The 144,179-nt window shown below is 35.4% G+C and overlaps 1 protein-coding gene and 1 pseudogene across 3 annotated transcripts; one reads left to right on the plus strand and one right to left on the minus strand.

Annotated features, from left to right (window-relative positions):
- The first annotated feature begins 35,646 nt into the window (after positions 1–35,646).
- On the plus strand, positions 35,647–89,016 carry DNAJC10 (DnaJ heat shock protein family (Hsp40) member C10). Of its 2 annotated transcripts, none has more exons than XM_079134551.1 (23): positions 35,647–36,065; positions 37,527–37,876; positions 39,417–39,579; positions 41,052–41,102; positions 45,186–45,268; positions 45,491–45,622; positions 46,240–46,333; positions 47,382–47,459; positions 48,885–48,928; positions 53,534–53,671; positions 56,836–56,925; positions 57,678–57,791; positions 62,444–62,558; positions 73,165–73,292; positions 73,565–73,681; positions 77,779–77,880; positions 79,061–79,216; positions 80,004–80,137; positions 81,161–81,214; positions 81,459–81,606; positions 84,491–84,610; positions 85,939–86,043; positions 87,686–89,016. In XM_079134551.1, the coding sequence occupies exons 2-23, from the start codon at positions 37,673–37,675 to the stop codon at positions 87,695–87,697; spliced, it is 2,382 nt and encodes a 793-aa protein (XP_078990677.1). In that variant the 5' UTR covers positions 35,647–36,065; positions 37,527–37,672; the 3' UTR covers positions 87,698–89,016. The 2 variants fall into 2 exon arrangements, with proteins under 2 accessions (XP_078990677.1, XP_078990678.1); XM_079134552.1 differs by having other exon boundaries at positions 35,647–35,880.
- A 4,834-nt stretch (positions 89,017–93,850) lies between these two features.
- Positions 93,851–95,692, minus strand: LOC306657059 (zinc finger protein 639-like; annotated as a pseudogene). The gene has a single exon. The product of its transcript is annotated as a zinc finger protein 639-like (transcript).
- Positions 95,693–144,179: the final 48,487 nt, after the last annotated feature.

Below are 144,179 nucleotides of genomic sequence, written 5' to 3' on the forward strand. Positions count from 1 at the left end.
AGGGATGGGCTGGCTGCAAAATAAAAGCTAAAAAAAAAAAAAAAACAAGAAAGAAAGAAAGAAAAAATACATATCAGAAATAAAGATAAAAAGGCAAGAATATATTTGAAGCAGGGCGAGACCAATTGAGCCGTCCAGAAGGGTCTGACTCTAACCCAGGAAGGAGTCCGCTTGCTCTATTTATAGCAGTAAAAATCAAAGGGGACCGTTAGGAGCTTCTTCAAGAAAAACAGGATGTGGGGTGGAGGTAAGCAGGCCTTTGACTCTAGCGGGTCCCTCCCATCTCTGGGTGCCTATCCTCCAACCTGAGCTGTGAGCTAACGCAGGATACCACGTGACTAAGGCGTTCTAGGTCAGTCAATATCTGACTGTGAGTTCCTGAAGCCCAATGTTCCTGGTTAACCGCTCGACCTTTGCTTGGGTCTCATGCCAGTCACTTGGTTGGTTCCGCGCAGGTGCAGGCCTGTGTTGCTTATTCCTACACAGGGCAGCTCAGTCCTGTGTAGGCACATTTTTTTTTTTTTTTACTATTCATCAAGTGTTTTTCTTAAATGAAACCTTCCCAAATTAGTGTTATGTTCAAACTGCTCCCTAATACATCAATTTCATTGGAGTAACTTGTATGAAAGGGAGGAAAGGAGGACAGAAAATCTTTTTCAGTCCCTTGTAAAATGTCAGCAGAACTAACTGTACTTTCTAAATATGGAAAAGGATGCCTCTGGGTACACTTCAAGTGGATCACATACTTAAATGTAAAACAGTGAACCTGCTCAAGTTCTGGAAGGCGACAAATACAAGACTAGAAGAATTTCTGTAAATCCTAGGAGCCAAGAAGGTTTTCTAACCCGACCTCAACAGAAGCAATAAAAGATCGTCAAATTTGACTACATCAGATTTTTCTAAAATGTGACAAAAATGCAAAGTCAAGGAAAAAATTAGCAAACAAGGTTAAAAACTTAGACTCTTCCCTGGAAAAGGACTTAACTACTTTTTTAGGTAAAGACCTGGAGATCAAGAAGTGTGACTACAACGTCTTTAGTAAGACTGTGCATGCAAGATGGTTCAACAGATCATCATACTACAGTTTCTTAAAAAATTATAAATATTGGGGTCAGGGATGTAGCTCAGTGACCAGGTACATCCTTAGTACAGAGAACTCCCTGGATTCAATATCCAAAACTCAAAAAGAATTAAAAATACAAATGATACATCAAAACTACTTCTATAACTTCACTCCAAAAATACTAACGAAAATGTATTTGACTATAGTATGTGTGTGTGTATGTGTGTATAACATTTCCTGACCAATATTGCTAATTAAATACATGAGAAAAATAAGCTACATAATAGATATTTTAGCTAATCAGTTCTCACCCCCCCCACACACACACACACAAAAAGCCACTAGTGTTTTCTTGCCCTGCTATAAACTGAAGACTGAAAACCCGACCTGCAACTCTTGTGTGAGTAATCACTTTAAAGACAGATATTCCTGAAGAAGGATCTGGGACAATTTTATAAAAGGATGTAAAAGATGTAGTATTTAATTGACTACATAAATCTTAAAATTGTACTTTCTTAAATGTGATATTAGGGAGCATATATACTGTACTATTCATACATTTTTTTCCCAAGGGAGAAGGATATACATACATAAGCAGACAGTAAACGCCTAAGACCCAGACTAAAATGGGAGACAGATGACTTGCTTGGTTTTAATGCTTCATTAAACAGAAATATGCTAGAAATAAAATAATTCCCAGTGGTCAATTTTCTTCTTTGTATTTAATAAAAAAGATCATTTTCTGCTTCTGAATCTCACTGAAGTTTTCATAAATCAGTGAATTATTTATATGCTATGTATAACATGCTGATATAATACTTATATTCTCATGATTGAAAAATAAGGTATAGCTTCAATTCCACATAGCATTGTAATAGTTGCATCACTTCATGTAAGTGATTTAATGTGCCTAAGAATTCAGTTTCTTTATCTATAAAATGTGAACAATCCTAGCACTCACCATTATAAAATGTCCTTTGAAGGCTGAGTCCATGTAAGGTGCTCCTGAATGCTTAGCTCCTCTCCTGTCTGCTCTTATTCTAGATCTGCCCTTCTAATCTGTGATTAGAGCAGACATTCAGGGATCACTATAAGACAAAATGTTAACTCAGTAAAATCTCCACTCTAGGAGATAAATTTTAGGTCTTATTGATGACTTACCTTTCTCCCCATCTTATGTATCCAATGAATTTTCCCTCCTTTCTACTTCCCCAACAAAGTCTCCTCTGCTAATTGACAAAAGAAGCCGAATGCATCATTCCTACCAAGATAATCTACATTTTAATAAAACATACAATTTGTTAGTTATCACAGTAATCTTAATCATCATGTATTATATGATGATTCAGAACCACATAAATGAGCTTAATTTGAACCAGTTTGAACTTTATTAGAATAGACTTAGCAATCTGCTTTTCCAGAGGGACTGCAAAAGATTTTTTGTCTTCCTTTCCTCCCTCTGCAATAGGTAAATGTATGAATTATTAATGGATCACCCCCACGTAACCTCCCAGTATAACCTCCCCTAGCAATACCAAAATTGGAAAAGTATCTATTAACAAATTACACGATTTTTCTCCTTTAATCTACTAAGATAATGATTTATTTTAATGAATTTCCAAATGTTTGTCTTTTGAACTTGAAAAGCTACGGAAAACCGCAGCTTCTTTGCCTGGCTGCTCCAAGCAGCTCCAAGCCGCTTCTTGCTCCTAGAGCCCGACCAGTGGGACAAAAGACACGTACACTTCAGAGGTTCATGAAGCAGCTTCCCCTTTATTCAGATAACACACCCTCAATATATAAGCAGTCTCATGCATAAGCAATTGTAACCAGATATGTCCATCCAATCCTGTTAAAGGTCAAGCGATCACTCGCTGGAGCATACATGAAAAGTATATCTGTCCACGCGCTAGGCGACAGAACTGTTTATCATACAGCCAATTGTAAACGCTTCCTTCCTCTCTCCAGGCATAATCAGGATGCCGTTTGCTCTCTGCCAGTCGCCATCTTTAGATGCATGTGGCGTAACCCTGGGCCCCAGGTTTCGCCCACCATAAAAAGCAAAAACCAAAACACTACTTGTTTATAGTTTATTATATTCTTAATACATTGCTCACTTTAATATGCTAATATTTTATGTACACTATTTGTATTTATTTATATTCATGTATATTTTTGTTTGAACTATCCTTACTAGTATTCAATATGAAGGTTATTTTTGAAAAATTAATTGTAGTCATTTTGCATCTTCCCTCACTCCCTTTTTCAGTCTGAAATAATAATAGAGGAATTACATGTTCTTTGAAAGTTAGATTGAATTCAGGCATTAATCTGAAACTGATGATCCCCCAATACTCATTCCCCCTTTCTTCTCTTCATTCCCGTTTTTCTAATCCAAACTACTACTATTCTAGCACCCCCCCTTATTGTGAAGTTAGCATCTGCATATCAGAGAAAACATTAGGCCTTTGGTATTTTAGGATTGGCTTATTTCACTTAGCATGATATTCTCCAGTTCCATCCATTTGCTGGCAAATGCCTTAATTTTGTTCTTTTTTATGACTAATATTCCATTGTGTATATATATATATACCACATTTTCCTTATTTAATCATCTGTTGAAGGGCATCTAGTTTTGTTCCATAGCTTAACTATTGACAATTGAGCTGCTATAAATATTGATGTGTCTGTATCATGGTAGTATGCTGATTTTAAATCCTTTGGGTATAAACCAAGGAGTGGGATAACCAGGTGAAATGGTGGGTACATTCCAAGTTTTCTGAGGAATCTCCATACTGCTTTCCAGAGTGGTTACCCCAATCTGCTGTCCCACCTGCAATGTATGAGTGTTTTTCCCTGCATCCTTGCCAACATTTGTTACTTGTATTCTCGATTATTGCCATTCTGACTGGAGTGAGATAATAGAATAGTTTTGATTTGCATTTCTCTAATTGCTAGAGATGTTGATCATTTTTTTCATATATTTGTTGACCAATTGTATTTCTTCTTTTGTGAAGTGCCTGATCAGTTCCTTTGTCTATTTATTGATTGAGTTATTTGTTTTTGGTGTTAAGTTTTTTAAGTTCTTTATATATCCTGGAGATTAGTGCTATATCCAAGGTGCAGGTGGCAAAGATTTTCTCCCATTTTGTAGTCTCTCTCTTCACATTATTGATTGTTTCCTTTGCTATGAAGAAACTTTTTAGTTTGATTCCACCCCATTTATTGATTTTTTACTTTACTTCTTGTGCTTTAGGAGTCTTATTAAGGATGTCAATTCCTAAGCCAACATGATGTAAATTTGGACCTACTTTTCCTTCTATTAGTCACAGGGTCTCTGTTCTAAGACCTAAGTCCTTGAACCACCTTGAGTCAAGTTTTGTGCAGAGTGAGAGATAGGGGTTTAATTTCATTTTGCTGCATATGGATTTCTAATTTTCCCACCACCATTTGTTGACAAGGCTATCTTTTCTTCAATGTATATTTTTGGCACTTTATCTAGTATGAGATAACTATATTTATGTGGGTTTGTCTCTGCGTTTTCTATTCTGTTCCTCTGGTCTTCATGACTGTTTTGGTGCCAATATCATGCTGTATTTCTTACTATAGTTCTGTAGTATAATTTAAGGTCTGGTACTGTGATGCCTCCTGCTTCACTTTTTCTTGCTAAGCATTGCTTTGGCTATTCTGGGTCTCTTATTTTTCCAAATGAATTTTATGACTGCTTTTTCTATTTCTATGAAGAATGTCATTGAGATTTTAATGAGAACTGCATTGAATCTGTATAGCACTCTTGGTAGTATGGCCATTTTGACCATATTAATTCTGCTATCCAAGAGCATGGGAGGTCTTTCCATCTTCTAAGGTCTTCCTCAATTTCTTTTTTTAGTGTTCTATAGTGTACATTGTAGAGATCTTTCACCTCTTTTGTTAGACTGATTCCCAAGTTTTTCCTTTATTTTATTTGAGGCTATTGTGAATGGGTTAGTTTCCTAATTTCTCTTTCAGTAGGTTCATCACTGATGTATAGAAATGCATTTTCTATAAATGGATGTTAATTTTATATCCTGCTACATTGCTGAATTCATTTATGAGTTCTACAGGGTTCCTGGTGAAAGTTTTTTGGGTCTTCTAAATATTAAATCATGTCATCTACAAATAGTGATAGTTTGAGTTCTTTTACTATTTATGTTCGTTTAATTTCTTTCTTCTAATTGCTCTGACTAGAGTTTCAAGTACAATGTCGATTAAAGGTGGTGAAAGAGGGCATCCCTTTCTTGTTCCAGTTTTTAGAGGGAATGCTTTCATTTTTTCTCCATTTAGAATGATGTTGGTCTTGGATTTAGCATATATAGCTTTTACAATGTTGAGGTTTATTCCTACTATCCCTACTTATTCTACTTTTTTTGACGTGAATGGATACTGTGTTTTGTCAAATGCTTTTTTTCTACATCTATTGAGATAATCATATGAGCTTCTTTTGTATGGCTAAATAATATCCCATCGTATTTGGACTATGTTGAAGAGTCAAATTATAGAATCATATGGTAACTGTGTTTAACCTTTTGAGAAACTACAAGGTTGGTTTTCAAAGCAGCTGCTTCATTTTACATTCCCACTAGCAAAGTCTGAGCATACTAATTTCTCTACATTCATGCTGACACTCATTAACTATATATTTTCTTATTCTAGCCATCCTAGTATATATGAAGTTGTATTTTTATTTTATTTTCCTGATGAATAATAATGTTGAGAATATTTTCATGTGCTTATAAGCACATTTGTATATCTTCTTTGGAGGAATTTTTCTGGTCATGTTTTTAAATTTGTTTATTTTTTTTAAGTTGGAAGTATTCTTTATATATTCTGGACACTAGGCCTTTATCAGGTATGTTTTATAAATATTTTTTCCCATTCTGAGTTTTGTCTATTTACTTTCTTGACAGTGTCCCCATAAGCACAAAACTTTAATTTAGTCTAATGTTTTTCCCTTCATCGTTTCTCTTTTTAGTATTATATCTAAATATCTGAGACCATTGCCTAATCTAAGCTCATGAAGATTTATTTAGAAAAACAAGTTTCTTCTAAGATAAATATATAGATGGATATCTTCTGGGTTAATTCTTAATATGATGTCAGTAGAGATCCAACTACATTTTTTTTTGCATGTGGATAGCCAGCTGTCCCAACACCATTTTTTGAAAAGATTGGTTTCTCATTGAATTGTTTTGTTAACTGTGCCAAAAATCAATGGCCCATAAATGTATGTGTTCATTTCTGAACTTTCAGTTCTCTTAGACTGATGCCTTTATTCCACTCAGTCTATGATACAATGCACTCAGGTGGATGCAGCTCATGCAGTGATTCTGCTTTGCACCTGAATGACTCTGAGTTTGTGGAATCCATCATTTGTACTGAAAGCAGTAAACAAGCCTTCTCTTTGTCTGAAAAATAGCCCAAGCAAAAGAGCAATCAGGGCTTGCACTTTTAGCACATATGGAAGACAAATAGGATCATAAGACACCCATGAAAAGCAGTCTCTTCCAACAGGGGAAAAGGTCTTAGAGCCAGATAGGACCAATGTGTCTGTGTTCAAACAAATGTTTACAGAAAGACCTTTACTAGTACAGTGAGTTCATATGCTGAAAAATAAAAACCAGAGAAGAATGCTTAAATATTCAGGATGAAGATGTGCTATTGATGGAAGAAGATACCTAAAAGAATGAATTATGGAATCTAGAGTTTGGGTTATTTAAAAAAATGAAATACTGTTGATATTGCCTAAAGATGGGCAAAGTTTTTTCTTTATTAAAAAAAATAAGAAATCAAAAAATAGATTAAAACAATTATGGGATTATTCATGTTCTTTTTCATTTACTTTTTCATTTTTTGGAAAGTAACAAATTATTTTAATAATCTAAAAAGTGACCGCTTTTTAAATTAGGAAAAATATTGTATTCTAAAATTAAAGAATTTAGGAACTATAACTGATGAAGTATTTCTTTCTTTGAAAGGTATCTCTTAAATTTTTCTTCTTCACATCATTTTAAAATCAAGCATGGCCAGCCTGGCATCTAAGGCACTTGGACGTCACCAAATCTGAACAAACTGAAAAATCTACAATTCTTGGATCTTAAGACAAGTGAGGTCACAGGGCAAACCACTGCCCCCAAAACTGGGGAGACAGCCAAATACAGAGAATCACAACTTACCAGACCTAAAAACCACAAGCAGAAACCTCCATGGGGACCAGTGTCAGGAGAAGAAAACCTGAACTATAATCGCTAATTGCTGAAGATTCAGTGTGAACAAGTCTGGAATTTAAAAACTTATTAAAACTAAAAATTTCTACTCTGCAGAAGACACTATTAAAAAATTGAAAAGATAAGCCAGAACTAGGAAAAAATATTTGCAAAAGACATAAAGAATGGTTATCCAAAATCTATAAAGAACTGTTAAACTCAACTGTAAGAAAAGCAGCTACACAATTTAAAAACAGGCCAAAGACGTTACTTAACACATACCTCACCAAAGAGGCATGAATAGCAAATAAGCACATGAAAAAATTGTTTCATATAAAATGTCATCTGGAAAATCCAAATTAAACAATGAGCTATCACCCCATAGCTATTAAAATGTCCAAGTTCAGAAGAGTGACAGCACTACATGCTAGCAAGGATGCAGAGCAACAGGAACACAGGTTCGTTGCTAGTGAGATGCGAAATGGTATCGCCACTTTGGGAGACAGTTTGGAAGTTTCTTAAAAAAAAAAAAAATAAGCATACTCTTGCCCTACGATCCAGTAATTGTGCTCCTTAGTATTTACTCAAAGGATTTAAAAATGTACATCCACACAAAACCTGCCCTTGGCTTATTTTTTTTTTTTTTTTAGCAGCTTTATTCATGATTGCCAAAATGTGGAAGCAACAAATATAAATTCAGTAGGTGAGTGGATAAATAGACTCTAGCATAGTAAGACAAGAGAATTATTGAACACTAAAAGGAAATGAGATATCAAATTATGAAATAATATGGAAGAAAAATGTCATTACTATGTGAAAGAAATCAGTCTGAAAAGACTGTTTATTGTATGATTCCAACCATATGACATTCTGGAAAAGGCAAAATTGTTGAGACAGTAAAAGGTCACTGGTTGCTAGAGATTGGAGAAAAGGGAGATGAGTAGGAAGGAAGGAATAGGTAAAGCACAGAGGATTTCTCAGACAATAAAACTCTCTATGATACTATCATGGTGGGTACATGCACTGTACATTTGTCCAAACTCAAGACCAAGAGCGAGCCCTAATGTGAAGTATGAGCTCTGCATGAAGATGATGTATCAATGCTGGTTCATCAAGTTGTAAGGAATGCTCCACTCTGAGGTGGATATTGATAACAGGCAAGAGTATGTATGTGTGGGGGAAGGTGATATATGGGAAATCTCTGTAGCTTCCATTAAATCTTGCTGTGAACCTAAAACTGATCTACATAATGAAGTGTATTTTTAATTATACACAATAGTAGAATGTATTTTGAATATTATACATACATGGAGTACAACTTTTGGTTCTTCTGGTTATACATAATGAGGTGTTACATTGGTCATGTCTTCATACATGAACATAGGAAAGTTATGTCAGATTCATTCTACTGTCTTTCCTGTTCCCATTCTCTTCCCTTCCCTTCATCCCCCTTTGTCTAATCCAAAGTACTTCTGTTCTTCCCTACCCTCTCCCCTTATTGTGAGTTAGCAATAACATATCACAGAGAACATTTGGCCTTTGGAGTTTGGGCTTGGCTTATTTTCGCTTAGCATGATATTTTCCAGTTCCATCCATTTGCTGGCAATTGCCATAATTTCATTTCTCTTTATGGTTGAGTAATATTCCATTGTGTATATACCACATTTTCTTTATCCATTCATCTGTTGAAGGGTACCTGGGTTGATTCCATAGTTTATTGTGAATTTAACTGTTATAAACATTGATGTGACTGTGTTACTGTAGTATGATTTTATATCCTTTGGGTATAAAGCGAAGAGTGGGATAAATGGATCAAATGGTGCTTCCATTCCAAGTTTTTCTAGGAATCTCCATACTGCTTTCCAGAGTGGTTGCACCAATCTGCAGTTCAACCAGCATTGTATTAGTGTACCTTTTCCCCCACATCCCCACCAACATTTATTGTTGCTTGTATTCTTGATTGTTGCCATTCTGACTGGAGTGAGATAAAATCTTAGTGCAGTTTTAATTTGCTTTTCTTTAATTGCTAGAGATGTTGAACATTTTTTCATATTTTTGTTAACTGATCATATTTCTTTGTCAGTGAAGTAGTGCCTATTCAGTTACTTAGTCCATTTATTGATTGGGTTATTTGTTTTTTTGGTGTTAAGTTTTTTGAGTTCTCTTTGTATCCTGGAGATTAGTGCTCTATCTGAGATGCAGGTGGAAAAGATTTTCTCCCATTCTATAGGCAATGAAGTATATTTTTAAATGTCCTATGAAATATATGAAGTATTAAAAAGTAAAGTTCTTACAGATCGTTATGTAATAAAGTCATGTTTTAAGTTTAAATAACAGAACTACATAACAATAAAGTCTCATTTTAAAAGTTATTTCTCATGGCAAAATGTTGTCTGAAATTCTAGGAATTTTTCTTTCATATTTTTTTATCTAGAATTTAAGGTAGTCATTGTTGAGATCCAAATAATGATAGATGAGTTCATCATTTGAGAAATGTCGACAGTCCAAATTGCCCCAAATCTCAACCCTTAAGGTCAATCAGGAGATCTGAAATTCCCACCATGTGAGTCAGTCCCACACCTAAAGATGTAATGTCTGCAGAAAGCCTGTATATATATCTCCCTAGAGGGAGATAAAGTCCAGGAAAGCAGAAGCACTTTCAGCACAATGGGAAGAACCCCCATCTTGGGTCTTACACACCTGTGTTTGAATGTTGGCTTAACCACTTGGCATTTAGCTGTGGGACCTCAAGAAGTTGCTTGACATATCTGAACCTCGGGTTCCTTACTTTAATTACCATTCTAGTTCTTGTGGTATTCTTTTAAAGACTATTTGTGGTAATCTGGGGAGTGAGAAATCTGAACGCTAGCTCCTTTCCTCTTGTCTCCTTAAGGGCACTTCTCTGCTCCACTCCCTTCCAGAATGATGGACCTGACAGGGTGTGCAGAGGCAGCTCCCCATAGGGCAAGGCGTGACACCACCAAGCAGACAGGAGACTGTTTCTCTCTTGTCCTCTTTGGTCTGCCTGCTCCCTTACACAGTAGGCACTTGTGTTTTTAATTTTTATGTGATAAGCTAACCAAGGTGAACCTACTTTCTCACCTCTAGCTTCTCACCTGTAAGCAATAGACATATCAGAGATAGGTAAATGCCGAAGTCTGGGCTTGGAGGGAACTAGGAGGCATTTCACATACCTTAGTCTAGTTTTTCCAGGAACAGGGCAAGATCTCAAGCCCTGTTTGACTCAGATCTCCATTGTGTTGATCAGGCCCCATGGAATGAGGCAACAAACCCCACTCTGACACTCCAACAATAATAAGTGTAAAATAATGATCCCTGCTTCTGGCACTCAGTACGTGGTAGCCTCTGCCCTTTCTGAGGAAGACAGCAATTTGAAAGTGTGTTCTTTCTGTTGAACTCTCAGGCATCAGCAGAACAGCACTGAAGGCCAGAATTTTCTCCTGGTAGTAGTGCTGCTGAGATGTTCATCAGGAACAGAAGGCAACTCCCTTATGGAAGTCACCGTTCCTAAAATATGGCTCCTCAAGACAACCTTCACCCACCAGGTGTTAGAGAGTGGGTTACATTTTTATAAGGAGAAAGTGGTCCTTTACCTCCTACTGAAAAAAGTCCTGCAGGAAGGTACCTTAGACTCTTGGCCCCTAAAGTAAAACTTTGGGGACTCTTTCCTAAATGTAAGAAATCTGAAATAGCAGAGGCCTTCTTACATCAGCAGAATAACATTTACAGCAGAACTCTTTATTTTAAAGGAAAATCTGAAAACAACTTCAAAAACTGGTAATAACTATGGGTGACTGGTTGAATGATATAAATCCTTCTTTTGAAAAATATAAGTGTTATGGCATTATTTAGTATGTTCATAAAGATTACAACCTGGAAAATATTTGTTATGATTTTAAATAGAACAGAATAAAATACTTTCAATATTTTTTATTTATAAAACTGAATGATGGACAGAAAGATGCTTAATAGTAATTATTGGTGATGTATAGGAACACTTTTTTCTTGTCCTACTGTTCTTTTTTTAATTACCTATTCTTATCAAGGATGAATCTTTCTTTTGAAGACCCAGAGAAATTTTCATAGAGTGAGCACATTGCATACCCCATCACCAAGGCAAAGGGAAAAACTGCCTGCCTACAATTTCGTTCCCCCTTTAAGACTGTCCTTAATGTTCATTTCAAGCTAATTTCATCTCTAAATATACTCATGTGGGAGAACATGAGAACACAGTGTATTTGACCCTGAAACCTTGAGTTCCCCAGGAAAACAGGCGCTTGGTAATGCTTGTCAACTAACAGGAGGGTCAGACAGTAATATATTTATTATTCCTAAGTATTAAAGATTGCATGTCTATCTCTGACATAGTCCTTTATTCATAATAATAAATTATGTCTTGACCCCTGTTTGATTCAAATCTCTTCTGATCATAATGAAGAAAAAAGGAATATGTGGTAATATTCTGGCCCTAACCTTCACCCTGAAACTTCATAAAGGAAAGCAGATTAATTGTATTCATCAGGAAAACCAAGGCTTCTAGGCAGAGCAATCACTAGTAACTGACTGCCCACTCTCTGGAGGCAATTCATTCTAGTCCTTTTCCCAAATGGGTAAGATATGCTGATAGTTCCAGGTCCACAAGGTATATATTCTAGTAAATATAACAAATTTCAGAACTGAATTTTTTCTTATTTTTGGGTTCCCAAAATTTTATTTTATCAATTCACTGTAAGGATAGTAAAGAACTGGTGATGTTGATACAAATAATGTATTTTATAATTTACTGATAGAAAATCAAGTTTGCCACATATTATGTTCTACTGTATCGTCTGATTTAATTTCTCTTTAAAAAAAAAAATAGGCTACAGGAGGTTACTTTGAGTATGTAGACTTTTAGATGACTGTTGCAGGCTCTTAGGAAATACTTTCCTCAACCTAAAATAGCATGATGAAATACCATTCTCTGCTCTTAAGAATATTTTTTTGGTAGAAGGAACAAGTTTGTTTTTCTTTATTGTTACTATTTGATAAATGCTTATTATGTACCAGGCTGTTTAAAAACATAGTGTTTTAAAATTCTCAAAACATGCCTATGAGATAAGTAAGAATTATGGCTGTTCTACAGATAAGGAGAAAAGAGGTTGACTGATCTGTCCAGTGCTAAGATGGCATCGCTGGCATTCGAACTTCTCCCAACCCCAGCAGGGCCTGCTGATTCTCCTGTGATTCCTGCTCTTAACCACAAGGCTCGCCCTGCTGCCAGCACTACTGAGATCTAACCATTCTCTTCTCTCGGAAAAGCTGAGGAAGACTTTATTCTCCAACTTTCCCTTCATTATTAACAGTACTCTCATGAGACAAACCACTATTTCAACCCTACTATCACGATGCTACTCTTCTTAAGGTTAACACAAATACCTTCATAAGTCACATTTCCTAAAAATAAAAACTAGCAGCTTACTTTAGGTTGGCTACATTTGGAGGACACCTGACTCCAGAGGATTAACCATTCCAAAATACAACATACAGCAAATATTTCTGGGCAATTTTTGCATTTAAAAATAATTAATCCTTGGACTTCATATTCTAATTAGTTTTCATTAAAGAAAATACTTTTCCTGACAAAAGTATTCTGTTTGCTTCCTGACCTTCTGTTTTAGTAAGATTTTATTTCATCCCAAATGTTAAGGTTTATTTTTAAAAACTGTGTCCAAATAACTAGAGTGTTAGATTTATCCCAAACCAATTATTGACTGTCCCTATCCTTATTCTAAGCTGCCTTCAAAGACCAGACAAAGATGTGGTCTCCAGGGTCTATAAACTAAGAACACAGATTTTATTCCAACAAAACAAACTGATCCAGATAACATTAATAAGATCAATTCTATTCAGTAGTTAGGTTAATTTCTGCATTTTATGTTAACACTTGTTTAAAGAATACAAATAAATATTTTTTTTAAAAAAGTAAGGAAGATAACTAAATTTTGGGTCCTATGATTCTAGGTTCCTCTTTAAAAAAAAAACCCATATAGGATGAAAATTTAAATTTTGAGAAAAACAGTCATGTTGAATGAATAATTATGTCCATCAATATTTATTTGGCACAGATGATATACAAAGCACTGTACTGCTTTTAGTGAAGAATTCAAAGATAAATAATCAATTCTGTGCCCTTGCTAGCTTACATTCAAGTGAGGGAGAAGAGAAATATGTAGAGAAGGTGGTATATGATGCACATCATAAAATGTGTCCAATAAATTAATATGGGGCAGAGAAAATAGGGACTTGTCTTGCTTTTCATAACTACTAAACTTATGAAAAAAGATACTATGGCTTAAGGAAATATATAAATAATATACTAAATCAAATCAATCATTTTGAACACCATTTTCTAGTTATTTAGAATTCTCTTAGCTTATTATCATATACCATCTTAATAAGCATTTGGTCTGAGTTGATCTAAACTATTAGAAAAGTAGTTCGTGTTGCTCCCCCACTCCATTAATGTGACTGAGTTAAATTCAAGTCTTTTCCTATTAGGAATAAAATAAGTAAATTGGTGATAGTTAAAATGCATTAGTTTTGGTTTGTGCAAATTATTCACTCTCTTCCCTATGATCTTTCACAGGGAAAATCACACAGAGTACTTTCTGAAAGAATAACTATTATTTTTTAAGACCTACGTTATAATGGCAAATAGAGATGAAAGTTAACAGTATGAACTCATTCATGCATTTTAACTGATTACCAAAGTGGAACTGAGTCAGCCAAATTGGTCCAGATAGTCTAATAAAAGCAAGACAGAATTTCTTTTCAGGAAGGGATATGGGGATGTAAATGAGGATGTATATTTCCTGTTACACTAAAAAAAAATCCTACTTGTGGTTAATTCCTAATAACTCTACTGACAATTTAGTTTTAAGTTCCTGTTAGACTAATTTCAAATTTTATTGTGAAAGAAACAGGTCTATCTCATTAGTTCTCACAGCTCTTGAAAATTCAGTGACTCTCCATGCTGAAAGATCTTCAATTACAATACAGGACACACATTTATGAATATAGAAAATGGTTAGAAATTCTGATTCTGATTAGGAATGGAATGAAATGAGAGAAAAAAGGAAGTATTCCAACAGCTAAGCAGGACCCAGCCCTGGTTTGGGTCAAATTTATGCCTCCATTCTACAAAAATGAATTTATTAAAGTGTTATGATCAAAGACCTGCCAATGCAAAATCCAAAGAAGAAATAAATGTCACAAAAGAAATTGAAAGGCCCCCTTTGCTCACATGGCTCAAGACCAAATCAAGCAAGGCTGGGAATCCCAATGTCATCAATTAGCTATGTTGTTCTCAACAATCATTTCACTTCTCCCAACCTAGGATTCCTTATCCTTGAAATAGGTCAGTTATGCATATCTTTGAAGAAACTAAGGATTAAAAAGAAAAAAAAACATACAGTTCCTAACAGAATATCAAACATATTTCAGACTGCCCATAACTGATAAGGTTCCTGCTTTGGTTACATGAACATGGGATTATAGGAGAAACCTTATTTATAAAACTTCAATTCATCAAAACTCATTTTTTTGGATTATCTCTTTTTACCTCTCTAAGTATTTTTTCCTTCAAGTCACCAAGTTGTTGCAAGTATTCAGAACTCCAAAATTCGGGATTCAGCTAATTGATCTGGCAGTGAATTTGTAGCTAGCAGAGTATGGTTTAAGGAGACATGAGATCCATTAACAAAAAATGTAGTGAGGTCATTGGAATGGGTAAGGATGTTGGGCAAAAATTCAAGCACACATTTCCTGGAAGAGAAAGGTAAAAGCAGAAAGTTTTCTTGGCATTCTTTGCTTATGTAAATTGTATCTACTGATATTTATCATATCAGAAAGAGAGAAATCTAAACATTTATAAATTCATTGAATATTATAAATCCATTACATATTAGCATACATATTTATAAAAAATTTCCCCAAAATTATAAGATGCCATATTTTACCTTTCTATAAATCTTTTTAATGCTTGGTTTTAAAAAAGAGGAATAGATTTTCATATTTGTTTCTACATTCATTCTACTGCAGTATCACACATTATCAAATAGCCTCTGGAAAATATTCTTGTATACTTAAGAACAAGAGTGAAGGGAGTGGGGTATGGTGGTGCACACCTGTAATCTCAGCCATTCAGGAGACTGAGGCAGAAGGATAACAAGTTTGAGGCCAGCCTCAGCAATTTAGTGAGACCCTGAGCAACTGAGTGAGACCTTGTTTCAAAATAAAAAATTAAAAGGGCTGGGGATATAGCTCAGTGGTAAAGCACCCTTGGATTCAACTCAAAACCAAAAAAAAAAATGAGCTAAGGAAATAATTAACATCTTATTATTATCATGAAACTAGTTTTGATCTCATGGATTCCTAAAAGAGGTTTGGTTGGGGGGCCCAAAAGTCTCTAGGTCACAATTCATGAATCCTGTATCCTAATGATTGAAATCTTTAAAGAAGACAGATTTTTAAAATTCTTAGATATATTATAGAATGTGGCAAACTACAACCTATAGTTTTCTTGCTTCTGCCACTGTCAAATTGATAGTAAAATATGTTTTTAAAGTTTAGTGTTTAAAAATTGACCAATGTGAAAATATCCAGGTACCCTGGAGGGCCAAATATTGCATGTGATAATTTTTTAATCAAAAATTCTGTATGAAATGAAGCCTTTCTCATGAGAAAGTCACTTTTTTTGCCAGTTACTTTCACAGTTAATGTTGCCTAATTAATAGTGGATGGCACCTTTTGCTGGTTCAAAAACAATTACAGTGGGAATGTAAGGATTCAGGCATAGTGACATTATGTTTGCTGTCATCAATATGATGACAATCTGCCTTGTAGCATTTTAATAACACAATATTTATTCAACTAATTAAAATTGCTAATTCATCAAGGAAAAGGCATTGATGAGAGGTAATCAAGATATTTAACCTTCCAAGATTTAAGTCTTTCAAGGAAAAATTCACATAAGAATTAAGCAGTTATATTTCACTGCAGAATAGGATTGATTTCATTATTTTCAAATGGAATAATTGCTTACAAAGAATCTGCTGTCAGATCTTATGGTCATTTATGCCAAGAAATCATTAAATCCAAATCTGTTAAGGAACTAAAGCCTTGAAAAGGAGCACAGGATAGAAGTCTATAGCAAAATTGACTTCTTGAGAAGTCAACTTCTTAAGAAGTTGGCTGTTAGGTATTGCAAACCCAGAAGCAGCCATTTTTCAGTCAGGCATTTGTATCCAGTCAGGAACAGTGGTTCAGGGTTTAAGGGTTGAAAAAGACTTTTTATTTAATCTTGGTTTCTATTATATTAATTTGGGCAACAGTACACTCTGTTCTGTTTGATGTTTTTAAATGTTGAGGAGGGAGAAGCTCCTGGGAATAACATTTAGTAAAGAAATGCCTTCCTGTATAGAATAGGTTCGTCAAGAAGAGGGAATCATATAACTTGGAGCTGGTTGAAATGAGTATTGTCTTCCAAGGTGGCCAAAGTAAACTTTTCTGATTGAACAAGACGATCACAGAGGAGCAAAATGTTTGTTTTGTATTGGTTTTAATACCCATGTTCATTCTTTGTTTACTTGTTCTGGCCACACAATACTAAAAGGCACATGGCTTCTAAAGCAAGCAGAAGTAGTCAAAGACAAATATGATTCTCTCTCATCCAAAGATTGTTTAATCAAAGCAAGTGATTGTATTTTAATAATATGAGAAAGTTCAAGCCCTGGAAGCTTTCTGATTTTACACCGGTAGTCACAAAGGAGTATGAAAAAGTAGACAGTGTTTATAGTAGTAGAGGTAAGAAGAAATTGAGGTTTCCCTTTAAAGCAAAATGAGGAAAGCCAAAGGTAAATTTGGCAGTGGAAATAATAGCTGATGCACAGCGACTATTATGTCAGGCACAGTTCCAAAGCACTTCACTTCTGCAACAGATCAATGTCCCTGGTGTCCCCCAGCAATTCTTTTAGAAAGGTACTACTTTACTCTCTACCTATTACATCTAAATAATCCATGGGCCAAAGAAGGAAAATTAGAAAATAATTTGCTCTGAATAAAATGAAAACACAACACAATAATTTATGGGATGCCACTAAAACAGTACTTAGAAAGAAATTTATAGTGCTAAATATTTATATCAGAAAAGAAGAAATATCTCAAATCAATAACCTAACATTCATTTTAAGAGATAAACATTTGGGGGCACTCGGCCACTGAGCCCCAGCCCCAGCCCTATTTTGGATTTTTATTTAGAGACAGGGTCTCACTGAGTTGCTTAGCACCTCGCTTTTGCTGAGGCTGGCTTTGAACTTGAGATCCTCCTGCCTCAACTTCCTGAGCCTCTGGGATTACAGGCCAGAGCCACCATGCCCCGCTGAAATAAACATTTTTTAAAAGATCAAATAAACTCAATAGAAACAGAAAGAAGGAAATAAAGATAAGGAAAAATCAACAATATAGAAAACAGAATCATAAAAATCAAACAAAAACTGATTTTTTGAAAGGATCAATACAATGGATCAGTCAGTATTTTGATCAGGGGAGAATGAGAAAGACACAAATAACCAGTTTCAGCAATGAAACCAGAATATCACTACATATTCCCCAGGTGCTAAAGGATAACAAGCAAATATAAACAATTTTATAGCCATAAACTTGACAGCTTAGAAAAAAATGGAAAAATTATTTAGAAAATACAAATTACCAAACCTGTCTCAAGAAAAAATGAGAAAGCAGAATAATCCTGTTATAGAGAAATTATACATAATTTTTAAATTCTATGAAAACCTCTCACAAATAAAACTCTGGGTCCAGGTGGATTTACCATGTGCCGGGAGCCAGCCCCAGCAACTTGCGGGTCCCCGAAGGATGGGTGGAGTCGGCACAGAGAAAGGACACGAACCCCTGGAGCAACTTGAAGCAAGTGCTGCTCAGATTTATTTTAGCTCTTCTTTTATAGGATTAAGTAAAGCATGATTAAACAAGATAGAAGTTATAGAGAAATTACCACAAGTTTTGTCATTAACCATACTTTCCAACAGGTATCTAACACATAGAGGGTACATTAAGGTCAACTTTTAAAATTACTCACATAAGCATATCGCAGTGAAAGATATTTTCCTCTTTTCATCCTACTGGCCTTTTTTTACCCTTTGGTGTCAGACCTATTGTCAGCATATGACTCTATTTTGTTTTAAGTTAATTCTACTGAACTGCTAAGCAAAACATGCACTAATCTTTAGTTTATATTATTATGTTTTGTTTTGTTTTTTATGTATAATGATTTAACCTTAAAGGTCTACTCTATTACCTAAACAAGCTCAGTTGAAACTAAGGTTATTTACTGCCAAACAGTCAGTGTGAGTGCTTAATTTTTATCCTAATATTCTTTATGTTATTGATTTGTCCTCTACCTATTGTAATATATGATGTGAGACCTAAGCCAGCATAAACTACGCATAACCAGTTAACATGTAATGAGGGCATTTGATCTTAAGATAATATTTTTCTAGTTATTTGCGCATGCTGTTTCTTTGCTCTTTAGTCCTACATTTCCAGGGTGGCCCTTGATGTTCAAGCCTTTGAATGAAGAACAAACATTGGACATTTGTCCACTTACCATTAATATTGATTATTCATTTACCACTTTCATTGTACACTCCTGTATAGGGAAGAGGTGGATCTGTGAGAGGTGGGTCCTTATACTTATTTGATGGTTTCCCTCTAGGTGGAGACCACAAACATCCCCCAATCTTGTAAGCTAAGTACAGTAGTCCTTGTACTGTGGGGACAACAAGTCTCCTGTTCTCTTTGTCAGGCCGTTTTGCTGGTACAGCATTAACTGGGGCAGGTGTGCTCAGCATAGGAGCAAGCAATTCCTGTAACTATAGTTTTTTGAAGAACTCCTCAAACTCTGTACTTTTAGACTTATTATGTGATATTAGTACATTTTTTAAAGCATTCCTTATCCTCCCCCAAGCTCCACAGACTCATTGAGGTTAAACTCTTATCACAACAATCAGGGAATATGATTTTCAGTTGCATAGTTATAAGTAGGATAATTACAAGAAAACACCCAATTCCTAGGAGAGATGATGGCAGCAATTTCCTGGAATGGTGGCCTTGCCAAGCTCTTCTGCATGCTCAGACCTTGTCAAGCAGCATGGCAGAAACAGTCCCCACCAACCATGAATTCTATCAAATATCTAAGGAAAATCAAATAAAATCAATTTCTCTTGGAAGGTAACGGAGAAGAGCTTACTTTTACTTATGAGGCCAGAATCACTTTCATATCAAAATTCTAATCCATAAACAGGCTGTCGAGTTTCAAGTGCCAGTTCTGTCCCACTGACTGCACACCCTGGCCAGAGCAATGTAGTCTCTGTACCTCACTCCCCTCCCCCCATAAAACTGGCATAACAACATCAGCCTGAGAAGGTTTTCAAAGGATTTAAGGATTTATGATGTGAAGAGCACCTAGAGCACTGCCTGGTGTGTAGATAGCACTTCGTACATGGCATTTATGTTAGCTATTTTTCTGAATTTTATTCTTTTCTTTTTATCCTTAGTAAGTTCATTCTTTTCAATGCTCCTTCCCAGGAACCCGTCAGAGGTGGCTGTAGAGGGTAGTGAGAAAGAAGTATTTTCCCAGAAACTAGAAAGAGGAAGTATGGAGAATACAGGGTAAAGGAGATCACTTCAGAGAATATCATTGGTTAAACCATACGACTTCTCCTGCTTTGTCTTTCCCATCCCACGGAATTTGATATCTGCTCCCAAGAAGTACTTGGGTTTCTCATTACATCTTTTTTCAAATACGAATTTTTACCGGAGAGCTCATGTTCCTTCTCCTCCCTCATGTACTAGATGTTTTAAATTACTATGAATGATATTCTCAGAATGTACCCCTTCCACTTATGATTCTAGACCCATAAGGAGATTTAGATCCCCACTTAGTTCACCTGGAGCAATGCAAGAACTGCTTCTAGAAGAAATGACATGCACACACAAATAGTTAAAAAGAACTGCCAATTCATATTGACAGCAGTCTGGGAAGCATGCAGAAGAATAAATTTTAAGGATATTCAGACCAAGAGGTTCAGAATATATGACTAGGTAGGACCAAATTCATCTGCATGGATGTACACCGTTGGGATTTTATATTTATATTTTGGCTTCACCTGAAGACAGGTTAATAACCTGTTAGGACAGCTAAATGAAAGCTAGATTATATGATGGTTTATAGTTTTTAAGTTAAAATGTCAGAATATCCCTAGAATAATGTTGAAGAAAAATTTTAAAGGCTTAGGGTAAAAGGTAAGTTGAAATGGGTCTATTATGTTCAACCTGCCAAATCATTCTGTTCAAACAACCAAAAGAATGTAATCTTCACCAGGGTATTAATTAATGCACTGGGGAGAGGCGGGTAACATCCTTGAAAGAGTTCTGTGTTGGCTATTTTTCATAGGTCAGAAGTGCAGTATTATAAGGAACGAGGTAAAGGGGATGAACATGGCCTGGCTGTGTGACCACAGAATGAGTCAGGAGATAGCAATGTCACCAGGGTCGGTGTTCACCCACCCATTAACACAAGAAAGTGACTGATCAAGCAATCCAAGAGGGAAAAGGAGTGACTCTGAGAGTAGTATCTAGATTTGGGTCCTGCCCTGTATTTTTTCCATTCCAGACACTTACTTGCCTCCAATTTCCTGGATTGTTGATAAGAGAGAGTTAAGAGCTCCTCTAGAACATATATCTAGAGCATTCAAGTATTAGGCAGGAGTTAATTTTCCAAATAGAATGGTAAAGAGCAGACTGGTAAAATTTGATTTTTTTTAGTGACCCATTTCAGCAGTTTATTGTGCTGACACTCTGCTGGTGAAATGATACAGAAAAGCAATAGGATCCTATGATAAATCGTACAGATTTATTTTCTGAGTTGTAAAGAGTGTTCTAGTGTCTTATTGAAGGATGACTGGATAGCTCAGAAGTAGACTGACTTTATGTATGTGAGTATCAGCTTCTAAACAGCCAATGCTTCTGCTTTGATATATGAATCGTCAGATGTTTCTGGGGACTCTGTGGAATGGGTCAACAACTACACAAAGGACACCTACTTCACTAGGCAAAACATTTACCTATTTAAATTTCCTATTTATCATAGGAGCAGGTATAATTTGGGGTTCCTCTTTGGTCTCATCTTTCAGATGGTCTGAACTCTCCCCTAATATTCCATCTCACATGTTAAGAACTCATTCTAGTTATCACAAGAGGGGACCCCCCCCATTTTTTTTTTTTTTCATAAAAACATAGCTGGAGACAACTTTAATGTTATTCCATGTGGCACCTTGAGTTTAAATGTCAGAACCACATAACCTTCCAAGAGACAGCCTCATGGTGAAGGCCCACCCTGCAATTCTGTAAGTACACTTGATATAGTTATCACCTTCAAGGGAGCTTGGGTGAGGGGTCATATAAGAGTCACATATTTTATGCTACCCCCTCCTCTTTCCCTACATAGTGCCCTAACAACATTCAGTATAGGACCAACAGAAGAACACATAGTTACATGACCATCTGTATTGCTCTGGGTATAGGGAGTGGATTAGGGAAATGGCCCATTTATTTCCATTTATTTGGTTTTATGTTATCTAGAATTCTTTGCAAAGTCCACTTCTAGTATTATCTGTTATTCCATGCTAACACCTCTGCTTCTAGTTCACCTCCTATACAATTCCCTCTATAGCTCTAAAAATAGCCATGGAATATTTGCAATCTGTATCTCTTCAGGTCTTGACATTCTTGGAAAAAATTACTGCTTAAGAAGTTTGGAACTTCAAAGGTCTGGTTCCTACAACCAGTTGATAATTACCTACCCCAATCCTTGAAGTTGATCATGCTGCCCTATTTGAGCTGTTCCCACTTCCTCCTTAGGTCTTTGATCGGTGGTACCGTGTTATGCTGAGCAATATGCCCTGCTTTCTGTGCCAATGTTGAGCACACAATGCCAAATGACCGGGCACAAACACACCAGGCCTGTGATAAAGCTCCTGAGAAAGTTTCCCTGTTGCCTATCACATTCTGGGTTAGAACCTAAGCATCTAGAAGGTTAGACATTAAACTCAGGAAAAGCAATCTGGATCTTATGCTATGGGGATTTAATTGGGAAAATACTAACCCCTCTCTGGTGTAATCAGGGTTCTGGATCTAAATCTTGCTTTGGTAGACAATAGATGAGTGACTTGATCAACTACCCCAGAATTCTGCCAGCACTGAATTCTGTAACACTCAGCTGTAGCCAATTTCCATGGAACTCAGCAAAATGCCAAATCCGTCTTTGAGAGGACAGCCTACAAGGAAATCAGTTTCAGGCAGTTTACTATAAATCTTTACCTTTTTCACTCCTTTATATATTTTCGACATGTGTACTTGAAGTCCTTTTATTAATGCTTAGTTCTTCCATGTTCTTTCAATCATTATTTTTGAACATGTTGGAAAAATTATTTCTAACTGCATCAAAATGTATAAAATTCTTATGATGGCTACTTTTAGGTATCAGCTTGACTGGATTAAGGCACACCTAGAAAACTGATAAAGGGTTATTTTTAGCTGTGTCTGTGAGGGTGTTTCCAGAGGATATTGGCATGTGAATCAGTGGACCGAGTGGGAAAGAATCTTCAATCTCCAAATAGCTGAGTTCCTGGATAGAATAAAAAAAGGAATTCAGCCCTCTCTCTTTTGGAACTGGGACACACTCTTCTCCTCCTACCCTTGTACATTAGAACTCTAGTCCTTCTACTCCAGGATTGCATCAGTGCCTCAGGCCTCTGACCTCAGACTGAGACAACATCATCTTCTCTGGTTCAGAGGCATTAGGAGTTAGACTAGGCCAGCTACCAACATCTAAAAGCCTCCAGTTTGCAGATTGCCTGTCATAGTACTTGTCAACCTCCATAATTGCATAATGCAATTCCCCTAATACATCTTCATTCATATACCTATCCATCTACTTATCTGACTGTCTATCCCATTGGTTCTTTCTGAGGAAACTTGATTTATACAGTTATCTTTCTCACAATGGAATAAGCATATCAAATGTTGTAGAATAGTGTTAGCTCCTTTCATATACCCCTTCCTCACCTCTTATTTTAAATTGAGTTCTCTCCAGTCTTTTTAGAAGAAATAAGCCTTTCTCATTTATATCTCATAGTGGGTCCCTTATCTATATAAGAACAGGGTTTGCAGTTCATTAGAGTTCATCTTCCTTGGAAGTTTTCTCCCATGTTTGCCTTTCCTCTAGTACAGCATATATATGCATGTGCTTTGGAACCTGTCCTGGGTTGATAGATTAGTACCTTCAGGGCTCATGTCCTACGGCAATGGCATGGTTCTGAGTCCTACTCCAGAAAGTGGTGTGTACTCTCTTCCCAATCTGATCTAATTCCTCTGGTGGCAATGCCATCAGAAATGGGAAAGCTCATTTACCATCATCATAAATTCAATGCAGAATGCAAATCCATTTGTTCTGAAATACAGTCCCACCTTTTTTGCGTGCAATGAAAATATAGTTCTTCCAACAGTAACTAGTAGAAATGCAAAATGGTACAGCCACACTGAGAACTGTTTGCCCCTTAAAAAAAAAAGTAAACATACACTTAACCATACCAGCTGGAAATCATAATCCTGGGTATTTATTCCAGAGAAATAAAAACGAGTGTAAACACTACACACAAATGTTTAATAGCATTATCTGCATGGGTCCTGAACTGGAAACAATCAAGATGTTCTACAAAAGGAGAAGAGTTAAAATGTGACATATATACACCATGGAATACTATTTCAAAATAAAACAAGTGAAACAAACTATTGACACCTGCAGAAGTTTAGCTGTATTTCAAGGATATGCTGAGTGAAAAGAACAAACCTCAAAAGATCACATACCAGTTTACAAAAACACTGTCAAAATTACAAAATTATGAAGATAAAAAAACCAACTGATTGTCAAGAATTAGGGACAGTGGGACATCCAGAGGTATGTTTCTAAAGGGAGGTGATCTGTTTCTAAAGGGTAGCATAAGGGAGAACTCTGTGTAATGAAATAGTTCTGTACCATGATTTAAAAGTGATTACTATTAACTGCACATATGATAAAGTGACATGGTTTCAAAATTGTACTATAGTTATGTAAAATACCCATTAAGGAAAATTGAGTGAAGCCTTAGAGAACATTTGTATTCTGTTTTCCAAATTGGAGTCTATAATTACTTTAAAATAAAAAGTTAAGTAAAAAGAAATAAATACACTTCATAACCCTGTATCTATTTTTTAATTTGAAGCTAAAAACCTTCCCACAAATAAAATCCTAGACTTGAATAGCTTCACTGGTGAATTACCAAATATTTAAGAAAGAAGTCATATCAATTCTATACAAACTGTTCTAGAAAGTGAATATAGAGTGAATGTACCCCAAGTCATTTTGTGAGCCCAACATTATAGCAAGACTGACACCAAAGACAACAATTGAAAACTACAAACCCAAATCCCACATGAACCAAGATATAAACATATTAACTGAATTTTGGCAAATCGAATCTGATAATATATATATAAAGGAAATATATCATAACTGAGTAGAGTTATCCAATGAAAAACGAACTTAGTTTAACATTAAAAAATCTATCAACTTATATGTCAAAATATACTCTACTATCATGTATATCTTAAAAGAACAAATATAAATAAATAATAAATAAAATTTATCAACTTAATTCACCATATTAATGAACTGGAAAAAATCAAAACTAAACAAAAATATGATTATCTCAATAAACACAAATAATTTTTTAAGACCAATATGTAGTTCTCCTAAAATATCTTAGCAAACAAGGAAGAGAAAGAACTTTTGTGACTTGATAAAGGGCATCTACAAAACACAATCAAGTTAACATCAAGATTAATGGTTGCTTTAATTTGCATTTCTCTAATTACTAGAGATGTTGAGCACTTTTTCATATATTTATTAATTGCCTGTATGTCTTCTTCTGTAAAGTGTCTGTCCAGTTCCTTGGCCCATTTATTGATTAGGCTCTTTGTATTTTTGGTGTAAAGTTTTATAAGTTCTTTATATATTTTGGAAATAAGTGCTCTATCTGAACTGCATGTGGAAAAGATTTTCTCCCACTCTGTAGGCTCTCTTTTTACATTATTAGTGTATCCTTTGCTGAGAAAAAAAAAAATTAGTTTGAGTTCATTTAATTTATTGATTCATGTTTTGATTTCTTGTGCTTTGGGAGTCTTGTTAAGGAAGTCTAATCCTAAGTCAACATGATGAAGATTCAGGCCTACTTTGTCTTCTATTTGGTGCAGGGTCTCTGATCTAATTCCTAAGCCATTTTGAGTTGAGTTTTGTTCAGAGAGATAGAGGTTTAATTTCATTTTACTGCATATGGATTTCCAGTTTTCCCAGCACCATTTGTTGAACAGGCTATGTTTTCTCCATTGTATGTTTTTGACTCCTTTATCTAGTATGAGATAAATGTATTAATATGGGTTCGTCTCTGTGTCTTCTATTCTGTACCATTGGTCTGCCTGTCTCTTTTGGTGCCAATACCATGCTGTTTTTTGTAACCATTGCTCTGTAGTATGGTTTAAGGTCCAGTATTGTGATACCTCCTGCTTCACTTTTCCTCCTCAGGATTGTTTCGGCTATTCAAGATTTCTTATTCTTCCAGATGAGGTTCATGTTTGCTTTCTCTATTTCTATGATGAATCTCATTGGGATTTTAATTGAAATTGTATTGAATCTGTATAGCGCCTTTGGTAGAATGGCCATTTTGAGAATATTAATTCTGCTTATCCAAGAACATGGGAGATCTTTCCATCTTTGAAGGTTTTCTTCAATTTCTTTCTTTAGTGTTCTTTAGTTTTCATGGTAGAGGTCTTTCACTCTTTTGTTAGATTGATTTCTAAGTTTTTTTTTTTTTTGAAGCTATTGTGAATGGAGTGGTTTTCCTAATTTCTCTTTCAGAGAATTCATCATTTATGAATAGAAATGCATTAAATAGATGTTAGTGTGGATGTGGGGGAAAAAGGCACACTCATACATTGCTGGTGGAGTTGCAAACTGGTGCAACCACTCTGGAAAGCAGTGTGGAGAATCCTCAGAAAACTTGGAATGGACCCACCTTTTGATACAGTTATCTCACTCCAAAGAACTAAAATTAGCATACTACAGTAACAACCACATCAATGTTTACAGCAGCTCAATTCACAATAGCTACATTGTGGAACCAACCTAGATGCCCTTCAACAGATGAATAGATAAAGAAACTGTGGTATATATATATACAATGGAATATTATTCAGCCATAAAGAATAATAATATTATGGCAATTGCAGATGAATGGATGGAATTGGAGTACATCATGCTAAGTGAAGCCAATCCCAAAAAACTAAAGGCTGAATGTTTTCCCTGATAAGTGGATGATGATATATAATAGAGGTGAAGAGGGGTAGGGGATGAGAGAAGAATGGAGGAAGCTTAGATTATGTAGAGGGAAATGAGAGGGGGTGGAATGAAAAATGTTGGAATGAGACAGTCATCATTACCCTATGTACATACATGTATGATTACATGAATGATATGAATCTAGATCGTGTATAACCATAGAAACAAAATGATGTATCCCATTTGTGTACAATGAATCAAAATGCAGTTTGTAAAAAATGAAAAAATAAATTAAAAAACAAGATTAATGGTGAAACACTGAATGTTTTCCCTGAAGATTAGAAACAATCTGTTCAACACTTCTACTCAACATGGTACTGGAGATTCTAATCAGTGCAATAAGGAAAAAAAAAAGAAAGAAAAACATTGATTGGAAAGAAGTAAGAAGTAAAATTGCCTCTATTCACAGATCTTATGATCTTTTTTTTAGAAAATGGAATGGAATCAACAACAAACAAACAAAAAGACACCTACAGTTGGTTTAGTGGCATTATAAGACACAAGATTAAAAATATAATTTAAAAAACCTGTTACTATATATTTGTAATGACCATCAAATATTTAAAATAATTAAGTATAGATATATGCTACAGCCCAGATGTATAAGCACTTTCTATGTACTACAGACACTTCATGAACAGGGAGGAAAGATAGTGCTAAGAAGAGTGTGCAAGTCATTAATTTCCTGAGGATGGCATCTTCTCCCTCCTAGCATACCAGGATCCTTCCTTGAAACCCACACAAAAAGTCTCATATCCTCATTTTACCCATCTGGCTGTGTACTGCTTAATTGGTTGGGGTAAGGATGGAGGTTAGAGTGTAAACGGACTGTGCAGAAAAGAGGTTACATAGCAAACCTGCAACTGCTATCTTGGGAAGTGGTGCTTGGAAGGTTGGCCCTTGACTGCATCCAGGAACTTGACTGCTAAACAATTTCCTGTACTGATATAAATTTTTCTTCACATAAGAATGACTCACTGTCTTTGACCTCTAAAAACAATGTGGTTTGAACTGAATACCTACTTTTCCTTCTGGGGGGTCAAGAATTTTGGTACCTGCTAAGCAGAGGATGTCTATGTGTACAGCTCCCAATGAAAACCCTAGGCATTTAGTATCTAATAAGCTTCCCTCGGAGATAACCCTTTGCATGTGTTGTTACAACTTATTGTTGGAATTTGTACATTCTACAAACTCCACTGCAAGAGGATTTGGAAGCTTGTATCCCATTTCCTCCAGACTTTGCCCAGGTACCTTTTCCTTTGCTGTTTGACTTTGTATTTTGTACCTATAACAACCCAAAGGCATGAGAACAACTGTGTCCTATGTGTCATGTTAGTCAATCTTCAAAGCTGGGGGTGTTTTGGGGACACCTCACACTGGGACCAATCATCAATGTATCCTAGATGTGGTGCCATAACAGCTATCATCTCTAAGTTCCCTCATTCCCTTGTCAGTCTCTCCTTCCCTTGAACTCCAGAACCAGCTCACAGTTTGCAGCGTTTTTCTAGTTTATTGCTCAGTGATTACTTCTGTCAATTCAACACTTTGTCTTCCAAGGATTCTTCAGATTTTCTGGTTGTAGTAGTATGCTTCTTTTCCTATAGCAATGATGTAAAATTATCTTTAAAAAATAAATTTCTCACTGTCATGTATAAGTAATTAGAACAAATTTAAATTTTTTTTAAGAAAAGTAAATTTCTATATCATTTCTAAAGATTTGGGATATAAACATGTAGACACATTTTGTCTATTACCAGATATCCCACCCTCATTGTCTAGTTAGTGAAAAGGAAAGCAAATGTATTTAACTAGGATTGTCAACCTATATTTGTATTTAGGTTTTTGGGAGGTTATTAGCAAGAATTGATTTAAGGTTAGTGTTAAGAAAAGCCAAGAAATACAACATACATGTACTTATATATGTATATATAAGTATGTATGTGTGTGTATATGTTCCTATGTCTGCTTGACTTTAACTTTTATTAGTTTAAGTGTTTATTTACCACAAAACATTTTAACATAAAAACTGTAGTGTCAAAATAATTGGCATGTAGGGAAATAAGCATAAAAGCAAGGTTAGTTATAACTAAAGGTAGAGCTGTTGATTAGATGTGGACGTATGAATTTGCAGTAACTACAAATTCAAATGCCAACTCCATTAGCAGATGCTATCAGTGATTTTAAGACATCAACAAATGATTTTTAATATCCAATAAAGTATTACTAAATCTCTCAAATCAAGCTCATGATATTATGAAATTTTATGAAAAGAACACCTCTTCCAGCTTAAATAAATGCTGTCAAAAATATTTCAGTTAACCCATCATGGTGTTCTTTATGGACTCCAAGTCCAGACTGCCCATGTTGGAATCCATATTCTACCATTCACTGTATGACATGGGAAAAGTGGCTTACCTTCTCTTTGCCTCAGTTTTCTCATTAGTGAAAGTGACACTAACAGCAGTAACTTTAGGATTGTTGTGACAAATAAGTGTATAAATGTAAGCTAACTGCTTAAAATAGTGCCTGAAACATATAAACATGCATGTTTTAGTTATCATTTCACACTGGCCAAGAAATGCAAGCTATATTACCATTTACATTTTAGTGTCAATGTGTAAGTCACTCAAATTTCTTGACATCCACTTCCTCTCTATGTTTTGAAGGAATGGAGTTTATGACTCAAAGATTCTACCTGGTTCAAAACTTCCAAATCTTTTAAAGAATTCTTTTGTATTTTAAATTTATTTAGAAATGCCTGTAGTTTCCCCTAAGCAATTCATCCTAAAATTAAGTCCCTATGGACCATGTTGTTTATATCACTCTTTTGACATTTATTTTATTTCTACATATGAATGTGTTTAAACAGCCCTCACCATATCAGGCAATGATTAATTTAGGAACAAAGGGACACTCTTTTCTCTTTGCCCATAATAAATATTGATTCTTCATTCCATGGTAATGCATGCATTGAACAGATGCCAAACACTGTTGAAGTAAGGCATTGAGAAAAAATAAAACCAAATTTCTGATTTCAAAGAATTTACTTTAGTTTACCAACCAATAAAGTGTGTAATTACAATATGTTGTGACAGATGCAATGATAAGGGGTGGAGTGACCAAATATCCTCCAACAGCTCACAATGAATGTGTTTTCAGAAACAACATATATTGGATCTTGAAAGGTAAGTAATTCCCCTGATGAAATTAAAAAGTGAAATAGTCCCTTTGTTGTATCTCACATATACATGATGAAGCTGTTGTATTGAATTATGATTTATTATACTGAAGTTGGCAAGGTCTTGGTCCCCTTGAATGGAACATCCTATTGTTAATTCTCTGAAGAAGAGCAAGATCTTACTATGTCTTTCTCTTCTCCATAATGATGAATTCATTATCAAATCCTCTATATTACCTTCCAATTTTTTTTCTATTAAAAAGCTTTTAACAACTGAATATATTTAAGATATATAACATGATTTGATATACACATGGTGCACTAATTACCATAAATAAACATGTCCATAACCTCTGGTGTGGGTATGGTAGGTGGTGAGGACACTCAAAATCTGCTCTCATCAAATTTTAAGTAGACAATACAGTATTAACTATAATCACTATATTAAACAACAGACCCCAGAATCTATTCATTAAACTAAAAAAGTTTGTTCCCTTTAACCAACATTTCCCCATATCCCCTATGCCTGAGTTTCTGAAAACCACTATTCTACTTTCTGCTTCCAATATTTTAAGATTCCACAGATAGATGAGATCATACGGTATTTGCATTTCATTGCATTATTCCACTTTGCACAAAATCTTCCTCATTTATTCATGTCACATAGGCAGGATTCCCTTCTTTCCTATGGTTAAATAATATTTCATTGTATATATGCCACATTTTCCTTGCCTACTTATCTGTCAATGGATACTTAGGTTGTCTCCACGTCTTGGCTACTATGAACAGAACTGCAGAACGTGAGTTCTGCTTTCTTCTTTAATCTGTTCATTTCTCTAAATTCACAAGACCAAAAGCTATTAGATTGGACTGGTGCAGTGTTAGAGACCAACCAAGATGAGGAGAGTGTCTATACAAAGAAGGAAGAGCGAGTCTCTATGCATCAGAGCCCCTCAGGGTGAGGTGAATATCTCTGTGATGGGAAATCCTGGCCTGGACTGGAACCTAAGTGGAGTGAGCAGAACATCTGCTCAGGTGGGCATTTCAGTGAAACTTGTGGATAAAGTGGGATAAAGAGGACAACCAAACAGTGGAGAGGCTAGCATCAGTGATGGGAGATTGATAACATACATGGCATTATAGTTTGCAAATAGGAATATCCCCTGAAAAAGTCATTTAATAGGCAATTTAGAAATGATTAATTATGAGAGCTGTAACCTCATCACTAGATTAATCTATTTGATGGGTTAATAATGCGAATGGACTACTGGTTACTATAGGAAAATAGGTGTGGCTAGAGAAAGTAGATCCCTGGAGGTGTGGCTTGGACTATATACGTCCATGGCTGCTTGCTCTCTTTCTACTTCCCAGCTGCCATGTGCCAAGCAGCTTTCCTCTGCCACACCCTTGCGCCAGTGGTGTTCTGCCTCATCTCAGCCCAGAGCAATGGAGCTATTTGACTATCAACTAAGACCTCTGAAACCATGAGCCAAAATAAACTTTTCCTCCTCTACACTCTTCCTGTCAGGTATTTTGGTCACGGCAATGAAAAGATAACTAATACAGGGGAATTGAACAAATGAGGATATCAAAGTGTAATGGTTAATTTGAATTGTCAACTTGATGGGATTAAGAGATGTTGATGATTAAGACGTTTCTGAGGGTGTCAATGAGGGCATATCTAGGAATGACTGGAATGAGGGATAGTAACCTGAAGAGGAGACCCTCCCTAAGCACGGGCAGCACTCCCAATAGGATGGTGGCTGGGATGGAATAAAAGGTGGAAGAACAAGGAAGCAGATACAGATGTAAGCTCAACTCTTCTCGAAGAGGTCTTGATTGCTGCTTTGATGGTCTAAGGATATCAAACTCTGACTTCTCCACTCTTCCAAAGTGGACTCTGCCAGTGATTCTCCAGGGAGTTTCCAGAAGCCTTGGTCTGGGACTAGGATAGCACTGTTGATCTTTTTTGTTCTGCGACTTCCACCTCTTAGACTGCGTAGCTACTGGTTCTTCCAACTCTCCAGCCAGCAGACAGCCATAGTGGACTATCCAGCTTCTGGTCGTGTAAGCCAATCTAATAAATCCCTTTTTTATAATCATACTTTCTGTGGATTCTGTTCCTCTCAAGAACCCTAAATACACAAGGATAATGAAAACCAGGTTTTCAGAGAAAGGAGTTACACATGTAAAAAGAAAGAAAACTAAAATGAATGAGTTCTGAGTTCTGTGGCATTGCCTTGAAAGGGGAAGTATCACTGCAAATCCACAGTATGTAAATGTGAATATCTGTTTGTATGTGTATCTATATAGGAGCATATATTGTCTACCTTTGTCTACAGAGAAGCAACAGTCCCAATAACAAGGAGAATGCCTAGCACCTAGATCTTGCCATCAAACTATTGTTCTTCAAAAGAACCAGGACTTCTTAGAGAAATGACTATCAGGTCTGAGCCAGTAAAAATCCTGGAGGAACTGAAACTTCTTACTGTGCACTAAAATAAGCATATTCAAAGAATGATGGCAATGGCAAAAAGACCCAGAAGTCAATTTGAAAGAATTCCCCATTGGTCAAACCTGAAATCACTTACACATCTAAATAAAATGACAGTATAGATGTCCATTTAATGAAATAGAAATCCATGAATCCATAAAAATATCAATGAATAAATTGATTGTGAGAAGTAGGAAGCTCACAGAGGATCCAAGTACCTTCCCAGAAAGCACTTATTTAAAAAAGGAACAATGTAACTTTATAGAGCAAAAGCCTCACCAAAAAAAAAGCTTATATCAAGAAGTCAAAGTGAACACAATTAACAATGGGACAAATCAAACTCTGGGCTGCCTAATAATAAGAAGTAATGAAAAGAATATAGTGTCAGTTTTATTTTATTCCTGTCATATATGTATAATCTAAGTCTATTTATGAGAAAATTCAAGACAAGTCAAACAGAAATATAATGTATGATGATCATGTGTCCTTCACAATTGCCAAAGTCTTAAAAAATCAAGGGGAAAAAAATAGAAAACTGATCAAAGAAGTCTAAAATGTTATGACACAGAATGAAGAAAGTAGTTCCTGACTAGATCCTTTTACTGAAAAGACATTATTGGAGCAATTGACACAATCTGAATAGGGTCTGTGGATTAGACAGTAATAATGTAGTAGTGTAATTTCCTGAGTTTGATGATTGTGTTGTGGTTATTTAGGAGCATGTCTTTATTTGTGAGAAGAAAGCAGGCAGGCAGACAGACCACCGTGTGTGGAGATAATGAGACAAGTTAGCAATTACTCTCAAATGGTTGAGAAAAACAAAGTATTTGTACTATACATTTAACTTCTTACAACTCTGAGATGTCCCCAAATTTAATAAACATATAATGGCATTCCATTGTGTGAAACTGTTCCATGGGTTCCCATTGCTCTTAGGAAGAAAGACAAAACTTCAAGACTTTGCATAATCTTGTTCCTACTTTTTAGTCTTGTTTTTGCTAACTCTGTTCTTTTGGCTTGCTGCATTCCAGTGTTCCTTTTATTCCTTAAAAACATTCTTGAAGTGCAGGGCTATATACTTGCTGTTCCCTCTGTTCTAATTCTTTGCCCCCTATTATATTAAATTTCTTCTATGCTTTTGTTTCTTTCTTTCTTTTTTTTTTTTTTTTTTTTTTTAATGTGGTGCTGGGGATTGAACTCAGGGTCTTGTGCATGTAAGACAGGCACTCTACCAACTGAGCTATGTCCCCAGCCCCTTCCTTTTTTTAAATTTGGTAAGATCTTTTTCAAACCTTTGCCACCAGGAGTAGGTCATTTTCCCATTATTCATTCTACAGCACTAAGCATTACAGACTTGTTTGAATAATTGACTGATGTAAACTCCGTTATCCTACTTTTTGAGGGCAGAGCTATAGCTTTATTCATTACAGTATCCCCCAGGATACAACCCAGAGAACAATAAACTTTTAATAAATTACTCTAAATTGACACATTTGGCCTAATATTCTCTGAATTAATCTCCCTGTTCCAGCTTTCTCCCCTTTGAATCCTAGTCCCAATATCTGCCATAGTTATGTAAAAAGCTTCCTCAGCACCTAAAAGATAAAGTCTAACTCTTCATTCATCATGGCATTAAAAAACGGTGATCTGGGCCCCACTTAATTCTCCAGTTTTCAGTTTTGCTTTTCAAGCTATTCCATGCCTCAGATTATACCCAAAGGACTTAAAATCAGCATACTGCAGTGACACAGCCATAACAATGTTCATAGCAGCTCAATTCACAATAGCTAGATTGTGGAACCAACCTAGATGTCCTTCAACAGATGAATGGATAAAGAAACTGTGGTATATATACACAATGGAATATTACTCAGCCTTAAAGAAGAATGAAATTATGGCATTTGCAGGTAAATGGATGGAGCTGAAGAATATCAAGCTAAGTGAAGAAACCCAAAAAACCAAAGGCTGAATGTTTCTTTGATATGTGTATGTTAACTTCACAATAAATGGCTCGCAGAGGCTGAAGAAAAATAGAGGAGATTGAAGGTAGGGAAGGGGGCATAGGGATAGGGATGATAGTAGAATGAATCAGATATTATTATCCTATGTGCATATATGATTACATGACCAGTATGATTCTACGTCATGTACAACCAGAAGAATGAGAAGTTATACTCCATTTATGTATTCTACTATCATGTCTAATTAATGAGAACAAAAATAAAGGAAAAAATGTTGGTTCACAGTTCTACATAATAAACAGCACAATCCCTGGAGTCAGGTTACTTAGGTGTGAATTTCAGCTATAACACATTTATCTCAGTTTCAGCAACTGTGCAATAGGTATAATAGCCATTATCAAATAAAGATTATTTGGAGGAGTGAGTTAATATATGTATATTTCCTTACACCATTTCCTGGTTCATGTTGACCATGATCACATCAGGCTCTTTCTAACAGTTCTTCCTTTGTTTATTCTAGTTCCTCTGTTTTTCTAAAATATTAGCCATAGGTTCCATGTAGTCATAAAAATTTTATAACCTGATATTTGATATATTGCCCGTGAAGTTGTTACCCACTACAACTTATTTCATGTTGGAGCTAATTTCATAAATAGATACCAGTATCGTTGTGATGTGTTCTCTTTTGATGGTCCTAAATGTAGCTACTTCCACTGTTATATTGCCTCAGGTTAAAAATACATTCTGTATCAGATTACGTAGATACAGGTGAAAGAAAGGAGTATGGATAACGCCCTAGTGTCTGGCTTGGATGACTTGGAAACCAGGAACTACTGTAGAAGGCTCAAATGTTTGTTGGTATACTCACATTTTTATTTCTTGCAAGTTTCCTACTGCCTTTTTAGTTCTCTAGGCTGACCCTGCACTGTCAGTTCGGGAAAGCTTCCCTTTTCCTGCCAAATTTCCATCAACCTGACAAAACCTGTACATCCCCAACTTCTTAGGGGGATTTTAAGGAACTCTCACTCCCAACCCCGCCTGGGGGGTGGGGGGGGAGGTTCCCGGTCACCCTGGCAACCGGACCAGGAAGGGGCGGGCTTCATCGTTCTTTCTTCCGCCTGTGGCCGGCGCCTGCCTCATTTAGTGCGGGTGCCCGGGCGGCGCAGTCCTCCCCCGTCTCTCAGGTCCGGGATGCACCCGGAGCTGGAGTCGGATCCCGAGCAGATGGCCACGTCAACCTAAACCTCACCACCCTCCCCACCGCGCCGCTGCGGCGGGTCTCTGGCCGCGTCCTCCACGCCTTTCCCACAATGCCCCGCAGCAGGCCCCGCCCCGGCTCGCCGTGGAGACCGGCGCGCGGGGAACCGAGGTGCGGACCCGAGCTGGCCGCGCGCTCTCGCTGCCGGTGCGGCGTGTGCTCCCCCATCCCGAGCTCGGCGGCCTGGCGGTCGGAGAGCGCGTGCTTCCCTTCCCAGAGCAGAGTTTGGGTTCACCGGACAGAGTCCGCCGCCGGGGATTGAGGATGGGGGAGTAGCTGCTGGAGGCGACACCGAGGTGGGCGAGGGCCGGGGGCCGGGGCTGTCCCGGCGCCGGCAGCGGCCTGGGCCCTCCGGAAGGGAGGGGCGACATGCCTGCGCTCCTGAACCTCCGTTCCGCTGAGCCCAGACCACCGGCGTGTTGTGTTCTCGTCCGGCTCTTCCCCCGCTTTACCCCCTCCGTGCTGTGTGTCGGTTCCCGGCTTCCTGCTCCCATTTCTCACTTTAGCTTCAGTTAATTCAGCTTCTCTTTTCTCTTGGCCAGACCCGAGACACGCACTGGACAGCTCTGTTCCCCGCTCCCCACTCTCCCCCATCCCACTCCGGGATGCTGGCTGCAGGGAGGCTTTCGCTTTTCGCGAATCGCACTTAGGGTTCACCGACAGCTTCCACCTGTCCCTGAGCTCTAGCCTGGGGCAGTTCAGCCACACCCACGCTGACAGAACAGCCCCTAGGCGAGGAACGCCTCATCCCAAAGTGAGGAGTGAGATGTTCTCTTTTCTGATGGTCGTTTTCAGCCTGGGTGTTGCTTATTCATCAGTATATTTCCCGAAGGTATATTTTTGTGGGATGAAAGGGTGGGATTAGAAGTGAGACGAAGACTATTCAAAGGTAAGGAGGAATTTTTAAAACCAGGTATTTGAGTTTAAATGAAGAAAGGCAGACTTGGCTGAGGATGCTAGTAGGAAAGTTAGGTTTTTCAAAGCATTTTGAGATATTAGGTACTAAAGTGTACTAGCTTGAATGTGTTAGGTGAAATAATCATTCTTTTTACCCTTCAGAGGTAAACTTGCCTAAATAACTGATTGTCCCTTTCCTGTTGTTTCTGTATTTATATTAAACATAAACTTTAAAATAAAATTACACTAGATACTATTCTATTTTTATGAAATAGTCTTTACTTAAATTTAGTGTAAGCACCTTAGAAAACTCAGGGAAAGATGACCTGCCATATAAGTTATTTATTATAACAGGGTAATTAACTGTTTTTGTTTTAAAAGATTACATGCAAAATAGAGACCCTGTGGAAAAACATTGTGCTTCCTTCCAGTCCCCTGAAAAGACATTTCCCTCAAGTGAGTTCTAATTAAAAAGAAAACTGAATAGCTTTAGGAAGTAAAGAAGCAGCTGAAAAAGAAAAGAGGTATTACAAAAGAACAACATTTAGGCTAGATAGAAAGAAGATACAGCCTTTTTCTGCCCTTGTGTTCTGATGCTGATGAGAGGGTTTTTTCTCACTGTATAAATTGCTCTTTGTGTATGTGTGCACGAGTGAGTGTTCTAGCTAGTTACCACTACTCACTACCTTTATCTGCTGTCTTGAGTATTTATACAAATCTGGCCACCTAAATAGATCTCACATCATTCATTGTGATTTACCATTTGATGGAGATTCTATGGCTGACCGTGCTATTTGACAATTTATGTTATTGCTGTTTCATTTGAAATGTGTTTTAACTGCCTGTTTTTCTCTCTTTAGATTAACATCTTTGGAGACAATCTGTTGATACTTAATTCACCCTTGAAGTAATGCGGACAGAAGTTCTCAAATTTGCATATTACATTAGCTTGACCCAGCAGTCTTTCTTAATGTTCACTTAAACCAGAGCTTGTATAAGAAAGAGAATGGGAGTCTGGTTAAATAAGGATGACTACATCAGAGACTTAAAAAGAATCAGTCTCTGTCTTCTGATAGTGTATATGGCTGTTTTAGTGGGCACAGATCAGGATTTTTACAGTTTACTTGGAGTATCCAAAACTGCAAGCAGTAGAGAAATAAGACAAGCTTTTAAGAAATTAGCATTGAAGTTACATCCTGATAAAAACCCAGTAAGTAAAGTTTTGCTTTTGAAAATATCTGATTATTGTATCTCATTTTGGTATTTAAAATATTTTGAAGAAGTGTTCAAAGCTAGGAGTGGTGGCACACGCCTGTAATCTGTGGAGCTCAGGAGGCTGAGGCAGGAAGTTCCCAAGTTCAAAGCCAGCCTCAGCAAAAATGAGGTGCTAAGCAACTCATTGAGACCCTGTCTCTAAATAAAATACAAAATAGGATTGGGAATGTGGTTCAGTTGTCCAGTGCCCCAGAGTTCAATCCCCAGCACGCCCTCCCCACCCCCCAAAAGAAAAAAAGTGTTTGAAGTACTGAGGAAAAATAATATGTCAGAAGTGACAATTCAATTAAAAACAGAAAAAGAAACATATTCTAGTTTGGAATAGTGTGAAGGAATGTCATACAAATAGGCTGTTCCCTATATGTGTTCCCAGCACATATATTAAAGGTGTTAATCCCCAAACCATCCTATGAAGGAGTTTTTAGAGTAGAGTAGGTTAAGATCAACTGTTTAGAGAAGAAAACAATTATTTTCAGAACTCAAAGCATATGTCTTGCCAAAAATGACAGTAACTGATAATTGTATACTTTAACTTCCATGTTTTTTTCCCACACAAGTCCATAGACGAGTTAAAGTTTTATAAATTAAAACTTGAGAGTAAGCAGATGTACTTCCAATTATAAATATTTGTGTATCCAATAATGTTATCTTTTAAATTACTTTTAATTTTTATGGTCTTTTTGTAATTCATCTAATGAACTCAATAAAATTTACCTTTCATCATTATTTAGAATAAAGACATGGTTAAAATTTTTTTTTTCTAGGTAGAATTTTTTTAAAAGGATTTTATTTCAGGAACATAAAGCTGAGCAATAGATACAGTATTTCTTTAGAACTCTTGTTGATTATCTTTCTTTGCAATCTATATTTAGGATTTTTCACTTTTTCAGTTTTTTTTTTTAATTTTCAGAATATGAAAGATGGTAAACCTACATTCATGTATTATTTAAATGAAAGCATCCTTCAAAAACCAAAACATAATAATAAGAGAAACATTTCCAATCCAGTTTTGAATTATTCCTCTTATATTAGTTTTTTTGTAATTACCTGGTGGATTGGAGCTTTTTAAAGTTAATGTTGATTTGCTTCAGAAAAATAACCTACAGTCTATATTGTTTCAATATTTTAATATTGAAAGTTGACTTTTCTATTTATTTTAAAAATTAAGACTTAAAAGTCTTGTTTTTTCTCAATTGCATTTTGTAGAGTGATTTGCATTGTATGATCATGTCAGCCTTTTGAAGAGTCATTTCTTATTTCCATTACTTTTCTCATTAATTTTTGAAAGTGGTAGCTCCTTAGAAAATATTTCTTGATTTCATCCCATGATAACTCATATCATGTTGTACTGCCCCTTCTTATGTTTGCGTGTAATAGTCCAGAAATCTTTGTTTTAATTAACCCACACATAGGTTCTCAAGGGACTTGGATTGTGTATCTTAAATAACTGTGTTGTCTGTAATTTTTTTTAACAGAATAATCCAAATGCACATGGTGATTTTTTAAAAATAAATAGAGCATATGAAGTACTTAAAGATGAAGATCTTCGGAAGAAGTATGACAAATATGGAGAAAAGGGACTTGAAGATAATCAAGGAGGCCAATATGAAAGCTGGAACTATTATCGTTATGATTTTGGTAAGGTCATATATTGTGAATTTTTTTTATCTGAGTGATAGAAAAGTTGATTTTGTTTCACCACTTAGCTTATGAATTTAATAACTCACCTTGATTTGCTTTTTTAAATTTACCATGGGAGTGGAATTCTGAAGGAAATTTGTATACAGAGGTTTTCTGTACAGATATGAAAGTGTATTGGTCAAATCTTTGTTAATACTCTAATAGGGATGCTTACTTAAATAAGTATATACATAAATATGTTTATATATGTTCGCATTAAAAGATAAGTACTGAAGCCTTTAATTTTTAGAACATCATATTTTCCAACAAAGGCTAAATATTCTTTGAAGTTTAATGGTGGTTACATTAGTAGAAATATCATCCTTCTGCTATGGAATGAAAATTAAGATAAGAGCAGAGGGAGGAACCAAAGGAACCAGGGAGAGGGAAAACAAACACAGGTTATTGAGGCAGAAGAACCAGTATTTCCCAGTCATTAATTAACCTCAGATACAGTTTAACAACTGAAATGTGCTTTTATATTAAATGGACAAAAATATTTTAAATTTGTTTCTAGAACCAAAGGGCTTTTCAAAATAGTATTTTCAAAGCTCAATAACTGTGTCAGCTGTTGGCAATCTACATTTCATTGACCATTTAAATCTGGCTCAGCACCCGTTTATGTAAAATGTTTTATTGGAATGTAGTTATGCTTATTTGTTTACATGTTGACTATAATTTTCATGCTTTGAGGGCAGGGTTTAGTATTTGTGATAAAAATCATAAGTCCCCAAAAGCCTCAAATATTTACTAATGATTTGTACAGAAAAAGTTTGCTGACCCCTGGTTTTATATCCATTGTTAATACTATTTGGATATTTTATATGGTAATAAGAAAATTTCTCACATTGATTTTAATTATGGTAAGTAAAATTATATTTACTGCTAAATGTTTATCTTTACCTCTTCAAGTGTTGTAAGATTTTTAGCAGTGGAAAATATTTTAAAGTGATAAGCACTTTTAAAACCCACATAATCTGAAAATTAAAGACTTCTAAATTCTAACAGTAATGTAACTCATTACTGGTACATTTCTATATAACATGTCACCATGGGGAAGGGAGAAAGGTACCTGAGAAGGTCCGTACTGCTTTTGCAACTTCTGGTGTGCCTATAATTATTTTAAAATAAAAAGTTAGAAAACAGAAATTTTCTGTGGAGATGAAATGATGTGAATATTAGCAACGACCCCCTGCCCCATTTATGGACAACATACACAATAGGAAACTAATATTTTTATATCACTTGGTAAATGTATTACCAATAGTAGTATTTCCTGTTGGTTTTTCTCTTAGTTTACTACACATTATGTAAGTTTAAGAATTTACACAAAAATCTTATTTTTTCATGATTAAAACCAAAGTGAATATCATGTGGTAATTTATTTTTATGGAGAAGTGTTTATAATTTTTGTATATTTTTAAAATTAGGTATTTATGATGATGATCCTGAAATCATAACATTGGAAAGAAGAGAATTTGGTAAGTTTGTAGACATGATTTTCTAAAACTATTACAAGCTCAATCTCATCTAAAACTCTTGGGTCTGAATGTGTTCAGAAGTCAGAAATTTTTTGGATTTTAGAAAGGTAATGATGGTATATTATTTATATATTAAGCAGTGTTTCTAGAAGAATGTGGGGCAGTATACCATTAGTAAAGACACTTGTATTTCTGTAGCAAAATGCAGATAAATGAAAAAAAAAGCATGTATGTATATCAAACAAAAGAAATAAAAATAATATATAGCTCTGTGTCCATTCAGACCAGATTTGGATGCCAAATTAGCTTGGTCCGTATTTGCAAAACAAAAAAACTTTCATAAATAGCAGAAAGATCAGTAGAGTCGAGGAAGGGAAGGTGGGGAGGGAGGAGGGGAAGGAATGGAAAATACTTGGGACTAAATTAGCTCAAATTATATTCCATGCTTTTATAATTGTGTCAAAATGAATCCTAATGTGTATAACTAAAAAGAATCTATAAGAGGAAAAAAAGGAAAAAGAAAAACTTCTAGTGTGAGTTTTTTTATTTAATAATTGTGGATAATTATATGGTTATCTTAGAAGCAGTTTTAATTTGATCTGTGATTTGTATGAAAATGGATATAAGAATATAGCTATGCATGTTTCATTTCAGAAACTAACAAAAACGGGATTCAATTCTTATACTTTCAGCCTTTATACAATGATAATAAAATAGATTCCATTTATTATTTCAAAATGGTAAATTGAATCTCAAATTCCTGTTTTATTCTGCTGTATTATAATCACATTTAATTTAGAAAATTAATATAGCATTCCAGTTGCAAAAAGTAGATATATTTCGTGTTTCTTATATATTATCATCAAAAAGGATATATTACAGTCACTTGATTTTGTGCAGTTTTTGTTACTTCTGAGCAAATATTACCTTTTATTCTAACTTTTTCTATCAGTGATTTCTGGCATAAAAAATAACTATTACAAGTTTTGTATATAAACACTTCGTGTTCTGAGTAAAGAGAAAATGTATCTTCCCTGCAGAGGAAGTAGGAATAATTTGAATCGTATGGATAATTGGTAGGATAAATTAACACCCGTGTAATAAAATGCTGGCCATGACTTTACAGCATGGTAGTTATATGAATCTATACCTTTTCCTGTGTGGTTTTACTGTCACTCATCTTCTGTATCAGTGAGTGTTGTGTGGACCAAGAGGGCAGAAAACATTGGAATTGCAGGTAGAATAAAAGGAACTGAACAAAACTTGCAAATTAACCAGTTCTTGAATCCACCTATAATGAGAATTTACTGATATTCATATTGCATATTGGTTCAGACATTTTCAGCATGTGTCACTATGCAGAAAAGGCTGAGAAACACTAATTGTTTGCATAGAATCCCAAATGGTAGTTTTAAATTATTATAGCCACAAAATGTTGGACTATGTTACTAGCTAATATCGATAGATTCAATACATATTTGCCATTATTCCATCTGATCTCTAATACTACTCTTCATATTACTAGACTAAGACAAGATAATTCTGAATTTGTAGTTGAAGAAGCAGAAGGAAGATGTTAAACTGATGGTAGAATCAATTTGTACTTATGTAAATATCACACCAGCTTTACTTACGTGTCTATTACCAGTTGTTTTCTATTGGTTTGAGTTGCTTAGTCTTGTGTTTTCATAAATATAGAATTATTTTATGTTTTCTTCCTCTAGGAAGTGTATGTATTTTTTCAAATACATATACTATATTTTCAAATCAGCTTATTCAAACAAAGTAATTCAAAAACTGTGCTTTGAATTTTGAGAGGACTAGTCACTTTCCAGTTGTGTTTTATGTATAGAACCCTTCTTTAGATATGTGCCCTGAATTCCCTTTTGTCCTTCTGGCCCAATAAATCAACTGAAATCTCTGCTCATTTCTTCCTTGTCAACTGCTACCTTTTCTCAAAGTGCAAACATTGGCTCTTTGATTTCCACCTTTTTCCATACCTTGAGCTCCTGATTCTTCACTGTTTGGTAACTCCCTGATGCTTTTAATAAAGGTCTTTTGTATTTTGTCCATTTTTCCAGTTGTTAGTAGTGGCGGAATTAGTCCAAATAGTACAGTTAAATTTTATCAGGAGGGAAACCCCAATGTTCTAGTTGAGTTCAGAAGGAAAAAATTCTGATGAATAAACTATACTTTCAGAGCTTTTAAATGTTCTCATCTTTCTCAATAAATATGTGTTACAGCACAGTAGTGTTTCAGTCATTATAATCAAATTCTAGATAGTATTTATAAAAGTAGAGACCATCTCACGTGTATCCTGGTCATTCTGAGTAGTACCATGCAATCCTGGCATCTTTTAGAAGATAGCTCAAGAAAGAGGAACTCAAAGCATTTCTACTTTTTATTGCATTTTTCTGTTTAAAGAAACTATTAGTTGTACTTGTCTAAATACTAACATATATCAGTTGCAGTTGTATAATTCCAAAAATCGGATTTTGAAGTATACTCAGTTGCTTTCAGTTCACTGTTATGTAAAAGCATTTGTTTGTGCTCTGATAATGTAGTGTTAAAAAAAATCGTAGCCAGGCACAGTGGGACACACCTCTGATCCCCGGAGGATCATGAGTTCAAGCCCAGCCTGGGCAACGCAAGATGGTCTCCAAAAAAAAAAAAGAAAAAGAAAAAATACTTTTAATCTTATTATTCAACAATCATTGAGATCTAGGCTGATATGTTAGAAATGTTCATGAAAACATAGTACCAGAATTACACATTTTCACAGTAAATAAGGTTTTGTGTTGAATTGTATGTGATTTAGATTTGCTTTTCCTCATATTTTTGTTTAGGACATTTGAACAGTAATACCTCTGATTATTGTGTTCTCTTTTCATATATAAATAGCCATCTTGTTACATGTTATAACTAATAGGGTAATCCCTTTTTCTATTAAAGTTTGTATTCTGTTGAGAGTTTTACTTAAATTTGCATCCTTTGCTCATCAGAGCCAACTTGGCAGTTGTTTCAACCTAGATAAAGCAGTCTATTTGTCATTTTCTGAGCATTGCCAAAAATAGTTGATAAAATTACAAATTTTGTATTTTGCCTGTGGTATACAATTAACTGTTTTTTTCTATAGCTCTGCCTTGTCATTGAAATATAAGTAAATATTGACTCCTACATATTTCCAATTACCCTGAGTTAATCATATACAATTCATACAGTATTCTTGTTTGATGTTTTACTGTTATTTATGAAACTTTTATTTTAAAATTACCAATAAATTATGAGAAAAAAGTAAAAACTAAAATTACCAATAACTGATTTTGATGTGGAATTGTATGAAAACCCTTAACCAAAAGCAAATTACCTTTGCTTTTATATCTTGAATGTCCAAAAGCAAATAGCCTTTGCTTTTTTATCTTGAATGTCCAGATACACCCTTACAATGTTAAAATTATAAAATGAAATTACATTACCCTCATCAAGTTATTTTACATATTATAACATATACTGTTGGTTAGACATGTTCAAATCTATTTTAGCAAATATGTATTTGTCTTGAAATGAGAAAAACCTTGATCTAGTACTTCTCAAACAACATGATTTTCAGGGTAAATGTCTTATTTATGGCAAAGATTAAATTTAATTCTGCAATCCTTACTGTTGTGTAGGTTTCTCATTCTTTGAGAATTTAGTCATTAGAATTGATTGACCATGTACTTAACCTATGCTATAGATAGTGAGGAACCTCACTCTCAGTCTATTTCTTTTTATCTTTTCCCCACACTTTACCTTTTATCTTACATAAGGTTGGCTGTTATTTCCATGTATCACCTTTTTTTTTTTTTTTTAAGCTTCATGGCCATATTTTTCTTAGAGTTCATGCATGCTTCTTATCAAATATGAGTTTAGGAAAGTTAAAAAAAAATTACTGTTGGTTTGATATTTGAAATATTTTCATATAAAAAGCTTTTATAGAAAATGATAAAGGTAGTATGAAATATTTATGACTTTTTTCTGTTATGATCTCAATAAAGTTTAAAATAAACACATTTAGTAAATAACTGTTTTATGTTCTTTTAGATGCTGCTGTTAATTCTGGAGAACTGTGGTTTATAAACTTTTACTCCCCAGGATGTTCACACTGCCATGATTTAGCTCCCACTGTATGTATTTTTTTTACCTTCTGATTATTTTTGCCTTTTTATTTTTTTACTATGTTGGGATATTTCTGTTAGTAATAATTATGAGTATCAAATAATTATCAAATACTTTTACATATATGTGGTTTTATTTGATAAATTTTTTTTCCTTTAAAGCTTCATAGCTTGAGATATTTTCAAGGAGAAAAAATGATTAGAAAAATACTTACACTTTTTCTGTCATAGTGGAGAGACTTTGCTAAAGAAGTGGATGGATTACTTCGAATTGGAGCTGTGAACTGTGGTGATGATAGAATGCTGTGCCGAATGAAAGGAGTCAACAGTTATCCCAGCCTCTTCATTTTTAGATCTGGAATGGTAAGAGATAATTAGCATTTTTCAAATTTGCAGAACTTTATAACAAATGAAATGCTAGATAAAGCACAGTCTGTGTATTTGTAGAATATTTTGGTTTTTAAGTGTTGCTTTAGGTGCCATCTAAATAATAAAAATGCATACTAATAGTAATAGAGCCCATAGTAATATTCCTTAGGTCTTTCTTCTTGAAATAGGTGAACATTCAGTCCTGCATGTTTTACTTTTGGATTATTTTCTGAATACTTTTAAATGTCATTACTTTAACTTTGTTGTATATCAAAATTAAGTGTTTTCCAATTTCAGTTCCTCTTAATTTATTCAACATGTATATTGTGCCTTGTAGTTTACAAAGTATTTTGTAGATATTATCTCATTGAATATTAAGCTCTAATCTCTTATTTTCCAGTTTCTAGTGATAAACCTAAAACTGTTAGTATTAATCAGATGACTTGTGGAATCTGTACTATCCATTTTCTCAGAGTATCATTTAAAAATATACTATACTGTTGAGAGATATGCTGTTCAAAATAATGTAAAATTAAAGTATTTGATGCTCTTTTTTATGAGTTTTAAAGAGAAAAAGTAAAAGATGTTTCTCTTTTTATAAAACTCAATAGGCGACAGTGAAATATTATGGAGACAGATCAAAGGAAAGTTTAGTGAGTTTTGCCATGCAACATGTTAGAAGCACAGTGACAGAACTATCAACAGGTAATTTTATTTTCTTAATATGCTTGATATTCATAGATAGTTATAAATGGGAATTTTGAGTTTTATAATGGCAGTATTAATATTTTGGTCATAGTACTGAAATTTTGAAGTATCTCTTCCTTGTTTCTTAAAAGCAAATTATATCATTGTTCTGACTTCAATTGAATAGTAAATATTTAACAACTTAGTTATTTTTACAGAAACTAAAACAAAGTGTGAAAAATGGATATGAGATGAAGCTAGATGATAAGGTTCATAATGCAACTAAATGTTTAGTAATGTGTTTTATTGCTTTCATAAGCATAAGAAGTAAATTCATGCCTATCCAGATTTAAATTCAAAAACAATTCTTTGGCTTTCAATTCATCAAGTGATTTTAGTCTTGTTACTCTAAACGGTCCATGAAATGACAGTATTTATGGTTAAAGGGATATTTATTTAATTTTTTGAGTACCAGTTATGTGTCAGAAACTTAATTACTACGGCTGCAGAAATGTAATATATAATCCCTGCCATCAACAACCTCATTACTTTAATGAGGAAAATACTAATAAACAATTAGAGTACAGTATAGTAACTATTATGATAGATATAAGCTTAGAGAGGCACAAAAGATTTGAAATAACCTAGTTGAGGAAAATAGGAAAGGTTAGAAAATACTCCTCAGAAGATGTCATATCCAGTCTCTCATGAAAGTGAATAGGAAGTCTTCGGAGAGCGCTGTTTTTGGGAGTTGGCAATACTTTCTGTATCTGACAAAAGGATGGTAATGTGTTAGAGTGGTATGCAGAACCACGTAAGTTTCATCTAAATATGTAGCTCACAAGAGACCTTTCTTGCCATCTTGAATATTCTTAAGGAAATAATGAATTTAGATTTTATGTGATGAAAACTTGGAGGATTTTGACATGCATAAGAGGATTTTTAGAAAGATAACTTAATACAGTGAATTAGAAGAGCATGAAATTAGAAAGACAAAAATCATTTGGAAGAGTGTTTGCAATATTGGGTAATGGTGATCAGAAATTTGCTTTTATTTTCTTTAAAGGAAATTTTGTTAACTCCATACAAACTGCTTTTGCTGCTGGTATTGGCTGGCTGATCACTTTTTGTTTCAAAGGAGGAGGTAATTTTATTTGTTATTTTGTCATTCTAAAATGAAGACTGTAACATTTAAATTTTAGGTGTCTTCTAAATATGCTACTATAATTGACTTTTCATTAAATAATTGATGATTCGAAACTATAATTTAAACCCAAGATTACAATTTTTTACTTACTGAATATGTCATTTTGTTACCTTTCTCATAAGAGGTTATAAAATTGTTAATTTGTTAATGTGTCATGTATTCGTTGGACAAGTTTTTCAGCTTACTTGTAGTCATGATAAACTGTAGCTTAGGTAGCCACCGGTATATTTGGTAGTTTGCAAAAATTATTATTGTTAACAACTATAATTCCTCCCAAATAATAATTTTTGGGAGTATGGATTTTTCCTTAGACATATAAAAACATATACATTTGGTTCATAAAATTGTGTGTATGAAGATGATACCTTTTCATTTCTAGGACCTTTCCCTCAACAAATTAAGTTGAAATTCAATATCTTACATGCCAAACTATAACATATGAACTGCATTCAATGAGAGTGGTTAAAAATAGGTCCCAATATTACAAAATATTCTTATTCATCAATTTCATACATTTTCATATGTTAATCCCAACATGTATCTTTTCCCCACACTTCACCTCTCACCTATAATGCATCCTTGTTAGGAATATGTTTATCTTGTAACTAAAATTAACCATTAAACCCCTCCTGTAAGACCTATATTAGGAATATACTGGTTTTGAGCAAAAATCAGCCTTAAACTTTTTTTGCAAATGGGTTTTGTTTCATTTTGACCAAATGCCCAGATTGCTGTCCATCTACACATGAATAAAACATTTTAAAACTATCTTACATTCTTTTGTCTTGTTTTTAACCCCAGGTAGTTTGATTTTACCTCTCTTCTCTAGGCTCTAGAAAGCTCCCTTTCTCCCAAATCTAAACTCATTGTGTCTTTAACATTCATATTTACAGAACTTTCATAAAACTAGTGAAGGACGTATGTTAAGATTTTATTGGGCTGCAAATGTACTTCAGTGGTAGAGCACTAGCCTAATGTGTGAGGCCCTGGGTTCAATACCCAGCACCACCAAATAATAAAAATAAAAATTATACTAATTTGATCCCTAACATACCTAGTTCCATTACACTTTATTTCTCCCATATCATGAGATCTCTTGGATAAAGGAAATTGCTAATAGGAGGAGAGATTTGAGAAGACCCTAAAGAAATGCTTACTTAATTTTTCTCTAGTTAGAAATCCTGAAAAATTAGTGAGAAGGAATGAAATAGTTTGCGTATATAAAATGAGACTACTAAATAATAATTTCAATATTTATTTCAGTTAATGGTCTTAGAATCAACAAGGTAATTTGTGGGAAAGGCATAAGAGCATAGACTTAATAAAGCTTAAATAGCCTCATAAAGTTTTTTTTCCCCTCAGATTGTTTGACTTCACAAACACGACTCAGGCTTAGTGGCATGTTGGTAAGCATCCATCATTTTTGTAAAACTATGTCACCATGTAAAGAAATACCTTTATAAGTTGATTTCAAATCTTTTTCATAGTTTCTTGAGCACTTGACAAACATTTTTATAATTTTTCTTATTTTCTGATAAATGTGTTCATAGATAAAACTTTCTAAATTATTAGTTGTGCGTGGCACATTTTGATGTAGTACTTTCATTTGTAAGTGTTCTACATTTATTATGAATTTCTCTAGTTATGTGTTAGTGTTTTTATTGTTTCTGAACTTTGTTTCTTGTGTCGATTTTTAGTTTCTTTTGTTATTTCTTAGACTCACATCATGTTATGGTTGAGGAATGTGATCTGTCAGATGTTGATTAATTGATGTTATCACAGCTTTCTTTGGCTTGGGAGTTGGTCAGTTGTAAAAATTGGGAAACTTCTATGTGAACTCAAATAATAAGCTCTCTATGTATATGTATGTTGGGTATAATTTTTGTATCAGATCACATTGAATCATGTTATTCATATCAGTACTATTTATCTTTATTCTCCTTGATCTATAATCTCTAGGTAGCTATATTAAAACTTCCAACTACAATTGTTGATCTGTTTCTTCCTGTCCTATTCCTTTATATATACCGTCATGTTGCTTCAGGGCAGGAATATATCCTAAGAAATATGACATTATACAATTTCTTCATTGTATGAACATCTTAGAGTATACTTGTACAAACTTAGGTGGTGTTGCCTGTTTAAACCTAGCCTGTATGGTGTGACCTGTTGCTTCTAGGCTACAAAACTTGCTAGAGATGATACCGTAGGAGTTGTAGCACAGTGGTTAAGTATGAATGTATCTAGCCATAGAAAAAGTAAAATAAAATTGTGGTATAAAAGATGGTACACTTGTTTTGAACACTTAGTAGGTAATGGAGCTTGCAGGACTGGAAATTGCTCCAGGTGGGTAATTGAGTGAGTGGTGAATGAATGTGAGGTTCCAGAGCCTTACTAATTTACTACTGTATACTTTATAAACACTGTACTTAGGCTACAATAAGTTTATGAAAACAAAATTTCTTTCTTTAGTAATAAATCAACCTTAGCTTAATGTAACTTGTTTACTTTATAAACAGTTATTTTTTTAACTTTTTGACTTTCATAATAATACTTAGCTTAAGACGTAAACACATACAACTGTATAAAAATAATTTTTTATATGTGTATTTTATTAAATTTTTTTCATTGGTATTTTTGTTGATGTTTTTGTTTGTGGTGCATATTCTATAAATGTTTATCTCTTAATTTTTTTTTCACTTTTTAAACTTTTTTGTTAAAAACTAGAGCATAAATACACATTAGCCTAGACCTCTGTAGTGTCAGAATTGTATCACTGTCCTTCATCTCCACATCTTGTCCTTTTGGAATTTCTTCAGGTACAGTAACAAACATGGTAGCTGTCATCTCCTATGATAGCAGTGTCCCCTTCTGGAATCTTTCTGAATCTTCCTGAGGCTCATTCTTGTGAGGCTCACAAGAAGTGTCATTCTTTTCAGAAATATCTATGAACATCTCCTCTATTAATGCAAACCTTTTGGTGTAAGGGTTCATATTTTCAAACTTTGTAAGTAGCTTATTAAGATCTTCAAAAGGTTTTACTAGATCCACTGTGAATTGAAGTTTTTAGGGTTCTTTCTTTTTATTCCTTTTCTCTTGCATCTTTAGCTATGTGTTCAACTAAGCAACAGGAATTGTTCAGCTGGATTATAATATGGGATCACTGTCATATATGCTATTCATTGTTGACCTAAACATTATGCAGTGCATGTCTGTTTTTTCACATAATGTATGATCATGATCAACATATCTTTTTCGTGGCTGTTAAATAACAGATGTATAAATATAAATCTTTGCACATCATGGGCTTTTTTTTCTTAACAAATTGTTTTATCTGATACTGAAATGATTAACTTGGTATGCTTCTGTTTCATTTCCTTCCCTTATTTCACTGTATGCTTAGACAATGGTTTTTCAATGCAATATTAAATTTACTTGAAACTCTTCTAAGAATAATGAAATATCAAAATCAGGTCTCCCTTAGGTCTGGGTGCAGTGGTGCAAGCCTGTATCCTAGCGGCTCAGGAGGCTGAGGCAGGAGGATCTTAGTTCAAAGCCAGCTTCAGCAAAAGCGAGGTGCAAAGCAACTCAGTGAGACCTGTCTCTTAAGTAAAATATAAAACAGGCCTGGAGATGATGTAGCTCAGTGGTTGAGTGCCCCCCTGAGATCAATCCTTGGTACCTACCATCCACCCTGCCCCCCCCCCCCCCAAAAAAAAAAAAAACAAAAAAACAGGTTTCCCTTAGATGTTAAAAATATTTAAAGATGAGCTCTGAACATCAGTATTTTTTTTGTTAATTTTTGATGATCAGAGCTTTTGGCCTTTTATATTCTTCCTTTGCAATAAATCTGTGCACTTTTAGCATCAAGGAAATGCTAACCTTAAAAATGTGATGGAGGTCTTCTTTTTTTCTTCTTTGAAGCAGTTTCTGTATGATTGGTATTATTTTCCCCTCATAATATTTTTGTTTGGTAGACTTCAGGGAAGCTATCTACCTAGCGCTTTCTTTATATCTATAATCTCCTTTTTTTTAATATACCAGATTATTCAGATTATTTCCTCTGCGAAATTGTTTTTCTATGACTTTATCCTTTTAACTAAATTTTTAAATGTACTAGTATATGGTTATGCATAATACCTTATGATTTTTGTGGAGTTTTTATTATATAGTGATGCCCACTTTCACTTTCTCATAATGATTTTTTGCACACTCTCTCGTCAGTATTAGGAGACATTTATCAAACTTTAAAGTTTCTGTTTTGCATATTTTCAGTTTCATTGATTTGTGTACTTCATTTCCTTCCTTCTGCTTTCCTAGAATTTAATTTGCTTTTATTTTTCTAATTTATTGAGATTTAGACTTTCCTTTGTAATATACGAATTTAGACTACAAAATACTGAGTACAGCTTTTGGTTACGTCCCATATTTTGAAATATATTTTTATTATTAGTTAATTCAAAATATTTTTTAACCTTTTATTTTTATTGAATTATTGATTATTTAGGACTTTCTTAATTTCCAAACAGAGGGGTTTTTAAAAGTCTTTTGTTTTTGTTATTTATGGCACTTTAATTCTCCTATGGGTAGCAAACATGGTTTTGATGTTTTTTTAACTTGTTGAGCTTCGATTTATGGCACAACATATAAATTTTTATAAATATTCATGTCTATTTGAAAAAGTAAATTCTGTAGTTCATAGGTACATCTAGGTAAAATCAGTTGGGGCAGGTTTAACACTACCATTCAAATATCCATCTTAATTTTATTAATAACCTTTTGTTGTTGTGGACATTTGTTTTTTCCTTTTAATTCTTTTTGTTTATTTCAAGCCTTTTTTCACCGTGTGGGTACTAATTTAGAATTATTTTTCTTTGTGATAGGAGTCTCTAGCTTGATGAAACAACTCTGTCTACTGTAATGACTCTTACCTTCAAATCTGCCTCTACTGACATCAGTATGACTACGACTTTCTTTTGGTTAATGTTGGCATAGTACATCTTTTTCCATTCTGATATCCTTATATTTAAGGTGTATTATCTGCATTTGGCATATGGTTAATTTTGTATTTTTTAACTAGTTTTTCTTAGTCCATTTACATTTAATATTATTCCTGATATATTGTGTATATTTATTGTCTCATTGGTCTTCTGTTTGTCCCAACTATGTTATGATCCTTTTTCTTTTTTTGCCTTCTTTTGGATGAATCAAGTAGTTTAATTTCATTTTTTCTGTCTACTATCTCTTTATCAGTTTTTTGTTTGTTTTTCTTTTACTGTTTTTTTAATGAGTGCCCTAGAGCTTACAACATGCCTCCCTGTCTTAGATCAAAATTACCATTTCAGCTTTTAAGACTTTTGGTTTTCTGAAGTTTCGTTATGATTTGCGTAGATGTTAATTTACTTATTCTGCTTTGAGATTGGACTTCTTGAATCTATTTTCAAAGTTGTGGAAACTGCTCAGCTGTTTTTTCAATTATTATTAATGTCCCATTCTTTGATGTTTGAAATTCTACTTGAGTGTATGTTACTCCTGTATTGTTTACTAGCTTGAGTAGTCCAGAAAATTTTTTCAATAACTTGAGGTTCTGAGAAGTGTACTTTTCATATAGGAATATTGGAGCACATTAAAGAAACTCAGCCACTAATAGGTGAACACTGGGAAGGTACTAATTTTAAATATATGCTGTAGACACAAAGTATCTGATACTATATGATACATATTGAAAGTACAGTCATAATGATGACTCTTAAACAAGTCAGGTTTGATTTTTAACCTAAAAGATTATTGAACAGGCTATTTTCTATTTTAAAAACATGGTAACTATAGTTTTTTTGTAGATTTTTACAAATTATAAAAAGTAGATGTTTAATATCAAGGGAAAATGGAAAATTATATTATCTCAAGTTATTGAGTACTATTTAAAAATTGTAATTTCATAATAGAAAAGTTTTACAATAACCTTTTCTTCATTTACAACATAGTGTGTTTTTTGTTTCTTAACATTTTAGGATGGCCTTGTTAATGTAGGATGGATGGACTGTGCCACCCAGGACAACCTTTGTAAAAGTTTGGATATCACAACAAGTACTACTGCTTATTTTCCTCCTGGAGCCACTTTAAATAACAAGGAGAAAAACAGTATTTTGGTATGAATAATTTTAAGGAGATTTCTTTACTTACAAATGTGTACATGCACACACATTAAAAAATATATTCTTTAAAAGCAATGAGCAAGGAAATGAACCAGTTTATATGGAACATTTCATTAATTAGATCAAATAAGTAATTCCTGGAATTTTGTTTGTTACAAATTCAGTTTGTAGACTTTTTTAAGGATTATTTTTAAACCGGCATTTATATTACATTTAAAACCCTTGTACTTTTAAACCCCAAAGATATGAAATACTTTCTTAGGTTAAATGAAAAAGGATTTTTATCATAAGTTTTTATTTTGAATTTTCTAATGTTAAAAATGTAGATCCCTGGTAGGTTTAGCTAGGGCCCAATTATGTTTTTAAGTACCCTGTGGGATTGATGTAAATTCAGTTTGTAAATCTAATATAGATCACCTCCCTGTGTTTCTGAATCAGAAAACAGACTCGAGGAAGCGAGATAAATAATGGGATTCCCTGGGGAATCCCAAAAGGATATAAAGAAGACTCTAAGCACAAATTTCCTTTAGTTTTCTATGTTTCAATTCTGCTTTTTAAATGTTGATAATTATAAAACATGCTCATTTCAGAAGTTCACACACAGTACAAAAATATACAAAGATGAGATTTCCTAAAATTAAATCACTAGTAGACAGCCACCATCAAATCTTGGTAAATACTCTTCCAGATCTCTTATATATACTCCCTGTTATGACTGTCTAGACAGCTCTTCAGTTTATATCTATGACTTGGACCTCTGCCCTGCACTCCAGAAATGTTATACGCATGCGTGGACGTGTACACATATACCACTGCCTAGCAACATCTCCTGAGATACTAGTCAAAATGTCAGATTTAAATGCCTATAATTATCCCCCTAAAATTCCCATATAAATCTGTTTCTCCCCAGTTTTCCCCATCTCAGTTGATGATACTGTGTCCTTTATTTTTCAGGCCAAATATCCTGCAGTCGCTTTCAATTGCTCTTTTTCTCCTACCTTGTAACCAGTTTGCCAGTAAAATTTGTGACTATCTTTAAAAAACTTCATAATCTACTTCTATGACTACAGAGTATTTATCACCTTGTAACATACACAATAATTTATTTACTCTTCCACTATTTTTCTCCTGCATTAAAGTTTGTTCACTGATACATTAAATATCAATATCAAATGCCTAAAAGTATTCTGGTGATTGTGTGTATGTGTAGTACCTCTGTGTGTATATATGAACTTGTACTATGTATATATACTACATATACATTCATACACATGAAATACGTGTAGAGATGCAAATGTGTAATTTTCATAAATGGGGTCACAGGGACATTTTGTTTTGTAGTCTAGTCTTATTACTTGGTGTTTCAGGAAAATTCTGGTCAATGGATATGTTTGCATATACATATATTTCAGTTACTCATGTTATATATTTACATTATTAAAGTGTTTATGCTTTTGATAATTAACAATTCCTTAGTATAATCCACTGAGTAAATATGATATACTTAGTTTTTATCAGTCCTCTTTTCATACTTTTTCAATTTTTTTATGGCTATAAGCAGTGCTATTGAGCAATTCTGTATGTTCATTTTGATTCACTTATTCAGTTATCTAGTTAGAATGGAAAAGCCACAGTGATTTTAAATTTACATTGCCAGACTGCCCTCCAAAACTATGCTAGTTGGCACTGTGCTGTCGTTAATGAGGCTTGCCTCAGTCCTGACAAATACTAAATATAATCTCTTGCCTTCTATATTTTGTGTACCCATACAAAGTATAAGATGTTTGGACTTTATGATATCAAACTGCAAGCTCATGCTGTCTTAGGAAACAGAAATGGGTGACACTGGAAATAGAGTAAAAGGAAGAGGTGAATTAAACTCCTCATCCTTCTTAAATACATTCAAGTTTTAAAACTGTAAAGCATTATCCCAGCTAAATATATGTGGAAGGTGAAGTTCAAAAGCAGTGTCCTTTAAAAGTGCAACTAGCAAATTCTATAAGACAAACAAGGTTTATAATGAGTTTATAATATATTAATTATATGTATATAAAACCATTATGAATATTTTAGTGAAATCTTCATAATGACCAACTAAAGTATGGAACTATAAGCTATAAAATTGAGGCAGTAAAGATTTGTTTTTATATTTTAAGCCATTTGACAGCAGAAATTACTTCATATAGATCCTAAAGAATATGTATGCCATTAGTGTTTTCAAAAAACATAATAGTGAGTTTGAGAAATGTAAGCAAAAACTAAGTTTTGTATTATGGTATACTTTTTATCCACGTGTTCATTCTCATGTCTAGCTCTATTAAAGTCTGGATTCCATGATAGTTCCTTCAAGTTTGTAATGGAGTTTTTACATCTTTCAAGTAATATTTTTAAATTATTTAACAGATGATTTATGTTTAAAGATATACCGTTTTTTCAACTCTTATATACATCTACTTGATGTAACCAATGCCTGCATTCTTAATTGTAATGGCTGCTTCATGGAGAATTGTACCAGCAGAGAGGGCTCTGTGAGACAGAAATAAAGGAGATTTGTTAGAAGGGAGGTGTGCCTTTTTTTAGTTTTGGTTTTAAAGAGGAGACATGGCTTTACAACATGTTAAGACCTATGTATATTTTAGTGTAAATACTCCTATATTGTTTGGCCTGTGAATACTATTCTGAAAACCTCCATAATAAGCTATAATACCCATTCCAGTTTCCCAGTTAGAAGTTAACCACTGTTAATTGGTCGGGGTATAAAATGTCTTAGATCATCAAAATTCTGTTAAAAACTAAAAGAATGTATGAGACATGTAAACATGGTTAGCCTTAAAATTAAACTGAATATAGTATTTTTTTGTGGTGATTTAGCAAATTACTGTAAGAATTACCATAGAAAATTCCACCTACTGAACAACTAATAATGGAATTTCTTTTACACTTTTTTTTTTTTTTTAAAGCCTGGTCATGTGGTAATACATTATTTTAATTGCCCAAATGTGATCTACTTTATTTAAAATAAAGAAAAAAATGTTTTGGGGTAGTTTGAAAAACTTTAAAATTTCTTCTTTAGAAACTGAAAAATAATAAAGAAAAAGAAGACACTAAATATAATTGAATGTTTACTCAAAAATTACAATGTGATTCTCTTATTCTAGTTCCTTAAATCATTGGATGCTAAAGAAATATATTTGGAAATAATACATAACCTTCCAGATTTTGAACTACTTTCAGCAAGCACTCTAGAGGTAATGATTTTTATTAATAGTAGCATATAGTAATAAATACTGGTAGCATTTCAAGTCCTTAAGTTTTCAAGTCAGCATTGTTTTATTCATCACTGGAGAGAACTAAAAGTAGCAGTTTCAAAGAATTACATATTAATCAGTTCTAGGTTAAATTCTGATTCCTGGAATTAAGGTATTGCTAATTCAAAGTGAATCTGTAGTTTTAGAAAACCTTCCTAACCCAAAGTTTGGAAAGGCAAGATTTTGATCACAAAGGAACTTTGGATCTGAATTCCTTGTTTATAATACTCTTTATATTGTTCACTGAAAATTAAGAAGTGTTATATGTGGGATTAGAATTCTTAGAAATATTATTAGTGGTAGAATCAGTTATTTTACTCTACTGACTGTAATCCCAGAGCTTTGAGTATGTATTTCTACCACATTTTTTATTAAACCTGAGAAAACTGACTTCTCCAGCCCCCCCCCCCCCCCCATTTTTAACTGTGTATAGTTAAAACCATATTTTTTTGTTGGCACAGTTATCTACTTGGACATTTTATGACTCAATGATTTATCCACTTGTAAGATTATAAAATTGATTTACATAACATTATTCCCAGTAAGCAATAAGAGTATGAATGGTCTGAATTTTAGATTTTAGACAATATTTTAAACTGAGTAGGGTAGCTTAAACTAACCTCAAAGTCAAGGAAATAAAGATAACTTCTGCCTTAGAATTACCTGTCTGATGTTTCTTTATCACTTTCAAGGATCGTTTGGCACATCATCGCTGGCTCTTATTTTTTTATTTTGGAAAAAATGAAAATTCAAATGATCCTGAGTTGAAAAAACTGAAAACTCTACTTAAAAATGATCATATTCAAGTAAGAAAAATGTATTTTGCCTAGTCTTCTAATAGTGTACTTCTTTGTTAGTCTAATATATATGATTAAATTTTAAGTAACAAAAATGTTTGACTCTGTAGATTCAGAAGCCCTTAAGTGCTTTTGATCTTGGTTGTATTTTTTTCTTTTTTTATTAAACATTGACGTGATATCTATAAGTGGTAAATTTTCATTTCTTGAAGCATTTGACAAATTTGTATCATACAGTTTTTCTGCAAGATAAAGATACTATAGATGAATATCTTCCCTTTTTGTAAGTAAATGTTTTATTTAACCTCATATATCCAAAATATTTCAATATGAAATTTTTTTCTTTTTTAAGCCGGCACATTATTTGTACATACTTAACAGGATACACTATAATAATTCAATATGTGTATGTAGTATATAATGATTACTTCAAGGTTGTTAGCACTTTCACTACTTCAAGCATTATCATTTCTATGTTTAGAAACCTTCACACTCTTCTAGTTATTTTGAAATATACTGTGGTAGAGTATAATTACTCTATTGTGCTGTATATAATACCAGTATTAATTCCTCCTGTATAACTGTATTTTGGTACTCATTATCAAGCTTCTCTCCCCTCTTCCTCACTCTTCCTTCCAGTTCCTCTTATTGTTTGAGACCTCCTTTTTTTTAGTTTCTACAAGTGAAAACATGCAGTATTGTTTTTCTGTCTTACCACGTCATCAGTTTCATCTATATTGCTGTAAATTACATTTATTAATGTCTAATTTTTCCATTGTGTTTATTTACCACATTTTCTTTATTATTTATCCATCAACTTACACTTGTTGATTGCATAGGTTAGCTTTTGTGAATAGTGCTAAGATAAACTTGGGAGTTGCAAGTATGTCTTAGATCTAGTGGTTTCCCTTTGGATATATGCCCAGTAGAAGGATAGCTGGATCATACGATAGTTCTGTTTTTAGTTTGAGGAACCTCTATACTACTTTCTTTAAGGGCTTACATTTTCACTAAGTGTTTAAGAGTTCCCCTTTCTCCACTTCCTCACCAGGATTGACTTTCTTTTTTTGATAATGCATCTTCAAGTGGGGTGAAGTGATAATCTTATTGTGGTTTGCACTTGAATTACTCTGATATTGATATTGAGCATTTTCCATATGCCAGTTGACCATTTATTTTTGTCATCTTTTGATGTCTGTTGAGATCTTTTCTGCAGGTTGTCCCTTCACTATGTTACCATTTTTCTTTACTATAATAGAAATATTAGAAGTTTCTTAGTTTGATGTAAGCCCATTTACCTTTTTGTTGCCTATCCAAAAATAATGCACCAATGTCTTGAAGTGTTTCCCCTGTGTTTTCTTGTATTAACTTCATAATTTCAAGTTTGACATTTCGGTCATTGATCCATTTTGTGTAGATATTTGTGTACATTGAGAGAAAGAGATGGTTATATTCTGCATATGTATGCCAATTTTGCCAATACCACTTCTTGAAGAGACTGTCTTGGTGTATGTTCTTGGTGCCTCAGTAAAATATCGGTTGACAGTATAAATGTATATGAGTTTCTGAGCTATTTGATTCCATTGGTCTGCATATTAATTTTTATCCAAGTACTAAGCTGTTTTCCTTACCATATTCTATAGTATGTTTTGAAGTCAGGAGTCAGGTGCTGTGATGCTTCCATCTTTGTTTTTTGAGATGTGTCTCACTATGTTTAGCTGTCCTTGACCTCTTGGGCTCAAGCAATCCTCTTGCCATAATTCTAGTAAACTGACATTACAAGTGTACACCATCATACCTAGTCCAGCTTTGTTCTTTTTATTCAGATTATCTTGGTTATTTTTGGTCTTTTGTGGTTCTATATGAATTTTAGGATTTTTTTCTATTTCTCCTATTAAGAGTATCATTGGTATTTGATGGGGATTGCACTGAAAATGTAGATTGCTTGGATAGTGTGGACATTTTAACATTATTGATTTTTCTGATTTATGAACATGGATGTCTTTTCATTTTTTATGTGTCCTGTAAAGTTTCTTTCATTAATGTTTTGTGATTGTTATTACAGAGATTTTTCACCTCCTTGGTTAAATTTATTTCTAGATTTTTTTGTAGCTATTATAAGTGGGATTGCTTTCTTGATTTTAGTTGCATTGTATTAAAAATGCTAATTTTAATGTTGGTTTTGTATACTGTTCCTTTACTAAATTTACAAGTTCTAACAGTTTTTTGGTAGAATGTGTGGGTTTTTCTATATGTAAAATTATATCTGCAAACAGGCATAATTTGACTTCCTCCTTTCTATTTTGGATACCCTTTCTTTTCCTTGACTAATTGCTCCTGTTAAGGCTTCCAGTATTCTGTGAAATAAGACTGGTGAAAGTGGACAAACTGGTCTTATTCCAGATCCTTAAGAGGAAACGCTATCAGCATTTTCCCATTCACTAGAATGGTACCTGGAAGTTTGTCATATGTGTTGGGGTATATTTCTTCTGTACCTAATTTGTTGAGAATTTTTTATCATGACATAACATTAAGGCTTACAGAATATTTTTTCTGCATTTATTGAGATAATCATACAGCTTTTTTCCTTCATTCTGTTGATGTAATATGTTTTTTGATTTCTTTAGTTTTTTCATGTGATGCTGGGGATTGAACCCAGTGCCTCACGCATGCTAGGCAAGCGCTGTACCACTGAGCCACAATCCCAACCCTGTTTATTGATTCATATATGTTGAAATCAGCCTTGTGCTAAATCTCACTTGATCATGGTTTATAATCTCTATAATGAGCTATTCTGTTAGTTTACTAGTATTTTGTTAATTTTGGCATCTGTGTTCATCAGGAATATTGGTATATAGTTTTACTTGTTCTCATCTGGTTTGGATCAGAATAATGCTGGTTTCATGTAGTAAATTAGGAGTTTTTAACTTTTCAGTCTTTTGGAATAGTTTCAGAATTGGAGTTATTCTTTAGTATTTTGTAGCATTCAGCTGTGAAGTCCTCAGCTCTTGAACATTGATGGTAGATTGATTACTGCTTCATTTATTTGTGCTCTGATCTTTGTTATTTCTTCTAATTTGGGGTTTGATCATGCTTTTCTAGGTCATTGAAGTGTATCATTAGGTTTTATAATTTATGATCTTTTTAGTGTATTTATTGCTATAAATCTCTTCCTACTGCTTTTGCTATATCCCAGTTTTTGGTTTTCATTTTTCTGTCAAGAGATTTTTTTATTTTTAATTTCTTCAATGACTCATTGGTTGTTCAAGAGCACAGGATCTATATGTATGTTTTGTTTTGTTCTTATTGAATTCTAGTTTATTTCATTGTGGTCAGAGAATGGATGATTTTCACTTTAAAATTTATTGAAGCTTGCTGTATAATTTGACTTGTGATCTATCCTGGAGATGTTCCATATGCTGATGAGAAGAATGTGTATTTGGCAGCTGTTGCATGAAATGTTGTGTTAATGTTAGGTCCATTTGCTCTGTAGTATAACTCAACTATTATGTATCCTTGTTTGACATTTTGCCTGTTAATCTGTCCATTGATTAAAGTGAAGTATTGTGTTGGAGTCTTTATCTCTCTTTACATCTAATATTTGCTTGGTATATTTGGGTGGTCTGATGTTGGGTTCATATATATATTTACAATTGTTATATACTCTTGCTGAGTTGATCCTTTAATCAGTATGTAATGTTCTTCTCTATAGATCTTTAACCAGCAAAGTAGGTTTCTTGTAGGCAAGCATACAGTTGGGTCTTTTTTGGTTTTATATATATAGCCAGTGTCAATCTTTGGAGAATTTGATCAATTTACAGTAATAACCCTGAGGTATTTATTTAAACATAAGAACTTAATTCCTGTGTTTTGTTAATTATTCTTTGTATATTCTTTGTTCCCTTCTACTGCTTTTCTGTAGAAATAGTTTCTTTTCTCTTTTTTTCATATGTGTTCATTTTACTCCTTTGCATGTTTTCACCATGGTAATTAATCCTTTCATTGGCAGATGCAGAATTCTCTTTAGCATTTCATGTAAGACCAGTCTACTGGTGATTAATTGCCTCATTTTTTGCTTGTCTCGGAAAGACTTCACCTTCATTGTTTAAGGACATCTTTACTGGATGTAATACTCTTGGTTTACCTTTTTTTTTTTTTTTTTTATTCTTTCTTTCTTCACTTGGTTTAGCCTATTGTTGAAACTTTTTTTTTTTTTAATCTCATCAGTTGAATTCTTTGTCTTTGGCATTTTTATTTGGGTTTTTTAATGTTTTTAATTGTTGTCAAGTTGCAGTTATTTTTCTGCTTCCCTTGTTCTTCTCTGTGATGGAAACATGCACAGTGTACTTCTATTGATTCACTTTAGATCCTGCTCTATCCCGAGATTATATTAACAGCCCTTACATTTTTTTGAGAATATGTTTGGCTTCACATCTTCTTGGAAGTTTCCTCTCAGGTTTTTGAACTCTCTAGGATGCATTCTTTAAATTGAGTTTCAGTATTAAATATTGGTGAACTATTTTTTTGTTTTATAACAAAACAAAAATGAGAAGCAATGTCATTAGTGCAGTGTCATTTTGGGGTTGTCTTTATGAATATTTAAACGTGCAATGATAAGAATTTTGTTTCCATCAAATTCAACCTTCTCTTTTCTACTTTAGGTTGGAAGGTTTGACTGCTCCTCTGCACCAGACATCTGTAGTAATCTCTATGTTTTTCAGCCATGTCTAGCAGTATTTAAAGGACAAGGAACCAAAGAATATGAAATTCATCATGGTAAGACTGGGAAAAATGGTAATTTATCTTCAAATAGAAATTTTCTAATTGTGCTTTTTACCTTGTTTTGTGGATATAACATTTGTCCTCATTTATTAGTAAATATGGGAAAAAACATTTTAAATTATATATACTCATTTTATTCTTTTTACCCTTTTTAAAGTAAAATTTTTTAATATTTTGATCACTGTTTCGTCAAAAATACTTTTGGTGATGTGTCAGGGTAGTGAGGAATATGCTTGTTGGCAAAAGTAAGCAATACCTGCAGTTTCTGGTGTACCACAGATAGCATCTTGGCCATTACGGTCATTTTCTAAACATTGTTTTGGATTTATCTTCTATTAGACTATCAGACTTCTCTATTAACTGCTTTGTTACTTCTTTTGAATTTATATTTGCATCTCTATTTCAGCTTATTTGCAACTTTAGTTTTCCTAGAGTTTGGAAGATATCAGTCCCTTCCCTGTAGGGACAAATGTTGCAAAAGATGCAAACTATCAACTGTAATTCAGTTAAATGAATAACAGAAATTTATGAAATGCCTGTTAGGTAACAAACATCCTTATTTGTTAGGGCTACAAATTTGTAAGACATAAACTTTGCTCTCAAGAAGCTTAAAGTACTATTTAGTAGGATCAGGAGAAGGGAGCTGTATAAGGAAACGTGAAAAATATTTTAATGGCCATTATTCATAAATTAAAAGAAGATCAAATATAGTGACTTCTGCATGGCATAGGTCAGGAGGTGATAAAGTACTCAATTTCCCAAAACAAACATAGAAGTAAAAGAAAGAAGGCCCTCTGGGCTGAAGAAACTATATTAAAAAGGCTTGGCAAGATAACCCTTACAATTACTACTACATTATAATTACTTCATAATAACTTAAGATTCGTTTTCATTTTAACAACCACTAGTAAAGGAGAAAACAGCCTCAGAAATAACAAGTATCTTGTCCCATGAGAAAGAACTAGAAAACAGTCAAGGTAGATTTTGAATCCCTTGTGTCTAGTACAAAATTCTATACTTATAGCTGCTTATAAATTATGTCAGATCCTAAAAGTGGTAGAAATTACTAAATTGTAATAACAGTTATATTCTTTTTTACCTCTGAAATGTTCCTCGGATCCCACTCTTTTCTGCTTGCTGCCTTGTGTCAGGTCCATCACCTCCTTCATCTATTGTCAATATTATCCTCCTGTAGGACTGCAGTTCTCTTAGTCCTTCCTCCTGCATTTGGTTTCTTATTTTGTTTGCAGAGTTGGTACCTAGAACAACATTTTCACATCACTTTCCTTTATTGACTCTCCTGATTTCTTTTAGAATAAACTTCAGAATCCTTGGCATCACAGCAGTAATTTTGTTTTGCTCACTGCTATATTTCTGGCACTTAGAATATAGCAGTAAATTAGTAAATAGTTGTAGGGAATGGAGTACTTCCCTGGTCTGCCCAATAATCATAGCTCCAACTGCTTTTAGAGCCTTTCACTCCTTTGTTTTCACACGTAATTTTTCTTCTGCACTGTAACCATTTCTTCTAACTCCTCAAAATATTTAGCAAACTCTAAATAACTCTTATAATAACTATAACTTAACATAATTTCTCCCCTGGGAAGTATACATGTATCACTAAGCTCTTCCCTTTCATTTGCTCTTAGTATCTTCATAATATACCTTGTATTGGATCCTTTTTTTTAAAATTTATTTATTTTAATTTATTTTTATTGTAAACAAATGGGGGATACATATTGTTTCTGTTTGTACATGGAGTAATAGCATACCATTTGCCTAATCATACATTTACATAGGGTAATGGTGTTTGATTCATTCTGTTATTTTTCCTTCCCCCCCACCCCTTCCACCTCTCTTTTCCCTCTATACAGTCCCTCCTTCCACCATTCTTGCACCGCTCCCACCCCCCATTATGTCTCATCATGCGCTTGTTAGCAAGATCATTCGTTCTTTGCTTTTTTGAGATTGGCTTATCTCACTTAGCATGATATTCTCCAATTTCATCCATTTGCCTGCAAATGCCATAATTTTATTATTCTTTATAGCTGAGTAATATTCTATTGTATATATATACCACAGTTTCTTTATCCATTCATCAATTGAAGGACATCTAGGTTGGTTCCACAGTCTGGCTATTGTGAATTGAGCAGCTATGAACATTGATGTGGCTGTATCTCTGTAGTGTGCTGATTTTAAGTCCTTTGGGTATAGGCCAAGGAGTGGGATAGCTGGGTCAAATGGTGGTTCCATTCCAAGTTTTCTAAGGAATCTCCACACTGCTTTCCATAGTGGCTGCACTAATTTGCAGCCCCACCAGCAATGTATGAGTGTACCTTTTTCCCCACATCCTCTCCAACACCTATTGTTGCTTGTATTCTTCATAATCCCCATTCTAATTGGGGTGAGATGGAATCTTAGTGTAGTTTTGATTTGCATTTCTCTTATCACTAAAGATGGTGAACATTTTTTCATGTGTTTGTTGATTGCTTGTAGATCTTCTGTGAAGCGTCTATTCATATCCTTAGCCCATTTGTTGATTGGGTTATTTGTATTCTTTGTATAGAGTTTTTCGAGTTCTTTATAGATTCTGGAATTAGTGCTCTATCTGAAGTATGAATGGCAAAGATTTTCTCCCACTCTGTAGACTCTCTCTTCACATTGCTGATAGTTTCCTTTGCTGAGAGAAAGCTATTTAGTTTGAATCTACCCCAGTTATTGATTCTTGCTTTTATTTCTTGTGCTATGGGAGTCCTCTTAAGAAATCTGATTGTAAGCAGACATGTTGAAGATTTGGACCTACTATTTCTGCTGTAAGATGCAGGGTCTCTGGTCTGATTCCGAGGTCCTTGATCCATTTTGAGTTGAGTTTTGTGCAGGGTGAGAGATACAGGTATAGTTTCATTCTGTTGCATATGGATTTCCAGTTTTCCCAGCACCATTTGTTGAAGAGGCTATCTTTTCTCCATTGCATATTTTTGGAACCTTTGTCTAGTATGAGAAAATTGTATTTATTTGGGTTTGTGTCTGTGTCCTCTATTCTGTACCATTGATCTACCTGTCTATTTTGGTGCCAATACCATGTTGTTTTTGTTACTATTGCTTTGTAGTATAGTTGAAGTTCTGGTATTGTGATACCCCCTGCTTCATTCTTCCTGCTAAGGATTGCTTTAGCTATTCTGGGTTTCTTAGTCTTCCAGATGAATTTCATAATTGCTTGCTCTATTTCTGTAAGGTTCATCATAGGGATTGTAATTGGAATTGCATTGAATCTGTATAGCACTTTTGGTAGTATGGCCATTTTGACAATATTAATTCTGCCTCTCTAAGAACATGGGAGATCTTTCCATCTTCTAAGGTCTTCCTCAATTTCTTTCTTCAGTGTTTTGTAGTTTTCATTGTAGAGATCTTTTACCTCTTTGGTTAGATTGATTCCCAAGTATTTTATTTTTTTTGAGGCTATTGCAAATGGAGTTGTTTTCCTCATATCTCTTTCAGACATTTTGTCACTTGTGTATAAAAATGCTTTAGTTTTTGGATCCTCTCAATATAGAATCATGCCATCAGCAAATAATGACAGCTTAAGTTCGTCATTTCCTATTCATATCCCTTTAATTTCTTTAGTCTGTCTAATTGCTCTGACTAAAGTTTCCAGGACAATGTTGAATAGAAGTGGTGAAAGAGGACATCCCTGTCTTGTTCCCGTTTTTAAAGGGAATGGTTTCAGTTTTTCTCCATTAAGAATGATGTTGGCCATGGGCTTAGCATAAATAGCCTTTACAATGTTCAGGTATGTTCCTACTATCCCTATTTTTTCTAGTGTTTTGAGCATGAAGGGGTGTTGTATTTTGTCGAACACTTTTTCTGCGTCTATTGAAATAACCATATGATTCTTATCCTTAAGCCTATTGACATGATGGAATATGTTTATTGATTTACGGATGTTAAACCATCCTTGCATTCCAGGGATGAACCCCGCTTGATCGTGGTGCATAATTTTCTTAATATGTTTTTGGATACGGTTTGCTAATATTTTGTTAAGGATCTTGGCATCTATAGTCATCAAGGATATTGGTCTAAAATTTTCTTTTCCTTGATGTGTCTTTGCATGGTTTGGGTATGAGGGTGATATTAGCTTCATAGAATGAGTTTGGTAGGGTACCCTCCTTTTCTATTTCCTGGAATACTTTGAGAAGTATTGGAATGAGAACTTCTTTGAAGGTCTTGTAGAACTCGGCTGAGAATGTGTCTGGTTCTGGGCTTTTCTTGGATGGTAGATTTTTAATGGCTTCTTCTATTTCATTGCTTGATATTGATCTGTTTAAATTGTGTATGTCCTCCTGGTTCAGTTTGGGAGGAGCATATGTCTCTAGAAATTTGTCAATGTCTTTGGTAGTTTCTATTTTGTTGGAATACAGATTTTCGAAGTAGCTTCTCATTATGTTATGTATCTCAGTGTCTGTCCTGATATTTCCTTTTTCATCCCGAATTTTAGTTATTTGAGTTTTCTCTCTCCTTCTCTTTGTTAGTGTGGATGAGGGTTTGTCTACTTTGTTTACTTTGTCAAAGAACCAACTTTTTGTTTTGTCAATTCTTTGAATTGTTTCTTTTGTTTCAATTTCGTTGGTTTCACCTCTGATTTTAATTATTTCCTATCTTCTACTACTTTTGCTGTTATTCTGTTCTTCTTTTTCTAGGACTTTGAGCTGTAATGGTAGGTCATTTAGTTGTTGACTTTTCATTCTTTTCTGGAATGCGCTCCATGCAGTGAATTTTCCTCTTAGTACCGCTTTCATAGTGTTCTAGAGATTTTGATATGTTGTATTGTCGTTCTCATTGACCTCTAAGAAAATTTTTCTCTCCTCGATGTTTTGTTATCCATGTTTCATTCAATAGCATATTATTTAGTCTCCAGGTGTTGGAGTAATTTCTGTTTTTTATTTAGTCATTGATTTCTACTCTCAGTCCATTATGATCTGGTAGAACACAAGGCAGTATCTCTATTTTTTTGCATTTCCTAAGGGCTGCTTTGTGACATAACATATGGTCTAGTTTTGAGACGGTTCCGTGTGCTGCTGAGAAGAAAGTGAATCCGCTCATTTGATGGATCGAATATTCTGTATATGTCTATTAGGTCTAGGTTATTGATTGTGTAATTGAGTTCTGTGGTTTCTTTGGTTGGTTTTTGTTTGGAAGATCTATCTAATAGTGACAGCAGTGCGTTAAAGTCGCCCAGAATTATTGTGTTGTGGTCTATTCGATTCCTGAAATTGAGAAGGATTTGTTTGATGTACAGGGATACACCATTGTTTGGGGCATAAATATTTACTATTGTTATGTCTTCCTGATTTATGGTTCCCTTAAGCAGTATAAAATGTTCTTTATCCCTTCTGACTAACTTTGGCTTGAAGTCCACTTTATCTAAGAATGGAAACTCCCACTTTTTTACTGAGTCTGTGTGCATGGTAGGTTTTTTCCCATCCTTTCACCTTTAGTCTGTGGCTGCCTTTTTCTATGAGATGAGTCTCTCACAGGCAGCATATTGTTGGGTCTTTCTTTTTATTCCATTCTGCCAGTCTGTGTCTTTTGATTGATGAGTTTAGGCCATTAACGTTCGGGGTTATTATTGAGATATGATTTGTATTCCCAGTCATTTGGGCTTATTTTTGGTTTTTTACTTGTCTCGGTTTCTCCTTTGAGTGGTTTTTCTCTAAGGTAATTCCTCCCTTTGCTGACCTACATTGTTGTTTTTCATTTCCTCCTCATGGAATTTGTTGTTGAGAACATTCTGTAGCTCAGGCTTTCTATTTGTAAATTCTTTTAACTTTTGTTTATCATGGAAGGATTTTATTTTGTCTTCAAATCTAAAGGTTAATTTTGCTGGGTATAGGATTCTTGGTAGGTAACCATGCTCTTTCAGAGCATAAAATATGTTGTTCTAGGCCTTTCTAGCTTTTAGAGTCTGGGTGGAGAAGTCTGCTGCTATCCATATTGGTCTCCCCCTATATGTAATCTGATGCTTTTCTCTCATGGCCTTCAGAATCCTATCTTTATTTTGAATGTTAGGCATTTTCATTATAATGTGCCTTGGTGTGGATCTGTTGTGATTTTGTGCATTTGGTGTTCTGTAAGCCTCTTGTTTTTGATTTTCCATTTCATTCTTCAGGTTTGGGAAATTTTCTGATATTATTTCATTGAATAGGTTGTTCATTCCTTTGTTTTGTATCTCTGTGCCTTCCTCAATCCCAATAATTCTTAAATTTGGTCTTTTCATGATGTTCCATAGTTCTTGTAGATTCTGTTCATGATTTCTTACCATCTTCTCTGTTTGGTTAACGTATTTTCAAGATTAAATATTTTGTCTTCATTGTCTGAGGTTCTGTCTTCCAAGTGGTCTAGTCTTTTGGTGATGCTTTCCATTGAGTTTTTTATTTGGTTTATTGTTTCCTTCATTTCAAGGATTTCCGTTTGGTTTTTTTTTTTTTGAGAATTTCAATCTCTTTTTTTGAAATGATCTTTTGCTTCCTGCAGTTGGTCTTTCAACTGCTTATTGGTATTATCATTCATTGCCTGCATTTGCTCTCTTATCTCATCCTTTGCTTCACGAATCATCTTCATCATGTATAATCTGAAGTCCTTTTCTGACATTTCTTCTAACATACTGTCATTGGATTCTATTAATATAGAATCTAGATTTGTTTGGATCATTTTCTTCCCTTGTTTTTTCATGTTGTTCATGTATCTTCCCCTCTAGCAGCGCAGATCTGGGGTATTGCAGATTCCCCCCCATAGGCTTATAGTGGCCCTATAGGTTTCCAAAACCTTTTCTTTAAGGGGAGATCAGCATTAGCAGTGCCCAATTCAGATACTATGCAATCCTAGACCAAATAGCCCCTATCAGGATGATAACAATATTGTCATAATAAACAGAATGAGTTCAAATTTTATTCAGTATAACAAACAGGTTTGCAATAAGGTCTGTGGTTTCTAATGGAGGACAAAGAGGATGCAGAGGCATATAGGATGTAGCTGTTAATGGTATAAGAAAAGAATATACAGAAGTTCTAGATAATAGAAAGGGTGAGAGTATAATCAAAAGAAATTGGATGTTAGCATGCAAAACGGGAGAAAGAGACTCTGAGGGAACAGGCAAACAAAAGGAAAAGAGCCCAAAAAAGTAAAGAAATAAAAACTTAAAATTGTTCAATAAAGAGAAGAAAGAAAATCTATACTATAACAGTCATATAGTATTCAAACCTCCCAGTCTTCAGTAGCCTGATGCATGAGAGGTACCTGACAGTGAGCTTCAAGTCTTCAGCAGGCGTCTCACGATGGGATTTTCCCCACCCAAAGATGGGAGCTATGGTTCCCAGGTTTATCCAAGATGGCCGCTCTGGCTTCCAAATGTATTGGCAAATGGGGAGCTGCAGCTCAGGGTGTGGACATGGTCGGCTGGAGGTCCTGGAGACAGGGTGCGATTGGTCAGGCAGGGAACCTGGAGGTGGGGTGTGTTTGGTATGGTTGCGGGATCCTGGAGGTTGGGTGCAATCAGTCGGTCTGGGGTCCCGGTGATAGGACGCAGTCAGTTGGTCCAGGGGTCCTGGCGGCAGGGAGCAGTCAGTCGATGTGAGGGCCCCAGAGGCAGGGAGTGATCGGTTGGGCTCAGGGATCCTGGCGACGGGGCTCAGTCAGTCTGGTTAGGGGTCCTTTGGGGCCTGGCTGTTGTCTCAAAATGGCGGCAGCCACGTGTAATCAAACCTGCAGGTACTGTGGCAGAGAACTTCCAGGCAACAGCAGGCAGCTGGCACTCCACTCCACTGAGGGTCTGGGGTCAGTCTGCTGGCAGCTGTTGGATGATTGGGAGGTGAACCTCATGAGGTGGGTGATGGGTAGGTGAAAGGCAGGTGATGGACAGGCAAGAGGCAGACAAATGGCGGATGATAGGCGCCTGACAGTGAGCAATCTGCACGCAAAAAAGGTATCGATATGCTGGCAGACTGCAGGTGATCACAGTAGACAAATGGGGTAAACAGCAGGGGATGCATAAGCAACAAAAACTGCCTTACCAAGAAACAAACAGGTATCCTCTGCTTGAAACCGGAGTTACGGAGTGACAAGGAACGCAGCCTCCCTCTAGTCCACCATCTTGGATCTCGGATCCTTTTTTTTTTTTAAGCAATAGTAGAGATTAAAAATGAACCTGGGGATGTTCTACCACTGAGCTATATCTCTGGCCCTTTTAATTTATTTTGAAAGAGTCTCACTGAGTCACTGAGGCTAGCATCAAACTTGCAATCCTCCTACTTTAGCCTCCTAAGTTTCTAGGATTACAGGTGTGCACTATCATATCTGGCTACAGATTTAAATGGGAATTGAGTATCTTTGTTTCCCCAGTATAGTATGTTAAATAGGAAAATATGTGAACTATACTTAATCTCTGTTTTAAGGAACATTATAGACTAGGAGGGAAACAAGTAAATGGACACCTTTTTTAAATGTGTAAGGCAAGTAGATTTATGTGTATGCTGAGTAGTAAGTTATTCCAAATCTTAGCAGCTTAAAATAACTAATTTTGGTTGGTCAGGAACATGAGAATAGCTTAGTTGGATAGTTTTGAACTCAAGTTTTCTCATGATGTTGCAGTTGAGGTAGGAAAGGGCCACAGCTCCTGGGTCTGGATTCAGGCTGACTCGTAGAATAGTCAGGAAGTGTCATATGGCCGGAGGCCTAAGTTCCTCATCATGTAGAACTCCCTATAGGTCTGCTCACAATATTGTAGCTGGCCTCTCCCATGAGTAATCTGACAGAGGAAGAGAGAGAGACTTAAAGACAGAAGCAAGAGTATTTTTTATGACCTGATCTCAGACAAGATAAACCATCATATGCCCATATTATGTTGGTGGCATGCACTGAACCAACACATACAAACTTGCACAGTGGCATAAGTACATGAGTTAGGGATCTTTGGAAACCAGTGACCACAAGGAATAAGCATAGGTTGTACTTCAGAAGAAATTAAGGAGAACAATCTCTGTGTTAAGATCTGAAATATAAGTAATGGTTACCCAAGAAGTGATAAAGACATTCCAGGCACAAGAACCAGCAGATGTATTTATGGGTTCTAAAGTGAGTGATCCATATTGACCTTACACAAGCAAGAATTTCAGGATAGCTAGAGAATTTAGTGTAGTTTTTTAGATATCAAGAACATAAAATCAGTTTAACTTGGTGATTATTGAGATGTGAATGAGTAAGAAAGACTCAAGAATAATTCATGCTTTTTACTTGATGAATTGACCTTTGAGTAATTGTTATTCAGAGAGGGGAGAAATACTAGCTGAGGAGTTTACAAGAAGTAGACACATCTAATTCACTTATGAATATTTGAATATAGACCAGGGCTTCAGGAAAAATTTGGGTTGAAAGTGTAGATATAAATTGTCTTGTTAAAACCAAAGTAAAGATGAGTTTGTCTAAGAGTGAATAGAGAAGAAAAAAGTAATCCGAATTGGAGTGAACTAGATTACCTCAAAGGATGGTCAAAGAAATTTGTGCAGCAATAGAAGAAACAGCAAATGAAGCATAAGAAAAAGATAGAATGTGGTGCCATTATTTTTATATTTAAATAGTAATATAAATGTCACCATTTTTTTTTTTGCTGGATCATGAGTGTTTATGAGATAGTCAAGTACATTTTTCCACTGAGAAGTAAGTAAGGAGGTTTTTTCCTCCCCTCATTTTTGCTTGCCTTATATCATTTAAAACAGGTTCTGACACGTAATAGAAGCTCAACTCAGTTTTGACTATGGAGCAAGTAAGTCAAAGGACTCTTAAGAAAATATTCTGTAGTTGAAAAAGATTATTTGCCAAGTCAAAGAAGTATATTTAGGGATTGGCAAATCACTGGAGGCAGTTAAGCAGAGACAATATAGTCCTTTAAAAACAGGTTGTAATGTAGAAAGTGAATGGGTTAAGGGCTGAGACAAATACCAGCATAGTAGATTAAACCAAATTCAGGTGGTGGCAGTGGGTTTGGAAGTATGGTAAGAGACAGATTAGATAGAGTTATGATTCAAAGGCAGAGAAACAAGGCAAGAATCACTCTAGAGAATCTTATTTAGGCATGTGGTTGATGGGTATGCCATTCCCAAGACAAAGAAGGTGGGAAAAGAAGCAAGATTAGAAGAAAATGTGTTTGAAGTGTTTGAGATAGTCAAGTACATTTTTCCACTGAGAAGTTAGTAATACAGGTTTTGATTCCTAAGACTAGTTTAGGTTGAAGAAACAGATGTAGGAGTTAGAGTTTAGTAATAGCATTCGTCATAAAGAATTCAAAGAACACTATAAAGAAGTGATTATTCTACCTCTGATGAAGAGGAAACATTTCACAGAGGTCTTGACATTTTAACTAATCCAAGAAACAGAAGGGTGCAAGGAAAGGATACTTCTGGTAGAGCCAACTTATGTGTAATATACAGAATACTGAAACCTCACCAAAGTCAACGTGTTGATAAGTTTGTATTGTTTTGAGTGTAAAACTCAAATGTTTCTGTGGAGTAAAAGATGTAATGCAGATTTTCTTTTGTACTCTATTTCAAAGGAAAGAAAATTTTATATGATATACTTGCCTTTGCCAAAGAGAGTGTTAATTCTCATGTTACTACACTTGGACCTCAAAATTTTCCTGCCAATGACAAAGAACCATGGCTTGTTGACTTTTTTGCCCCGGTAAGTTATTTTTAATCAGTCAAATTTCAGTATTGGCATATTTTCTCTCATCATGGCAAAAGGATATGTAAGATGATTTTGAACTGTTAATACTGGAACTACTGCATCATGCCTCTAAATGAATGCCAGTGTAATTACTCCTCTAAGGATTAAGTATGTACCCAGAAGAGATGCCACTAAGTGTAGTTTGTCTTATTTAGCATATTGCTTGTTACAAGACTGAAGGGATTTTTTTTTTTCATTTGGCTCAGTGCTTATACTTTCTTTCCTAGTGGTGTCCGCCATGTCGAGCTTTATTGCCAGAGCTTCGAAAAGCATCAACACTTCTTTATGGTCAACTTAAATTTGGTACACTAGATTGTACAGTTCATGAAGGACTCTGTAACATGGTAAGGCAAAGTGTAAGAAATTTATTCTAATTAATGTTTTTGTAAAAGAGACCTTTGGCAGTCTAATATTAAAATACTTTTGCAAGTATACATCTTCTATTTGGAGTAGTAAACCATTCCAACAAAATGATCGAATTATGATTGGATTAAATCTTGAGTAGAAAATATGGTTGAATATAGATAAGGTTTTATTTATCAAACTTAAGCAAATACTTTAGATAAAATGCTTACATAATTTAAGATCTTTTATACTTAATACTATTTTTTTTGGCGGCCTCATTTTTATCCTTTGGCTTTCCCCATATTTGTCTTCTCAGTGTAGATCACATAAGGAAATTTAAAACAATGGACAAACTTTTTGAAACTTTTGTTTACATGAAAATATTTTCTTAGGGTAAATATTCACTCCCCAGTTCTCAGTTTCATGTAAAACTAGACATGTTACACCCATGATGAAAGTATACAATACCATCTGTAAAGTATTGATGGGATGGTGGAATGGAAATCAACCCTAAAGCAAATCAAACTTCTAGATTTGTTACTGCAGAGGAAATCCAGCTGATACCGTGAACATGCGACCTGCAGATCCTAGCATGTAGAGAACTTTGCAGGACATTCTATTCAACAAACAATTGAAGAGGAGGTGGGAGGAGAGATAAAGAAGACATGAAAGATTTAACTCAAATGCAGTGGGTTTTATGCGGGGTAGGTGGGGATTTTGGTTCTTTTTAGTTATACATGAGAGTGGCATTGAATGTAATAATATAGGCATGGAATATATCTTACTCTAAGATCCCATTCTCATGGATGTACATGATGGTGAGATTGACTATGGTGTATATATTCATATATGTACATAGGAAAATTATTTCAGATTCATTTTGCTGTCTCCTTTTCCTATCCCTCCTTCCTTCCCCTCATTCCCCTTTATCTAATATACTGAATATCTATTCTTCTCCTCTTCCTCCACATATCAGTGAAAACATTCCACCTTTGGCTTTTGGGGACTGGCTTATTTCATATAGCACAAAAGTCCAGTCCATCCATTTACTGGCAAATGTCATAAAATCATGACATGTGGCTGTATCATGGTAGTATGCTGATTTTAAATCCTTTGGATACATACCAAGGAGGGGGATAACTGGGTCAAATAGTGGTTCCATTCAAAGCTTTCTGAGGAATCTCCATGCTGCTTTCCATTGTGGTTCCACCAATTTGCAGTCCCACCAGCAACATATCATCCCTTGCCAACATTTTTTGTTACTTGTGTTCTTGATTGTTGCCCTTCTGACTGGAGTGAGATAAAATTTCAGAGTAGTTTTAATTTGCTTTCTCTAATTGCTTGAAGTGTTGAGCATTTTTTCCATTCTTATTTTTGCTGAGAAGTGTCTATTCAGTTTCTTTGCTCATTTATTTATTGATTGGGCTATCAAATGCAGTGTTTAAACCTCATTTGGATGCAATGCAAACAAACCAAATGAAAAAAGAAAAAGAAAAAAAAAAACAATTGGGAACATTTGAACACTAACAGAATATCTTATTATTTCAAAGAATTTTTAATTTTTAAATGTGAACTTACACAATGGTTATATTGGAAAATCTTTATATTTTAAATATACTGAAATATTTATGGATGAAATGATAGACCATCTGAAATTTGCTTTAAAATAATAATTTTGATAGTAGTAGAAAGAAGGTATAAATGAAATAAAAGTGACCTTGCTGTATGATTATCATAACTATATGAAAGTATTTTGTGAATGTTTTGATTCAAACTAAAATGCTAAAAGATGGAAAGAGGAAGAAGGGAAACAAAAAAAAAGCAAAAGCCTGTGTTTTTAAAAATAGTAGAAGTAAATGTAGTGGAAAATCTTTACAACATCTGTGTGGGGGGAATAATTGCTTGTTCCTTACTTTAAAGTACAAACTATAAGGAAAAAAATGAATGAATTTGACTACATTAAATATCAAAGCAACACTGTGACTTTAATTGTGAGCATGAGAATGCAAATTGTATCAGAAATTAGCTAGCTTCTTCACCAAATGAACAAAAATTTAGAAATCTGAGTAAAGCAGATAGATGAATAGTTACACTGTGGGATTCCAGAATATTTAAAAATAGGTATATTGGACTGGGAATGTATGTAGCTTAGTGGTGGAGCACTTGCCTATTGTTCACAAGGTCATGGATTTGATCTCTGGCACTATAAAAAGAATATATGCATATGTGTGTATTTACCAGCATGGGTAAATCTCAAAAATATAAGAGCCTGGTACAGTGGCGCATGCCTGTAAACCCAGTGGATTGAGAGGCTTAGGCAGAAGGATCTCGAGTTCAAAATCAGCCCCAGCAAAAGCCAGGCACTAATCAATTTGAGACCCTGTCTTTAAATGAAAACACAAATATGGCTGGGGATGTGGCTCAGTGGTAGAGTACCCCTGAGTTCAATCCCCAGTACCCCCCATATGTGTGTGTGTGTGTGTGTGTGTGTGTGTGTGTGTGTGTGTGTAAAAGAAAAGCAGGTTACAGAATAGCATAAAGTATGATAAAATTATAGGAAATTTTTATATACTTAGACATGATAATAGACTGCTTAAGAAACCATACATATTAGCAAAAATATAAAAACATTGGTGGATACACTAATTTCAGAATATTGGTGTATCCATAAAGAGAAAGAACATCAACAGTCTGCAAGTATGGCCAAAGTTCATTTTTGTTAAATTCAGAGGAAGGTTATCTAGGTTTATTAGCTAGTGTTTATTTTTGTGTATCTAATGTTTATCAGAGGGGAGAGAGATGTAGATGTTATTAATTATTCTCTTATTTTCAGTAAGTTTAAAATTTTATTAAAGTATGCTTTTTTTGTTTTTAGGAATTAAATAGGGCCTTCAATTTCTAATGTCCTATGTGAGACTTGGAAAATAAATACCAACAAATGATGCAATATTATAGTCAAAAAAGTTGTTTTCTTTGAATTCCTGTAGTTTTTCTACTTTTCATCTTAAATAATTAAATATCACACCATAAGTGTAAGAATTTCAAATATGGGGTGTCAGATGCACCTGAAATAGAATTGAGTTGCCACTTACTAGTTGATTCACCTCGACCATGTCATTAGTCTCTCAGTAACTCAGTTTTCTCATCTGTAAAGGAGATTTTGAAATTTTAACTGGTGAACAGAATTGAGGAATAAGAAACCATGTTTAGTGCTTGACACTAAACTTGTTGATGCAATGAATTATTTGAATTTACATACATTTTTCAAAACTTTGATAAATGTTATCACTGCTTTTTCTGAAATTATGAAGCTTCTAATTTGATAGTGCTTATCAACTTTAAGGATGCAAAGTTCAGCTACTGCAAATCTGTAGACAGGGATCTCTTTGTAACTTTTTTTAAAAAATGAAGACTGGCAACCATATTAATTGAGTAAAAAATAAAGCATTTTTTAATCATGAAGATTATCTTAAATATAGAACAAAAGGTGACCATATTCTTAGGGCATGAGTCATAATTCTTTAACTTAAAATAGTTATGTACTGCCGGGCATGGTGGCACATGCCTGTAATTCCAGCAGCTTGGGAGATTGAGGCAGGAAGATCGCAGGTCCTCAGCAACTTATTGAGGCTATAATCAATTTAGAGAGACCCTGTCTCAAGATAAAATAAAAAGGACTAAGGATGTGGCTATTAAATTTTCATTTCTTTATACTTGCTCTTTTGTTTACTTGAGCATCATCTATCTCTAGAAAAATTAGGAGTTCTTAACTATGATTTCACAAAAGCAAATGAAATTAGAGATATAACCTATTCTTTATAGCTTCTTCCCACCTTTGTTCAGTAGAGCAAAAAGAAAGCAAGCACGTATGATTACCCACACTCAATGTATCAATGCTTTTGATTTTGAAGGCTAAAAATAAAGAAGAAATCAGTTATTTCTTTGCTAAATTTGACTTGGTTAAAGTTTCAGTCATCGGAAATTTAGCAGTGGATTTTAAAAATCTTGTTACTTAAAGGAATACTGGCTATAAATTTAAAACAAATAGGTAAAATATATAACATTTTTATTCAATTTTTATTCTCGTTCCTCACAGTATAACATTCAGGCTTATCCAACAACAGTGGTATTCAACCAGTCCAGTATTCATGAGTATGAAGGACATCACTCTGCTGAACAGATCTTGGAGTTCATAGAGGTATTTTACATTACAATCTGTGACTAGAAATCCCTCTCTGTATATGTACATTCTGAATGAATAATATTTAATAATGGGACTTATTCTTTTTATGCTAAAACATTTTCTGACAAGGAAATGATTTTTTTTTTTTTTAATTTGTCTATGTTGTTTGTTACCTAGAATAATGCCTTGTGCATAGTGGACAAAACTATTTATTAAATACATGAAATTATACCTTCACATAGAATCCTACCTACCCCCTTTTCTTGTTTTCTCTGAACACAGCAGTGTCAAGACTGCTACATTATTAAAAGTACCCTGCATCTGCAGCATCTACTTCATTAATAGTCTTAACTGTTTAGTGACTTCCTAAGAAAGGAAAAATTCCAGTTTATTATTGTCCATTTAATGACCATCCTACTTTTGTACTTATCTGTCCCTCCTCCTTCAAAGTAATGTTTTGTGTTGTTTTTCCAGTGAATCTAACCTCTTAATATTATCTGATCATTATAGACCGAAGCTTTATTAAAACAACATTTGAAATATGTGCTCTCTAAAGAGGTTGTGCAGTATCTCTGGTCAAATGCAAAAATACATATGTATATATATGGTAGACTTTCCATTCAAAATTAAAAGATCATTTCCAAACCAATTATTCTTGATTCCAGAACAGAACTATATATGGCCTAGGTAACCATCTAAGTAGCTCTTAGAACTCTATTTTATTATCTAATCATAACATTAATAAAGTTGCCCCTTTTCCCAGCCCCAGAACTAAGGAAAAAACCATACCTGACTTAAGAAAACTGATGGACAAAATCCAAATTTAGGAACGTGTATCATTTTCATTCTTAAAAACAATTCACTATAGATTTTCTTTAAATTTCCTTGAATTTTATGATTTCTCTAAAACAGGAACTTATTTTCTTTTTCGTTTCATTTTTGTATTGGTTCTTTTTATCCATGACCATAGAATTCATTTTGACATAATTACAAAAGCATGGAATATAACTTGTTCTAATTCAGTCCACAGCACTTTCCCTTCCCCGCCCTTCCTTCTACCTCACATTCCCTTCCCTCTATTGTACTGTTCTTTCTAAAACAGGAACTTTCTAAAGGACATATACCAGCAGTTTTCCAAAGAATGTATCATCAACTCTTCTTGTATGTCTATCATAATAGTGTATGTTTTCTTTAGGATCTTAGGAACCCTTCAGTGATCTCTCTTACACCCACCACTTTCAGTGAACTAGTTAAGCAAAGAAAACATGACGAAGTCTGGATGGTAGATTTCTATTCTCCGTGGTGCCATCCATGTCAAGTCTTGATGCCAGAATGGAAAAGAATGGCCCGGGTATAGTAAAATATTTTAAATCTTACCACTTTATAGAATGTTTATTTAACAGTTAATTCTAGAAACTGAGATGAATGAACACAATTAGAGTACTTAACAGCTCTGATCATGCCACTAAGATTCCACCTGTATTTTTGTCTATTATATAAACTATGCAAAATAGTCTACCCTTTATTGTGTAGCATCTGGTACATTTTTGATCAAATTCTTGCCAGTGTCCCCTTCTATTTAAAATTTTTCTACCATTTTGTTTTTAGAGCTTAAAAAACAGTAAGAATAACCTTGAGCAATAAAACATTTAGAAAATTTTCTACAAATAGACACAAAAGATTAGAAGCTAATGATTTAAATACCAAAATGGAAAGTGCAATTGAAGTTATTTAATATTTTTAATGTCTTCATATTGAAGATTATATTTTATACTCTTTCAGTAAATTTTAATTTGGGTGAGTCCTTTGAGTCAAAGGATACCTGCAATGATTGCCCCCATTAGAAAAAGTAATTCTTTGAAATACTGCAAAGAGCTTCATTTGGTTTGGTTTCTAACACTGAATTTTAGAAATACATATTTTTCTTATATAATTAATGGATGAATTCAATTACTTAACCTGTAGTTGTACAAAGTTATGAATTATTAAATTAGATTTCAAATTCCCTATCCTGTTATGTGTTGTCCTTATTGTTATTTGGTGATAATCACTGGCAAATAATAATTTCACAGTGACTTATAGAAAAAGAGATAATTTTATTTTAATCATTGATATATGTATACCATTTTCTTTTATAGACATTAACTGGACTGATCAATGTAGGCAGCGTAGACTGCCAACAGTATCATCCTTTTTGTGCCCAAGAAAATGTTCAGAGATACCCTGAGATAAGATTTTTTCCCCCAAAATCAAATAAAGATTATCAGTATCAGTAAGTATTCTCTCAAGTTTGAAAACATTTATTATAGTTATTTAATTATATAGGTAACATTTATATTATCCTAACTAATCTATATTATCCTAACTAAATAGAAATCAGCCTAACAGATATTTATTGGGAGCCCACCATGTTTAAGATAGTGTATTAGTGAGCACTTCAGAAGATAGAGAATTGACTAGGAAGATGATTGAAGAAGCTTAATAGTGAAGGAAAGGAAGAACTAACATTTATTGAATCTGGCTTCAGGCACTGTACTAGATTCTTTACTCATATTATTTGCATTAATCCTCACATGTACTCTGAGGAAGGAATCACTACCCTTCCTACTATTTCAGAGAAGAAAACTGATTCTTAGCCTTTAGGAAACTTCCCCAAGTCACATTCGTACTAAGATTTGAAGCTGAGGTTTGAACCTAGGCCTGGCTTGTATCCAGGCTATTCCCATACCACCATATAGTATTTCATGTAAAAAACTCAAATGTAGAGTATGATGAATGTTATTAAAGACGTCAGAATGAACCATGGGTTTCAAAGGAGAAAAGAATCACAGCTTTGGGGAAAGTGCATTTTTGAGGTAGCTTTTTACATGAGTTAAATCAGATGGGAATTTTATAGATAATAATAACTTGAATAAAATTCAGAAACTGAAGTCTTAGACATTTTGAATTTTGAAGTTCTTGTAGATCTGCAGTAGATGTTCAACATTCTGGTTTATCTGAAGTAGAAAAGATAATTGAGCTGGGGATGTAACCCAATGGTAGAATGCATTCATAACATGCATGAAGCCCTGGGTTCAATCCCAGCACCTCCCCGCTTCCCCCCAAAATACAAACCAAGAAAAATATATTTTGGAAGCCATGTAATCACCATTTGTAGGTAGGTATGTCTTAAAAGAAAGATATTACATGAGCTCAGTCAACTGAATTTATTTTTTAAATTGCTAAAATAAGATTACTTTCTGAATATATCTAAAATTCTGTTTGCAATTTACCTTTTTTTTTCCTCTTCTTTTAGCAGTTACAATGGTTGGAATAGAGATGCTTATTCCCTAAGAATCTGGGCTCTTGGGTGAGTAATCTAAATACATTGTATAAAATAGTCAGTGCCATTTACCTCCTTGTAGGTGTATAGTTAAATTTTCTGTGGATTGAGTCTAGCATTTAAAATTACTTAGAAAATAATCATATTTACCCCAATAGAGCTGAACTTTATTACATTACTATTTTTTGAATCATTTTTAACCTAGCCTTGCAATATTATTACTATTTGCTTTGGCTTTATTTAATGAAAAATGATTTTGACCCCTTCACAGATTTTTACCTCAAGTGTCCATAGATTTAACACCTCAGACTTTCAGTGAAAAGGTTGTACAAGGGAAAAATCATTGGGTGGTTGATTTCTACGCTCCTTGGTGTGGACCTTGCCAAAATTTTGCTCCAGAATTTGAGCTGTTGGCTAGGGTAAGTCTTGTCTATATACTTAAATAAGTTGTAGTCACATGCATGTTTTAATAATTTGGATAAAACCAATATAATTCTTAATTTAATTCCTAAAGTTTCTTCTGAGTTTTAAAAAATAATTCCATTTCTGATGATAATCTTGGCATTTGATTTCTTTTTAACTTCTATTTTGGTTGATAAAATCATCATCTACCTAACCATAAAAGTCAACCACCAGATCCTGTCAGTTCTGTCTCCTAAATGTCTTTCAGATCTGTAATCATCCATCTCCACTTCATTGTTTAAGCCTTCATCTCTCACCTTGTCATACTTGCCAATATTCCTTCTTCAGTGCTGCCCTAGTGATCTTTTTAAAACAGAGCCTTCTCTGGCATGTTAACCAGGTTTTTTTCATGTGTATTTGTTTAACTTCAGGATTCTGGTCTGATCCTTTCTGTCTCTTGGCTTTACCTCTGCCCCCAGCTCACATTCTAGGTCCTCTGAACATGTTTCTCTATGTATATGGTACCCTGTTTCTAAAATATCCCATCTTTACCTTGGTCCCCTGAATTGTCTTTTACTCATTCTATAAAACCTACCTCTAATGCCGCTGGTTCTGTCCGTTGCCCTCCTCATTAAATCAATGTCACCTCAATGTCATATTCTCCAACAGTGTATTTATACGATGTACACTTTTTGTGTATTTGTCTTGTCTCTTCCAAAAGACTGAGGTTCTTGTCTTTGTATCCCTAGTGCCTGACTCAGTAAATGCTTACAGAATTGAACTGGAATACATCGCACTCAATTCAGTCTGAGTTTTTGCTGTTTCTGTCATAAGTCATATTGATGACCTATTCCAAATTCATAACTTCCTTGTCTACATAACTCGAGGAACTCTTAAAGTTGTTGGTATATAACACTCAGAATGAAAAAGTCAGCAACAATTCCATCAATCTGAAATAAAAAGATTTGTATCCCATGCCAAAGGAATACTTTTTAGCAGAGGAATTTTTTTTAAAGTTTCTGTAAACTATAAAATATTAGCTAATGACTGGTCCTTCAAATCAGAGACTTTTCAATTCTTTCTACTTAATTTTTTTTTCATGATTTCTTTTCTCAAAGAATTTTAACAGTGTTTTACTCCCTCATCCCTTAGATACTGAAAACAGCTTTGTTTTAAATTTTGTAATGAAATTATTTTTGAACTATTAAACATGAGGAGGAGTATTCATTCAACCAATCCCAAGCATCAAGCAAAAAGCATGCTAGGTACTATGGCTACAAAGATGAAAAGCCATATTAAAGGAGATTTTAAGCTAGTGGGAACATAAAATGCAAATAAATATAAATAATACAATAAGGTAGTTGCCATAATAAAATTGGAATGAAGCTGTACCATGAGCAAAAGAATGGAAGAATATACTAGGAGACAAAAATCTATACAGGAAAGTTAGTATTTAAGATAAGAATTGCAACATGACTGAGAGTTTAGCACTTGAAAGAATTGGCTGGAGAGTACTCTATACAGAAGACGGTGTTTGCTGATGTACCAAGACTTGAGAAAGCATTTCTGGAATATTTATTGTTAGTATAGTATTATCAGAATCTAAACATGGAAGAAGAATGGTAAAATTGAAATTCCAAAAATGGAAAAGAACCAGGAGTTTAATTCTGGTTCACTGAGGCACAGACTACCTCAGTGATTACATATTGTTTAGAATGTATTCCTTATTAGAGGAGAACCATTTATATTTAGAAAGATCACCTTGATGGATTAAACAAGAGCCAACAGGAACAGATTTTTAGAGCACCACAAATAATATAGGGCCCCCCCGTGAGTAATTCAAAAGCTACAAGTAAACTGGTATATAAAAGAAAATTTTGCAAATGACAGAAATTTTTTAAAATCAAATTTCTAGATTTCCTAAACCCTTAAATATGAGAGGTGTGTGTGTGTGTGTGTGTGTGTGTATGTATATATGTGTGTGCGTGTGCACACATACGTGCTAATTCCTGCAGCTTTGCTGGTGTCCTAATACAAATTTTTGTACCCCAATAGGCTTGAAGATCAAAGTGGAGGCAGCAGAGATATTTTCATTGTCCTGAAGTGAGAGATAACTTGAACCAGTGGTGATAGAAGGAAAGGGAAAAATACAAAGGAAATAAGAATAAACAGAATTTAATGTTTGTGACAGATGAGAGAGAAAAGTCTAGGATAACCCTAGTTTCTGGCTTGAACTGAATGAATAATAGGATAGGAAAAAGAATATATTAAGAGCAAGGGATCAATTTTAAACAAGTTGTATTTGAGGTACCTATGAGGCATTCATGTAAAGTAAGCTGATTCATAGTTGAATGTGAAACAGGAGAAATTGGGGTTCATTACCACAGATGTACATAAAATCATCCTGAAACACTTCACAAAGATTGTTGCCCAAAGATGGAACGCTGATCAAGTATTATATACTTGAGGGTAGAGGAGCTCCCCATGTTGAAAAAAGGAAATATAGCAGGAAGGAACAGTGACAAATGCCAAGAAGAGAAGGAATGGTTAGCAGTGTCCTCTAAAAAGACCAAAAAGTGACCATTTGGCTTGATGTCAGTTAGAGGTCACTGGTGATCTTAGAACAGTTTTGAGTAGATGGAGTAGTAAGAACAGAAGCCAGACTGAAATGGTGAAAGAATAGACTATGGCTTAGGAAGAAAAATGAGACAGATGTGTGCCACAGGAATCATTGTAGTCCTTGTGTGATCATGCGTATATACCCTGAAATGAGTTAGAGACCTGATAGAGACTAAGAAATCCTTAAATACATAAAGGATGAAATAATACAATATGGTTGCCTGAATGGTTTATGCCAAAGGAAAAAAATGGCAAAACTTTTTTTTTTTTTTTTTTTTTCAGATGGTTAAAGGAAAAGTGAAAGCTGGGAAAGTAGACTGTCAGGCTTATGCCCAAACATGCCAGAAAGCTGGTATCAAGGCCTATCCAACTGTTAAATTTTATTCCTATGAAAGAACAAAGGTATGTATAGGCTTTCTCTATTTTCCTTTTTTAGCAGGCCAACCTCTAAAGCAGATTTGTTCAGTCTAAGTAATGCTTTCTTCTGGTTTCTTCTCTGTCATTTTGTATATTATTGAAACAGGCTTTTCATTTACTTATATACCAAGTGATCTTTAAAAAGGTTTCTGTCTTTCTGGGCAAGGTGATGCACACCTGTAATCCCAGCAGCTTGGGAGGCTGAGGCAGGAGAAAGCAAGTTCAAAGCCAGCCTTGGCAAAAAGCCAGGGATATGTCTCAGTGGCCAAGTGCCCCTGAGTTCAATCCCTGTACCGCCCGCCCCCCGCCCCCAAAATATTTCAAAGTAAATAATTTCTAATGTCTTTATGCTTTTTGAGGGAGAATAACCAGGTTAAGGCCTGATGTTTTTTATTGATAGTTATAACATTTTGAAATAGCTAAAAAAAAGTAGGTAACACATTTTAGGAACTTAGAATTGTTACAAATCTAGGTTTTTCAGTGAAGGATTTGTCAAGAAGCTGTCTCTGAGGCTGGGGTTATGCTCAATGGTAGACCACTTGCCTAGCATTTCTGAGGTTAATTGCACAGTGGAGGGTAAGGTACCTGAATCTTTATTCTTTTAGAGTCAATAGCTCTACCTTACGGTTTTCACAATAATTTAGCAATGAGTGATATACATTGGGGTATTATTCAGGTAGAATGATCCTAGCAAAGTACCAGTACGATGAGAAGTCACAGACTTAACCAGGCCATAGATAGAGCTGTTTGAAAAGATGATGTTACTATGTACCAGAAGACAAAGTTAGGGACCACAAGTCCCTGTCCACACTGAAAGATGGCTTATACAGAAGTCTGGGCCCGACAGGAAGGCTAAAGCAGAATAATGATTGAAGGAAATGAGTACAAATCAACTCAAAAAAGCAAAATTGTAGCACACAGTTTGGGGTTCACACCAAGAATAAGGAAACAAGTAGCTTAAGATCTAAACTAAGCAGGTCTGGATACAGTGACCTGCTTCTGCCCCTGATTTTCGGCCATCTTTCTGCAGTGGGCAGATGAAAACTAGGAGATATGCATTGCTTTCCCTTATCATAGTTTAGAATGATTTCAACCCTGGGGATATCTTATACAATTTATGTTTTTGAGGCTTTTGAAGTCAGGAATGCATTTTTCCCAGTGTTATGTTCCCATAACACTATGAACTCAAAGAAATCTGAATTTCAAACACTTAGTTTTAGAACAAAAGAACTTTAAAGCATATTTAATCCAGTTTCTTAGATGAAAATATTTTATTTTGATTAAATATTTAATGATAGTGTTTTTAATTTTAGAGAAATATTTGGGAAGAGCAAATAAATGCCAGAGATGCAAAATCAATTGCTGCCTTTATTAATGGAAAATTGGAAACTCTCCAAAATCAAGGAAAAAGAAATAAGGTGAGAACTGAACCTGGAACTAACTCTGATAAAAGTTACCAAAATGTATTCTCAATATGTAGTTCATGTAAAATGAAGCTTCAAAAAATATAAAGATGGAAATTTCTACTTTAGGAAATACAACAATCAAAATATAGCCTGTAGACAATGAAGTGCTTAGAAATTTGTACAAGTAAAACCATTTAGCAGAAAATAATGACTAATATCCATACAAAAGCTTGTATTTGAATGTTTAAACATTCACAATAGGTTAAAAAAAAAAAAGTCCATCAATTATAAATGAACAAAATGTGGTATATCTATTATCTATGCAGTGGAATATTTTTTAGCCCTAAAAGGAGTGATCCTTGCTACATAAGAAACTTTGAAAACATATGCTAGTCAATGAAGTCAGTCACAAAATCTATGTAAAATGTTCAGAATAGATTAATCCATAGAGACAGAAAGTAGACTAGTGGTTGCCTGGGGTAGGTTGGAAAAATCACCGGACTCCTTTAATTGTGGGAATTTTTATGGCATGTTAAATGTATGGTAAATCTGTAAAAGAACATGACTTATTGCCATTAACTATTTAAAAATTTTTCAAATGTAAAGACTTGAATTGTGGGACTAAATCTACTAAAGCCCCAACACATTTTGGATAGCAAATTTTCTTTTGTTCTTGGTATAATCAAAATGTATATTCAAACACATTATTTATCTTGGTCCCTCCTTGAATTTTTAATGTATTAAGCAGTATTATAACCTTTTCTGTTACTCTTCAAAAGGCAATTCATTTTTTACTCTTAATTCAGGTCATTCTAGGGAATAATTAGAAATAGACCAAGGAATTATGATTATTAGAGTACTTTTTAAATGGAATTTAATACAATCACGTATGAATTATCTTGGATTCTTTCCTTATAAGGTAAAAGATGAATAGCAAAATCTCTGGAGAGCTGTAGAGAAACTGGTTTTTTAGAACCCATTAGAATATGGGTTCTGCTTGCCTGGCATGGTGGGCACACCTGTAATCCCAGCAACTGGGAGGCTAAGGCAGGAATTTGCAAGTTCAAGGCCAGCCTCAAAAAGTTAGTGAGACCCTGTAATATAAAAAGAGCAGGGGATGTAACCCAGTGGTAAAGTAGGCCTGGGTTCAATCTCTAGTACCAAAAAAAAAAAAAAAAAAAATAGTTTGTTATAATCCAGTTAGGAATTATTAGATCCCAGTAGAGAAAGCCTTACAGCCTACTTCCCAAATGTTTTATCCAAATCTAGAGGATAGGAAAGAAAGAGCTCTACAGAAACAGAAGTATTTTGACTATTAATTTTCTCAAGTTATTTTAAAATTTTGTGACATACCTCAAATTATGAATATTCAAGATAAAAAAAATTAGTCATAAACCAGAATATCATAACTGAAATTACCCTAAAAAGCATGCCATATGTGATTTAATTTATCTGTTGTGGTCAGATATGCAAACTAGGAGATTTTTCTTTTTTTTCCCATTGTTACAATTAAGAAAGGTGTGTTTCATGGTTATCCATTAAATAAGAATAAAGAGTACATTTGAAAAGATGAAATGTTCGTTAGTTTATATTTTACCTTATTGTAAACATTATAAAGTCATACTTTTAAATCACATTTACATTATTAATACAGGATGAACTTTGATGTTGAAAATGGAAGAGAAATTGAAAAGAAAAAAAAAAGTCTGAAAAATAGCATCAGAAGACAACTTTTAAGAATGCTAACTACGTTCCTGGTAGAAGTTAATGAATGTTACCTTGGACATGTAATTGCACTGCCTGAATTCTGTACAACATTGGTATAAAATGAATGGTCTGCAAACTTTCTGTAAAGGGCCAGATCATAAATATTTTAGGTTTTGCAGACCATATATGGTTTTTTTTGTCACATTTTCTTTGTTGTCTATAATGATCTTTTTAAAAATAGAAAAACCATTCTTTGCTCAGGGCCATACAAAAAATAGACCATGGGCCAAATTCATTCTTTGGGTCTAGAGTGCTAACTCCTAGAAATGGTGTTTTGAGTGTCTGGCTCTAATAAGCCTACTCTGCTGTTATCTGCATACTGTACAAAGTGGTTTTTTTTTTTTTTTTTTTCCCCCCCACTTACAGTTTGTTGATTGACCTGGAAAGAGGTAACTTGGTTTCTGGTCACCCCCTGTCTGACCACATATTTTATTTTAAAAAACACTCATGCAATAGAAAAATAAACAGATACCTGTTTTGATGGTGTATTATAGTGAAGAGATTCTCCATTTTGCTTTTTAAAATTTGAAGAAATGCTTTGAATTTTTCATAATTGGAAAAACTTTTTGCAATAGTAAGTGTAAAAATCTACGGACTGCTCTATCATCCATAAAAAAAAATCCAAGGCAGGAAAAAAATTATAGCAATTAAATGGGCATTAGAGTACCCCAATATATCAAGTATTTAGAGCTCTATATTTTAAAGATGTTATTTTCCTGATATTGTTTTCATAAAAATTTTCCCACCGATGCCTCAAAAAAATATTTACATAATTTGTCTTCTGAGTTTTCTTTTGACCTGTATTATTTATTTATATTGATTTTCCCCCATAGTTATGGTTTTACTTTTAATCTATTCATTATTCAAATAGAAAAAATAATTTTAAAGGCTTATTTTACAGTAGCTAACAATGATACTATGTGGTTATTCCAGTTATTCATCCAGTTATTCATTTACTGTCAGGGGCTGCCTTTTTCAGATATTGGCATAATAACTGAAGTTATTTTTTTAAGAAAATCAAGTATATAATCATAGAATGGGATCTTTTAGTTTCACAGTTGTTAAGACTCAAAGTCAAAGTTTTTTCCTTCCATTTTTAACAAAATACTGAGTAACCTGTAGTTGTTTAGTTATAATTCAAAGTTATGGAGTGTTACAAATTTAAATTGATCAGAAGTAGTCAACAAATAAAAGAATCTTTGGTTTTTCAAAAACCTATTAAGATGATGGTTTCTTGTGTTTGGAAGAATTTTGCTTATCACTTTATCCTGCTCTCCAGTATTTTGTCATAAAGACTATTCTTGCGATACAAAAAGTAATAACATTCATTTTCAACTCTAACCCTATTCATATTCTCTCCCATATTTTTGCATGTACTTTGAATTCCCTATCTTGGATTCTGCCTTTTATATATATCAGCTCATATGGAACAATAACTACTTCTAACCTTAAATTTACCAGATTTTTAAATTACAGTTGATGATGACAAGAGTCTTTTATGCATTAACTAAAGCCTAGAAATTCTTCAGAATTGACTTGTTTCTACAAGAATCCCAAAATGGAATGACTGGTAAGTATATACTAAATTAATGCACCAGTTGCATGCATACTACTGCTGTGGACACTGAGGAGTATACAAAAGGAATAGAAGTCTTTGTCTTCATCTCCCAAATGTGTGATTCACAGTTCTGTGCCTGAATTCAAATGTGTGAATACTTATATTACTACCTATAAAATTATTTTCTATACTTGTTGAGAAACATTTTAGGCAGTAAAACAGTAAATATTAACTTGGCTTACATGGTGTGCTTATGGAATCTGCTAGAAAGTCAGGAACTCCCAGGAGTCAGGTTAGGTAACCTGTATCATAAAGTGACATCAAGAAGTTTTCTACAGTCATATCAATGTCATATGAATCTTTCAAAACAGCTGGCAGATTTTGGAGGGTTGGTTTGTTTAGGTACTGGGGATTAAACAAAGGCCTTATACATTCTAGACAAGTGCCCTGCCACTCAACTTTTTTCATTTTATCTTTTGGGAAGTTCCCTGGGCTGACCTCAAACTTGGAATCCTCCTGCCTCAGCCTACCAGGAAGCTGGAATTACAGGTGTGCACCACCACACCCAGTGAACTTAGGTTTTTAACAGCTTTATTCATTCAGTAGAACACCACCAAGGAGTGAAGGCACAAGGTGCCATTTCTTTCAACACACCATTTTTGTGTGTGTCTGTTCTTGTGTAACAGGATACCAATACAAGCAAAACAGAACAAATTCAACCAGGCAGCCAGCCTTGATATTTAGCTACATTCAAAGTATGTGGCTACATATGACTACTTGGAGCTGGTGTTTTGGATACTAAAGATATTTGCCTATTCTAATTTTGTAGATTTTAAGTACATTTTTAAGGGCCTGGTATGGTGGCACATACCTGCAACTACTTGACAGGATGAGGTAGGATTAAAAGTTGGAGGCCAGCCTGGGCAAGTTAACAATACCCTATCTCAAAATATTTTAACAAGGGCTAGGGAAGTATTCAGGATTAGAGCACTTGCCTAGCATACCTGAAACTCTAGGTTCAATCCCTAGTACTGCTGAGAATAAAAATATAACTGAGATAAAGCAAAAATGAAGTAGTTGTGCAATTTACCTTTTGTATTCTGAAGTTCTCTTTAAATTTGTTCTTTGCTTTCCTGTAGTGATCAAAGTGGGAATTTTCTTCAAGTTTTCAAGAAAAAAAAAAAAAGTAACATTGTTTTTCACAGAACAATTTACAAAGATGTTTAGTATAATAAAAATTTGAATGAAGGGGTAGCATTTTAAGCCAAATATTTAATATAATTTTGGTGTAATACTAATTTAATCTTAAACCTTTAAACCTGCCAGCAAAACCAAATAAATGTTTTTAATTGGGCACATTGATTTCCTCATGACTTAAATAGTACAAATGTTAGATTAACAGAATCTTCAATTTTCTAAAATGATACCTACAGAAAATTTTCTGAAGATGAAAAGTAAACCTTTTTGATAATAGTCCACCTTACACATTTGCTGAAAATTTTTAAATATACCCAAATTCTAATAGTGAATAAGCTTGTTTTTAGTAATAATAAAACTGAGGCCAAACTGGTTTTGATAGTCCATAAGATGTTACCAATTCACTGATTTGAGTCCTTTTTCTACTTAACATTGAATTTCAGTTCTCCTTTGACTCTTCTAGTATAGTTCCTCCATCTGCTGGTTTTCATTTTTACGTTTCATTTCTTCATGAAATACTGAGTATGTTTTGTAGTACAGGCTTTCTAGTTGTGACTTTCTGGAGAATCATTCAGTTTAAACACCAGAAAAAAAATCAAAATGAGAGGAAATAATTGTCTCTCAATAACATTGAATGTAAATGGTCTAAACTCTTCAATCAGAAAACATAGATTGGGAGATTGGATTTATTTTATTTATTAGTTTTATAGCATTTTAATTATTTCTCTTTAATAACCTGGATACTAGTAGCTAACCTATTTCATACATTTGGGGAAAAGAAGTATTTCTAAAATGATTGCCTTAATCTTTTATTTTTCATGTTTTTTTTATTCTCTTTAGATATACATGACAGTTATTTTTGACATTTACATACACGGAGTATAACATTCTAATTAGGATCCCCTTCAGAATGGGGGGAAATTGAATGTAAAAACAAGACCCAACCATGCACTGTCTCCAAGAGATACCTCATAGGCAAAGACATCCATAGACTAAATGTGAAAGGATGGGGAACAACTTAGCACTCATATGGTCTTGTGGGTCTCGTAAACAAGCAGGAGTTCCTATTCTCATATCACATGAAGTGAACCTCAAACCAAAATCAATCAGAAGGCCATTTCATACTGCAAGAAATAATGATTGTAAATACATAGCTGCAAGCAATGGAGCGTCTACATACACCAAACATCCTTCTCAATATTAGAAGTCAAACAGATTACAACAATAATACTGGGTGACTTTAACACACCTTTGTCATCACTGGGTAGATCATCCATACTTTAAATAAAGATGCTACAGAACAAAAAAATACAATTAATAATTTTAATTTAACAGATATCTACAGATTATTTCATCGATCAATGACTACACTTTCTTCTCAGCTATACATGGAAACATTTTTAAAATAGTCTGTATTCTAGGCCACAAATTTAGCAAACACAAAAAAACACCAAAAACCAAAAAACCTTACATTGTCAGATTATAATGCAATGAAACTAGAAATCAACAATAAGATAAAAGGTAGAAACTGCTCTAACACCTGTAGATACACTTTTGAATACACTTTTGAATGATGAATGGAGGGCAGAAGAAATCGGGAGAAATTAAAAATATTTAGATATAAGAATAGTGATATATCAAAATCTCACTATGAAGGTGGTTCTAAGAGGAAAGTTCATGGCAAAGAACAGAAAGTTATCACATAGAAAAAGGAGAAGAAACTCAAGTTATTGAAATCTGTGATGAAATAGAAGTATCACTACAGACACTTCTGAAATCCAAAGAATTATCAGAAAACTTTGGAAGATTTGTATTCCAACAAGCTAAAAAATCTTGAAGACATCAACAAATTCCTAGAGACATATGACCTATCCAAATTGAACGGGGAGAATATAGAAAATTTAAACAGATTAATTTCGAGTAATGAAATTGAAGAAGACATCAAAAGCCTATCAATGAAAGCCCAGAACTGGATGAATTCTCAGCAGAGTTCTACTAGTCTTTTAAAGAACTAGTACCAACACTCCTCAAATTAGTCCATGAAAGAGAAAAGGAGGTAAGTCTTCCAAACTCATGCTATGAAGCCAGTTATCAGTGTGGAACCCAAACTAGACAAAGATACATGGAGAAAACTTCAACCAATATCCATGATGAACATAGATGCAAAAATTCTTAGTGTACCATGATCAAGAGGGTTTTATCCCAGGGATGCAATGTTGGTTCAACATATGAAAATTAATAAGCAATTTACCACATAAATTGACTTAAAGACAAGAATCATGTTTATCTCAATAGATGCAGAACACATTTGACAAAACAGCATCCATTCATGTTTAAAACACTAGAAAAATTAGGGATAGAAATAATATACCTAAACATTGTACATATACAACAATCCCAAGGCCCACATCATTCCAAAAAAATCTGAAAGCTTTCCCTCTTAAAAACAGGAACAAGACAGGGATGCCCACTTTCACCTCTTTTATTCCATATCATCCTTGAAATTAAAGCAACTAGGCAAGAGAAGGAAATTAAAGGGATATGAATAGGAAAAGACAAGTTCAAACTATTAACCAATGGCATTATTCTATACTTGGAAGACCAAAAAACCACCAGAAAACTTCTAGATCTCAAATGAATTCAGCAAGTAGCAGGATACTAAATCAACACCCATAAATGAGTCACATTCCTGTAATCCAATGATGAATGTGCTGAAAAATCAGGAAAACTATCCCATTCACAATAGTCTCAAAGAAGTAAAATACTGGGGAATCAATTTAACAAAAGAAGTGAAGGACCTCTACAATGAAAACTACAGACAATAAAGAAATAGGAGAACTTAGAAGATGGAAAAATCACCCATGTTCTTGGACAGCAGAATTAATATTGTCAAAATGGGCATACTACCAAAAGCACTATACAATTCCCATCAAACTTCCAATGATGCTCTTCATAGAAATATAAAAAGCAAATAAAAGGCCCAAAATAAATAGTCAAAACAATCTTTGGAGAGAAAGGCAAATCAGGAGGCATCGTAATACCAGACCTTAAATTGTACTACAGAGCTATTGTAACAAAAACAGCATGGTATTGGCACCCCAACAGGCATGAAAACCCACATGAATACACTTATAACTTGACGAAGCTGCCAAAAAACACGTTGGAAAAAAGCTTCTTTAACAAAGGATGCTGGGAAAACTGGAAAACCACATGGCTAAAAACACAACTAATGAAAAACTCATCTGCTATTTCAAAGATTGTATTTGAGGAGGTAAAATGTTTTTTTGTTTTTTTTTTAACATCTCAAAAAAAGTTGAATTTATTATTTTACAAAAACATTATGTAAGTCAAAGAGAATAATCAAGTTGTTTCATGGACTGGAAGGTGACTTATTAATTCCCTTTCATTTCCAAACCTCATCAAGCAGTCACTACATTTATGAGGTAAGTCAGCCGAATGCTTGAAATCTAGATGAATTTTAAGATCTTCGATCTGTCCTGTTGAATATTCACAATATTGACATAAATAAATCCCTTCAGATAAATGTGAATTTAAATGCTTGCAATATTCTAGCATGCTTGAAAAGCCCTTCCCACAGTCATCACAAACATGAGGAAATATTTTAGTATGTTCAATAGCAACATGCCTGTTAACATTTGTATGAAGTCTACTCCGAAAACCACATACTTGACATACAAAGAAGTTCTTACATTTGTCAAAGGTAATTTTGCTTAAGAGGCTGTATTGTCCATGTTCTCCATTGTTATACTTATCGCTTAGTTCTATTAATTTACATGCATGCTCATTTACCACATGGCTATGCAAGTCTTCTGGATCATTCGTCTCATGTTCACAGAACTGACACAAGTACTGTTCATCACAGCTGTGCTCCTGGAAATGTAAGTAGAGTTCACTGCTTGAGGAGAACTGCATGTCACACTGCTCACACCAATACAAGTGATCACTAAAGTGGGTGTCTGCAATGTGCTGGCTGAGGTTCTCAAAAATTACTGTCCTGTAATCGCAGTATTTACAGATGTAGGGATCCTCTTCATGTAGTTTGGCATGTTCGATCAGAAGCATGTTGGTAGAGACGCTTTCCTTGCATACTCGACACACATTTGAATCAGTACGTTTATGTTTCAGGATCATATGCTGTTTTAAATCAGAAAAATATTTACTATTGAATTCACAAAGTTCACATTTATAGAGGCCACCGCTATTAGCTCTCAGTAAAGGCCATTTTTGCTGGGCAGTCACATTCAAAGCTTGGCTCTTGTCCAGAATTTTACAAAGTTTAGCTGGTGGTTCTTCATCAGTTTGGTCTTGGAGGCTCTCGGAAGAATTGTTTTCTGTCTCTATGTCATAATCCTCCGAAATTGCATGCACTTCTACAGCAATGGGACATCCTCGGCGGTGTGAACTTCTATAGGACTCTCCTCTTGAGTTTGTTGGTTGACTGATTCGGGTGAATCACACTCTTCATCACAAATTTCTACATCAGCAGATTTTTCTGTAGAAAAGGCAGTGTGGTCTATAATTCTAAGTACAGGACTGGGAACCAGATAGTTCTGATTTCTGTTTCTGGCTTTGATTCCATCTGCAAATTTTGGCAAGTCATTTGATGTCTCAGTATCAGAATCATCATCTTTGTTGTCAAAATATTTTAAGTCTGGCTGTCTCATAGAGCAGACACTGTAACGATCAGAAAAAATCCCATTGAATCCAACTGCAATTCTGCTTATTCCAGAGGAATCTGAATAACGAGAAGGATGTAAAGTCTTTCTTTTTTTTAGGATACTCATTCATATCTTTTCAATTTGGTATAATTCTTAATATTGCAGTTAGGAAAAATGAATTATGACGTTTCCACAGATGGTAAGAAAAATACCTCAATTTTAGTGATGAAGAAACATACTCAGTGAAAGTCAAGTCAACTAAGAAATGGCAAAACCAGAGATGCAAATACATGTCTTCTGATTCCTGGGCATTGAATAGGTAACTTCATGTGGGTACATCTTCGTGGCTAAGCACTGCCACCAGCAAGTTACATCTTGTTTCCAGTTCTTACTCAGCCAGCAAGTAGAAGAAGGGGAAGAGAGTCACCGTTTCCCCGGGGCCCTGTCCGGCCCAGGCACAGCCGAGCGCGGATGGAGGGGGCCCACGTTGGCAGGCGACGCCTCTCAGGCCCTCGCGCTCCCGCGCGCCCTAAGCCCAGCCCGCGAGGCCGGTAAAATGTTTTTGAAAATGATTATCACTACATGTTGGTTTGCAGGGAGGGGAGGAATGAAATTAGAAACTTATTCTACCAGCAATAAATTACTATGATGACTTGCTTATTACTTCCAGTAAAAGAAAAAATAAGAACTTAAATTCTTGGTGACCATTTATATCACCAGATGGTAAAACATTAAAATGTAGTTCCAAAGTCAACCAGCATAGAACCCCACAAACGCATTTAAGTATCTCTTTCAGGTCATTCGGTCAATCATGACACTAATGCAGAAAAATATACATATCCATAGATACCATAAGCAATTGGCAGTTAAATTTCAGTAACAAAAATTCAGTGGTTTTAATATATATAAGAAAAATAGTTGTCATTTATAAACCATCAAGAAAATAATGAAAACAGTACCTTTCTTTTTGGACTGGGAATTGAATCCAGGGCTGCTTAACCACTGAATCATATCCCCAGCCTTTTTTAATATTTTATTTAGAGACAGGGGTCTTGCTGAATTACTTAAGGCCTTACTAAGTTGCTGAGGCTGATTTTGAACTCAATCCTCCTGCCTCAGTCTCCCAAATTGCTGGGATTACAGGCATTTGCCCCTGTGCCTGGCTCTATTTTTTTTTTTTTCCTTTTTAGTAAGTTTAGATTTATCCTTTCCAGTGTCTAACCCAGCCTTCTTTAGTTCTGTATTAAATAATCTTTTATGTTTTGTTGCACATGACTTTTTTTGGGGGGTGGGGGTGGTGTGTTCCAGGGATTGAATTGTAATCTGTTACATTTTGTTGCACATGAATTTGTTTTCAGAGTGGGTGGTGTTCCAGGGATTGAATTCCAGGGCACCCAGCCACTGTCCATATCCCCAGCCCTATTTTGTATTTTATTTAGCGAGGGGTCTCACTGAGTTGCTTAGCGCCTCACTGTTGCTGAGACTGGCTTTGAGCACTCAACCTTCCTGCCTCAGCCTCCAGAGTCGCTGGGATTACAGGCTTGCACCACTGCACCCAGCCAACATGTTTTAATGATCTGTAAAGGTGATATTTGAGTTTATATGCTTTTCAGACTTGTAACAGCAATATGTCATTTTTTAGAGAAATAGAGTTATATGAACCTCAACTACATTGTGATTTTTTTAACACCTTAGCAATTCATTGTCTCAAATAATGGTCAAAGAATGCAAGGCTCAACATGATATATCAAACCTATAATCCAAGTCACCATATTAGGACTTTGGAAAGTTAATTCAATCTGTATCAATTTAAATACAAAATGAAAAACAACTTATTACAAACATTACATAAATTTGTAATTTGAAGATTTCATTCTGTTGTGTTTTAATGAACTTAAAAATATCTAAGAAATCCCCACACCACCCCTATGTACAGTCATCTTTGAGAAAAAACAATCTTTCTTCCCTTCTCTGTTCAGAGCATAACTTTAACCACAGATGTATGGCATATTTTAAATAACAACCAGAAATATATTAAATTTTAAGTAAATATAAATTAAATTTTAGATTATTTTGTGTCCGTGACACAAATTGTTCAAAAGCAATTATAATTTCATTATTTCATATCTCAAGAATTACATTTGTCCTATCAAAATACCAACAACTCTCTCCACAGAAATAGGAGAGAAAACTCCTAAAATTAGCTGGGTGAAGTCCTGTAATCCCAGCAGTTTGGGAGGCTGAGGCAGAAGAACTAAAGTTCAAGACAGACTTAGCAACTTAGTGAGGTCCTAAGCAATTCAGGAAGACCCTCCCCTGTCTCAAAAAATTTAAAAAGGGCTGAGGGTGGCTCAGTGGTAAAGCACCCCTGGGTTCAATCCCCAATACAAAGGTCAAGGCACAAAAATAAAAATCCTAAAATTCATGTGGAACCACAAGAGACCAAGAATAGCCAAAATAACAGGGATTAAAACAAGGAAGGAAGGAAGGGAGAGAAGGAGGGAAGGAGGGAAGAAGGAAGGAAACCATACTACAAAGTTATAGGAAATAAAGCAGCATGGTACTGGCATAAAAACTGACATAGATCAGTGAAACAGAACAGAGAACCTAGAAATTAACCTCATTCTTTGCAGCCAACTGATATTTTTTCTTTAAAATAAAGGCACTAAGAACATACAATGGAGAAAGGACAATCTTTTCTATAAATAGTGCTGGCAAAATTGGATATACATATACAGAAGAATGAAATTGGATCTGTCCCTCTCATCATACACACACACACACACAAAAACTCAAATTGGATCAAAGACCTAAAGATATTAAACCTGAAACTGTGGAGCTACCAGAAGAAAACAAGGGGAGAACTTCAAGATATTGGTGTGGGCAGTGATTTTTTTTTTTTTTTTTTTTGATAGGACCCCAAATGCACAGGCAACAAAAAAAATAGGTAAATGAGATTATGTCAAACTATTTCCTTTATTGTGCAGAAGCTTCTTAATGAAGTCTTAATCCTTTAAATCTTTTTATTTGACCAGGAAAACCAAATAAATTCTCAATCTCATTAATCACCAGGGAAATGCAAGTCAAAACCACAATGAGACATCATCCCAACATTCCATCTCAGAACGGCAGTCACAACAAAACAAAACTGCCCTGCTGGTGAAAGGGGAGCTCATATGCTAGTTTATGCTATTTTTATGGGAATGTAAATCTTTACAGTCATTTTATGGAAGCCAATATGGAGGTTCCTCCAAAAAAAAAAAAGTGAAAACAGAGCTACCATACAATCCATCCATCGATTCCACTACAGCAGTTTCATATATAAAGGAGACGAAATAATTGTACCAAAAAGATACATGCACTCTCATTTTTCTTAGTTATATTCACAGTAACTAAAACATGGAACCAAACCATATGCTCATCAGTGAATGAATGGCAAAGAAAGTGGGAGATAATGTCTGTATATAATTGTGTGTGTATGTTTATATGCATGTGTGTGAGTGTGTATACACACACATCACATGCACACACAGGGTGGAATATTATTCAGCCACAAAAAAGAATGAATCCTGCATTTTCAGTAACAGTCTCAAAGTGAAGATCATTTTTATTAGGTGAAATAAGGCAGACACACAAATACTACACATTCTCATTTTTAAAAACCAGTAAGGCAATCTTACAGAAAATTAGACTGGAATAGTAATCACTAGAGACTGGGAAGAATAAGGGGAAAGGGAGATGGAAAGAAGTTAAATGGTGACAAAATACAGTGGAAGAATTCTGGTTCTTTAATACAGTAAGGTAATGATTGGTTAAAACACCCACAATATATTTCAAAATACCTAGAAGAGTACGAAATTCACATAAGAATGAACATCTGAACTGCATGTGTTATACATGTATTGAGCTTCCACATTGTACCCTACAAAGATGTATAAATATTATGTCTCAAAAAATTATAGCTGATGATTTTTAAGCTTAATTAGCAGCCCTTAAAAAGTTTTAGGATATTATAATAGATATTATAGAAACTTTTTAAGATTTAGCAATTTCTATTGTAAAATTTAAGCTAGCTCTGCCTATCAAGGTTGCGTCTATTCTTTTGAGAGAAACTGATTTTTTATGACTTCATAATTCACTTTTTTCTCCTCTAGAAGTTCCTCTGATAGGTTTCCCTGAGGGTTTTAGAAACACTCGACACCAGTAGGTGGCAGTGATAAATAAGCAGAGACATTTCCTTACTCCTAGAAAATATCATTTCTACCTCAGTATGGAAGGAGAATCACACAGTCTCCTTTAGCTAGCCTTTGTTTTTTTCACTAAAATGATTCTGAATACCACTTATTGACCATGAAAACTTATAAACTATTTTGCATTCAAAAGTTTATAATCTAATGTAATGAGACAAATGTGTGAACAGTGAAAAAATAAATTTGAGAAATTCATGTAAGTATGCATACCATTGTAAACGTGAAGATATTTACATATGTTGAACTTGAGCAGATACCAACTCGTGAAGAATGGAGCCTACATAACAGTTCCACCGGTCATTTTTAAGAGTTAATAAAGCACTTATAAAATTGTTCTGATAATTGCTTGTTTTTTTAATTCATAATGTTCAAAAATTTCTTGTGCTTTTAGTACTCCTTCAGTTTATGAAAAAGAGTCCCAACATATTCGTCATATGTAACTAAAAAGTACAAAAAATTATTTAAAAAAAAATAACTAGTAACTTAAAAAAGAAAACGTTCTGCCATTCAGGAAAAAATAAAATAAATAAATAAAAGCTCTTCCTTTAAGAAATAGATTCCCTGAATTCTAGTCCTTTGACTCCACTACTTACTGAGTTTAGAAAAATTGCTAAATGTCTGTACCATGATTAACTTATTTGCTTAGTAGAAAAAAAAAATCCCTCTTCTGTCTGCTGCATCAGGAAGTCATGGTTTAAAAACAACGTGTTTTAAGAAAAAAATATGCAGGTACCAAAAATCAAGAGTGTGGAAAATTTTATACACAAATGACAAAAAAAAAAAAAAGTAAGAAAAAAACAGGGGAAAAGTAACCTATATATTAAAAGACAAATTCCAGAAAAAGAGGGTTGGTGTCATATCACAAAATACAGTGTGTGAACTATCTGGATCTTGATTTTAACAAAAAAATTAAGAAATAGGAAAATTATAATTGATATTACATATTAACCATAAATGTAGGGGTGTCTGTTTTGAAGGTATGCTTATGGTATTTTTGAAATGATAGCATGGTCTTGGATTTGCATTAAAATAATTTAGTGACCAAAATGTGGGGGTTTGGGGGCAATAGGAGTAATAATCCAGGGGCTGGAGTTGGTTGGTAATAAAACAAGATAGTATTTTAACAAGCACTGAAGTTGAGTAATGGATAGATAGGGAATATACTGGGTTTTTGTTTTGTTTTGTTTTCTGTTTGATAAAATTTTTAAAATAAATTTTAGTTTTTTAGAAAATGTCTTTTTCACTGAGATAACACTTGAAAGTATGCAGGATGCAAAATGAAAATGTATAGCCATCTGTTTGGCAGTAAACCAGTTTACTGAGTTAGAGGAAAGTTACAGGACAAAAATGGGATTGGTTGACACTAAGTAGGACAACCACTTTGGAAGAGAGTGGGTATAACTCATTTTCCTTTCATTACTTGAAATCTGAAAGTCATTTCACTACCTAGACCCTATGTAATTGAGTCAACCTCTGAAATTGCTGGAAAATTATATCCTGTTTCCCTCACTGAAGCAGTAAGACTGAATTCTCAAATGAAAAGAATTGACTAGAGATTGTCCAGTAGTCAAGAGTTCTCACCATCTTCTGAAGGAAGACCAGCAGACTGCCTGAAGGACAGGGTATAGCACCTTCCTAATGGGACTTCTGCTGTTCCCAAGGAGTGGTTCAAGGTGGCTGGCAGTGCCTCGTACCCAGCTTCCAACAGCCAAACGGCGGCTGCTCCTCTTGGGCTGCTCTTTCCTGTACTGATCCTTTCCTTCACTCTCTCAGGCTCAACAGCTTAGCGTTATCCTCTCAATACTGCTTCTGTATAAAAACCTCTAGTGCATACTAGGTACTAGACCTTTCCCCAAAAGCTCTTTAAGAGTTTTATGTATTGTGCAGCATCTATATTAGGTGATTCTAGAAAAAATTAAATACTATTATTCATGTAAACATCTATGGTCCATCAAAGGTACTATAGATACAATAGTAAATGGTTACATAATAGCTGTGTGAAATGGACTCACAACCGATTCTAATGTAGCATGTACACATGCACACATCCCTTTCTTTTCTATAATTTTCTGTCCTAAGGCAGAGGACAGACTTTCACGTTTCTCAGGGTGCACTTTCCTCACCCTTGCCCTGTGTTATGGGGTGGAGACCATCATTCCTCTTGGGACCCTAAGAACTACTCTCAAGATTCTTTGCATGCCCAGCCAGGAGGTGTAAAAGTGTATAGAAACTGAACTGAGAAACATTCTTAGGTAAGCCATGTGCCCCAAGTTTGAGGCATACATTAAGTCCTGATAAATGTAGGTTTTTAAGGAGGAAATTCCTTGGGTTAGAGAGGAGAAAATTGAGGATTCAGTCAGCTAATTTTTTCATTTTAATTTTGTTTTATACCAGTCCTTGTATAATTTTTTAGAGGCTATTACTATGGATTGAATGTTTGTCCCCCTCCCAAATTTTTGTACTCAAATCCTAACCCCTGAGGTGATAGTATAAATAATATTTTATAATATGAAGCTACCATAATTTAAATAGTTATTTCTGAACATTTACTTTGCTTTTTCTCTATTACGAAGCTCCTGTTAATATCTAGCATATACATTGCAAATGTGTACTATGCCTTATAGTCATAAAAATCAAGTTTGGGATTGTCAAATTGTCCTCCAAAGAAGGCTGTGTGCATACCTGTGCCAATCTCCAATATGAGACAGCACTTGTCTCCTGGTTCAGTGCCACATAGCATCAGAATCTTCCAAGTTTGCCAATATAAATATTGTAAAATATTTCATTGTTCATTTAAATTTGCCTTTTTATTTTATGCTTATTGATCATTTCTTTTTTTGTTGTTTTTTTTTTATTTTATTGTAAACAAATGGGATACATGTTGTTTCTCTGTTTGTACATGGCGTAAAGGCATACCATTTGTGGAATCATAAATTTACAGAGTAATGTTGTTTGATTCATTCTGTTATTTTTTCCCTTCCCCCCACTCCTCCCACCCCTCTTTTCCCTCTATACAGTGCTTCCTTTCTCCATACTTGCCCCCCTCCCTAACCCTAACTCTAACCCTAACACTAACCCTTCCCTCTCCCCATTATGTGTCATCATCCACTTATTAGCGATATCATTCATCCTTTGGCTTTTTGAGACTGGCTTATCTCACTTAGCATGATATTCTCTAATTTCATCCATTTGCCTGCAAATGCCATAATTTTATCATTCTTTGTGGCTGAGTAATATTCCATTGTATATATATACCACAGTTTCTTTATCCACTCATCAATTGAAGGGCATCTAGGTTGATTCCACAGTCCGGCTATTGTGAATTGAGCAGCTATGAACATTGATGTGGCTGTATTTCTGTAGTATGCTGATTTTAAGTCCTTTGGGTATAGGCCAAGGAGTGGGATAGCTGGGTCAAATGGAGAGTCCATTCCAAGTTTTCTAAGGAATCTCCACACTGCTTTCCAGAGTGGCTGTACTAATTTACAGCCCCACCAGCAATGTATGAGTGTACCTTTCTCCCCACATCCTCTCCAACACCTGTTGTTGCTCGTATTCTTGATAATCCCCATTTTAATTGAGGTGAGATGGAATCTTAGGGTGGTTTTGATTTGCATTTCTCTTATTACTAGAGATGTTGAACATTTTTCCATATGTTTGTTGATTACTTGTATCTTCTTCTGTGAAGTGTCTATTCATTTCTTTAGCCCATTTGTCACTGAATTATTTGAATTCTTGGAGTAGAGTTTTTTGAGTTCTTTATAGATTCTGGAGATTAGTGCTCTATCTGAAGTATGATTGGCAAAAAGATATTCTCCCACTCTGTAGGCTCTTTCTTCACATTTTAATAGTTTCCTTTGCTGAGAGAAAGCTTTTTAGTTTGAATCTATCCCAGTGGTTGATTCTAGCTTTTATTTCTTGTGCTATGGGAGTCCTGTTAAGGAAGTCTGGTCTTAAGCCGACATGTTGAAGATCTGGACCTACTTTTTCTTCTATAATTTGCAGGATCTCTGGTCTGATTCCGAGGTCCTTAATCCATTTTGAGTTTATTTTCGTGCATGGTGAGAGATATGGGTTTAGTTTCATTCTGTTGCATATGGATTTCCAATTCTCCTAGCACCATTTGTTGAAGAGGCTATCTTTTCTCCATTGCATATTTTTGGCACCTTTGTCTAGTATGAGAAAATTGTACTTATTTGGGTTTGTGTCCGTGTCCTCTATTCTGTACCATTGATCTACCTTTCTATTTTGGTACCAATACCATGCAGTTTTTGTTACTATTGCTTTGTAGTAGAGTTGAAGATCTGTTATTGCAATACCCCCTGCTTCGTTCTTTCTACTGAGGATTGCTTTAGCTATTCTGGGTTTCTTATTCTTCCAGATGAATTTCATAATTGCTTGCTCTATTTTTGTAAGGTACGTCATTGGGATTTTAATTGGAATTGCATTGAATTTGTATAGCACTTTAGGTAGTATGGCCATTTTGACAATATTAATTCTGCCTATCCAAGAACATGGAAGATCTTTCCATCTTCTAAGGTGTTCTTTAATTTCTTTCTTTAGTGTTGTATAGTTCTCATTGTAGAGGTCTTTCACCTCTTTTGTGAGATTGATTCCCAAGTATTTTATTTTTTTCGAGGCTATTGTGAATGGGATAGTTTTCCTAATTTCTCTTTCTGAAGATTCATCACTTATGTATAAAAATGCATTGGATTTATGAGCATTGATCTTGTAACCTGCTACTTTACTGAATTCACTTATGAGTTCTAAGAGTTTTCTGGTGGAATTTCCAGGTTCCTCTAAATATATAATCATGTCATCAGTGAACATGGATAGTTTGAGTTCTTCTTTTCCAATTCGTATCCCTTTAATTTCTTTGGTTTGTCTAATTGCTCTCGCTAGAGTCTCAAGAACAATGTTAAATAGAAGTGGTGAAAGAGGGCATCCCTGCCTTGTTCCAGTTTTAAGGGGGAATGCTTTCAGTTTTTCACCATTTAGAATGATATTAGCCATGGGCTTAGCATAAATGGCCTTTACAATGTTAAGGAATGTTCTCACTATCCCTATTTTTTCTATTGTTTTGAGCATGAAGGGGTGCTGTATTTTATCAAATGCTTTTTCTGCATCTTTTGAAATAATCATGTGATTCTTGACTTTAAGTCTATTGATATGGTGAATTACATTTATTGATTTCCTGATGTTGAACCAACCTTGCATCCCTGGGATGAAACCCACTTGATCATGGTGCACTATCTTTTTAATATGTTTTTGTATGCGATTTGCTAAAATTTTGTTGAGAATTTTTGCGTCGATGTTCATTAAGGATATTGGTCTGAAATTTTCTTTCCTTGATGAGTCTCTGTCTGGTTTAGGTATCAGTGTGATATTGGCTTCATAGAATGAGTTTGGGAGGGTTCCCTCCTCTTCTATTTCATGGAATACTTTGAGGAGTATTGAAATGAGCTCTTCTTTAAAGGTTTTGTAGAACTCGGCTGAGAACCCATCTGGTCCCGGACTTTTCTTTGTTGGTAGGCTTTTGATGACTTCTTTTATTTCAGTACTTGAAATTGGTCTATTTAAATTGTGTATGTCCTCCTCATTCAGTTTAGGCAATTCATATGTCTCTAGAAACCTGTTGATGTCTTCGAAATTTTCTATTTTGTTGGAGTATAGATTTTCAAAATAGCTTCTAATTATGTTTTGTATTTCAATCCTGTCTGTTGTGATATTTCCTTGTTCATTCCAAATTTTAGTGATTTGGGTTTTCTCTCGTCTTCTCTTTGTTAGTGTGGCTAAAGGTTTATCAATTTTGTTTATTTTTTCGAAGAACCAACTATTTATTTTGTCAATTTTTTGTATTGTTTCTTTTGTTTCAATTTCATTGATTTCAGCTCTGAGTTTAACTATTTCCTGTCTTCTACTACTTTTGGTGCTGTTCTGTTCTTCTTTTTCTAGGGCTTTGAGCTGTAGTGTTAGGTCGTTTATTTGTTGAGTTTTACTTCTTTTATTAAATGCGCTCCATGAAATAAATTTCCCTCTAAGTACTGCTTTCATAGTGTCCCAGAGATTTTGATATGATGTTTCTTTGTTCTCATTTACCTCTAAGAATTTTTTAATTTCCTTCCTAATATCTTCTGTTATCCATTCATCATATAATAGCATATTGTTTAATCTCCAGATGTTGGAATAGTTTCTGTGTTTTACTCTTTCATTTATTTCTAACTTCAATCCATTATGATCTGATAGAATACATGGTAGTGTCTCTATCTTCTTGTATTTGCTAACATTAGCTTTGTGGCATAATATATGGTCTATTTTAGAGAAGGATCCATGTGCTGCTGAGAAGAAAGTGTATTCGCTCTTGGTTGGATGGTATATTCTATAAATGTCCGTTAAGTCTAAATTATTGATTGTGTTATTGAGATCTATGGTTTCTTTGTTCAATTTTTGTCTGGAAGATCTGTCCAGTGGTGAGAGAGGCGTGTTAAAATCACCTAGTATTATTGTGTTATGGTATATTTGGTTTCTGAAATTGAGAAGGATTTGTTTGACATACATGGATGAGCCACTGTTTGGGGCATAGATGTTTATGATTGTTATATCTTGCTGATTTATGCTTCCCTTAAGCAGTATGAAATGACCTTCTTTATCCCTTCTGACTAACTTTGGCTTGAAGTCCACATTGTCTGAAATGAGGATGGATACTCCAGCTTTTTTGCTGAGTCCATGTGCATGGTATGTTTTCTCCCATCCTTTCACCTTTAGTCTATGGGTATCTTTTTCTATGAGGTGAGTCTCCTGTAGGCAACATATTGTTGGATCTTTCTTTTTAATCCAATCTGCCAGTCTATGTCTTTTGATTGATGAATTCAGGCCATTAACGTTCAGGGTTATTATTGAGATATGATTTGGTTTCCTGGTCATTTGGTTCATATTTTAAATTTTATTTATTTATTTGTTTGACACAACTTGGTTCCTCTTTATTTGACAATTCCTTTAGGATAATTCCTCCCTTTGCTGATTTGCTTCTTTGTTTTTCATCTCTTCCTCATGGAATATTTTGTTGAGAATGTTCTGTAATGCTGGCTTTCTTTTTGTAAATTCTTTTAGCTTTTGTTTATCATGGAAGGATTTTATTTCATCGTCAAATTTGAAGGTAAGTTTTGCTGGGTATAAGATTCTTGGTTGGCATCCATTTTCTTTCAGGGCTTGAAAAATGTTGTTCCAGGACCTTCTAGCTTTTAGGGTCTGGATTGAAAAATCTGCTGATATGCGTATTGGGTTCCCCCTGAATGTAATTTGGTTCTTTTCTCTCACAGCCTTTAAAATTCTGTCTTTATTTTGTATGTTAGGTATTTTCATTATAATGTGCCTTGGTGTGGGTCTGTTGTAATTTTGTGTATTTGGAGTCCTATAAGTCTCTTGAACTTGATTTTCCATTTCATTCTTCAGATTTGGAAAATTTTCTGATATTATTTCATTGAATAGATTGTTCATTCCTTTGGTTTGTTTCTCTAAGCCTTCCTCAATCCCAATAATTCTTAAATTTGGCCTTTTCATGATATCCCATAGTTCTTGTAGATTCTGTTCACGATTTCTTACCATCTTCTCTGTTTGTTCAATTTTATTTTCAAGGTTAAATATTTTGTCTTCAATGTCTGAGGTTCTGTCTTCCAGGTGTTCTATCCTACTGGATATGCTTTCTATGGAGTTCTTAATTTGGTTTATTGTTTCCTTCATGTCAAGGATTTCTGTTTGTTTTTTTTTCATTATCTCTAACTCTTTATTGAAATGATCTTTTGCTTCCTGTATTTGCTCTTTTAACTGTCGATTGGTGCGATCATTCAGTGCCTGCATTTGCTCTTTCATCTCATCTTTCAGTGCATGCATTTGCTCTTTCATCTCATCGTTTGCTTCCCTCATCATTTTAATTATGTACATTCTGAACTCCTTTTCTGTCATTTCTTCTGCCATGTGGTCATTGGGTTTTATTGATGTAACATCTAGATTTGTTTGCAGCATTTTCTTTCCTTGTTTTCTCATATTGTTCAGGTATCAGTGGACCGCTGAGATACTGTAGATTCCCTCTATTGACTTACAATGTCCCTGAAGATTTCTATATATATCCCCTCTTAGCCTTCAGTAGGCTGAAGTCTTGGAGGAAGTTGATAATGCGCTGCTCCACAAGGAAGCTGCCTCTCTAGGAGTGGTGGCCTTCAGGTGGGGTATATTCCCTGCTAGTGGGCAGAGGTGCCTCCACTTGCTGACCAATGGTCATCCAAAGGGGAACTAGACTGCGGGCTGAGGCAAGGCCTGTTTGGGCCTGAGTCTCTGGTTTTACCGTCCTTGTGGGGAAACCTCATCCGGCAGGGAAGACTCACCCGGTGGGAAGGTCTCGCTGGTCAGTTCCCCTCCTAGAGGTTCCCCTCAATTTCCAGCTACCACCTGGGCTGGGCTGCCTTCCTCTGCAAAGTTCCCAGGGGCCCGGCCCTACCTCCTGGGCCTGGGAGCCTCACCCTTCGCAGATGAATCTCCTTAGGCTGCCCCTCCTCAGAGAATCTGCCTGCCGTCCTGGAACCTTCCCTCCGCCCCTAAGCGTGTCTCTGTGGGGCTCTTCCACCAAGAAGCCTCCTAGATCCTGGGACCCAGCTCTGCACCTAATCACCTGGCTATGTGGCCCCTCCTCTGAGCAGCCACCTGGGGCCCCGTATAATTGCTCTGAGTCCCAGAGACCCGACACACGCCTCTTCCTCCAGACAGCTGCCCAGTATTCCGGTGCGGTCACTAGGAGTCCAAGCAACTCACTGCGTGCCTCCTCCTCCCTGGTAGCCCTGGGCAATCAATCACTCCGAGTCGAAATGACCCTCCCCGTTCCTCCTCCTCCTCCAGGTAACCCCCAGGTGTTCAGGAGCGGTCGCTCTTAGTGGCTGTGAATCCACGTGACCCGCTGCACGCGTCCTCTGGGCAACCGCCCGGAGCTCTGGTGCGGCCACTCGAGACCAAGAGACCCACCGCACTTCTCCTCCAGGCAGCCCCCCTTTGTTCAGGAGCGGTCGCTTTAAGTCCAAACAACTCACCACTCGCCTTCTCCTCTTCTCCTCCTCCTGGAGTTCTAATGCAGTCACTGCTAGTCCAAAAAACCCGCCGCGCTCCTCCTCCTCCTCCTCCTACTCCTCCGGGCTGGCCCCGGTGTTCAGAAGTGGTCTGAGTTCAAACAGCTCGCCACGCAGCCCCTCCTCTGGCAACCGCCTGTAGCTCTGGTGTAGTCACTCTGAATCCAAGTGGCCGCGCTCCTCTTCCTCCTCCTCGTCCTCAGGGCAGGCCCCGGTGTTCAGAAGCAGTCGTTCTGAGTCCAAACAGCTGGCCGCGGAGTTTCTCCTCTGGCAACCGCCTGTAGCTCTGGTGCAGTCACTCTGAATTCAAGCGGCCACGTTCCTCCTCCTCCTCCTCAGGGCAGGCCCCGGTGTTCTGAGTCCACACAGCTCTCCTCGCCGCTCCTCCCCTGGGCAGCCGCCGGAGCCCCAGTGGTTGCTCGGAGTCCCAGCGCTGTGCTGAGCGGCCTCCTCTCCGATGCTCTCAGTTGTCCGAGTTCACTGCTCCAGCGGGGGGAGGGGTGTCTCGCCAGCAGCTCTACTTCACAAAGTTCCCTGCGTTCCGGGACTACCGTCCCATCGGGGATGCCTCCCCAACAGGAGAGACTCACCCGGCTGCTTTGAGTTGGTCCCAAGTCTCTCAATATCTCCTCTTTTGAATCCTGAGTCCTGGAGCAACATGAAATGCAGCCACCCTCTAGGCCGCCATCTTTAAACCTCTCCCATTATCAGTTTTTAAAGCTATAATATGGATACCATGTAGGTATTTGATCATTTCTTTTTCTTCTACTGAGTTAACTGATTATACTCCTTGCCATTTTTTCTATTGAATTATTAACCATAATGGAATATACATGCCGCAGCAGCAAATTGGTTCTAAAATCCCAAAGGCACAACAGTAAGACTGTTCCTCGCTCACCACTGTAGGTCCCCAGTGAGTCATCAGAGTGCTCTGTGATAGGGGATCAAAGGCAGTGATAGAGGCTGGCTTAGCAAATCCAAATCCTACAGCCTCCTCAGCAGGGAGGCTGTCTAGAGAATGCCTATTGCTTGCAATTGCCCTAACCCAGAAAAAACACACATCACTTAAATCCCTATTATCCAGAAAGAAGTATGCATGTGTTCACACCAACTTCAGGGGGTGGGAAGTGTAAGATTTGGGAAGCGTAAGATTCGGGAAGCAGGACTGTCTGCCACAATTTGTAATATTTGTCATTTTATTGACTCATTGAAATTCTTGGTATTGTTTAGATATTTTATCCGAGAAGTATGTGTATAAAATGAGTAAAGCTGAGTTTTAAACACAAGTATCTTGTCTTCAAGGTTTCTCCACTTTGTGGCATGTGTTAGGATGTCCTTTTTTACGGCTGAGCAATATCCAATTGTGTACATGTTCATGTGCGTATCACTCTATTCATTCATCTGTTGATGGATCCTTGGGCTTCTTTCATCTTTTTGCCCCATGAACGATGCTGCTAGGAACATGGTAGAACACATCTCTGAGACCCTGCTTTCAGTTCTTTTGGATGTAGATCTAGAACTGGAATTGCTATGTCATACAGTGACTATTTTTGGTTTGGGGAAAGACTGCTTTACTGTTTCCATGGTGGCAGCTCCATCTTACATTCCCAGTAACAGTGCAAGAGAGTTCTGGCTTTTCACATCTTGACAACACTTAGTTTTTGTTTTTTGTTTTTTGGGTTTTTTTCAATATAACTTTCCCACTAAGTGAGGTGATGTGTCATCGTTTTGCACTTTTGTTTTTAAGGGACTACTTTTTCCATATCAAAATCTTTTATGAAAAGTTGGTTTATTTACATATCCATTCCTTGCATGATGTAATTCTCCTACCTAGACACATTCTTTATCCCTCACCTTGTCCCTTAAGCCAACTTCCACAGTGAAGCCTTTGCTATTCTTACACTACATTGATTTCTGAATTTCTCAAAGTAGGTCCGTCAGTCTCTCTCTCCCACAGAGCTTAGTATTTGTCTCTGAGAAAATACAGCTTCTCTTCAGCCCAGGGTCATTCCCTACTTTTCCCACATTGTTATTGTCTTACACACTACATAGTTAGGTCTTCAAGGACAGAAGCAACTTGCTTTTAACTTACAAACTTCAAGAGTTGCTGAAGTATTTTACACTACTAAATATTTGGTAGCTTATTCATTGAGTTTACATGACTTTCTGCCTGCGAAGTTTGAGAAGTTTACAAATTAAATACTTGTGTCTTATAGGACCAACCGATACTTAGATTTGTTTAAATCTGCTATATAAAATGTCAGAAGTAAAAGCCATTATCTACTAAAGCATCTTTCCCTAAATCCCACTAGTACTAATCATGCCTTCCAGCATCACTCTCGCCTTAGTGACTTCATGTGTCGGCCAAGTGGCCAACTGGTTTTCTGACTTTGCCTTTTGCTTTATTCTCCATCTCCATTCCCCCAACCCTACACACTTTTTTTTTTTTTTTTTTAAACCCAGTATTGAACTTGGGGGCACTTAACCACTGAGCCATATTCCCAGCCCCCCCCTTTTTTTTTTTTTTTTTTTGAAACAGGGTCTTGTAAAATTGCCCTGGCCCTCACTAAGCTACTGAGCCTGGCTTTGAACTTGCAATCCTCCTGCCTCAGTCTCCTGAGTCACTGGGATTACAGGTGAGCAACACTGTGACTGGCTCTGTCTTATTTCTTGCAGGTAAATGTTTTCCCCTCTCTCCTGTTCAACTATCCTTGCTCTTTATCCCGTTTTGTTCACTCTTATGGTATTTAAACTTTAAGACATGTTTTCGTAAATATTTTTAATAGTTTTTCATTTAGGATAAAATATACACTATATAAATTCAGTGAATAAACACTCATACACATTTACCTCCACGAAATGTGTTGCCTCAGAAGCAGGGCAATTCATCCATTATGGGATCAAGCCATAAAATTTGAATCCAAGCAGTAATTCTCCAATTAAAGAAACTTTCAGGCCTCCTGAATCATAACTAGTTGGCAACAAAAGCTAGCCTGCCTTGGTGTGAATAAGCCTTAACATAAAAACTCTTCAACCAGTCTCAAAAATTAGAATTAAGGAAGAAATATATTCAGGTGGCCATTTATGCAGTATGTTTGAATACCATTTTGGCCAAATTAGTATCAAATGAGCTTCTGTAAAGAGAAGTTTAGAAAAAAAAAATACATAAACATCTTGAACTTTAAAAGCTCAGCCCAGCTAGAAGTCAATGTCTGCTCCAATACCATGGTGGGGAAAAAAGATTTGCCATAATGATTATATAGCTGTTAGCAAATACTGGCTAAACCTGCTCCAATTCCATGTCTTTTCTTCAAGATGCTCTTTAAACTGGCCTCTTCTATGAAATCCTTGACAAGTAGGGCCTAGCTCCAATAATGACTACTTTATTCTGCCTCTCACTTTTTTTTTTTAAATACAGCATTTAGCCATACAAATGGCATACAACATTTTAAGATACTCAAACATAATGTAAACAAGACACTTTGAGAACAGGAATTTAGTCATTTCTTGTATGTGTTAGGATTTCCAGTATAGAATTAGTTATGCTTTAATTAATTGCAATATGAGGATAAAATTAATGTTCAAAAGTCAAAATCACATTTCATATTTCAACAATGAACATTTAAACTATAAATTGCTTCTATTTCACAAACTGTTGAAGATATGACTTTTTAATTGAACTCCAAAAATTCTAATTTCAAGGGATTCAGAGAATGGGATCTTAAAACACCCTGAAAGTTCAGGCCTACTTATTTACCTGTTTCCCTGCCCTAGACTGCATAAACTTCAATAACCAGGATACTATCCTGTTCACTTTTAAGCCCATAGACTCAGTGCTCAATACAATTTGGAGAATAAATGAATTAAAGAATAAATGGGTGCATAAAGCCAAATGAGTTTCACAAATGCATGTATGCCACCAATGAAAAATCATTCGTTTTTCTCTACACTATGATCATTCACATTTTTCATTGTAATTAAACGTATAAGCTAAAGCAACTGTTCTATTGAATTAACTAAGGTCACACTAGTGTAGTTGGTTATTGCTACAAGGGATTCTGGGGAGTGAAATAGAATAATATTTTGAAGTATAAGAATAATGTAAAAGATGTATTTAATCTCTCTCTTGTTCCAAAACCTTTCATTGCAGTCAATGCAAATCCTAGTATAATTGATTTCATTTCACTTTGGGCTTTCTGTTTATCCTTCAAGTTCATGTCCAAAAAAGTCCCATCTGATAGGTTTATTGTTTGACCTATTTCATGTACTCCCAACAGATTACAGATCTATTGCTTTAAGCAGTCCCCTGGAAATTATACACATTTCTTGACCTCATGAAGATTTAATTGCAGAAGATTTAATTTTGATGAAACGATTCATACAGTATGTTAGTAAATGCATTAAGGTATAAAAAGAAAAGCAGGGCAGGATGAGCAGGTTGGTGAGTATGGGGCAGCAGAAGAGGGGTTGCAGTGTTCCATGGTGTGGGCTGGGTAGGTGTGCTGGAGAAGACGTCATTGAAAGAGATGGAAAAACTAGCCTCAGGTTGTCTGACAGTGAAGCACATGGGCAGAAGACAGGCTTCAAGGCAGGCTGGCAATTTCCAGGCACAGTAGGGATGCTAATGTGTCTGGAATGGATTATCCTAGAGGAAGAGTGGTAGGAGTCAAGGACAGATAGCGGGACTAGGAAGCCAGATTTTAAAGGGCTTTGAAAGTCACTGCAAGGACTTAAACTTTTATTCAAAGTGAAATTGCAAAATTCCAGAACCAAAAAGAAGATCCTATTTAAAGAAAAACTTTGGACAAAATTTACTTAATTGTTTATTTGATCAAAGAAAAATTCCTCAGTTAGGCAGCACTCAGAACCAGCAGCGATTCAGAGAGCTCCACTCTGCAAGGTGGGCAGTGACAGAAGACAAAGTAAGATCTAGACAGCTTGACTCTAACTAGGCATCTGCCTCATTTGGACACGGTCTGATCCGTTGACTGCCTATGGTTGGCAGAAGGTCATCTGTGATTGGTTGAGACCTGACTACCTGTTACAAAAACTGTACTCCTAAATTGGGTTTCTGTTGGTTTAAGTACTAAATTAGGGCAGTTTGTTACATAGGAACTCAAAGCCCAGAGATAGCCTCAGGCCAATGTCCTTATTTAATTTTACTTTAAGGTTTAGCAATCTTAAAACTTTCCAGAGAAGAAACACCACACACAGGTTACCTACAAAGGAACAATCAGATTGTTACTGGAATTCTAGACATGCTAGAAAACCGTGGAGCACATTTTAAGTTTACACATGCCCTGACTGAGAAGTACCAGGCAAATTATAAGGAAACATTTCTTAAGGGATTAACTGAGGGGATGCCTCCATTAAATGAAGACATAAACAACTGCATTCAATTCAGGAAAAAACGGTTCCAACCAAAGGAGGAGGAGTGAAAAACAAGAAGGAAAAAACAAACAAAAACATCACAGGACCATAGCAGAGCAGGAAGCCTACAGATGACCTAGGTCAGAGTGAGGCTCATGAGCAAAAGCCTTGGGAAAGTATCCGTGGAGGGAGAAGAGAGTAGGTCAGATTCATGTCTGTGGACTTGGGGAAAAACTTGATCACAAGGAAACGACTAGAACACAATGTAGAATCCATTCAGACTCTGTCCATTGAGTGACCATAGCATTAAACCTACGGAGGAAGAAATATAATTCAACTTGGCTTTGAATTGGCCTGTGTTTTTTAATAAAACAGAAATGAATAAAGCTCCCTTCTCCTATCTCCCTCTCTATTTCTCTTGTTATCATAAGCATACCCTTAAAGATTCTTCTTTCATTCAATGGTTTACAATTCATTGTTGTTCTTACATTGATGTCCCAGATTTGGACAGAGGACACCCACCCTTTCCAGCTGTCTCATGTCCTTATGATGTGCCTTTATCATTTTTTCTTAGACATCTTTATTTTTAGTCATGAAAAAATTTTATAGCCCCACTTGTTCCTTTCCTGCTATGGAATGAAATTAGTCATTTTTCCAAATGGGAATGGAATTTAGAAATTAAAATCTGAACATATGATAATTTATATGGGGTGTAATTGCTTCTAGGTCTTTTCAGAAGATAACTTGGAAAACTAAACATCCAGTGGTGAGCTGGAAAGTTTGCCCAGTGATCATATTAACAATGAGGAATAAAGGAATAAATGTGATCAGATGTGATGTTCTGAGAAGAAATATTACTTTTATGGTGTTCCAATTGGACATCCATAACCTAAATCTAATAAAGAGCCAACATAAGAATAACCCTAACTGACATGTTATCTTTTTTTTTTTTTTTTTTTTTTTTTTGTGGTGCTGGGGATTGAACCGAGGGACTAACTGACAAACATAAATAAATGTTAATACCAAGGGAAAAAAAAAAATTTGTTCAGCTGTGCTCAGCATCAAGCCTAGGGCCTTGCACATACCAGGAAATTGCTATACCACTCAGCTCTGTACATGTCATCCAGAAAATTCTTAAAAGATATTTTACCAAAGAACACAAACAGATGACAACAAATAAACAAATTATGTGTAAAACATTTGTCATTAGGGAAATGCAAACTAGCATCACACTGAGATACCACTATACAATTACTAGAATCACAAAAATTAAAGGCACTGAACATTCTAAGTGTTGATTAAAAACTGGGGAATCTGGAAATCTCCTACAATGCTACGGTAATATAAAATAGTACAACTACTTTGGAAAAGTTTGGCAGTCTTTCTGGAGAAACATATACCTAACATATAATCCAGGTATGTCTGTATAGATATTTACCTGAAGGGTAAATATGTCCATAAAAGACCCGTATACATATGTTCATGACTTCATATTTAATAGACAAGGAAACACCTAAGTGTCCATCAACAGGTGAATGGGTAAACAACCTGGTATAGCGACACGCAGGAGTGTTTCACCATACAAAAAACTGAAATATTGATTCATCCATCAACATGGATGGCTCTCAAAATAATCAAGCTGAAAGAAAAAAAGTAAAAAGTATTCCATTTATATGAAATTCTAAAAACAAACTAATCTAGCAGTTGTATGCAGAATGGGAAAACAGTGGGTAGCTGGAGAACAAAATTACGACGGGATGTGAGGGAGTATTTGGTGGTGAAAGACATGTTCCTTTTCTTAATTATGCTTTTTCATAGATATACACATATTTAAAACTTATAGAATGGCATGAATTATATATATATTATGGCAATTTTATCTCAATAAATCCTTTAAAGTGAGAAAAATTGTTAGTGTTATAAAAGAAAGGCTGAAAAGTTATTCCAGAATAAAGGAGATTAAAAAGAATGACAAATAAATGCCATATTTAATGCCAAACTGAATTTTGCACTGAAGAAGAACACATGCTCTAAAGGATACCATAGGGACAATTGATAAAACTGGACTATACTACAGATTAAATATTGAACCAATGTTTAGTTTCCTGTATTTCATGTACTGCTGTTATAATAAAGAATAATCAACTTGGCCTTAGGAAATGAATGCTTTCTTAAATAAATACTTAAGGATATTCAACCAAAATGAATTTGACCTAAACCAGCCTCTGTACAATTAAGTTTGGCTCAAAGTGGCTTCTATACATAGTGAACTGTACTCTACCTTCATGTATAAACAAATTAAAACCTAAGAATATGTCCATGTAACCAAGCTACTGAGTCTCAGCCAAACACAGCAGCTGAACTTCCAGCCAATCAGGGACCGAAAGCTGCCAAAACATGACCACATAAGGTAAATGATAAAGAGTCAATTGTATTGTCAATACGTCACTTCCTTTCTTCTATCTATAAAATACAACTGTGGTGTATTTTAAAATACATGTGGTGGAGTGGGGCATTTGGAACCATCTTGGTTTGAAATGTTGCCCAATTTTCTGGGTTAGTTTGTTGTGTTTAGGGAATTTTCTTCTTTTCTTTTCCTTTTTGTAGTACTGGGAATTGAACCCAGGGCCTCATTCATGGTAGGCAAGTTCTCTCCCACTACCCAGTTTTAAAGCCTTTTTCTTGCTCAAATAAACATTGTAAAATTTAACAACTGTTTTTCTTTCAACAAGGGTAAAGAGCCATGATGTATGCAAACTGGTCTCAAAAGGTTCAAAAAATCATATGTATATCTCTCTCTCTCTTAGTATGTAAACAGAGTAAGAATGATAATGAAATTTTTGCAAATTTTTAAAAATTGATGAATCCAAGTCAAAAGTAAAAATAAAACAAATTTTTAAGTGGTGACCTCTGAGTTTAACAGGAAAAGAGAGGACTGGCACAAAATATTTATTTTTGTTTAGCTTTTTTATACTATTTTTAAAATCATGTTTATATGTTTATTACTGTGGTTTTATCCTTCAGTTTAAAAAACCTCAGAGTTCTGTCTTGGAAAAAAATCACCAAGGTAGGTATTTGGTTGGGACTGCTTTAGAATTCCAGATTGAAATACTCTATGGGAAACTTCTGGATCCCCATGAAGTCATCTGAGCTCCATATATGTTGGGCGTGGTCAAGGTCTCAGATTCTACTTCACTCAATATAGTCTTATGCAGAGAGGGCATCCCTTCATTCAAATAGCACCCTTGTTGTTGCTCAGCTTTGACAAGAAAATCAGTCCCGAGAAGAATTCAAGATGACTAAATAGAGGTGCCCTGTGCACTGCTCTGCGACAGAGACCAGGACAGTAAAGGAGAAAATTATTTTGAGGGAAAACTCTGAATATTGACAAGAATGTGATAAGAACCCTGAACAGCACTGAGTCATAAAGGCAACCCAGGGGAAAGAGCAAAATAAATCCCAACTGAACCCAGCACCCTGGGTAAGGAGAGGGGGTCTCCACATTGTGGGGAGTGAACAAGAAGTACCAGCATCCCCCTCATAGCAGCAGACCAGAAGTCCTAACTGTAGGAGAATCCCAGAATTCTCACAGGCTTTAAATCCAGTTTGGGGAGCTGGTTAGTCTAAGTGACTGCTCTGCTACAAAGCAGGAACTCACCTTGGAGTTCCCTCAACCCCTAGGAGCTAAGCTGCTCCAGGAGCCACTGCTTGATGCCATCTTGCCTTAGGGACCACCAGCTGACCCCCTGATGCTGCTTTGGGCCTATTCATGCCTCACAGGGTGGAGGAAGCCCCTGCAGCATTCTGCAGCTTCAGAACAAGGGCCTACCTCAGTCACAAGTCAGCATTCCCTACCTGCACTTGCCTCATAGGAACTATAGAAGATATCTTCCCCAGCCCACAACCTTGGAACTGCAGCTGCTGGAGCAGGTCCTGGACACTTCCTGCAGTTCCAGGAATGTAGGTATCAGTGCCTTAATTACCAGAACAACCTGCACTTACCCCACAGGAACTATGGAAGATTTCCTCCCCGTTCTAGGGGGTTGGAACTGTAGCTATGGGTACCCAAAGCCCCCTCATCATCCATACCTGTCCATGAAGCCCTGGAAAAAGTTTCATCTGCGTCCTGCAGCTCCAGAAACACAGCTACTAGCACCTCAACCCTATTACTAATTGCACTTGCCCCACGAGAACTAAGAAAAATCTCCTCCCCATCCCATAGCCTTGGGACTGCAGCTACTGATATACAAAGCCACAGCATAACCCAGGGACTAAGGGTAGGTCCCATGCATGTCCTGCAGCTCCAGGACCATGGCTATCAGTGCCACAAGTCTTGGCCCCACTAGAATTGGCCCACATGACTTAGGGCATTCTCATCCACGTCCAGCTCTAGGACCAGATCCCAAAGTCACAGTCCCCAGCATAACTTATGTTTCACACACGGGACCTTGGGAAGGTCTCCTTCATGTCCTACAGCCCCCAGAGAATGGAAAGTAGTGCTTATAAAGCCTAAAAGTTACCTTCACCTGGAAGGTAACCTAGAAGACCTACAGAAAATTTCCTCTGCAACCCCTGGGCATTGGACCAAGCTGCTGATCCAAAAGCCCTGGTTCTATTGGTGCTTGTCCTTTGGGACCTGGGGAGGTATTATCTGTGAAAGTGACTAACAGCATTAAAAATCCTAGAAAAAGCAATAATTGTACTCACAGGACTTAGGGAAGGTTCCCTTTTTGTTTCAAAACTCAAGTCCACAGTTACCAGTACCATAGACTCCAGCATAACCTATGCTCATCCCATGGGTTCAGGTACCATGGTTACTGGTGCCACAATACTTGGTGTCACTTGTGGATGTACTGAGAAAAATGGGACAGTCCTTTCCACATTCGGATCCACCAAGACTATGGCAACTGCTTCCACAAGGCCCTGTGTCATCGGACCTCAACACTTGTGGGGCCTGAGAACATACATCTTTGTAAGTCTTTGTCCACTTGAAAGTTGTACAACTACCTTCATGAACTGCTGCAGTCTAGACTATTGAGGCATTTATAGATACTGCTGGCATGAATTAAAATCGAAGAAATCATAAAAAGAGTATGCTTTTGAACTCTCCTATGGCCAACCTCAAAACACTATTCAACTGACATATCTATATCCCATTTAAATTAAAACAATATTTTCCTCCAAAGTTACTTTAAAAATTGGAAATCAAATGTTACACCAGACACACAGATATAATATAAAGATACAAGAAACATGATCCCTCCAAAGGAGAACAATTCTTCAGAAATAGATACCAATTTGAAGGAAAGATATAAGATGCCTAAAAAAGATTTCATTTTTTATTCAATGAATTCTGAATTCAATGGATTTCAGGACCATTGAAAAATAATGGTCCTGAGGAAACTCTATAAAAAGCAAAGCAAAATAATTTCAAAAGACAATGCAAGGAGGAAAGGAAGAAGAAAATACAGAATGTGAATAAAAGATTCCAAGAAATAAAACAGAACCAATCAGAAATCCTAGAGGTAAAACAACTTCAATCTATCTAATAAAAAAATGCAATTGAGAGTTTCTACAACAGACTAGAACAATCAGAAGAAAGAAGTTCTGAACTTGAGAACAGATCTTTTGCATCAACTCAATCAGAAAAACAAACAAAATTTAAAAGAATGAGAAAAGCCTACAGGATTTATGAGACACTATTAAGTGGGTAAATATTTGTATCATGGAAATTCCAGAAGGAAAAAGAAAGGAGAAACACATTGAAAGCCTATTTCACAAAACAAAACGAAGACCTAAAAATTTTTCAAATCTTCAAAGAGATTTGGACAGCCAGATGCAAGAAGTCTGAAGGACCCCCAACTATATTTAACCAAAGAAGACCTTTGCAACTGTGTATATTTTAGCCAAAATGTCAAAAGTGTATGACAAAGAGAATTCTAAAATCAGAAAGAAGATCATGAAGTCACATATAAGGGAATACCCATTAGACTTACAGAAGATTTCTTAACCAAAACTTTATAGGCCAGAAGAGATGATATGTTTAAAGTGCTGAAAGGAAAAAAAAAAAAAATGTCAACCAAGAATATTATACCCAGAAAAACTACACTTTAGAAATGAAGGAGAAATAAAGTCCCAGATAAGTAGAGAATTTATCACTACCAGATGAGTCATATAAGAAATATTTAAAGGAGTTCCTAAAAGAATGATAACCATCATTATGAGTGCACAAAACATACTACAAGAATAGATGCATGAAAAAGAATCAAACCTTAGCATAATAGAAAACTACCAAATTCCAAAAATAATTAGCAAGGGCTAAAGATGTTGCTCAGTGGTTGAACACTCCTGGGTTCAAGCCCTAGTGTCCCCAGAAAATATTAATAAATGAGAAATGGAGATGAACAAAGAATGAACAAAATAAGCAGAAAACAATTAAAAATGATAGGAGAAAATTCATATCTATCAATAATGACCTTGAATGTAAATGGATTTAACTCACTCATGAAGACACTGACTGGCTAAATGGATTAAAAAGCAAGACCCATGTAAATACTGCCTACAAAATACTTCACTGATTGAAGATATACACAGACTGCACATGAAGGGTTGAGAAAAGATACCATGGAAGTCAAAACCAAAAGCAAGCAGGAATAGCTATAGTGATTTTAGATAAAGTGGACATTGCATCAAAACTATAAAAAAAAGATCATTTATATATTGATAAAAATTAAATCAACAAGATAAAATAATTATAAACATACAACACAATCAACATGGGACCACCCAAATATATAAAACAAATATGATTAGATGTCAAGAAAGAGTCCAATACAGTAATAGTTGTAGACTTCAACACCCCAATTTCTTCAATAGAAAGATCATACAGACAGAAAATAAAGAAGCATGTGAATTGAAACACAGAGAAAATGGACACAAGAGACATTTAAAGAACATTTCATCCAACAGTGACAGAAAACACATTTATCTCATCAACACATGGACATTCTTCAAGATAGATAATCTATTAGAACATAAATCAAGTCTCAATAAACTTTTAAAAATCAAAATTATATTATGTATCCTCTCAAACAACAGAAAATCACAAACCAACAACAAGAAAGGTAGAAAATATACAAATACATGGAAATAGAATAACATGCTCTACATGACCAAAGGCTAATTGAAGAATTTAAAAGGGAAATAAAGTTTCTTGGAACAAAAGAAAATAACACAATATCAAAACTCATGGAATACAGCATAAGCAGTACTGAGTGGTAAGTTTATAGCAATAAGTGTACAAATAAAAAAATAGAAAGATTTCAAATAAACAACAAATGACCTCAAGGACTTAGAGAAACAAAGTTAGAATAATAAAGAGAATAAATAAAAAGAAATCTAAAAAACAATACCAACGATCAATGAAATGGAGTTGGTTTTTTGAAAGAACAAACAAAACTGATAAACCTTTAGCTAGATTAACTAAAAGAGAAGCCAAATAAATAAAAGCAGAGATGAAAATGGAGAGATTATAAATGATGCCACCATAATTCAACAGGTAACAATTACATGCTAAAAAACTGGAAAACAAAGAAGAAATGAATAAATTCCTGAATAATACAATCTTCCAAAATTTAATCGAGGAGAAACCAATGATATTGACACAGTAATTAAAAATCTCCAGTCTATGTGGGTGAGGATAGAGTTCAGTAGTAGACTGCTTGTCTAGCATGAGTGAGGCTCCGAGTTTGATTCCCAGTACCAAAATTTAAAAAAAACCTGCAGTCTAAAAAAAGTCCAGGACCTGATGGTTTTACTGATAAATTCTACCAAACATTTAAAGAACTAATTAGAGTTCACTGAGTCACATCTGCAGTCCTTTTCATCTTTACTTAGAGACAAGATTTTGCTAAGACACCCAGGCTAGCCTTGAACTTGCATTCAGTCCTCTTGCCTCAGCCTCCCATTATGTCCAGTTTACACTTTTTTCTTAAAATTTCCAAAAAACTGAAATGGAAGTTACTCTGCCAAACATTTTACCTGGCCAACATTACCTGATACCAAAACCAGACAAAAACTATAGACACATACCTCTGATGAAATAGATACAAAAACTCAAAATAAAATACAGTAAATCAAATTTTCCAGCACATCCAAAATATTATATAAGATGATCAAGTGGGATTCATCTCAGATATGCACAAATGATTCAACATATGCAAATCAATAAACATGACACTCTTTTTTGAGGAACAACAACCATATCATCACAACAGAAAAAGCACTGGAGGAGATTCAACATTCCTTCGTGATTAAAACACTCAATAAAGTCACACAGGGCAACCCACACCTGTAGTCCCAACTACCTGGGAGACTGAAGTGGGAGGATCACTGGAATCCATGAATTCAAGACCAGACCCCTTCTTGAAAACAAAAACCTCTCAACAAACTAGGTACAGAAGGAACAAATACAGAAGGAAAAAAAGCTGAATTTGGAAAACACACAGCCAATATCACGTTAAATGGGGAAAAGCTGAAAGCATTTCCTCTAAGATCTGGAACGAGACAGAGATATTCAGTTTCACTACTCTCATGTTGTATACTTCTGGAAGTCTTGGCAAGTGAAACTAGGCGAAAGAAAGAAATATAGGGCATCCAAGTTGGAGAAGAAGTTGTTAAATTATCCATGTTTACAGATGATATGAGCCTTTACATAGAAAAAATATTCTGTCAAAAAGTTGTTAGAACTGACAAAGTAGTTCAGCAAATGGTAAGATACAAAAAAAGCAATAGGTTTTTGTTTTGTTTTGTTTTGTTTAGCAGTGCTGGGGATCGAACCCATGACCTCACACATGCTTGGCAAGCATTCTATCACAGTTATATCCCAGCCCTTAAAACAGCACCATATTAAAAAACTGATAATGAACTTGCTGGAAAAGAAATTGTGAACACAATTCCACTGAACCATAAAATAAAATTCCATTATTATTTAGTAATAAATTTTACTAAGGAAGTGAAAAGTCTATACAGGAAAAAATTATAAAACATTTATGAAAGAAATTATAGGGGAAACAAAAAATATATATATTCAGATTATAGATTAGAGGAATTAATACTATTAAAATGACCGTATTACCCAAAGTGATCTATATATTCAATGTAATTCTCAAACTACCTATGACCTTCTTCACAGAAATAGACCAAAATAGCCAAAGCGACCTTGAATTTAAAAAAAAAAAAAAAACATAAAAGCTGTAGACATCACAGTAACTGACTTCAAAATCTACCACCAAAAATCTAAAACAAACAAAACAGCTAAGTGCTCACATAAAAACTAATAGACCAATGGATCAGGAGAACCCAGAAATTAATCCACATTCATACAACCAATGGATTTGACAAAGGCACCAAGGATGTAGTGTGGAGCAAGGATAATCTCCTCATTGAATGGCAAAATTGGATATATACATATTCAAAAGAATGAAACTAGATTCCTGCCTCTTCTGTGTACACAATTAACTCCAAGCCAAAAACAGGTAAAATACTTTAAGACATTGGTAAAGGCAATGATTATTGGATAGGACCCCAGAGGCACAAGCAATGAAATGAAAATAGGCAAATAAGTTTATGTCAAACTAACAAGATTCTCTGCAGCAAAGGAAATAATCAACCAAGTGAAGAGATGAACTACAGAATGGGGGGATATGTTTGCAAACTATGCATTTGACTACAGATGAATATGCAGAATATAAAAGGAACTTGCAAAACAGAACACCGGAAGTACAAATAATCAAATTTAAAGCCTTAAGATTTGTATTGACACTTCTTACAAAAGAAGACACAGACGACCATGGTGGCTCACACCTGTAATCTCAGCTACTCAGAGGAAAACAAAAACTCAAGGCCAGTCTAAAAACTCAAGGTCAGTCTAAAAAAAACGAGATGCTTTCTTGAAGTAAAAATGAAAAGGGCTCAGTGGTAGAGCACCCCCCGGGTTCATTCCTCAGTACTGAAGGAAAAAAGGAAACATACAAATGGCCAACAAGTATGTGAAAATTTCACTAATTATCCTCAATTTCACTAATTATCAAGGAAATGCAAATCAAAACCACAATGAGTTGGCCTCCCACTCCAATGAGAATGGCTATCAAAAAGATAATAAAAATAAGTGTGAGGAGGATGTGGAGAAAGGGAATGCATACTCTGTTGGTGAGAAGGTAAGTTAGTTCAGCCATTATGTAAAACCTTACGGAAGCACTTCAGAAAACTTAAAGTAGAATTACCATATCATTTAGCAATTAGCAATTCTACTACTGGTTATATATACAAAGAAGATGAAATCATTGTATCAAAAAGATATCTGTACTCCCAGGCTTATTGCAGCACTATTTACAATAGCTAAAATATATAATCAACCCAGATGCCCATCAGTGGATTAATTGGGAAAGAAAATATAAATACAGAATGGAATGTTATTAAGCAATAAAAAAAAAGAAGGAAATTCTGTTCTTTGCAGCAACATAAATGGAAAATGGAGGTCATTATGTCAAGCAAAATGAGCCAAGCCAGACAGAGAAAGGCAGATACCATATGTTCTCACTCATTTGTGGAAACTAAAAAGTTGGTCTCACAGAAGAACAGAGTGGTATAGGGATCATTAGAAACTGGGAAGCATGGATGGCTGGGGTAAGATGGGGAAAGGGATGAAAAAGTAATGGTAGGGGCACTAAAACAGAAAGAGGAAGAATTTGTTTTGATTTTCTATAGCACAGTGGGATAATTACTGGTTAAAACAATCTATGCTATATTTGAAATGACTGAAGAGTACAAAATCCCTAATACATAAACATGATTAACATTGGATGAGGTAAAAGTGCTTATTATCCTATTGTACCATATATATATATATATATATATATACCATATATATATATATATATACCAAATTACCATAAGTACCCTATAAAAATGTACAAATAGTATGTCTAAATTTAAAAAAAAAAAAAAAAAGCAGTCCTTCCTCCATTTCAGTTAACTACTATACCTGAAACTCCATACTTAACATAGAAGAGCTATACTCCAAATACTGGTTAAGAAATAACCGCAAATTCACTACCACTCAAATTTTTACAAAGACTCAGTTGAGAGTAATAATTATGGACAGTGGCCTGTAGAATCTATATCCCATTTTCCCCTCTAAATAGCCTAAAATGTTTTCCTAAAACAAGCCAGACCAACAAAGATCCACAAACCTGACCACATCTTCTGAAATCCCCATGTCTACTGAATTGCCTTTTACTGAATTTGGCTTCAGTGTTCATTATACATTATGACACAGTGGGAATGTTTTAAGAAACAACCCTATGAAAATCTGTCAGACTTATTGGAGAATAGTGTCTACTTTATCACATAGTGACTTCTTTGTGAGAATTTACAAGAGAAATTTCTTCCTGGTCTCTCAACCAGAAATAATTATGCTACTCTTGAGCAACTAGCTTGTTTTTATCTCCTAAATACTGTTAATCATGTTACTGTTCGTTTTTCCTTCTCTACTTTGTCTGCCAAAAATCTTAGGGGCAAATTTGTGGTCAGTCCTAGCAGGACCATGGGACCCAACAATTTCTACTTTGTGTATTAACTTTATTTCTAGCTTCATTGTTGAGTCAATAAAGATCATCGAGCCAAATGACCTGGGTTTTGAGCCCCAAAGCTCTACCACTTACCTCTTCTATAAATGGAGATAATAGTATTCATCTCAAGGGGTTATTGTCAGGACTAAACAACTCTATATGTGCAAAGTGCTCAACAGTGTGTACCACATAGCAAATGGTTCATGTTTAGATATTATTCTCACCTCACCTTTTCTACTATTTTTCATTGATATTGATCTCTTCTTCTACCAATTTTTAGTGTAATTCTTCTTTTTTCCTTTTTGTGTGTATTTATTAAGCCACCTTAAATTCTTCCTGGAACAAGACTGAAAGGAAACAAAAGCAAATGAGTGGAAAAATGTCAAAATATGTGCAGCATCAGGAGTAAGTTAGAAGTATTGATTTAAAATTTTTTATAAAAATATACTAACAGAATAGCCACAATATATCATCTAGCTAGACAGACCTTAATGTGGCATTTATATCTTTCAGAAGCTGCTAGAGGTCTAATTATGTCCTGATTTGCTCCCAATTTGTTCTGATGATGGGTTCTGTAAGGAACAAAAAAAAAAAAAAAACTTTATATTACATGACACTTCAAAGATTGCCCCTGGAGACGACCTGGAAATGTTCCTCAGTAGACAAGGAAAGCCCTTAGGCAAGGCATCTTGCTGCTTTATCATTGATTCTATGAAGGTTGGTGTCTCTAAAAGAAGCTTCTTTTCAATTGCTTGGCTAACAATGTCTCCTTTGCATGTGTGTGTGTTAAAAACATTTATTCAGATAAAAGTTGGAAAACTGGGCATAGCAATATATACCTGTAATCCCGGCTACTGGGGAGGCTGTGTCAGGAGGATCACAAATTCAAGGCCAGCCAGGACAAATGAGTGAAACCCTGTCTCAAAATAAAATTCTTAAAAAGGGCTGGGGTTGTAACTCAGTGGCAGAACACTTGCTCTAGCTTGTGCAAGGTCATGGGTTCAATTCTCACTCCAATCAATCAATAAGTGTCAGATAGTCCACATAAAGAAAAATGTAAAAAAGAAAACAATATTATTAAAAAGCATGGAAAGGTTTTACTCCTAACATTGAATATACTTTGGTTAAAGTAAAAGTTTTTGTTTTACTTCTCTGCAATTAATAAGCACTGCTGACATACACTGTGCAAAGTCTATTTCCACCTACTACTCTTCTTTTGCTCTGGTCATAACTGTTGGAAGGGCTGGCCTTAGTATTACATCAGAGATCATCAAGAAAACCCCTTGCTACTCAAAAACCCATTTCTTCAAATACTACAACTGGCTATGAATTAAAGATTTATTCCTTGAGTTTTGATCACAGCAAGTAGCCCCGAGAAGTTGTCTCATATTAAGCCTTCTCAAACCCTTGAGATAACTCTATTGGATTCCCAATTAAAAGTATGCTGAATAAAGGAAAGGAGTTGTACTATATTTTACTATTAAGAAATATTTACTTCTCACTTACTATGGGCTCAATAGTCATTGGAGATACAACAATACAACATTCACTCAGGAGCATCCTAATGGGAGGAAACCAGGAACAAGCAAAGTTGTAAAAAGGGAAAGTGAGGTAGGGAGGAGTTGGGGGGCTGAAGTTGGAGGGGCACAGCTCAGAAGGAGAGGTCAGGGAAGCTCTCACTTAGGAGAGAAGAGGATCACAAGAGGCCTGTGGTGAGGGAATGGGTTGCACTAAGGTGGAGGAGGAAACCACCCAAAGAAGGGAGAGAAGGTCTTGTAGTTAATTTGGCTAGTCACTGAGCAGGAGTCCAGTTCTGAGTCCCAATCTTGGCTCTGCCAGCTCCCTGCCCTGCTTGACCCCTTCTTTCAAATGCAGGCAACAAGGCCTGCCCTGTCTGTACCTTGGAGCTACTGAAGTTTATGTTTAGAGAATATTTTGAGCCCTACAGGCAAAAAACATTAGGAAAGCACAAGGTACAATTATGTTATTTTTCCCATATTTTTCTCCTGTCTCTTTCGATTTGGGCTGTTATTTTATTAAAAATAAACAGAGTCAGTGGCCTATTCCTCCCTCTGGGTAAGCTGTCAGTTTAAACATGTCTTGTCTTTCAAGGGCAGTCCTGAGACCATCCTTTACATTGAAGGGTCAAGGTCAACATGCAACTAAAAAACAACATGTTCTGCCATTAAGGCAAACTGTTTCCAGGCAGTCATTGCTGGGCTTACTGGAGGGCTCCCTACAAACTTTATTCTCAGAAGAGCAAATGAATGCAGGATATCACTGCCTCCTTGAGACTGGAAGGAGAGTTGTATAGATAAAGCTCTGACAGTGAGGGGAACAGAATCTTCTAAAACATAACTTACATTTTCTAGGTCTGCATAATTCAGCAAGGCTCTTTTCATAGCCCTCAGATTTTATTTCAACTTCCTTCCCTTATCTTTCAGCTACATCAAATTATGACAAACCTGGAAGAAATAGAATGATCCTGGAAGAAAAAAAAAAATTAGAAAAAACTGAGTAGTAAAATTTATTGAAACAACAAAAAGTTTTGAAGTTTAAGCCTCTAACTAGTTAGAATGACATTTTAAAAAGATAACTATCATGGAAAATATCAAACATATTTGTAAAATTAGAGAAAACAAGTTTGGTTTGTTTTTGTTAGTTTTCTGTTTGGTCTTCAGAACTGTTTTGGAGGTGGTTTATGGTGGGGAGGAATTGATGTATCCAGGGCTTGTCCTTGTTAAGCATAAACTTTACCATTGAGTTATACCCCCAGCACTGAGAAGATAGTTTAATGAGCCTCAGATACCCATAATGCAACTTTAACAACTTTCAACTCTTTGCTGATTTGTCCTATCTATGCCTGGTCCCAATTCTGTATGCCTCCCTGCAAAATTTTTAAATAAATCCCAGATATCACATCACTTCACCAGTAAATACAGCTTATTCTCATTATTCTTAGAAGTTATGTTCTGTAAAGCCATCCTAAACACTGAATTATAAGATACTAAATCACCGCTCCTAGGAAAAAGACTGGGTTAGATTTCTAAAGCTTCTGGTCACAATTTTGTCAACGAGTCAAAACATAGTATTGCTTCATGTGTGTTTCTGTTTAAAGACTGCCGATTTAATATACACTGTTAATTTACCAACGTTAAACTGGTGGCCAACAGCACTATAACACATGCTTAAATGAAGCTTATCAGAGGCCTACATTTTTTGACACATTATATCCATCTTATACTTAGAAACATTAGCCAGCACTTCAGAACTCTACTGGGGGACCTCTTTAAGAAGCAAAATGACCAAGACAAAGTGCAAAAATGTGAAATATCATGACACTAAACAGACTGAGAAGGACAGCAACTTAAATTTTTTGCCAGTCTCTACATGTCAAGGAATGACAGCAAAAGCACCATGAGTATTGATTAAGGACTGACAAATACATTTTAGTGAGTAGACAAAACCTTAAACATGAATCTACAATGTACATCAACAGTATTTGGATGTGAGGATTATTTTTAGTAATGTAATTTTTTCACTCATGATTAGGAATTAAAAATAGGAAATTTTAAATAGTATTTGTAATTCAGACATTAATTCAAACATTTATTAAGTGTCTACTACATATTTTCACATTGATTGGTACTAAGTTTGTTAAATAAAGCTAGGACGGTGATTATATGAAGTCCTATTCCAAATATTGTAGGACTTGCAAATATATCAAGTTTATAAAAATTTAGTGTGTTCTTGAAGGTAAGATTTGCTGTCAGCATAAAGCTCCATTCAATATTAACATTAGAGTATTGTGGAAAGTACTCTGCTTTCTCACACCCTTGAGTAGTTGTTAGCTCTTCAGTAATGTATTGATCCATTTCATGTTTCTCTTGCATTAGTATATTAAAAACACACACTGAAACTTTTTAGCTGCTTACTGTTTGCTTAGCAAATGTCTATTTGTAATTACATAACTATGTAATTTTTGCACTCGTGATTAGGAATTAAAAATAGGAAATTTTAAATAGTATTTGTAATTCAGACATTAATTCAAACATTAAGTGTCTACTACATGTTTTCACATTGTCTATTTGTAATTACATAACTGAGATCCTGATTTATATTAGTAACTTTTTTTTTTTTCTTTTGCAGTGCTGAAGGTCAAACCCAGAGCCTTAAGCATGCTACCACTGAGGTACACTCTCAGCAATTCTATTTTTCGGAAGTGACAAAAAATAAGCCTTCCAGCAATATGATTTATCCAGGAGTTTTCTCCCCACAAGGTCAGTAAATCATTCTCAGATGTGTAGAAATGTTTCCTATGTTTTGTTTTTCAGCACAGAAGATAGAACCCAGGAGTTTGTGCATGCTAGCAAATGCTCTGCATGAAGCTACTCACCCTGTCTACCTTCTGGCAATATTGATGGCAACAGTCTAAAAGTGCACTGGCTCCAACTTTAATATATTGGCGAACGCACAACAAGACCTATAGATAATGGGAAACCTGTTAAATGGAACACATACCAGGACTGTTTTGCTCTGCAGCTCCAAGAAATTCTCTTCCTGTCTATCATTCTCATAGACACATCAATGGTGTTATGGAGCATTTATCCTTTCATTGATAAGTCTAGTATTATAGGTCAAAAACATTCTTTTCTAAACAATGATATTAAAATCCTCATTCTAACCCCACAGTTAATAATGACTACTGTAACGAAAACTACACCATTTTAAGTAAATGAATTTCATTTATTATTCCTATTTTGGTCATAGAAAACCACACTGTGCAACTGCCACATTTAAACATGTGAGTACTCTTGTGTCCTAGATTCAAAAGTGCTAGAGATTTAAAAATTCAGGAAACTTGTGTTCATATGTGAATATCTCCAAGCAAAACATAAAATGCTATAAGGTTGCTAGTAGAAGTAGTTTGATTTCCCCAACATGAAAAATGGATTCTTCTTGAATCTTAGGCTGCAACATAATATTTCAGAAGAAACATTCCATCAGGCTTAAGATATAAAACCTTGATTAAGTTCCTCATTAAGTTCTTGCTCTTCACCTTTATTTCAAAATACTAAATGATAGATTATGGTGACACCAAGACAGCAATGGTGTTTGTGTGTGGGTATTAAACAGCAGCTAACTTATAGGATTTATTCCCAGGATGGTTCACAGGCATGTGCCACCACACAGGGTGGAGTTTTCATTCTTTAGAAAAACTCTCTACTTTAGCCATAAAACATGACCACTGAAGATGAAGTAAAAACAGAACAAAGAATAAGAAACAAATATAATCTTCAAATAAGATAAATGACTATCTTTTTAAAAAGTCATTCTGCTTTGCCAGTATCAGAGCCAATAAAAAGCAGAAGAAACAGAAATAAGGTCTAAAGATTCTTGTGCAATTCTCACCTATTTTAGTCTATCTCCTTTGATGAATGCAAACTTCTTCCTACCTCCGAAGGTGGGGGCAGTTGGGCCTTGGTTAGTCATTCAACTCTATTTCAGTGTTATACTGATGTTGCCAAATTTCTTGTTTACCAAAACTGAACTGTTATAACAACTCTATATTCCTACCTTGAGGACAAGATTCTACTGATTTCTTTGTGCTATTTTAAAAACTTAACCTTGGCCTCATCCCCAAACCCAAGGGCACAACTCTGACCTTCAACCAATTTGAATCTCAGTTGAAGACCAAAAAAATATAAAAAACAAACAAATGAAAAAACTCAGTTGCTTCAAAAACTAGGTTCCTAAGTAGGAGCCAACATCAAATTCTTCATCCATTTCATAGGATATTTGCAGATATTACACAGAACTAAAATGTTAATTGTGCAACCAAGATCAGGCTCTTCTAAGTCTTTCTGTCAGTTGCTCCAATCCATTGGTGAAATGGCCCCTTTCCCTCTTTCCAGTTCAATCTAACTTTAGAGTTTGCTTTGATAGCATGCATTGAAGCTTGTAGTGCTGTGAAAGTTAACGTCTGTTCTCCGTCAGGCTGTGCGAGGTTCATGTGTGGGCTTGGAGGATGCACATTTAGCCCATGATCAGTACTGGGTTTCACCATGTTTAAACACATCTGCAGAGCTTTCAGTTGGAAAAAGAAACCTAGTAGTGTCATGTCCCAAAACAAAAGCTGCTAAATGTCATAGGGAGAACAACTGAAGAGTAAAGCTGAGCAAGCGACTGGAAAGTGCTTCTTGCCTGCTTCCAGCCCTTCTCTAGTTACCTTGAAGGTACAGCAAGGCCTTGTGAGAAAAAATGGTTAGAAAGACATAAGCACTTTCTCTTTTCTGAGAATTGGTGAAAACAGATTCATCTGGGCAGTTTTAACTTTTCAAGTATCAGATACACTCCGGGAAGTTTTGTTTTCCCATGTTTTAGAGCACACGGGGGGTCCCATTTGACTCTTCTAAAACAAATTTAAATGACACTTTTCTGTCTCAATTATACCCACTTTCACACCATTCAGAAAACAGCTAGCTTGTCTGTGGATGACTAGAACCCCTGTTCCCACTTTACTCTGAGTTCTTTTTAAGGCTCATTAGTGTCATTTGCCATGGGGATAGGCACTACAAAGGCAAAGCATGCTTCAATATAGTTAATTTGCAGAGCTAGTAAACATTACAGAATGTCTAGAGAGAACACAGAAATGACTTACATAGGATTTTGTTCTCTTGTTACGGGTAGACTCCTGTCACTTGAACACTTGGCAGTCTATAATGGACAGGGCTGGGCACTTCTCCAGCATCCACACCCCTTCTCCTCCCAGATCGAGTCACCCACCTCTCTGCACCACCTCAGAACTTCTCAGCCCAAACTGGGTTTTGTTCTAGGACTGTGTGGAAACTGATAGCTTTACCTGGAGGGCAGCTTGCATGGCCCTCCATCTGAGACAGCCTGCCTATGCAGGGCCCTGCTGAGCATCTCTTCACCCCCATCCTCCCTCTTCACCCCAACACACCTGAATACAGGGGGGCCCCATATTCCAGGATTTCTTTTGACCAATGAGAGAAGGGAGCCATTGGATACATTTTTCTAGCATAACCCTGAACACAGACTCTCCTAAAAATTTTTTTTCTCAAGCTCCAAGAATTCAGTCTTTTGAATCTTTGCAAACCTCATTCCTTCTAACTCTTGTTTCTTTAGGGAATTGTTCAAGTTAGGTTGTTGTGGAGAGAAAAATGAAGGAAAAAGGAAGTAGGGAATGTAACAGATAGAGAAGCAAAATACATATGGTTCATTCCACAAGGGCGGCACTGCTGGGACACAAACTAAAGTGATCCTTTACCCATATTTCTTGGCACACAGAAGGAGACACAGACACCCCAACAACACATCTTTAAGTTTTTCTTTAATTTCTCTTATACCCATTGCAATTCCCCCAAGTCTGCTCTCCTCAAACTTCTCTACTTTTAAAATCCAAAGCTTCCTCTCATCAATCTTTGTAACATTCTCACATTACCTTTTTCCTTAAAGTCCCTTTCTCACTGGAAATCTTGCCTCTTTGGAAGTGGCTCAAGGCCGCTTCTCCAAATCTGAACCATAAACAATGATAACACTTGTGGAAGTTTTCTGGGAGCGAAAATACCTTAGGAGGTGCAGAATGACTCAGGATTCATTTCACAGCAGTGGCTCTCAACATGTGGTCCTCAGAGTGGCAACAAGCACTGGAACTTGGAATGAAAATTCTCAACCTCATTCTGGACTGCTGATTTGGACACGCTGAGAGTGGGGCCTATAAATCTCCTTTCACAAGCCCTTCAGTTGATTCTGATGCAAGTTAAAGCTGCAGAGTACGGTAGTAACTAACCATTGCCACATGTTCTCATCCAACTCTCATTACGTATCAGAATCACCTTCAAAGCCCTGGGGAGCATTTACACTTATAGATTCTTGGGACCTACCCCCAGAGATTCAGTTTCAGTTGAACTGTGGGGAGGCCTAGGATTTCTAAATGATTTTAGTGTCCATGCCTAGTGCTAAAACATTGCACTATCCTTGGATAAGAACTACATAGGAAAAGATATTTTTCTATTCCAGAAGGTTCAACTGGGGAACCAGGTAGATGGTATGGTTTTCCTAGTTTGTTTGCAATATTTAGATATCTTTACCACCTAACTCTAAGTTAGTCATTAACATATGTAAACAGCAAGACTGCATGTTCAACTTTTTAAAATTTTCTTTATTAAAATATATGGTCTTTAGAGTTTCAGAGAAGCACATGTGGTAGAACTGCTCAGAGTAAGCCCAACTAATTCCAGCATCATGGACACCCAGATTGGCTACAGAGCACTGTGGTTTACTGATGGCTGGCTGGGTGCCTTCCCCCTTCACAAATATAGCAACCCTTTAGGATGGTGCCCTGGACAACTGGCCTTCTCACACCCTCCTTACTGCCCCCCATCCTTTGGAACTCAGCTACAATTCTGCTAATGTCTTCAGACAAAGGCATCATTTTACTCAGCTTTTATTAATAGCAGCAAGTGTTAGAGACTTTGAACACTGAATCCTGTGGGGAGAAACGTTAGTGGCAGGGTGTGGGTTTAGGCATTACTGTCACCTCATCAGGCTGTGTTTCCACTTTCTTTTCATAAGAACCAAAATAGACAATGGAAAAAAACACCAATTTTCCAAATGGAAATGAAACACTGCTCGGAGGGTTTACTAGTGAACCTTATGTTTAGATAAAGTAACATAAACAATTACACAAATCTATTCTTTTGTGGCTTAATCTGCCTTCATTTGCTGCTAGCTGATTTGATTTAGGAGTTTTCTTTCAACTTAAATAATCATATAGCATATATTTATAAGTCACAGAAACTTCTTTCAAGAAAATTAAAGGTTGACCAATGTATTCAAGTTTCAGTATTTTTATCTTGTTTGCATGAATTACCTTGATTTTCTCCTGACAATAAAATTAGCCCAAAATCCAGAAAGTTATCTGGTTACTTCAGGAACAATTGCCAAGCTGTAGTTTGGAGAAAATCACCAGAAGTCATGTGGTATTTATATGGAACTTGAGTGCCAGCTTGTCTCCAAGCCCAGCAACAATAAAATGTTTTTAATATCTATTCCTTGCTCACAGTGTGGTGAGTGAGTATAAAAGAAAGACAGAGAGGCACTGTGGTCGTCCAAGTGAAAGTGCCTCTGGTCTTTTGCTAAGGATAGTCTAAACAGTTTGGGGAGTGCACACCCACGGCAAGAACTACCTGCTGAGAATTCCACAAAATCTCCGATCTTGTCTTGGAAGTCATCTGCAAAACCTAGGGAAAACAAAATCAAAGGAAATACTACAGAGGTGATTTGAGAACTGATCCAAGTCAAACTTCGCTGGTGTATAGGTTGTCAATGTTGTGAGACAGGTAGAGGAGTGCTCAGAGAGATGGGACTCGAATTTCCCTTCACAAACTAAGGACGTACAGAGCCTAAAGGAAGTTGGGGAGAAAAGACAGATTTGTATGTGGAAATCTCAACCCTTTCTGAACTTCCAAGTGATTGATACCTATCAGAGGACCTAGGAAGACATGGCCAAAGGTTCAGTGGAAAGGACAGGCAAAGTTCCTCAAATAAAAACAGGCACTGTGGTGACAAAGTAACCAGACAAGGGGCATGGCCAAGGCACCTAGCCGCTCACCAAAGGGAGACAGCTTCTGGGCCTTGACATGACCCAGAGATGTAACCTTTGTGAGGAGACTTTTTGGCTCAGTCCACCAAGGTGGAGGTTTTAGCTCTCACATACAAAAGAGCTAGCAGAGTTAGGGAAGGGGTGTTCATGTTAAGAGCAAATGCAACAGCACGTGCAAATTCTAAGGCTACACTCTTCAACGTCCAAGGATCCTCTGGAATACTCCATCCCTGCCATGGGAATGCAGGGGACTTTTGTGGCAATTTCTAACCTGTGGAAGAAATTTCATATGGTAAATTCAAAGCTATCTAGAATGGACTGACCCTTCAGACTGGTGTGAACATTGTGTGTGGGGAGCGGGTACTAAACGTGTTGAGGGCTTGATGTACTTGATTGAGGATTAAAAGGAATCCCTGGGCTAGGGGTGTAGCTAAGTGGTAGAGCACTTGCCTAGTTATGCCCTAGGTCATGGGTTCAATCCACAACAGGGCAAAATAAATAATTAATAAATAAATAATAAAAAATGAGTCCCTCCCTAGTAAGCAACATATTTTGTAATTTTTTTTCCAGGCAGGCCAAAGGTACCCAGTAAACTCAAAGATTTGTGCCTCTCTGCTCCCCTTTTGAGTCATTGTTACAAATGAAAGTACAGTTCTGAGGAGTGATGGTGTAGTAAAAAATGGAGATTTAAAATATAACAAACTTTAAAAGTATCTCTACTGAAAATAGATGATAATGTCTACCCAGAACAAGATACATAACCTTCAACCTTAGCTCTTGGCCATTTTCTGATTAGTCTGAAGATTAGTCAAATGTATGGAGCCAAAGTTAAAACTGAAACATTTATACGTCAATAATAAATAAAAATTCAATACAGTAAAATGACAATGTCAATTTTGGTAGAATTTAAGTGCAAATAGCAGAATAAAGAGGAGGCAATGTTTGAGTCCATCTTGAAAGACATGTGTACACTAGTCAGTTTAAGAAAGGCTACAACTACTAAACTCTGAGAGGCTGCAAAAGATAATACCATGGAACTCTCTTCATAGAAAATTTAAATTATTTTGGGCCCACAAAAAGATTTTTTAAATGCCGCTTGCATATTGTATTAGGAAAATAAAACTTACAGAATTATAGTCCATAATTTGAAAAATACAAAGTGTGGACATTTTAAAACTCATAAAGATCATTAATACCTGTGAACAGGTAATACTGGTTGTACCAGCGGTAGGCAGAATGTTGAGGGTTCTCTCTGCCTGTCTCACTTGGTTGTCCAGTAGTCCTGTTAGATAATGTTGTTACTCCACCTTTATAGATAAGAAAGCTGAAACCAGACAGATTTGACATCAGGTTTATGATTAGTTCCTGAGTTTACCCTCCTGATCATGAAGTGATTATACTCTCCAAATATAATGAACATATTTAGATCTTCAGGAATGTTTATCACCAAAGTACAGGTAGTTTGGGAATTATTTTTTTGGCACAAGTTGTGAGAGGGAATGCCTGGGCTCTCTGATGTTCTATTTTTCTATTTTTCACTGATTTTCTTTGAGTTTGGTTCTTTACCATTTTTGATGGTTTTAATATATTTTCCCCTCTACAATTTCCCAAATCATATGCAGACTTCCAAATACAATTTTTGAATCAAACATTTTGGTATAACAGAAATGAGAACCAGAAAAAAAAAAATGTTTTGATGTTCTAACACTTTAAAACCTATATTTTTGATGCAACTGGAATCATTATATATACAACTTTGAGTCCTGCTTTATTCATTTATATTCTCTCATGAGCATTTTTTACTTTATTAAGCACTCTTTACAAAACATTTATTAGTTGATACTATTTTATCAAGTGGCTAAAAAAATAGGCCTCTTGACCTGTGCTGTGATAGAAAGCTAAATTTGAAATATGCAAGTTAAACTCTTACTTTAGTCCTTGAGATCTAGAAACTAATCAGTGGATATTGCTCTGAAATGGTACCTTAAAGGCTATTGCAATCAGTAAATTACATAGCATGTCACACTTGATCAATTTTTACTATATTAACAGTGTTTACACGTGTCTCGAGTTTCACAGGGAAATCAAATAATTGACCACAGCTGGCAATATTTTATTTTACATGGAACACCGCAGCTGGAGGAATTCCAGCCTAACCTTGAACAGACTCTAATTGACTGCAAACATTTAGGGGCAATGTCTTGAATACTGACTGATTTTCTTTCCTTTGCTAACATTTCATTTTGTGTCTGAATATTTTTTCAGAAATACTTGTAGGAGTTACATGGCCTTCTCTAAGTTTTGTTCCAACAATGAAAAGCAACCACCCAGTCATGCAAGATATAACATAGGCATATTCTACTCTGTGAAGTTTTGAAACTCATTTGAACCCTTCAAATTTAATAGCTGTTTCAAATCATTAAGCAAGAACAGTACCTTCAGAGGACTTGTTTTGAATACTAGTAATTCTTGCCACAGTGTTTTTGTAAGCAAGAATGAAGTAATAATGAAACAAGCAAAAGAGAAATAAAACTTTTTTCTGTTTCTTGGGTTTACAACCTCTGATATGTCATTTTTTTACCTGAATCAATTGATTAAAAACAGAAGTAGTGTGTGTGTGTGTGTGTGTGTGTGTGTGTGTGTGTTGCAGCTTTGTTAATATCAGATTTGTTCTATAGGAATGTTAAAATACCATTGTGGTATTAGAAATGTAAAATCTGTTATACTGGCATAATCCACAAACTTTGAATCAACATGTATGATTTAGAATTTAATTTTCCTAAAGATCATTAGTTTTCACTTGGCACTAGGGGGAAAAAATGGCCAAAGGAAGCATTTTCTAAGACATCTATTTGACTTACTAAAAATAGAGACTCAGAATCAAATAACTCAAACTTATTACAGCTGCTTTTTCTTGACAGAACAAAGCTTCCTGCCATCCACAGTAAAGGCACTTAAGGTCGACACTTGAAATAACAAAAATAATCCTTAAAAAAATCAAATAACTACAATATGTCATCCCCTAATCTTAAAATAAAATTAAGAGCCAATTGGAATCAGTTGGATAAAACATTTTCTAATAAATAACTGTGTGTATGTACATATGTACTTCCCACAAACTCTAGTCTCCTACAGAATAATGTTAATGTTAAAACTTTCATAAAACAACTTGTTTCAGTTTGGGTATATTTTATGTATACAGCAACAAAGAATAAATATAAATTGTTTTCAATTTTAAAATGTAGGTTTAAAAAATGTCTGCTTTCACAGAGAACAGCTTTTAATTTAAGTCATCCTATTTTTAGCAGACTTCAAGCTTTTGCTTTCAGTGTTTTCAAAATCTCACTTTTAAGAAAACATTGACAGGCAACTTTAAACATGCCTCCAGTTTCTTTGGGCCATTTTTCACAGCCTTTCCTGGGTTAACATAGATATTGCTGCTATATACCCTACCACCAAGCATCAGCCTTAGGGTATAAGAAATCTAGTGGGTACATTATCCTGCAAATTAATTCAATAACACCCCAAAACTCAGGTGTCATCTGGTACTTAGAACAGTTAGTAATTTTTTTAAAGTGGTAAAGTACACGTCAAAATTATAAACTATTAGTAAGAAGACAACAACTTCACACAATTTAAAAAACTGGTAACTTCTTTATGTGACCCTGACAAGTAATTGCCAGCAAATGCAGACTTTATTTTATTTTTAACCCCACATAAATGCCTGCAAACCTTCCCTTCCATGGGTGTCAAATAGAGCTGTTGTGTTTGCAAAGTGTCTTTTGTGCCATCATGTGTGGGGATTTAGTAACCTTTTCATGAACACAATTAGAAATAACAAAGAGGTATGTATTCATTCAGTATAAATTCTTAGAATTATAGTTGGCCCAGGCTGGTGAAGTTATTAGACTATTTCCTATCTGGTTCATTGTGTTTCCACCTGGGTAAAATAAGCTTGTGATGAGGTTCTCATGCTTAAGGCTAGACATGCCTTTATAGGGCAAAAGGCAACAGGGCCATTTAACTTTTAGCAAAGTGTTTTTCCATTAATTGGGCCACACATTCTAACAAGCACCATTGCACACAGTTTGGTTCTGAGAAGATTTGCAAGTGTTTTGTGTGTCTTTTGTTAGTTTCACCATACAGTTTACCCTTGATTTAGCAGACTTCAGTTATACAAGACCTTTCTTAATTGCTTTTCATGCATAGTTGGGAGACACAGCAGGCAACCTTTAAGCAAAGGTTTTGTGGTCCCTAAATGGTAGCTTTAAGTGCCTCCTTTCCTGTGTTTATTGTTGACAATTCAATTAGCATGCCAAAGCAGCTGTGTGTTGTCGGAGGCAGGGTCAACCAGACTGCACATGCAACTAATTTTATTAACAGAGAGCAAAATTAGCTGTGATGCATTTATCTTATGCATTTATTAAAGATCATCATGGGAAAATCTAGCTGCTCTTCCCAAATTTAAATTCATCTTGTGTAAAGTCACAGACTTAAGCTATTTTTTTTTTTCCATTTAGTAGCTAATGAAAAGTTTTTTCATTTTTCTCACTCTTCAAGCTTTAACAAAAGCCACACTTGGTAACAAGGAGATAAAGAGCTCATATGCCTTGATGATTTTCTTTTAATAAAAGGTGACTGCTTTAATCAAAGAAAGGCAAGCAGAATTGGGAACATGTAAGGCTATTTTATGCAGCTGACTATGATATTTTCAGTAACCACAAACAGTGCTGAATTATTAAGTTGTTTGCAGTGGTTTAAAGGTAACTGGTGAGAGAGACAGCAACAGTGTAGTTCCGTGTTGGAAAGCTGAGGAGACTGGAGGGGTGAATGGGGAAGCTCCTGGGGTAGGATCTGATTCTGTCAGAGGATTCTGGGATGATCTGCCTGGTATGGTTGCCCTCTGGAGCTGCAAGCCATTGTTTCCCTGGGTGCTTTAGAGTTCAGGGGTGAAAGCCGATCCATTCAGCCAGGAGATTGGCTACAGAAGTCATGTATGACTGTCAGATGGTTGATTTGTCCAGCCAAAAGCAGGGTGGGAGTGGTTTATCAGATTCCATAGTTGACAATGTTGACTTCACAGAGGGCTAACAGTTACTTGGTTTGACTTTTGACAATGAAGTTGGAAGACAACTGAAGTCTGAGTTGAAGGCAGAGGTGATAAAGAATGCAACCCCACAGCATGGGGATATGAGTTATATAGCGTGAGGTGGCTATCTGCCTTATTTAGTTTACATACCTAAACTTCTACAAATAGGCAGAATTTGAAAACTGCATTACTTTTCTTTCCAGTATTGTTGGCAATGTCTCCTGACTCATTTTAGTTTAATTCTATCATAGTTTTTGCTTCTTTTCCCACCTATCTCTAAAACATTATTTTACCATTAATTTGTAATCTTTTTTCAAGTCCCCTCTTCTCTGAGTTACATCCCCCCCCCCCACCATTTTTAGTTTTTATTTTGAGACGGGTCTTGATAAATTGGGCTTGAATTGCAATCCTCCTGCCTCAGTCTCCAGAGTAGCTGGGATTACAAACGTGTGCCACCATGCCTGACTTACTTCACAAATTTAATACTTGAATGCCAAGCAAGTCAAAAGAGTTCTTATAGGCTGGGGATATAGCTCAGTTGGGAGGTGCTTACCGGCAAGCACAAGGCCCTGAGTTCAATCCCCAATACCACAAAAGAAAAAAAAAAAAAAGTGTTTTTACTCCTAAAGTTCTTGCATTGGCTTGCCTGTCGTGCTTGCATTTTTTGCTATATTCCTCACTCCTGCTTTTCTTTTGTAGCTGTTGTTGTTGTTAGGCTTTAAAATAAATATTGCAGGAATTGCATGTGAAGGGTCAGAGGACAGAATCCCAATAAATATGAGGTACAAAAACCCATATATCACCAACTCTCATCAATAAAGAGAAGAATCAGAAGAAAGGGGTTCTGAAATAAGATGCAAATTAATTCATACAAAATTCACTGATGGAAAACTTCATATGGATTTGAATGCTGATCTGGCTCTTGGATTCTTCATGTTGCAGTAACAGATGGCGTCCCTGGAGAGGCTAGTTCTTTGCAGGCTCATGATCTCCTTCCTTATCCCAAAGTTATTTCAATACCAACATATTCTCTAAAGCCTAAATGAAAACATTGTTTTAAAATAATACTTTTACTGCATTTGCAACTGCTGATTTTGTATACTGGTCTATATTGCCTAAAGAAAACATAAGACTTTTTGTTAATACCAGCATAACAAATTACTTCCCCCCTTACAATATGATATCTTCATTTCTCAACCTCTTTTTTAAATTAAAAAAAAATTAGTTGTAGGTGGACACAATATCTTTATTTTATTTATTTATTTTTATGTGGTGCCAAGGATTGAACCCAGTGCCTTACATGTGCTAGGCATGTGCTATACCATAGAGCCACAACTGCAGACCCCATTTCCCAACCTTTTGAAAAGTTCTCTAATGCTGTAGATACTACACACAAATATAAATATGTCTGGATCCCATACCCCCAAATCATGTTTCATTACAGTTGACACTTTGAACTTTAGGTTAGACTCAAAAGAAATTCTAAAGTCAGATTAGCTGATATTTCTCTTACTTGCTTATCTGCAAAAATAAGTTTGGAACTCTAGGAAAATATCTCCTAACTGAAACCTTCTAAAGGCAAAGTCTTAACCCACAGATGCAATGTTGGCCACATTTCATGTATGCTTTAAAAACCTGATCTTTTCATTGATTGAAATGATGCAGTGGTGGCCATATCATTGCTTCTTACAGCCCACAAAGAAATGTAAACTAACTCAGATAACAGAGCTAAGTCTGATTTATTAAGATGGTACTGTATACATATTTCACATACCTAATTCATTCCTGCACACTCCAGTGGGATTAAATGATGCAGAATTATGTCTAAATTTATAATCCTGCTTTTATATCACCTTCAAAGAGATGTTGACATTGACATATTTACACATTTAAGCCAGATCACTATGCTAACTAATTAATGCCTTCCTAGATATTCCTAATACAATTTTTTGTGATTATTGCAACCCTGGCAGTACTTCTACCTAACTCCCCAAATCTTTTACTAAGAATCCTGCAGTTCCGCTGACAGCAGCTCTTTAATGTCACCATCTACTTAATCTAGTTTCGAGGCCTTGTCTTATTTCAAATTATGGAATAAAGGACCAATAGTAAGAACAGAAGCAGAAACTGTAATTATTTTAGAAATATATTTGGTAAATATATTTCTCCTGAATTTTTACGCTTTTCTTCCAAGTTGCAGGTTCGTGTGTCTGACTGCCAATGCAACATCTCCCTACTGAATAGCTCATCAGTATCTTAAATGTTATCACAACCACACCAGAATTCTCAATCACCCCCACTCAGCATCTTCCTTCCCCTGGATCTTTCTGTCTAGCTAGTGGCAGCACTACCATCAACCCAGGGGCACAAGTCAGAAGATTGCTCAAGTCATCTTTGGCTCTTTTTCCAACTCATTCTATCCATCTACCAGCTAGTCGTGTGATCAAAGTCTAATATATACCTTTAATCTGTCCACTTTCCTCCATGGCCTGTGGAAGAAACCAGCCTAATCCAAACATGTCACCTCTCATCTGAAACACCTCAACAAGCTCCTTTCTTTGCTCAAACTCTAAACCCACATCAATTCTAGGAGATTTTTTAAAATCTTAAATCTGATCGTTCTCCTGCTAAAAACCAATGATTTCACACATCACTGTTGTGCAAACCCAACTTCTTAGTATGGCTCCTGTGATCCGGTGTATTACCCTTGCTACTTTCTTCCAAGTGCCTCCTACCTTTCTCCCTATTCCCCATCAACTTCTTCCACAGCTTCTCTAATTGACTAGGCAATTGCCAACTTCAGAGTTTTCTAGTGTCCACTCAGATCCCCTGAACTGCTGTCACCATGTCAAGTATGACAAACTTCCTCTTGTCCTACTGGAATCAATTGAGATGTGCTTTCCTCAGAGAACTCTTACTTAACCGCCAAGTATGAACCAAAGTTGTGTAAACCCTGAAGTGTATGATTTGAGAGAAAGATTTTTATGGGAAAATTTTTTGAAACTCTTAAAATTTGCAAATTATGCAAAAACCCATGGTCACAGAAAAACGCAGGGCCTTTGAAGGGGCCAGGACAAGTATAAGACCCTAAGCTTATACATATGAACTCCACAATGATTCTAACTTTGTGACCACCCATGGTAAACCAGTTTTCTCCCCACTCCTCTTCCACTCTTTCTGTTACTGCATCCTGTTGATCCTTCCTAGTATGTCCCAGTTTGTCACTTGCATGTGGTCTGCCTCTTCTGTTAATTTGTACATTCCAGCAGGGCAGATACTGCAGGACCACCCATCACTAACCAGAGCATCTGGCACAGTAGCATTTGGTAAATATTTGTCATAGAATTACTGAATGACGAAGCATCCCTTGAAATTAGCAGTGCTAGATACATATAAAGAACTGTTTTAAAGTTTGAAATCTGTACATCATTAAAGCAGTTTTGCTTTCCTTTTCTTTCTCCCAGGGTGAGAAGCAACCTACAGCATGGAAAAATTCTTGGTGCAGAGGAAACAATTATTATTCCCTCTCTATCTACCCCGATGTTCAGGAATTTGAAGGTCACATCTATTTTCTGAGATTAAAACAACAACAACAACAGTCGTCCAGCAGGGTTGGGCCTAGTGACCTGGCTCAAAATCACCATCCTCTGATTCAGAGGTAGAGCTCTTCTTTAACATGACTCCTGACTATAGTGACACAGACTGGGCCAGGATGCCAGCATCCTCTGTGAAGCCCTGGGCTCTCCCCTGTTCACACCTAACCTTTCCTGCATGTTCACACACCTGTTCCCTTGCTTATTCATGTGTTTGTAAGTCAGCCTGGTCTCATCACTGCAAGGCATTTCCCACTCTCTGGCAAAGAGCCCA

This window comes from Sciurus vulgaris (assembly GCF_902686455.1).
Source record: "Sciurus vulgaris genome assembly, chromosome: 3".
NCBI lineage: Eukaryota > Metazoa > Chordata > Mammalia > Rodentia > Sciuridae > Sciurus > Sciurus vulgaris.

Coding starts and splice junctions, on each gene's coding strand:
- DNAJC10 (XM_079134551.1), top strand. CDS start 37,673: ATGGGAGTCTGGTTAAATAAGGATGACTACATCAGAGACTTAAAAAGA. Junction 48,929..53,533: donor TCAGGCTTAGTGGCATGTTG/GTAAGCATCCAT, acceptor TTAACATTTTAG/GATGGCCTTGTTAATGTAGG. Junction 81,215..81,458: donor CTAAGAATCTGGGCTCTTGG/GTGAGTAATCTA, acceptor ACCCCTTCACAG/ATTTTTACCTCAAGTGTCCA.